The following is a 144,179-nucleotide window of genomic DNA, read 5'->3' on the forward strand; positions in this document are numbered from 1 at the left end:
ACAAAGGGTAGGAATAAATGGTCAGTTTTCAGAATGGAGAGAGGTAAATAATGGTGTCCCCCAAGGGTCTGTACTGGGTCCAGTCCTATTCAACATATTCATAAATGATCTGGAAAAAGGGGTAAACAGTGAGGTGGCAAAATTTTCAGATGATACAAAACTACTCAAGATAGTTAAGTCCCAGGCAGACTGTGAAGAGCTACAAAAGGATCTCTCAAAACTAGGTGACTGGGCAACAAAATGGCAGATGAAATTAAAATTGATAAATGCAAAGTAATGCACATTGGAAAACATAATCCCAACTATACATATAAAATAATGGGGTCTAAATTAGGTCAAGAAAGAGATCTTGGAGTCATTGTGGATAGTTCTCTGAAAACATCCACTCAATGTGCAGCAGCTGTCAAAAAAGAGAACAGAATGTTGGGAATCATTAGGAAAGGGATCGATAATAAGACAGAAAATATCATATTGCTTTTATATAAATCCCTGGTACACCCACATCTTGAATACTACATGCTGATCTGGTTGCCCCCATCTGAAAAAAGATATATTGGAATTTGAAAAGGTTCAGAAAATGGCAACAAAAATGATTAGGGGTCTGGAATAGCTGCCATATGAGGAGAGATTAATAAGACTGGAACTTTTCAGCCCGGCAAAGAGACGACTAAGGGGGGGATATGATAGAGGTCTATAAAATCGTGACTAATGTAGAGAAAGTGAATAAGGAAGTGTTATTTACCCATTCACACAACATATGAACCAAGGGTCACACACTGAAATTAATAGGTAGCATGTTTAAAAAAAACAAAAGGAAGTATTTTTTCACAAAACGCACAGTCAACCTGTGAAACTCCTTGCCAGAGGATGTTGTGAAGGCCAAGACTATAACAGGGTTCAAAAAAGAACTAGATAAATTCTCGAAGGTGGGGTCCATCAATGGCTATTAGCCAGGGTGGGCTGCAATGATGTCCCTAGCCTGTTTGCCAGAAGCTTGGAATGGGTGACAGGGGATGAATCATTTAATGATAACCTGTTCTGTTCATTCCCTCTGGGGCACCTGGCATCGGCCACTGTCAGAAGACAGGATACTGGGCTAGATGGACCTTTGATCTGACTCAGTTCTTATGTTCTTATGGCTTGAGGTTTATGCTGGGACTCAAGCGAGAGACAGGTGCCCAGGCGCCAGCCTGAGCGAGCAGTACTCATGCGCAGAGGCAGACACATAGGCTCTGTGGCCTAGGGAACTTGTACAGTGAAAATGTAGGTGCTGAAGGATTTTAGGTGCCTGCAGAGTTGGGCAGCAGGAGGGCAAGGGTTCTGAGGATCACAGTGCTGCCTAAATATTGGACTTAGGTGCCTAACATGGGCAATCCTTTTGTGGATCTGGGCCTTGAGGACCATTGCCAGCTGCTGTAAGTTGGTGCTTGCCAAGTTAGGCTGCTTAAACTTGTTCCAGGTCAGAAAATCAGGGGGTCATTACTGTGTTAGTTCTCAGCTTTCTTCTCTTTTCCCCACTCTTCTGGGCTGCACTTGGGGAGCTGCCTAGGGCAAGGCAGCCATCACTTGCTAGGCACTTCCCTCAACTCAGGCAGAACCATTTGAGCTCCCACACTGCTATCCCTCATCCAACAGGAACAGAATTGCTCTCTTTTTCCTCCCCGGAGGTGCAGCAGGAATCAGTAGGGAAACTGCTGAGCAGCTGTAGCAGGGAAAGGTCAGCAGCTGTAGCAGGGAAAGGTCAGCAGCTGTTCAGAATGCTCTTGGATCACATCAGAGCTGCTCCTGGAGTTGCCTGCAAAGCAGTACAAGGCAGATGGTGAGGTCAGACCCCCATCCACCATCTCAAGGTGATAAGGCTAATTCAGACATTTCCATTTAAAAATCAGTGTGTCACTCAGCGAACACATTTTCAGTCAATAGTCCTACACTAATTATCTTGACAGTCACTTTCAAGTGCCTAAAGACTGGACACCTGTAATATAAGGAAACTCACACATAACTGGAAAGTTGTACCTTTGTTTCATTCGCCACCCTATACACCAAAAGCTGGGAAAGATGTTATGCATTGTTCATTTTGAACAGAAGGCATGGACTTGCCTAACATCAGCAAATTAGTTTCATTGACAAATTTATTTTTTGCAAAAACTAACTCTATTTTGTGAAAATTAGCAGATCTGCCTATAATTCCATTTAAGTACTTCAGAAGAAACCCACCTACAGGAATATGCGAACTATTGTTGTGTTTCATATAATAGTATAGTGGTAGCTCACTATTGATGAGCCAAGTGAAAACTTGAGTATCTTCTGGCCAAGCAGAGCTAGATTTACTTTTATATCTGACTTCTCATGTCACCCCGTTATATACATAATCTCTTCCATATTTCTGACTGCTCTCCTATGCATCACTGCAATTATTTATCTCTGTAACTGTATGACTTACCTCTGTAGCCTGTAGGTACAGTAATCAAATTGGCACTGAAATTTTGCCTTTCCATTTTATTTTTATATGGGGCAAAGGAATCAAATTCAGTAGATAGTTTGAAGAAAAGTTTTGGGTGCTCATGACCTGCATTTGCTATTTGGAAAAAAATGTTGCCCAATCATTTGTGACTATTTTAGGTGATGTACTATTGAATCTGAACTCCTCATTCCCTAGTTCATTCTTGAATGCTTCCAATTTGGCTGCTACACCTTTATTTTCCCTGAGGATATTTTACAGCTGTAGATAGCAGTGTCCTTGGTTTCTTTCTACCTCTGTCAGTTATTTCTATCTGTAAACAGAGTGAAAAAATGGGTGGGGGGGGGGGAACCCTTCTGTAAATCAGTGTTTTTAGGGATATCTAGGGCAGCATTCTGATCTCATTTCACCAATGTAAATTCTTACTGTGCCATGAATAGTAGCACTGAAAAGTGAAACTGACTCTGTGAAAAGTGCACAAGACTTATTCCTACCAGTTATGTTTTGATATCCCAGTTGGGGAAAACCCAGTTGGAGAAGCGTTATTTACCCCTCAAAAAAAGAATCAGATACATTCATGGATGATAGGCTATTAGCCAAGATGATCAGAGATGTAACCCCATGTTCTTGGTGTCCCGGAACTGCTGACTGCCAGAAGCTGGGACTGGACAATAGTGGATGGATCACTTGATAAATGCCCTGTCCATTCTCTCTGAAGCATCTGGCAACGGTCACTGTTGGACGACAAGATACTGGGCCAGGCGGACCATTGATCTGACCTAGTATGGCGGTTCTTATGTTCTTAAAACCAAGTGAAAATCTCAAAGCTGCAAATAAAAAAAATACACAATGTGACAAGGAGCACACAAATACAGTCCCAGGAGAATGGAAGGTCCTGCAGATTGACATATAGAAATAGAGAGTTTGGGGACATTAATTTGGCTCCCTGTCCTACTAAAAATTCACTGGTCTCTTTTAGAAGTCAAAGGAACCACTTAGAAACAGGGACATGAGTCCTGGGAGTAGAAAGTATAATCTTGTTAGGAAATCAGGGCAACCTCAGAAAAGATAAAATAAGATATTGTTCCAAAAGCCAAAGATAGAAGCAGCTTTTAATAATGTAATTTACAGGACACACATAACTGTGGGATTGCAAAAGAATATTAAGTGCTGCTTTCTTAAACCTCAGAATAAGGGGCAGAAGGGCATTCACAAATCACCAATCTAGGGGGTAAAAATGGGAGGCTCGCTCCAACTGACAAAATTAAACTCTAGTTTCTCCCCAGTTTTTTGAGGAGCTCAGATTTTGGCTCAGCCCACTAGGTATAGGGATACTGTCCCATTGGATCCGTTTTGAGTTTGAACTCTTCACAGCCAAGAGGTGTCTTTTGGACCCTGGTGGTTGGTTTGCCGCACCACTGTAGAAATAAAGGGCGATCTGTGAAGACGATCTGGATCCGGAACCCCTGGCTGCTGGAGACGCTCAGGCCCCTGCAGGAACCACCTGCACAACTTGGAGCCAGCTCTGAAGTTTCAGGAGGCCTAAAGTTCGGAGCCTGCAGCTCTGGGCTGAGTCTCTTTGCCCCCCCCTCCCTTACTCGGCTTGCACAGAAAGCAACAGGTGGTCGAGCGCTGCAGGCTGCTGGGGAACCCAGCGCGCGGCCCCTCGCCCGACTTCAGCCTCCCGCGCTGGTCCCGCAGCCCCGCGCTGAATCAGTCATGAGCTGGGTGTGGGGTCGCGGGGAGCTGCTGATTGGTGCGTGCGGCAGAGGGCGGCGCCTGTCTGGGGGGCCTGGTGGGGAGGCGGCCGGGCGGGGAGACTCAGCGCGTTGAGCCGGGAGCCGCTGGAGCAGCCGGAGCCTGCTGGAGCGGGCTGTCCGCGGGGTGAGTGCTCGGCTGGCGCTCCCGGCGCGCGCCGGCCACTTGCAGCCCGCCGCGGCGCCGGGCAGGGTGCACGGATCCTGCCCTGCGAGTTGCTGCTCTTGCCCGGGTGGCGGGTGGCGGGGGTCGGGGTCTCGGAAAGCCTGGCCGTGGCTTAGAAACCATCGGTGTGTGCGGGAGAGACGTAACCGCTGGAGAGAGTGGAGCGGTACCTCCATAGAAAGCTTTGTGGCAGAGGCAGACCTAGCCCATGGGGGGGGGCCCGAAGCAGGGTTATTTGGGGTGGGGCCTGATCCGTCACCCACCGCTAAAATACTGATTGAGTTATTTGTACAAACCAAAAAAAAAAAAAAAAAAAAAAAGGCAAACTTAATGCATATTAATCGTTAAAAAGCCCACGTTCAATAACTTGAACAGTATTTTGGGGGTAACACTAAATCAGGACCCCTTTGAGCTTCTTGGGCCGCTAATCCATTGCTCAGTCTGCTTGTGCCTACACTGCTTGTGTAGTCTGGGGGTGTGAGGGAGAGGGATCCAGGGCCGCCGGGGGGGGGGGGGGGCAAGAGGGACAATTTGCCCTGGGCCCCACAGGGGCCCCCACGAGAGTTTTCAGGCGGCGGGTCCTTCAGTGCTGCCGAACACACCCGGAGTGAAGGCCCTGGAGGGATCCCCTGTAATAGCCGTGGGAGAAAGGAGGGAGACCCTGCTGTAGAAAAAGTGGATGTGGGGTGAGGGCAAGCAGAAGGAACCCCCATAGGAAGCATTGAGGGAAGAGAGGGGTCCCTCTATAGAAAACACTATGAAGGGGGGAGGCGTGTGTGACGGAAGGGTGGGACATCCTTCGCGTTATCGAAAGCGTTGTGGTGGGACTGTATGTTCTCTGCTGTGAATGAAGATGATTCCTTGACCCCCTAATGCTGTGTTTGTATGAATTTTGCTGAGAAGGGTGTGTAGTTTATGTTGGGGTCATTGACTTTTCCAAAGGAAGTGGACTCGAGACCTAATCTGCATGTGAAGGTTTGGATGTGAGACAAGCACAAGGCAGTACTGTGGGAGAAAAATGAGGACCTCCGGAGAGATTAACTAGTATACCACACTAACCAGTAGACCAAATATGTGTATGGGGCGGTGTCAAAGTCTCTGCTGAGAGTACCCCGGTATTGTGTGACTAACCACACTATGGAGATGAGTAGGGTGCTGTTTTAGAAACCACTTTATCTACCAGGTTCAAAAGGTACTGTTGTAATAAGCAATACTATGCTGTCGTATCTGCAGTCCAATCTTGTGTCCAGACTTGCAGCAGAGACCCAGCCATGCTCATCTCATGGCTTGGTATATGTTATAACATTTTATTGTGCTCACACGTGAGTGTGAAGAGTTGAGTTAGCTTATGAGATACTGACCATTAGTCAGTGTAGTTCAGGACAAATCATATTGAAAGGTCATGAATGATTACATTCTGGTCCCAGCAGGGTGAACTCAATCATGAAGTGTGTTTGTTTTGTGGGGTGGGGAAGGGAAGGTGGAGGGAGAGAGAGAGGAGTTGACTCTGTCTCCTTCCATGCATCATACCGGGGAAGAAATTAAGAAAGAAGTTGTAAAATCAGTTCTGTAACTCCAACCAGGGCAGAGTTTAAGCACAAATCATACTATGTAATTTTTAGAATTAAACTGGTGGAGGGGGGAAGAAAATCCCAACTATTTAAATATAATTCGGAAGAAGGGGGGAGGGTCTTGTCCCATTTATGAGATATTATGTACGCAATTATCTGCTGTAATCCATTTTCCTCTGCATTAGAACCTTTCCAGCACACCCCACCAGTTCTGAACTGTCAGCACGACAGATTTCCTTTTTATGGAATGGCTTCATAATGTTTGTTGTTTTTATAATATTTTATTATTGCTCTACAGTGCCCTCATAGAGCATGCTTTATAAATATTATCAGAGCAAACAAACTGATTTTTTTTTTCTGTTCCACTTAATGAATCTATAATCTAAACATCTGGTCAACTGGCTAAAATTAGACCACCTGCCAAGTCTTTCTTTCTTGGGGATGGAGACTGCCTCCCCGGAATTAATTTTAAGGCAATTGTTAAAATTATCACCTTCTTACGAGGGATTTTGCTGTGTTTCAATGAAACACAATGAATTTTTAAATTTTCCTTTTTAAATCTTTGATTTTTTGAGACACATCCAGAAAATACATTCCTGTGTTCTGCATATCTGGCTGCTGTGACTCAAGCCCTTCTCCGGTTTTATCCCACTTGGAACTCACAATATGCATGTTAGATACAAGTTGAGACTATCCAGTATTAGTTTTGTTTATTGTTTTGCTACTGTGTTCTGCAGTCCCTGATGTTTAGAAGGTTCACTTACTCCCTACTCCTCCTATGGCAACAAGTTGCAGTCATTAAATCACAGGCCTAGAAGAGGTTTTGTAACCGAACACCACACCTTTTGTGACTTGCCAGTGGCTAGTGTGGCTTATCATTTTATGTATTCTGAATGTGAAGATTTATATTTTTTTTGTGTGTGGAATCAAAAGTTATAATATAGTACAAGTAACTGTCAGTCATGTGTCTGTGACCTCATAATTTGCATTGCTCTTGTGGTGGTTGGTGTCAATGGAATCTTGAGATGGAATTATAGACCAACTTTTCAAATGGTTAATTTAAAAAAACATGTTGATCTGTCCTTGATCTGTGCCCAGCATGGGCAAATGCCCCTTCTTCTGCCCTCCATTCTTTGTTCATTGCCAGAGGGCTCCCACATCCTGCTCTAACAGTCTGGCTCCTGGTTGGTTGAATCTCAGTTCAGAGTGAATTGCAGTCACATCACTGGATTGCAATATTATGTTTGCATAGATTGCAGCGTTAAAGGGAAGAAATACAGTGTAGTTGTTAAAATAGAAAATGAGAAGTTGGAGAACCTGTGTGCTGTTTCTAGCTCTGCAGCTGAGATTCGGTCTGATCTTAGAACAGTTCCTTAACCACTCTGTGTCTCAATCTCTCCATTTGTAACAAGGGGATACCTACCTACCTATCTATCTCTGTGTCAGGCATGTCTAAGCTTAACTAATGTAGTAAGGTGACTTGAGAATCTTGGATGAAATGTGCTATTTGTATGGAGTTAGTATTATAGCATACTTTATATAAAGTTTGTGGCATGCTCTACAGAGTGATAGACCGCAGATGCCCTAGAGTTGGGTGTAGTGCAGGGGTGGGCAAACTTTTTGGCCCGAGGGCCACATCTGGGTATGGAAATTCTATGGCGGGCCGTGAATGCTCACAAAGTCAGTGGTTGGGGTGCGGGAGGGGGTGAGGGCTCTGGCTGGTGGAGTGGATTCTGGGGTGGAGCCAGAAATGAGGAGTTCAGGTTGTGGGAGGGGGCTCTAAGCTGGGGTAGGGGGTTGAGGTGCGGGGGGGGCGGGAGAGGGCTCTCGTTGGAGGTGCAGGCTCTGGGATGGCGATGGGGGTGCAGGAGGGTGCTCCGGGCTGGGACCGAGGGGTTCGGAGGGCGGGAGGGGATCAGAGCTGGGGCAGGGGGCTGGGACATGGGAGTGGATTGGGGTACAAGCTCTGGGCAGCGCTTACGTCGAGCAGCTCCCGGAAGCAGTGGCATGTCCCGCTTCCGGCTCCTACGCGAGGCGTAGCCAGGAGGCTCTGTGCGCTGCTTTGTCCACAGGTGCCGCCCTACAGCTCTTATTGGCCATGGTTCCTAGCCAATGGGAGCTGCGGGGGCAGCACTTGGGGCACGCGCAGAGCGAGGCAAGCCCCCAACCCCACTCCCTGGCTGGAGTGCCAGAGTGGGACAAGCCCCAGACCCTGCTTCCCAGTGGAAGCTCGAGGGCCGGATTAAAATGTCTGAAGGCCCGGATGTGACCCGCCGGCTGTAGTTTGCCCATCTCTGGTGTAGTGACTTCTGTACATAGAAAAGTATGAGGAGGGGTTTTGTGGGGGGAGGCCAAAAACTTGTATTTTTAAAGATGAAAGCTAATACCCTTTCCAATTACAACGAGAAATAAACTAAATTATTCCATTCAGTTATATTCCTTTTTATGTAGCTGAACTTATGGTTTTCATGAAAAACAAGGACATTAAAATAAATGTCCTGTAGCTTGTGAATTAATTAATAAAAATCTTTTAAAATATTATACTGCTCTGTTTCCTCCCCTCCCCCCATACTGTATATGAAAAATCTGTGTATGGCCATGAATGTAGCTCACAAGGTGCAAGAGTATAGAGTAATGTGCATTTTGTTTCTACAAAGGGCTCGTGCTATGGTGAAGAGTGTCCTAGAAACAAACTCTCATATATGTTTGTAGCATTTTTTGTTGCTCTTGCAGCTTTGCCTTGGGGATTGGTAGTCTTTTTACTGATTACATATTCTGTGGATAGGTTTCTTTTTCCAACGCTGTCAATCTACTGTAGCATCATTAGCGAGCAACAAACTTCCAAAAAGTTTTCTTTTGCATAGCAAGGTAAGGAAAACAGAAGGATCTCATTCATAGCCCAGATCCCTTGTGATTTGAGTAGGGGAGCTGTCATTCAGTGAGTGGAATTCCTATTCAGATGCACATTGGCTTTTTGAGCCATAGGATTGGTAACATTTCTGCAAGCTCCTGATTGCTATTATTGATACAGCACCCAAAATGTGCTGTTACTTTATAGAGCACTGGTCTTGAGGAGAATTTACATTCTGTTTTTTGAAATAGCATGGCAAGAAATACCACCTGTCAGAGGTAGGATAGAGACCCCAGTAAGGATTCTAGAGGCATTCCTTTTTGATTCCCAAGAGGCCAGGGGAACGAAAGCTATTTTATTTCTAATGTGTGTTTGTAAATTTTATTTATATTTATAATGATAGCATCTGCGGATTTCATTGGCCTCTGTAGAATTGAAGAACATATATGTTCATGTCCTCATAGCAGGGTGCCCGTTAGTGTCCTGAAATATGGGATTGGACTCATTGGACCTTGCATTCTCAACAGAATTCTTCTGTTAAGCCTACAAATCTTTTAACGTTGTTAATGTATGACTTAATATTTTCAACAGAGTCACACTAGTAATAGTTCTTTTTCTCCATCAAGGAGGCACCTTTATAGTGCTTTACTCCTGTTTGCATAATTCTGGGAAACTAAACCTATTCAGGTTTGGCAATTAAGGGCTCAATTTATCACCTGTTGAAGTCAATTGGAACCTTTCCACTGACTTCATTAACCATTGAATCAGACCCTAATTGATTAGAACTCAAAGCTAAATAATAGATTTACTTGAAAATTATCAGAAAATTCAAATTTCTCTCAGAAGATGTGTTCAAAATTTGGGGCAGAAATACTATTTTTTTCATACAAAACAAAGAGGCTGAACTCCTGTTAACTTTAAATGTGAAATAGAACCCAACTTTAACTATGATGTTCCTACCATTCCATAATTAGAGGCATTCTAAGCAATTTACAATGTATGTTGCTTGTTACATTTAATCATAGCACAATATATAAAGGGATAAGATAGCAATCCATGATGAAGAAAATCTTGAAGACTAAAGAATGAAGTAAACAAATTGGGGGGGAGGGGGATATAAGATATCCTTTGGGCTTATATATCTGTTTGGTTCATAGCATAGATGCTTTGCAACAATCTGTTATTGCTTTGAAAACATTCAAATATTTGAATTTTTATGTGTGGCTTTTAGACTACTGCATTGAGCATCATGCTTCAGGGTAGTTGAAAAGACCACCTTTTTTGAATAAGGCATAGGTGATTCAGATATTTAGATTATTATTAGAGTTGCTCTTTCCTGGCTTTCTCTAGCAAAGATAGGACAGTTACTGAGAGGATACAGAAGCTGAACGTCATGAAGGAGAGGAATAATCTTTGTTCCTGGCTCTGATTTTGAATTCTTCTGTCTGAGAGCTCCTCTAGCTGTTGACTGATATTTTGAACAAAGCATGTTTATCGCTCTTTGCAGCAATAAGTAATGGATCTGTGGTGTAGCTTGGTGTAGTCCAGTTGATAAACTGGATTTCTCCTCAGAACACTTGCTGTGTGTAATTCAGCAGGGGCTATGAAAGATGGGAAAAGGTTCTCAGATTTCCCCATAGCTGTGGCGTACTCCTGCATCACCACCAACATTGTTGTTTTCTGCCTTCATGTTTTTCATGTTTCATCAAACTTTGGTGCACCATGGAGATCTCGGGGACAGGGGTTGTTTGATAGTAAAGCATGTGTATTGTTTGTGTTATTTCACTGTTGGTCCTATAGGTGGATGGCTCTTTTCTTCCAGGGCATTCTAGAAGCTCACCAGATTCATGACCTTTCAAGGATAAGCCAGTCTGAGTGGTTCACCTCTTGCTTGGGAAATAGGGTGACCAGGCAGCAATTGTGAAAAATCGCGATGGGGATGGGGGGGTTGTAGGCACCTATATTAAACAAAGCCCCAAATATTGGGACTGTTCCATAAAATCGGGACCTCTGGTCACGCTATTGGGAAAGTCATGAACTCTGCTGGGAGAAAGTACAGTTGGACCAGGAAAACAGTAAGATGATTATATTTCTCATTTCCACTCATAGGCCAAAGCTCAGTCCAGCATATGGGTCCAGACACAATTCAGAAGAAATTAGTGGTTGCCATACATGACAATAGATCACTAAGGTGTTACAGGTGTTCTTTATATGTGTACTGATGTCTTGAAGGGCAAGGAATCTAGGAGGCTCCAGTAGAGTGCTAGACGGTAGCTTGGTTGGCCTCTCTAAGGGGTTTGCAGTCAGTTGAGGCCTGTATGCCAGCAGGAGTCCTGGATCTGTCCTGTGGTTGGATTTGCATAACAGATGGATGCTCTTGAAGGATTTAGCCTTTAAGAAAGAGCATTTTTGGCATCTGAAGTCGGAGGAGAACAGAAATGCCACTCCTCATCTTTTTTGTTCTTGTTTTTCTGCTTATGTTGCACTAAATAGGCAGTACAGCCAACTGGCCCGGGACTGAGTTGGCGGAGTTGTCTAACTAGGCCTCAGTGACACATAGGCAAATTCATATGTTTCATTTGAAATGAACAGTATTGGCTTTTTACTTACAGACTTCCTCAGCAGTGAAACTGACATGACTCTTGTATTTTCACTACTGCTCTCAGGTTTCTTAATAAAAGATAGAAAAGTGACCAGAGTCTTGTTAATTTCACTCTGTTTTGGGAAGCTACAAGGGGCAGCAGAATCATTAGAGTTGAGTTCACTTACTCAAAAAGACCGTACTTCATTGGTTCATGTTATATTATTTGTATTATCATAGTGCATCGGAGCCCCAGTCCTAGACCAGAGCTCCTTTGTGTTAGGCGCTGTACAAACACAAAACAAAAAAAACTGTTCCTACCCCAAAAAGTTTACATGTAGGTATAAGACAAGAGACAATAGGTGAAGCAGCCAGACTGGGATTAAAAGGAAACTGAGACTGTATTGGCCAGCAAGATAGGCAGTGGTCTCAGCAACCTAACTATCCTCCTGTTTTTTGTAGGCCTCACAGCAAAGGAGAGTTCTGAAGGAGGATATTGAGTTATTTTTGTAAATGTTGATGGAGAGTTACTCTCAAGCATGAGGGGCAACGTGGAAGAAAGCACAAAGGTGCTTGTTTGAAAATTTTAACAAGTGGATGATGGAGGCTGACAAGGCCTGAATGGATGTGGGAGTCGACTCTTCAATGCTGAATGAGAGATGATAGGTAGGGTGGCCATAGGTTACAATAATAAGACAACTGATGTTTGAAATGATAGAGGGAGCCAGTGCTGGAATGCAAAAAGAGAGGTGACGTGAGCAAAGCAATGGGCTAGGAAAACGAGCTTTGGAGCAGCACTTTGAATGGATGTCAACGAGTGATGGTTCCATTTGTCAAGGTCAGAAAGAAGGAGGTTGGATTAATTGTGATGTGAAATGATGAAAACGCAGAGAGAGGTCCGAGTTGAAGATGACACCCAGCTTACAGGCCTGAGTGACAGGTAGGATTGGTAGTGTTTTCCACAGTGATTTGAGAAAGGGGGCAGCAGGGAGGATTGGTGGGGTGGGGGATTAAGAGCTTTGTTTTAGCCATGTTGAGCTCGATCCGACAGATAGACATCCATGAAGAGCAATCAGAGACAGGCTAAGTTTTTGTTTGGACAGAAGACAGGTAGATTTGTGAGTGTCAGCATACAGATGTTAAGTATCAGAGGGGTAGCCGTGTTAGTCTGGATCTGTAAAAGCAGCAAAGAGTCCTGTGGCATCTTATAGACTAACAGACTAACCCTAAGCATACAGATAGTAGTTGAATTTGTGTTTGTGGTTGAGATTACTTTTTGAGGGAGAAGAGAAGGAGGCCAAGGACAGAGCCCTGTGGAAAGCCTTAAAGTTAACAGGAATTTGTGGATGAGACCCATTCGTGCCTTACAGGAAAAGCTTCCTATCTATCTGTGGCAAGCAGATTTTTCTGTAATTGACAGAGAAGGTGTTTCTTGAATCTAGCTTCATTTTAGTTACAAATTGAAAGTGAAGAATAACTTACATTACATTATTTTCTATGTTGAAAGGGAAATATGTAATACTAAATACGTGTGGGGGGGGTTTGGGGGGTATTTCATGTTTGAGGGAATGAAGTATATTTTACTATTAGAAAATGCCCGAGGTTGATGTTTTAATCCATATTTTATATTTAAAGTCCACATACCCTGTCTGATGTTCCTACAATGTTGTGTGCCAGAAAAAAATTGTTTTCCCATGACCATATGTTACTGACACTATAAAATGAATTGAAAGTTTAAATCCTTCTTTGATAGGTGGTAATCTATGGCTCCTCTGTTAATAAAATAATGCCACAAGAGTAAAGATAAATTTGCCGCTGCTAACCTATGTGGGGGAAAAAAAGTTTTGCAACATTGGGAAGTTATGAATTCTCAGGGCAGAGAAGTTATGTCCTTTTGTATTAATCATCTGCTTATGTATATCAGTCCTTGTGTGGCTGTCTACATGCATTTAGAGTTGCATGTTAAAACATTCATAAAATGCACTGTGATTATTTTGTGATTAAATACAATAAATCTGACTTTATTACAATTATAAGTAAAGTAAAAATTTGTTCCTTTAATTTCATTTGCTCTTTATGCTGCAGTCCTAATACTGTGATTTTCTTTAAATTTGTTTTGTTTTAAAGGCTCAGTCAAAACTGTGAATAATCAGTGGTTTCCTCAAGTACTGTGTGTATAATGGATCCGTTTTTTCACACATGGGAATAAATTGTTCTATTCTGCCCTATTTAGCTTGCCAGTATAATCATTTTTGTGTTATATTTCCACATGAGATTGGAGGCATCTCACATTTTCATACCCTCGTGCAGTGAGGGCGCTCATTTAAACAGTTGTTTTCTGTCTTTGCCAGAGATGGTGCACTGCCTCAGTTCTGTGAAGAGCTTCCACACCATTCCGAAGTCAGTGTACATTATCCAAGACTAAGCAAAGGACTACAGACATCAGCTTTTTCCTGCTGACACATCTCACTCCCAGTGAATAAATTTCTAATGTGCTGAAGATTTCTAGACTTTGGGAGAGCAAAATCTCTACCTCCTATTTTATGAATACTTTTAGCCATGGCTGTGGAACTTCTGCTGCTGTTGTTGCTTTGTGGAAGTACTGTTTCAGAGGTGCAGCCTTTACACAAACCACCTCCTGGAACTTTGGATTTTGGATTTGTGCCTGTGAAGACATATGATACAAATACATATCATGAACCTGGACCAATAGGAATTTTGTTTAGACTAGTCCATGCTTTCCTTTATTTAGTGCAACCAAATTCTTTTCCACAAGGTAAGTGTGTAAAATTATAGCTTATTTTAATGATCTACTTTTAAGACATTCATTTTCATAGTAAACAGTGATACCACCACTTAAAAATAGATGATATGTATGGGTTCATTACCAGAAAGCAGTGGGGTTTTGACTCTGTAAAAATCACTGGTGTTTGTCAGTGATTGAAATCTGCCAATGAATTTTTTTTTGTATCTTATAAATCTATTCTTTAGGTATTTGAGTTTATTTTATTAGATTTTTTTTTTTTTTTTTTTTTTTTTTTTTACTGAAATTTGTTCCCAGCTCCACTCTTTCGGAAGCAGTGGATTCAGAGTAAAGTATAAAATGCCTTGCCTCAGGTTTTAATCTGGGATAAAAGTTTATTCTCCTTTGCAGTGTTTATTGTCAGACTGTGACTTTTTACTATGTAATTACAAGGTTTATTCTAGAGATTATTCTGCAAAAGGAATGTCAGTAGCAAAGTAAATTTCATGCATTTCTGTATCTGTACTGAAGTCATAAAGACAATTACTTTGTATAGCTACATCTAACTTGTGTCTTATTTGTTTAGCTTTGTAATCTTAAAAATTTAAGGTTTTACTCTTCTATTGGACTATTTCTCTGTCCCTTCTTCCCCTTCCCCACCCCCACCCCACCACTCTGTTTCCCAAAGCTGGAAAAGAAATCTTAAAAGAGAAGTATACATGTTCAAGATTTCTAGATTGTCCATGAAAGGCTCTTTAGTAAGCTCCTGGAGCTGTGGATCTGGTTTTATTACTGGTTTGTTTTTTTCACCACATTTACACTGTCTAATTCAGGTGTGAAAACAGAATGTCAATACTGTTTGTATAAATTTGGCATTAAAATTCACAGCAGGTTGAAATTTTAGTATATGAAATGTGAGCAATATTTTTATTTTGTTTGCTTACAGATTTTCACCAAATTGCTTTGTCTGTTTTTAGCTATAGGTATGCACAAAAAATATTGACTAGTTTTAAATACTACCTCCATTATATCTTAGAAACCTTTTCAGGTGAAATAATTGAGATTTAGAAAGACAGTAGTTTGTACATCAGTCCAACTGCTACACTTCTCAGTATAATTACAAGGAGATATAACTTTCATAATTGGTTACTACTGTGTATAGTGTCTTCCATCATTTCTGTTTTTTTCAGTATAAAAATATAAAGTCCACAACCATGTCAATGCCTATGGAAGAAAGAGGTCAAAACAAACTTGCATGGGTCTCTAATGTAATATTCAAACCAAAACTTAAAGAACAGGCTAATTCTTCACTCTGACTACCCCTCTGAGTTATTACAAGTTCACATAAATACTGTACTGGATCCTGTAAGCCTTATAAGTATCCATTTATTATATTAATTATCCAATTGGTTTTAGTGAAATTACTCTGTGAATAAGGGCTCCAGGAATGGGTCCTATAAAAAGAGATGCAAATTTTAATTGTATGGGGACTAAACCTGTAAATACTAGCAGACACAGGGTTTATTTCAATTTTTATAAGTAGTCCCATAGGATTACAGTAGTAAATTCTATACCCAGTGGTAGGTGTTTACAAAGTTAGGCCCATGGAGAGCAAATAAATGCCTAAACATAAGTTCTTTGTTCTTATTTAACATGTGCTTTTCTTCCTCTCCCCCACCCCCAGATATTTTTTTTTAAAACATAGTTTCTAATGTTTGTATTATGTGAAGTCTTTTTTGTTCTCCCCCACACACCCCATCCCAAAATTTAGATCTGAAGGATGATGTGGATTTCTGCGTTATCGTGTAATTAGTTTAATCCCATAATCTGTTTTACCATATGCTGTTCTATTTCATATCTAATGTATTAATTATGAAGGTTACTTTTTAACTGTTCATAAAAAAAAAAAAAGACACTAGAATAGAGCTTACTCCAATCAAGAGTTGAAACACACAGATAATTTTTAGGTGCACATATACCTTGACTCAACCTCTTTCAGAGTGTTTAACTGTAAACTTTGTTGCTATTAATTAGGCAGAGGCTTCAGAAGAGTTTAAATCTTTAATGTAAGCTGTGGGTATTAGCCTAGTTTTCCCCTAAACCTTTATGTAATCATTGTGGTGTTGCTTTATAGTCATGAATCAGAGGAGAAATGTAATTAATAAATGGTCCTGATCATTGAGAGGTCCGAAAAACATGGCCATTCAAATAGCAGTTGAGAAATGCGGAGATTGCTAAGAGTCCCACTTCCACCTTTTTTGACCTTTCTCTTTGTTCACCTGTAGTACATGGCCTGCTAATTTTCCTTGTTAGTACTAGAGGGGGATTTCTTTAAAGGTACTGTATTAAGTCGTAGTGACTCTTACTATTTAAATTGCGTATATGTATTCTTACTGTGCTTAAACCATTTATCTGCTTGTAGTAATGTTCAAGGACAGTTGAATGTTTCAAGGCCAGCCAATGCAGATGTGACATGCTTTCAAGCAACAGTAAGCAATTAATAAGGAAGTTACTGCGAACTTTTTGCCTCAGGGCAAATGGCAGTGGCACAATATTCAGTGGTGTAGCTGTGTTAATCCCAGGTTTTTAGAATGACAAGGTAGTGAGGTAATAATCTTTTATTGGACCAACATCTGTTGGTGAGAGAGACAAGCTTTTGAGTTTACACGTAGCTCTTCTTCCAGTCTATGAAATAAATTGGCTTCCTATGGATGCTATGTTGGAGAAAGCGTCTTTTAAAAGAAACACTCTAAGTCTTAGAAGTTACAGATCTTTCATTCCAGATAATAGCAAGTTAGATGTAGGAAGGAAAGGTGGATAACTGTCATTGGTTTGCAGAAAAAAATCAAGTATACATCTTTTAAAAAAATAAAATAAAAATCCTGACATGTTTAATGAATGTTATGGTGATTAGGATCAGAATAAAAATAGGAAATAGATAATTCATAGCTGGGCTATTTTGAGAAAGATAATTGAAATCACAAAATGGGTTACTGTAAAAACATGGATAATATTTATGTGGCAAAGTGCTGTTGCACTAGATTGCCTTGTGTGGGTGCATAATAATACTCCAATAATTTTAGGTATTTTTAAGAAGTTCTGTGTAATTATGATCTGCATTGTAAGTGAAGAAAACAGGAGAAAGTTGTTTGTGTCTGAGTAAAGATAACATAGAATGCTGTGTGTATAAGTAATAAAAATAATGGTCCAAATGGTAGCCTAAAAATGTGGATGCAATCATATTTCAGTTGCAGTTGCTAGTTCTAAATGTTTTACTTAGCTTCTATTGAAAATGTAAATGTTACCTTGGTTTCTTTGAAATTAATGCATAATTGAAAATAAATGGTCATTAGGAGAGTTTCATGGCCTTAAATCTAACTTTTAAAAATTGTAAGTTTATGTAATACGAAAATTAGTTATGTGATCAAATGCATGTCTTAAGTCTTATATACACTAATAGAATTAGGACGGGGAATTGCCGCATCTCTTCAGTACACTAATTGTTTAAATTGCTGAGTTAAAAGGGCAATAAGTTCCCACTGTGAGGAAAGAAATTAGTCCTCTAGTTTTTTAAAAATTGTGCATTTTGGGGTTTGATTGGAAGGACTGTAGTGAGTATAAGTATTGAGAGCTAAAGTCTGTTTTCAGTTCCACTCACTAAATCCTGTTGACTTCACTGGAAATTGCACAAATTTAAATGAGAGCAGAATTTGTCCTTAAGCATATGATACATACATATTCTGTGGGGAGATGTTGTGGCCTAATGGATAGAGCACGGGACTGGGACTTAGGAGACCTAGGTTCCATTCCTGACTGGCCTACTGGGTTACTTTGGTCAAGTCCCTTCAACTCCTTGAGTCTCAGTTCCCATGTAAAATTGGGATAATGATGCTACCCTCCTTTGTAAAGTGCTGAAAATCTCTATCTAAATGGTGGTTGTTATCTCATCTTTTTTTAGTTATATTACTAACATTATAATAAATAGAAAAGGAGTACTTGTGGCACCTTAGAGACTAACAAATTTATGTGAGCATAAGCTTTCGTAGCTGTAGCTCATGAAAGCTTATGCTCAAATAAATTTGTTAGTCTCTCAGGTGCCACAAGTACTCCTTTTCTTTTTGCGAATACAGACTAACACGGCTGCTACTCTGAAACTTGTCATTATAATAAATGTTGGCAGTTCCAGGAGAATTACAATTTGTTGTCACTCAACTAAGACAAGATATAAGAAAACAGCCTTTGGGTTTTTTCTTCTCACCAGAGGATGTTGTGAAGACCAAGATAATAACAGGGTTCAAAAAAGAACTAAAGTTCATGGAGAATAGGTCCATCAATGGCTATTAGCCAGGATGACCAGGGATGATGTCCCTAGCCTCCATTTGCCAGAAACTGGAAGTGGATGACAGGGGATAGATCACTTGATGATTACATGTTCTTTTCATTCCTTTTGAAGCACCTGGCATTGGCCACTGTTGGAAGACAGAATACTGGCTAAATGGACCTTTGGTCTGACCCAATATAGCCATTCTTATGTTCTAACTTGTGAAAGGTGAAACAATCGTTTATTAGTGAAACTAAATTAATCTATGATGGTAGCATGGTACTAGTGAAACAGCTTGTTTATACCACTTAGTGTGCTATGAGCCTTCAGGTGTGAATTTGTTGTATACAGGGCATGGTCAATATCAGGCCTCTCAAACTCCGTTTACCTTAGGGCCAGTGCCAGTCCTCAAATCCTCCCAGCGGGCCAATAATGCCACTGAAGATGGTGTTCAGAAATTAAAACATGTATATTTTTTATTTCAAATTTCTTAGAAGTAATAAAACTGTCATACAACTTTATACAATTCTTCGCCTCCCAGAGAGTTTTTAGTGTTGGCCAGCCACCTGGCAACACTTCAGTTCTGTCAGTTTGTTGATGTTTGGCCTCAGTGACTGACCAGTTGAAACCTTCAGGATTGCAGCAAGGTGTGCATCAGATAGTTATTTGGTATTTTGACGGAGAGACTGCCGAGACTCATCAAGCCCTCGTATCGCTACCCCTTCCTGCTTCTCCACGTGGGCACCAATGATACTGCCAAGAATGATCTTGAGCGGATCACTGCAGACTAGGTGGCTCTGGGAAGAAGGATAAAGGAGTTTGAGGCACAAGTGGTCTTCTCGTCCATCCTCCCCGTGGAAGGAAAAGGCCTGGGTAGAGACCGTTGAATCATGGAAGTCAACGAATGGCTACGCAGGTGGTGTCGGAGAGAAGGCTTTGGCCTTCTTCTTTGACCATGGGATGGTGTTCCAAGAAGGAGGCGTGCTAGGCAGAGATGGGCTCCACCTAACGAAGAGAGGGAAGAGTATCTTCGCAAGCAGGCTGGCTAACCTAATGAGGAGGGCTTTAAACTAGGTTCACCGGGGGAAGGAGACCAAAGCCCTCAGGTAAGTGGGGAAGTGGGATACCGGGAGGAAGCAGGAGCACGCGAGAGGGCAGGGCTCCTGCCTCATACTGAGAAAGCGGGACGATCAGCGAGTTATCTCAAGTGCCTATACACAAATGCAAGAAGCCTGGGAAACAAGCAGGGAGAACTGGAAGTCCTGGCACAGTCAAGGAATTATGATGTGTTTGGAATAACAGAGACTTAGTGGGATAACTCACATGACTGGAGTACTGTCATGGATGGATATAAGCTGTTCAGGAAGGACAGGCAGGGCAGAAAAGATGGGGGAGTTGCACTGTATGTAAGGGAGCAGCATGACTGCTCAGAGCTCAAGTATGAAACTGCAGAAAAACCTGAGTGTCTCTGGATTAAGTTTAGAAGTGTGAGCAACAAGGGTGATGTCGTGGTGGGAGTCTGCTATAGACCACCAGACCAGGGGGATGAAGTGGACGAGGCTTTCTTATGGCAACTCACAGAATTTACTAGATCGCAGGCCCTGGTTCTCATGGGAGACTTCAATCACCCTGATATCTGCTGAGACAGCAATACAGCGGTGCACAGACAATCCAGGAAGTTTTTGGAAAGGGTAGGGGACAATTTCCTGGTGCAGGTGCTGGAGGAACCAGCTAGGGGCAGAGCTCTTCTTGACCTGCTGCTTACAAACCAGGAAGAATTAGTAGGGGAAGCTAAAGTGGATGGGAACCTGGGAGGCAGTGACCATGAGATGCTTGAGTTTAGGATCCTGACACAGGGGAGAAAGGAGAGCAGCAGAATACGGACCCTGGACTTCAGAAAAGCAGACTTTGACTCCCTCAGGGAGCTGATGGGCATGATCCCCTGGGAGAATAACATGAGGGGGAAAGGAGTCCAGGAGAGCTGGCTGCATTTTAAAGAATCTTTATTGAGGTTACAGGGACAAACCATCCCGATGTGTAGAAAGAATAGTAAATATGGCAGGCAACCAGCTTGGCTTAACAGTGAAATCCTTGCTGATCTTGAACACAAAAAAAAATGGACAAATGACCAGGGAAGAGTATAAAAATATTGCTTGGGGATGCAGGAGTGAAATCAGGAAGGCCAAATCACACCTGGAGTTGCAGCTAGCAAGAGATGTTAAGAGTAACAAGAAGGGTTTCTTCAGGTATGTTAGCAAGAAGAAGAAAGTCAAGGAAAGTGTGGGCCCCTTACTGAATGAGGGAGGCAACCTAGTGACAGAGGATGTGGAAAAAGCTAATGTACTCAATGCTTTTTTTGCCTCTGTCTTCACGAACAAGATCAGCTCCCAGACTGCTGCACTGGGCAGCACAGCATGGGGAGGAGGTGACCAGCCCTCTGTGGAGAGAGAGAGAGAAGTGGTTTGGGACTATTTAGAAAAGCTGGACGAGCACAAGTCCATGGGGCCGGATGCGCTGCATCCGAGAGTGCTAAAGGAGTTGGCGGATGTGATTGCAGAGCCATTGGCCATTATCTTTGAAAACTCATGGTGATCCGGGGAAGTCCTGGATGACTGGAAAAAGGCTAATGTAGTTCCCATCTTTTAAAAAGGGAAGGAGGAGGATCCAGGGAACTACAGGCCAGTCAGCCTCACCTCAGACCCTGGAAAAATCATGGAGCAGGTCCTCAAGGAATCAATTGTGAAGCACTTAGGGGAGAGGAAAGTGATCGGGAACAATCAGCATGGATTCACCAAGGGCAAGTCATGCCTGACTAATCTAATTGCCTTCTATGAGGAGATAACTGGCTCTGTGGATGAGGGGAAAGCGGTGGACGTGTTGTTCCTTGACTTTAGCAAAGCTTTTGACATGGTCTCCCACAGTATTCTTGCCAGCAAGTTAAAGAAGTATGGGCTGGATGAATGGACTATAAGGTGGATAGAAAGTTGGCTAGATTGTTGGGCTCAACGGGTAGTGATCAATGGCTCCCTGTCTAGTTGGCAGCCAGTATCAAGTGGAGTGCCCCAAGGATCGGTCCTGGGGCCGGTTTTGTTCAATATCTTCATAAATGATCTGGAGGATGGTGTGGATTGCACCCTCAGCAAGTTTTCAGATGACACTAAACTGGGAGGAGAGGTAGATACGCTGGAGGGTAGGGATACAGAGGGCCCTAGACAAATTAGAGGATTGGGCCAAAAGAAATCTGATGAGGTTCCACAAGGACAAGTGCAGAGTCCTGCACTTAGGACGGAAGAACCCCATGCACCGCTACAGACTAGGGACCGAATGGCTAGGCAGCAGTTCTGCAGAAAAGGACCTAAGGGTTAGAGTGGACGAGAAGCTGGATATGAGTCAACAGTGTGCCCTTGTTGCCAAGACGACCAATGGCATTTTGGGATGTATATGTAGGGGCATTGCCAGCAGATTGAGGGACGTGATCGTTCCCCTCTATTCTACATTGGTGAGGCCTCATCTGGAGTACTGTGTCGAGTTTTGGGCCCCACACTACAAGAAGGATGTGGAAAAATTGGAAAACGTCCAGCGGAGGGCAACAAAAATGATTAGGGGACTGGAACACATGACTTATGAGGAGAGGCTGAGGGAACTGGGATTGTTTAGTCTGCGGAAGAGAAGAATGAGGGGGGATTTGATAGCTGCTTTCAACTACCTGAAAGGGGGTTCCAAAGAGGATGGATCTAGACTGTTCTCAGTGGTAGCTGATGACAGAACAAGGAGTAATGGTCTCAAGTTGCAGTCGGGGAAGTTTAGGTTGGATATTAGGAAAAACTTTTTCACTAGGAGGGTGGTGAAACATTGGAATGCGTTACCTAGGGAGGTGGTGGAATCTCCTTCCTAAGAAGTTTTTAAGGTCAGGCTTGACAAAGCCCTGGCTGGGATGATTTAGTTGGGGATTGGTCCTGCTTTGAGCAGGGGTTTGGACTAGATGATCTTCTGAGGTCCCTTCCAACCCTGATATTCTATGATTCTATGACTTGTGGGGAAAAAGTGATGCTGCCTCTATGGCTGACTCTGCCCGTCAACTAGTGATGATATCTCTGTCCCTCTCCCACAGCCAATGGGAGCTGTGGGGGGCAACGCCTGTAGCTAAGATTGCCGGCATTGTGTTTGCCTGCGTCTGTCCTCCGCAGGCCGCAGTGAGGATGTTCTTGAGCCGCAGATGTCCCGCAGGCCGGGACTTTGAGACCCCGGGTCAATATGATCCTTTGGTTGGTATGAATATATTAAAGTGGCTTCCATCTTTGTTCCTATGGAAACCAGTTGTTCCAATAAAATAGTCTGGGATTCATTTGACGACAGGGTGTGCACAGCAAATATTCATTTTAGAAGTTTTCCTCTTCTAGCTAAAGAGTGAGAAGTCATTAAGAGAAGCAGGCTAAAGAGAAACACCCATTTGTTTTCCAGTAAAATAAGACAAAATTATAGGCATGGCCCACTGTATTTAATCAGTGTGGTACAGGCAGTGTATTATGGGGTGACTGCACCATCCTGAGGTAAACGGAGTTTGAGAGGCCTGATAGTGACCATGCCCTGTATACAACAAATTCACATCTGAAGGCTCATAGCACACTAAGTGGTATAAACAAGCTTTCACTAGTACCATGATACTATCATAGATTAATTTAGTTTCACTAATAAATAATTGTTTCATCTTTCACAAGTTAGAACATAAGAATGGGGAGGGAGGATAAAATGTTGTGTTTCCCAAGTACAGTATTGACTGAATCTCAGAACTCAAGAGTACAATCGGTCTGAGAGCTGTTGTCTAGTAGTTTGAGCACAAGACTGGGGTTTAGGAACTTGAGTGCCAATGCTAGCTCTGTCATTCAGTCCCCATGTGATGTTGGGCAAGACAGTTATGCCCCAATTTTCAAGTCATTGGGAGTTGCAAGTGGCAGTGCTCAGCATTGTAACCTCTCTGCTTCATTTTCCCGATCTATAAAACTTCCATATCTCTCACAAATGTTACAATGATTAGATAATATTTGTAAAAAAATTTTCAGGAAAGGAACTACATTAGTAGAATTTACTATTACTGCATAGCACTTACACTGTCAACTGTAAGTAAACTAACAAAGCACAGGTAAAACCTACTCAGATGATGAGTGAAAAGGGAAAGATGTTATGAATCGTTTGATTCTGAAAACTGCAGTTGATGTGTTGTGTAAGGCATTGAAGCAGAATCTCTTTGCAAGTCTTAACACAAAACTATTGTAACTCTATAATAGATTAAAATTGTGACTTTTGTAGAGTTAATTTCTTTGCTTCCCTTGTTAACTTAACCAGTTGCTAACAAGGAGCAAAATTAAGTTAACGAGAAATGGACAACCAGATCTAATCAGTAGCAGAAGGTAATTTTGTGTAATAACATAAGAATGGACTTACTGAGTCATCCCAATGGTTCATCTAACCCAGTATCCTGTCTTTCGATAGTGGCCAATGCCAGTTGCTTCAGAGGGAATTGAACAGGACAATTGTTGAGAGATCCATCCCCTGTTGTCCAGTCCTACCATCTGGCAGTCAGAGGCTTAGGAACACCCAGAGCATGAGGTTGCATCCCTAGCCATCTTGGCTAATAGCCATTGATGGACCTATCTTCATGAAATTATCTAATTCTTTTCTTTGTTGGGGCAACAAAATGGCAGATGAAATTCAGTGTTGATAAGTGCAAAGTAATGCACATTGGAAAAACCAAATTGCCTGGTACTGAAGTTAGGCTTACTGGCCTGTAATTGCCAGGATCACCTCTGGAGCCTTTTTAAAAATTGACGTTACATTAGCTATCCTCCAGTCATCTGGCACAGAGGCTGATCTAAGCGATAGGTTACAAGGTGTGGGAAAGTAGTAGGCATCCTTATCATGTATAGTAATTGATTAGTTTGTGCATACCCAATAAATATTTCTTCTAAGTAGTTTCAGCCAAAGAGTAGGCAAAAATTTGGATCTTTACTTTAAGCTGTCCTTATTTGTGCAGACATTCCAGTGATATCCAAGGAGATGTGTGCATGTCGGGACAGTATAATATTGAAGTTGAAACCAGCTGTATAGATCTGAAAGCTAAGTTTTGCTCTTAGACTTTAAATGTCTTTGGATCCTTTGCACAGAAAACTTAGTTCCCCTGAGTATTGTTATAGAATAACCAATTGTTATAGAATTGGTGAGATGACTGTTCCATTTATATAGTCTCAGTCCAAAGTGTCACAAAAGTGTGCATACACTCCACAGTCCCGGTAAGTGTGCCATATGATCCCGTGCCTTCATTCTCTCCTCCAGTGCGGTGGTTGGAATTATGATGTAACTTTAAAAAGGAGTAGTAAAGTCCTGCTACTAGCTAATCACTACAAAACATGTATAGCTGGGCAGTTTATACAACTGTGTGTATACAATTATACCCAATTTAAGTCTCCATATCCTGTTCTAATTGTAAATAACATTGAATGTTGTTGGCATAGGACAAACAATAGAGAGAGATGTATGAAATGTCCAAAAGGTTATAGGTTCAGGTATTCCATTTTCTTTACGTAAGAGTAAGTCATTTTTGATGTTTCCCAAAGTGGCATCTGGGACTTTTTCTGTCTGCTAACAATCCTAAAGTATGCGTCTAGCAGGCATTCTCTTATCCTGTTAGCCCAGTCATGTGCTCTGGAAGTGTAAGCATCCTGCATGTAAGTCTCTGGATCAATTTCAGTAGTGATGCAAGTTACACCTCACAGGCTGTGGTAGTGTAACTTGGTCAGGACACAGATCTATCTGGTAAAGTACTGTAATGTGCACCAATTTTGTATTCAGTGGATATCTCAGATAAAAATAACTTGCATGTCAAGGGCTGGCAATGATGTGGTAACTCCCTAGATCCTGAGAGCACCATCCTTCACCCCCTAAACTCTGAGATTCTCAAACTAGGTGATCCTCCATTTGTCTTGCCTGCAAGAGCTGATCCAATTGGTTTCGTCAGGACATACCTAACCTGCACAAAAGACAGCTGGAGGTTGTAGATTGTGAAGTTTCTTTGTTTTGTTTTTTTATCATTTTTGGGGGGTGGGCAGGGATGCACAGAGCCTTTTTCTGTGACGAGGAAGGGCTCTGGTAGTGGGGAGGCAGCAGGAGTAAAAATAGCAGTGTAGATGTGGCAGGGATGGCTTCAGTGTGTAGAACGCTGCATAAGGTGTATACCCTGCAGGTTCAGCATGTAGGGCACTCTCCTCTAATCGCCTAAGTGATGCCTCACCATCTACACAGCTATTTATACCCATGCTAGCTGAGCATCCCTAACCTGCATGCAGTGATATATTGTGCCATTCTACCAACAGCCTGGTATCTGCATGGAGTATACATTCAGTATGTAAGTTGACTTGTGCTTCTGTCTCAGACAATGTTGTTTGTTCTGAATCTGTGATAGCTTTTGTATCCCTTTGTGAACTTATTTTGTTAAAATACTGATTTTTGTTCCCCAAAATATAGAGCTCTTCAGAGGATATTTAGGTTTTTAGCAAGAAATATATATGTTGGTAACTGAAATATCTATGAGGTATAACTTTATAAGATGAACCTTGCCAGGATAATGGCAGGTAGTGATTGATCGATCGGGGATCGATTTATTGTGTCTCATCTAGATGCAATAAATTGATCCTCGAATCAACACCTGTACTCCACCTCGGCAGGCAGAGTAAGTGGAGTCGATGGGGGAGCCACCACGGTCGACTCGCCGCCGTGGGGACGGCTAGGTAAGTTGAACTAAGATGCTTTGACTTCAGCTACGCGAATAGCGTAGCTGAAGTTGTGTATCTTAGTTTGAAACCCCCCACCCCCCCCAGGTGTAGCCAAGGCCCAAGTTATTGATCCATGAGAGGACCTTCCCTCTTCTCCCATGACTGCTTATTTTGCTTACTAGCCTTTGGTGTGGGACCTCATTCAAAGAGTTTCTGGAAATCCAAGTACACTGTATCCACTGAATCACCCTGGTTAATGTTTGTTGACCTTTTAAAGAATTCTAGTAGATTGGTAAGGCATGATTTCCCTTTACAAAAGCCACCTTGACTCTTTAGTCCTACAAATCATGTTTATATGTCTGATTCTGTTCTTTACTATTGTTTCAACCAGTTGGCTTCGTACTGGAGTTAGGCTTACCAGGGTCACCTCTGGAGCCTTAAACAAAGAAATAATAAAATTTTGTGTATTAGCTATCCTCCAGTCATTTGGGACAGAAGCTGATTTTAAGCAACTGGTTACATACCACAGTGAGTAGTTCTGCAATTTCATATTTGGGTTCCTTCAGAACTCTTAGGCACCATCTGGTCCTGGTGATTTATTACTGTTAAATGTATCAGTTTGTTCCAAAACTTCCTCTATTGATGTCTCAATCTGGGATAGTTCCTCAGCTTTGTCAGCTAAAAATAATGGCTCCAGTGTGGGAATCTCCCTCACAACCTCTGCAGTGAAGACCAATGCAAGAAATTAATGGGTGGGTGAGATTCTGTGGCCTGCTTTGTGCAGGAGGTCGGACTAGATGATCATAATGGTCCCTTCTGACCTTAATATCTACGAATCTATGAATTTAGCTTCTCCAGAATGACCTTTTCTTCCTCGAGTGCTCTTTTAGCACCTCGATCATCCAAGGGGCCTTCATACACCCACCTCCTGATTGTTTAGCTGGCTTTCTGCTTCTAATGTACTTAAACAAAATTTTGCTCTTTGTTTTTGTGTCTTTTGTTAGAGTTGCTCTTCAGAATCTTTTTTGGCCTGCCTAATTTTACTTGACTTGTCAGTTTATGCTCCTTTCTATTTTCCTTAGTAGAATTTGCTTTCCAATTTTTAAAGACTGTCATGTATGTCATAGTCCTTTTAGCTATTCAGATCCAAGTCAGAAAATGTTGCAATATTCATAACACATTTAATGAAATAAGGATTTTGATAAGTGTGGAAATAACTTTCTAAAATTTGTGCTCTCTCTTTGATAGGCAAGAATAATCACTATGCTCGTCTCTGCCTTTTAGCTAAAACTATAGATTTGGAAAGTAACAGTTAACTATTCTTAATAGAGGAAATATAGCAGAAATAGTCTGCACTTCATCTGCTCTTGAGAACTCAAATATTTAAAAGGTCCCAGATTTTGAAAGAATATAAGTGCCAAAAATTATTTTCAAGTATATTTTTAAGATGTAGCCTTTTGTAAATTGCTTCTAGTTCTTATTGGCTAAAATACATTGTTGTTGTTTTTGTGTGTTTGGAATAGACACTAGTCAGATTACTATGTATTAGCATTGATTTCACCATTCAAGAAGTCTGTTGAATAGAAGTAGGCAGTCATGTTTTTTCAACAACAAAGACAGGTTGGCAAAAATCAACTCTTCAGGTAAATAGAGTTTTGGATTCCACAGCGTCTTTCTCCATTTTAGAATGAGCGTGGTGGCAGGCTTTAAAGGGGTAAAACCCAGAGGGTCAAAAATTACTATTAGCTTTCCTTTACAGAACAAACGACTTAAAGGAGCAATGTGTGACGTGGCCTCATCAAAGCTGGTGGGCTAGCAAGAAAGCCAACATTCTCCAACATAGAACTCCAGGAGACTTAATCGAACTCTGATTAATTGGATTCTACATGTATTAATCTTTCCTTGCCAATCCCATAACAGAAATCCTGGAAACTTTCTTTATACTGGAGTTAGGTTTTTTTTTCTGTCAAAAGTATCTGCTGAGCCTCTTGTAAACCACCTGATTTTGAGAGTTTGCCGCAGTGATATCTGCTGCAGACTGTATGTTATGTACCTGGTTAAACAACTTGTACTAAAACAACTTCTGACTTTTCAATTGAACCATGTACAGTACTCTGTTTTCATAAGGAAAAGGAAACAAGGAAACTTTGCCCCTATTGTTGTGTTTTGAGCAGGATGGAGGTGAGGGGGAAGAAGGCACAGCATAATTCAGATTTTATTTGACTGAGCTCAAATGTTTATCATTTTTAATCTGTCACCTATGGTACTTCTGCATCCATCACATATTTAGTGGCTCAGGTGCATATGGAGTATAGTGTCCCTTGCAGAGAAATGGCAAATACAGAGGAGGAATTCTGAGACCATAATGTGGTTGCCAAAAAGCCAGTTGTTGAAGTAATTAAAAACCAGTACTAGTAGGGCTCTCCTGTGTCACTTCCAATTGTGTGCATTCATGTTGCCATAGGCACACGTTAGAGTATGAAAGCAGAATTCTCTCCTATTCTCAGTTTACTTACAATATACTGGAACATTTTTTGAGAGGAGAGGGAGGGAGCTGGAAATCTGACACTCAAGGTAAAACCACCTTTGTTATACATGTGTGTTAAAATAATCTCTTTAAATGTTTTAAAGTGTCACTCCAGTACACCTTGGACATGCGAACCACAAAGTACCAGCAAGTTGTTCAGCGTCTGCAGGGGGTTAAAACAGGCAATCCTGTACAGCACCCTGAGCTGAACCCTTGCCCCTAATCTGTTGTAAATCTTTACCAGATGGTGGCCTAGAAGAGGCCATATATAGCCACTACAGACAAAAAATATATGGTGATTGGATAATTATAGTGCTGTAAACAATATGGTTTAGTTTAAGTTTAAAAATATTTTACTAAAAATGATTGAATGTAATTTCTGTATAGAATACTCTTTCAAGTGCATCCCTCTTGACATTGTTTGTATTATGTATGCAGATTTTTGAGCAAAGATTTTTCTGACGGCAATTTTTTTGGTTTTTGTTGCAAATTTGCAACACGTAAGGATTTTCTGGGTAGTGAAGAACAATCACCACGTCCCTGAAAAGGTTCTTTTCAAAGGAAAAACTTTTATTCTGTGTGTCCCATTTTCTTGACAATCAACATAATGGCTTTTGTTTTTTTGAATGATTTGCTTTCTGACTATGCTTTTTAAAAATTTTTGTCTGTGTGGATTACTGTGTAGATAGATAATGTGAGTGTGCCCAGTGCTTGGCAGCTGTAAAGACTGAGGAACTTTTGTGGGAGAATGGAGGTTTAAATTGCTTAGTTCCGCTTCCTGGTTAATAATAAGACTTTGAGGCCATTCTGTTTATAAAATTACCATGCTTCCATCTATGTTTTTGGAAAATAAGGAGCTCTTGTGCATGTACAAGTTAAATGTTCCTTGAACAGGAGTGTGTCTGTCTGTTGGCTAACAAATTATATTTTCTCTCTTCAGGAGTTCAATGGGATTTGCTAGTGAGAAGAGGGATTTATTAAATTTCTGTCTCCCTATTACTGCTTCCCATTCACCCAGCTACTCTTGTTGCATCACACCTCAACATTTCTATGAAATACTTTGCATTTTGTAACCAGAAGCCTATCTCTAAGGTGCCACAAGTACTCCTTTTCTTTTTACGAATACAGACTAACACGGCTGCTACTCTGAAACCTCTCTCTGATAAAGTTCTCCCTCCTAATAGCAGTCACACAGTTCCCTGTCACAATCACGCTTGCTGTTCTCCCTATCTCCTATTCCACACTGCATCTCAACCCCATTTTCCCACCATCCCAGCTGGTGCTCCTGATATTCTTATACAACTCTTTTAAAATTCGACAGATAATTCAGTGCCTTAACTGTTCAGCTACAAAGATAGCAATATACACTCTGAAAGCTTGCTATTTTTTGTAAGCACTTACCTGACACTTACACTGTGGTTCATTTTCCGTGTTGCATCTACTGTAAAAGACAGATCAGCATTTTGGGATTTGGGGAGATCTCTGATGTAGTAGTAGCAAGAGTAGGGCGTGAGACTGAACGCTGGATGTGGTGAGGAGGGGCAGAAGCAGATTGAGAGTCCGGAAATAGCTGTTCAGTTGAGTGAGTAGAGGGGGAGAAATGCTTGAACTTTTATCTGCTTCATTCTGTGGTGAGCTAATGATGTTTGAGTGGGTTTAAAATCTGGCAATGTGAGTTCCCATCCTTAATACAAATATTAAGTCCACTGAGCATTGAATCGGTTTGGTGATGTTTGTGAGGGTTTCCAGGATCCCCTAGGGCAGCACAACGTTGTTTTCGTGGGGTTTCTATGAAACATACTAATGTGGCATAAGAAGCATGTTTTCCTACAACTTGCATGAGTTTATTATTTAACAGCATTTAAAATATGTGAATATGGGAAGTTATTTACAATTATCTGAATTATTTTAATGACTATTATCAACTGGCTAACTGCTAATTTTTTTTTAATGCCCATTATAGCCACCCTTCCAGCAGTCCTGACTCATTTTGCTCCACTTAAAGCTTCCTTATGCTCAGTCTCTAATTCAAAACGGAGAACTCTGAAATACATTACTAGATAAACCAACTGTATACAAAGTACTCAAGTGGAACTTCCATGCTGGTGGGCTCCTCCAGAGAATGGCAGTTTACTAGGCAGGACGAATATCTTTGTTTCCTGCAAGAAGCCCAACAAATTAGACACAGCACAGGTTGTAGCAGACCCTCTGATAACCCTGGACATTCTTCCTGAGAGAGAACTAGGAGGTGTAGTCTTGGACTTCAGAGCATGCACCCAAAAGTTATGTCTGCAAACATCAGTTCTGTAATGTCCTATGACAGTGAGGAATGATTGCCAGATTTCTACCTTTTCTGTCCAAGATGTGGCCTGCTCACAAAGGGTGTGTGCTTTGAAATACAAGGCATGTATCTCTACTATTAAGTAATTCTTTCATGCAAGTCCTTTCCCTCTTTTTTTTTTTTTTTTTTTTTTTTTTTTTTGTACCTTTGAACAGTACCGATAGTAAGCCTGATTTGCAAAACTTCCAGGTTTTATGCAGGAAGAATGTAATGCGCGGATTACACTTAAGTAAGGAGTTTCTTTGACAGAGGGGGGGCAAAAAAATGGTAGCTGAATGACCTGATTGCTAAGGAAACTAGTTAACCTTGAAGATGATGCTAGCAACTGCATGGAGAGAGACCGTGCCAAAATATAAAGGGACAGGGTTACTATGAGGAAAGACCCCTAATTCCGTCATCCTTCAGGAAAATGGGTGTAAACTGCCTGAAGGAGACTGTGAGAAGAGGAGTAAGCTCTCTTACCTGCTCCGGAGTCCCTATCCACTAGAGCTTGGAGTGTGGGGAGGAATAGGCTTGGCCACTCACTCCCTACTGCAGTGTAGACACTTCATGCACAGGCCTGAAGGCTACAAGGAACATAAGCAGGGAGGAAAGAGGGAACACTTGGTCCCCATCTGGATCCCTGCCTTAGCTCAGGTGCTTTCCATATCAAGTGGACTGCCTGCCTGGTGTCTGCCTTGGGAGAGGGCTGAATCTTGTGGACTTTCTCCTTGCTTGAGGAGGGTAAAGATTCCTTGGCGTAAGCAGGGCAGAAATGACCTACACAGGGGGACCTGTCCCACTCTGCAACAGCCTGTGTGCGGGGTCCTTCTGCCATTGCCCCTGCCACTAGGGATTCTTGTCTGATTGAGGTAGTAGAAAACTAGAGCTGACTGGGGGGCTGCTGGAATAAGGAGCTATGCTGGGTGCTGAAAGCCAAGTAGTTGGCTAGGGAGCAAAGCTATCTGGCCGTGATGTGGCAACAAGGAGCAGTAGCCTAGATTCCAGACTGAGTGGACCTCTTCACTCAGGATCAGATCCAACTCCTATTGAAGTCAGCAGAAGGATTCCGACTGACTTCAGTTGGCTTTGGATCAGTCCCATGAAGTCAAAACAAAGACTTTAATTGATGACAAACTGAACTTCCATTTATCTTTTCTGTGAAATCACTAGCTATTTTTTTGATATCTCCAGTGATCAGCATGAAACTTGTGTGCATTAATTAATCTTGAAAGTTTGCATTAAAACCTGGGGCAGACCTTTACAAGTCATGTTTTAAAAGAAACAATGAGTTTGAAGTAGAAGTAATACATTCATTTCATGCTAATAGGTAAATTTTCTAAACATTGTGAAATTGCTTATTTTGACACTAGATGTACTCACATGGACACCAATCCAGAAAAGCACTTAAGCACATGCTTAACTTTAAGTATATGAGTAATCCTGTTGACTTGAGTTATGCTATGAAATACCATGCGTTAAGAGTGAGAGCATTTTAACGGTATTAAAGTGGTGAGCAACTTTATCATGATGTAGTTTTCCATCATTGTCTTAGAGTCCCAGAGTCAGCAAGGTACTTACGCATTGAAATAGCCCCATTGAAGTAATAGGTGCTACTCACTTAAAATTAGGCAAATGCTTAATTACTTTGCAGAATGAGGGACTAATATTCTGTATTAAGCATAATGGGGCAAATGTATTTCTGGTGTAACTTCTTTGACTTTACTGGAGTGACACTGGGACTGAATTTGGCCCAAAGTAATTAATTTTTTTTTAAATGCTCTTTTTGTAGGCGCTCAGAACAAGAATAATATCCCCAGTTGTTAGGGATCTACCAAATTTGCTGCTGTGAAAATTGCATCATGGATCGTGAAATATGGTCTCCCCCCCCCCCCCCCCCCGGTGAAATCTGGTCTCTGGCCGCCCAGCCCTTGAAGGCAGAGTGGAGAGTGGCAGCTGCTGGCCACACCCTTGCTTCTGTGCTGGTGGCAGCACTGCCTTTTGATCTGGGCGGCAGCCGCTGCTCTCCTGCCACCCAGGGTCAGGCAGGGCCACCAGCAGCAGCAGAGAAATAAGCATGGCAATATCATGACCCCCTAAGAGGCTTGCGACCCCCTTTTTGGGCCATGTGCCCCAAGTTTGAGAAACACTGTGGAGAAATCACACATTTTTCATGGGTTGATCACAGCCTAAATAGCAAATTTCATATCAATGAAATTATTTCTGCCTTGACCAAGCTGCAAAAAAAGTGATTTCTCTGCAATTTAAATAGACCCCCTACCAATTGTATTGTCCCAACTTTTGTTTGTTTGCTTGTTTTTTCTGTCACCTAGTCCTCTAAAACTTTCCTGGCAGTGGGAATTGTGTTCCAGTTTGTTGTGTTGGTTGTTAACATCCAGACGGCTTATTGTTAAGTCTCTATTCTCTTTTGCCATCCCTGTCCGTTGAATAGTGCCAAGAAACAACCTGGAAACATCTACACAACACTCACACCACATGGAAAGGAGTCTTTATATGAAGCTCTGCAAGAAGGTGCTAGTATCAGTAAGATGGTGGTGTAATAAGTCAATAGTTCAGTCTATTAGGGCAGATGGCATCTTGCTTGTGCGTGGAAAGCTGGAAAGAGACTGAGTAAAGTATTAACGTAATTAGTACTGTAAGTGAGCCTTATAAAGTAAAGCTCTTTAACCTCAGTGATAAAATGTGTTCTATGTTAAAGCCTTGGATTACTGGTCATATGAAACAATGCATACATCTGCTCAGTCATGGACTTAAAAATGAATCCATTTAATTTGTAAATAGAGGTCATCATGCTTTTTCACAATGCCTTCCTGTTAGTTTTATTTTGGAAATAAGAATTGGACTCGATAAATACGTTCAAGTTGCGGAATCCTTCCATTTTATAGACTTCTACAGAGTGGTGTAAAATGTAGAAAGATTTGTCACCTGGTAGGAATAAGACTTGTGTTGTCAAAAACTTACAACAGTGATGCTATTGCTCCTGAATGCACATTTAATATAATGTTTAATGACTTCCACATTTAATATCAAATGAGTTCATTATGACCGATGTTACTACAGTTGATAGCAAAGAACTTCTAAAATATTAAATCATAGAGAAGATAGCTGTTCGCATAAATGACTGACAGCTGGTCAGAGGGGATTAGTAGTCTGTGGCATATCTGGAAACCTTACCAAGAGTGAATGCAGAGGCGATGGGCTTTCTAAAAATAGAGAAAAGTAGTGTTGTTAGAGTAGTGTTCACGTTATTTGGTGAATAGCTCAACACATGGAGTGAAATCTGAACTTCATACAGTATTTAATGCACAGTTTGCCTAATTACTTGAAGGGACTAATTGCTAAACAATACATATTAATCTTGGTGATCATGAACTTAAAGATAGCTTGTTTCTGTTGGGCCTGCCTCGGAGTGTATGCAGTAATTCACACAGTTTGAAAAACTATTCTCTCCATCAATTTTTCATAGTATTTTCTAATTAGTTCCATCAGTCTTGAATGACAGCTCTAATAGTGAGGTAATCGTGTCTAGCTGAGTAAAACTTCTGTGATTCAGAACCACAATTCAGAGCCTTTTCAAATTCATTAAAATAAGAAATAAGTTAGTTGACTCTTCTCTGTTTTCTTATTTGTTTCTTTAAACATATGGCATTTGGCTTACTTCTGTTTAATTCTTTGTTCCAAAAGGCAAAGGTGCCTACAAAGTTACACTGGTTGTGAAACTTTATTTCCATTCCACAGGAAATTCCGGTGTTTTGAAATCTCCTATCATCCCCAATTGGAACAAAAATTTAAAATTTCCCACAGATCTAAAATTCTGAAACATTTTGTTTCAGAAATATCAAAATGACCTTATTAAAGTGCTTCTCTTTTGATTGTTTTCACTTTTATATTAGGTACTGTTGTGTAATATAAATATCAAAAAAGGACTTCAATTATTTTTTTTATCAAAATTTTTGGAGTTGATTCAGCATTTTTCAATGGAAGACTGTTCCACTAGTACATTTTTGACCAGCTCTACTATGAAATTCCCTTAAGTTAGGTCCACTAGTATTTTATTAGCTGCTGACGTAACAGCATTAGCCTTAAGGGGGGGAGGGTTTTTTTCACTGTTCAGTAGGATGCAATACCAGCAGCCTTCTAATTTCAACATTTTTTTTTTTTTTTTTTTTAATTTCTTATGTGCAGGTAGCATAGCCATGGCTTGCTTGAAACTTTTTTTGTTGCAAGTATGGGAAACCTGTTGTTTTGTGACTATTCTTGCAGAGTCCAATATCCTTTCTAGGCCCATACTTCCCCATGTTCAGAATATAAAAGCAGTTAGTCCTTGTGAAAAGCTGATTTCCCATTACTGGCCATTCTCAAGAAGCTTTTATATTGTATTCAGAGAGCTTTTCTAATCTTGCATGAGATCTTGATTGTACCTTGTATAAGTGGCTGGTGCAAGGCTGGGCTCTGTAAATAAATGACAAATAAAGGACCAGCTACTCAGTGTAAATCAGCACAGCTTCATTTAGTTCAGTAAAGCTATATCAATTTACACCAGCTGAGGATCTGGCCCATGTTTTTAATAAAACAATGGGGCATGTGCAAGTCTATGATTATAAATAAATCCACTCTTTCCTATAAAACTTTGGCTTAAAGTACCTCCTCCATTCCAGAAGTGTTACTGGCTCTCATTTATCTGTTATCAATTACTACATTAAAAGGATAAAGGAAAATTTTAAACCATTGTTGGTTGTTATAAAATACGTCTGTCAGAGAAATAAGGAATTTACATTACACTTCTGTGCACCAGGTGGGTCCCTAGTTTATTTTAGATATGGAAGTTTTTTTGATGAAATTCAGTGTTTCTGTTGATGTGGGAAAGGTGTGTAGTGTATTTGTAGAAAATCTGCAATGTGTTTGGCTAAGTCAGTTCATTGAATTTGTCTGGTGTGGAGTTGTTGCGTCAATGGGTTGGTTACATTCTGCTTTTGTGTTTCTGTTTTGCAGCTGAAAAATCGTGGGAAATATAAATTCTCTTCCCAGAGTCCTTGGCCTCCGTTACTGATTTTGATGCAGTAGGGACTCCTTGTTGATCGCAATATGTTTGTAATCTCACAACTGTAGCTTTTGGTGTGTTGCTTATCGCTCCTGCAATTCTGTGTGTCCTTTCCATCAGAGGTCTGCTAACATTTAAAGTGTTTTGTTAGCCATGTTTCAAAATATTTTCCTTGAATAGGATTCTCTGCCTTCCAGGCAGCTTTTATATGTACCTTTGTTCCTGAGGCATTCGGCTCCATTTTTCCAGCATTTTTCAGTCTTCCCCAAATGATGATGCTTTGCAGTACAAACTATTTCATCATCATCTATTTTTTGTTTTTGAAAACAACAATCCTCAGAACTCTTAATCCTCCTTGAGCTTCAGAATAGATGCAACACAGATAATAAAATGAAAGCTTTCTTTTATCTGTCTGCCAGTGATAGGCAGTGAAGGCCCTCAGATCTCCCTCCAGCAAGTTTGCAGGTACAGAGTAGCAGCCGTGTTAGTCTGTATTTGCAAAAAGAAAAGGAGTACTTGTGGCACCTTAGAAACTAACCAATTTATTTGAGCATAAGCTTCCGTGAGCTACAGCTCACTTCATCGGATGCATTCAGTGGAAAATGCAGTGGGGAGATTTATATACATAGAAAACATGAAACAATGGGTGTTACCATACACACTGTAACGAGAGCGATCAGGTAAGGTGAGCTATTACCAGCAGGAGAGCGGGGGGGGAACCTTTTGTAGTGATAATCAAGGTGGGCCATTTCACATTTGGGGACAATGTATACCTTCAAATCAGCGGCACTGCTATGGGTACCCACATGGCCCCACAGTATGCCAACATTTTTATGGCTGACTTAGAACAACGCTCCATCAGCTCTCGTCCCCTAATGCCCCTACTCTACTTGCGCTACATTGATGACATCTTCATCATCTGGACCCATGGAAAAGAAGCCCTTGAGGAATTCCACCATGATTTCAACAATTTCCATCCCACCATCAAACTCAGCCTGGACCAGTCCACACAAGAGATCCACTTCCTGGACACTATGGTGCTAATAAGCAATGGTCACATAACCACCACCCTATACCGGAAACCTACTGACCGCTATTCCTACCTACATGCCTCCAGCTTTCATCCAGACCACACCGCACGATCCATTGTCTACAGCCAAGCTCTATGATACAACCGCATTTGCTCCAACCCCTCAGACAGAGACAAACACCTACAAAATCTCTATCAAGCATTCTTACAACTACAATACCCACCTGCTGAAGTGAAGAAACAGATTGACACAACCAGAAGAGTACCCAGCAGTCACCTACTACAGGACAGACCCAACAAAGAAAATAACAGAACGCCACTAACCATCACCTTCAGCCCCCAACTAAACCTCTCCAGCGCATGATCAAGGATCTACAACCTATCCTGAAGGACGACCCATCACTTTCACAGATCTTGGGAGACAGGCCAGTCCTTGCTTACAGACAGCCCCCCAACCTGAAGCAAATACTCACCAGCAACCACCCACCACACAACAGAACCACTAACCCAGGAACCTATCTTTGCAACAAAGCCTGTTGCCAACTGTGTCCACATATCTATTCAGGGGAAACCATCATAGGGCCTAATCACATCAGCCACGCTATCAGAGGCTCGTTCACCTGCACATCTACCAATGTGATATATGCCATCATGCCAGCAATGCCCCTCTGCCATGTACATTGGTCAAACTGGACAGTCTCTACGTAAAAGAATAAATGGACACAAATAGATGTCAAGAATTATAACATTCAAAAACCAGTTGGAGAACACTTCAGTCTCTTTGGTCACTCGATTACAGACCTAAAAGTTGCAATTCTTCAACAAAAAACCTTCAAAAACAGACTTCAACGAGAGACTGCTGAATTGGAATTAATTTGAAAACTGGATACAATTAACTTAGGCTTAAATAGAGACTGGGAGTGGATGGGTCATTACACAAAGTAAAACTATTTCCCCTTGTTTATTTCCACCCGCCACCCCCACCCCCACCCCCACCTGTTCCTCAGACATTCTTGTCAACTGCTGGAAATGGCCCACCTTGATTATCACTACAAAAGACCCCTTCCCCCCCCCCCGCCCCCGCTCTCCTGCTGGTAATAGCTCACCTTATGTGATCACTCTTGTTACAGTAAAAAGAAAAGGAGTACTAGTGGCACCTTAGAGTAAAAAATTTATAGTCTCAAAGGTGCCACTTGTACTCCTTTTCTGAGACTATAAATTTGTTAGTCTCTACGGTGCCACAAGTACTCCTTTTCTTTTTGCGAATACAGACTAACACGGCTGCTACTCTGAAACCTCTCGTTACAGTGTGTATGGTAACACCCATTGTTTCATGTTTTCTATGTATATAAATCTCCCCACTGTATTTTCCACTGAATGCATCCAATGAAGTGAGCTGTAGCTCATGAAAGCTTATGCTCAGATAAATTTGTTAGTCTCTAAGGTGCCACAAGTACTCCTTTTTCTTTTTGCAGGTACAGTGATTCCCTGCCCAGGCCACACCCTTACCTCCACCCTCCAAAAAAGCTGCATTGAATATCCACACCGGAATATTTGAGCACCAGTTATACAGTTCCGTGAGGGGGGGTGGGGTGTGTGTGTGTGTGTGGGGGTGTGTGTGTGTGTATAATTTAATTTAGAAGATTGTTATGATAAAAAACTTAATTGCTTAGTAGGTGGCTTCCAATGAAGATATGGTTGACCTGGCACAAACAAGGTGCATTAAAATCGCCCAAATCAATATGCCTAGGTAGTAGGTAACCTAGTATCTGATTTATGATTTCACTGGTCTCTATGGCACATAAGATCACCTCAACAAAAATAACCTTACTGCTTCTCAGTATGACCTTCTTAGCCTCGTTATCTTTCAACATTCTCATAAAATTTACAGGTGTATTTAAAAATGTAGTATTCTACCGTAGTTATAGAAACTTGGGTATATTTGTCTGTCATCTTTGATTTCTGTTCTCAGTTTCATCCCAGCTAACCAGCAATATAATTTACTAATGTTTTCTAACTTACGTTATCTAAAACTCTGGAATGTTCTTGCTTATTTTCAGATCTCATCAAAAAGCTAGCACAGCAGACGTTTGGAAATGTGCAGGATGATTATCAAAAGGTAATTTGTCTACACATAGTAATGGAAGTGTGTGTATTCATAATTTAGTTGAAACATTGAGACTCTCTTCCTTAAATAGAGAAGAATAATTGAAACTAACAATTGGATATATGATTAATTGACATCTAACTGTTTTCATGGTTTCAAATAAAATACCATGTAAAATTCTTTTTTGAAAAATACTAAGAAAATTTTTGTAAGAAAGTGTTCATGAAATGTATGGAATCTTTTGTGCAAAACTAATATTTGAAGCCAAAATGTTTAGTAAAAATCTGCCCTTTTTTGTTTTCTAGTTATGAACCAGGAATTCCTGCTGGTCTTCAGATACCAGAATCATTTTAACCCTATAATAATGCTTATTTTTAGCATACACAATGATTGCATGTAAATATTTATTGTAAAATATATATTATTTGTCTTTTTTTCTATATATGTTGGTTTTTTGATGTCATGGGAGGTCCAAAAACTGACTGAAAATATACTTTAAAATAGAATTACTGAGGCAATCTTAGCAGCAGTTTTCACTAGTATTCCAGGTATAAAAATGTGATTGTATCTGTCACACAGAAACTAAGCTCTGGCTTTGTGTTAAGCAAAAGTATTTGCTTTTGTCCAAAAATGTTTAAACATAGAAAACCGTAATTGCTCGGTTCGTAGGCTGGTTCCAGTTACTACCTTCAGACAGCTGAATTTCCACTTTCCATTGATAAAATATTTTTTTTAGATTAAAGTGATTACAGCAACATGTTTTCCCTACCTTCTCCCTATGGCATGGTTACCCTAGAATAGTGTGCATTCTCAAGATATCCAGCAACAGCAGGGAATGCAACCCAATTTGGATGTGCTACTAATTCATTTCCTTGAGCCATACTCAAGCACAATGGGCCATGTCTCAAGCACTGTGGTGGGTTGAATTCCTGCAGTAAGGACCTTAACTGGGCCCAGATTGGTGACATGATACTTTGTACCATCTGCTAGGTTATAGGTTACTGGAACATGCTGTGAATGGTGTTGTGTGTGCTCAGGAAAACAAATCTGGTCCCTAGACTCATGCCCACTGACCTGAGGCCTTTCTGGGAAGCCTGGTCTTCTGCAGTTTCCACGATATGCTATGCATCCGATGAAGTGAGCTGTAGCTCACGAAAGCTCATGCTCAAATAAACTGGTTAGTCTCTAAGGTGCCACAAGTACTCCTTTTCTTTCTGATACTGAGCCTCTTACTCCAATAGCCTGATGTCCTTTGCCTAGTATCCAGATGTTTGGAACTTGTCCTAAGGCTATACCAAGTTCCTCACGATCTCACAAGTTCTTTTGGGGGGGTTGTTTGGTGATGATGCATTAGAGGCTGCAGGGCCACACAAAACACCTTGCATACATAGAAGTAAGCCTAGAGGTTGAATTTCATGGACTGACTGACCCTTTGAACAAGGCGTTTAGATCGTCAGTGACATCCGTCTGTCATTCCCTGCTACTTCATAGAATTCACAGGAAACTTGAAACCACTGTCAGTTGTTGTAATCCTGTGTAGTAAACCCTCCTAATAAACTCATTTTTAAACTAGACTATTGTCTTAGTAGTTGTCTTAGCACCCTCTGTGGCTATCTCAGGTATGTTAGAATATAAATAACCGCTGTTCCAGTCAATTTTTGGTTTATCCTGGCAGAAGGTGATGTCCCCACAGATGCCCAATTGATCATGCTGCCATGATTTTAGGGGTTGTGTTTTTTTTTTTTATGAGAAAGATTAACTTACTTTTTATTTTCTAAATCAAATTTTGGTACCCATTTACAATGAAGAATAAAATTTGTTTTTATGAAAAATATATCCAGTTCCATTACCACCTTAGATAAATTGTAGCTAAATGTGATGACATTTCCAATAAGAGTTGCATGGAGTTTCTGGAGGTACATATAATAAATATCCATATCTCATAGTTTGGGTAGATGGGCATCTTAATTGGAGCTGGAACAGAAACAGGTTTCCCATCCCACAAAACTTTTTCAGATTCTTGAAATTTTTCCTGTTCCACAGTGGGATGAAACGGAGACTGTTGCAGTTTTTTCATGAAAACCAGAGAGAGACCCTCCTCCGAATGGCCAATATATCTTGGTGTTCAGGGCATTTGGGGATGTGGGAGAATGACAGGGCAGGGACTAGGACTATCAAGCAATTAAAAATTAATCATGTGATTAATTGCTCTATTAAACAATAGTAGAATACCATTTAAATATTGATGTTTTCTACATTTTCAAATATATTGATTTCAATTACAACAAAAGTACAAAGTGTACAGTGCTCACTTATTTTTTTATTACAAATATTTTTACTGTAAAAAAACAAAAGAAATAGTATTTTTCAGTTCACCTAGTACAAGTACTGTAGTGCAATCTCTTTATGATGAAAGTTGAACTGAAAAATGTAGAATTGTGTACAAAAAATAACTGCACTCAAACAAAACAATGCAAAACTTTTTAGAACCTACGAGTCCACTCAGTTCTACTTCGTGTTCAGCCAATCACTAAGGCAAATAAGTTTGTTTACATTTGCAGGAGATAGTGCTGCCGGCTTCTTGTTTACAATGTCACCTGAAAGTGAGAACAAGCATTTGCATGGTACTGTTGTAGCCGGCTTCGCAAGATATTTACGTGCCAGATATGCTAAAGATTCATGTGTCCCTTCATGCTTCAACCACCATTCCAGAGGACATGAGTCCATGCTGACAGGTTCTGCTTGATAACAGTCGAAAGCAGTACAGACCGCATGTTCATTTTCATCATCTGAATCAGATGCCACCAGCAGAAGGTTGATTTTCTTTTTTGGTGCTTTGGCTTCTGTCGTTTCTGCATCAGAGTGTTGCTCTTTAAGACTTCTGAAAGCATGCTCCACACCTCATCCCTCTCAGATTTTGGAAGGCACTTTAGATTCTTTAACCTTGGATCGAGTGCTGTAACTACCTTTAGAAATCTCTCATTGGTATCTTCTTTGCGTTTTGTCAAATCTGCAATGAAAGTGTTCTTAAAACGGACATGTGCTGGGTAAATTCTTCCCCCAGGAGTTCAGTCGCAAATTTAATTAATGTATTTTTTTTTTTTTAACAAGCATCATCAGCATGGAATCATGTTCTCTGGAATGGTGGCCGAAGCATGAAGGGGCATATGAATGTTTAGCATATCTGGCAGGTATACCTTGCAATGCCAGCTACAAAAGTGCTTGTCTTAATGATTGGCTGAACAAGAAATAGGACTGAGTGGACTTGTAGGCTCTAAAGTTTTGCAATTTATTTTTGAGTGTAGTTACGTAACAAAAAAAATCTACATTTGTAAGCTGCACTTTTGTGAGAGATTGCACAGCAGTACTTGTATGAGGTGAATTGAAATATACTATTTCTTATCACTTTTACAGTGCAAATATTGTAATCAAAATAATATAAAGTGAGCACTGTACACTTTGTATTCTGCATTGTAATTGAAATATATTTGAAAATGCAGAAAAACATCCAAAAATATTTAATAAATTTCAGTTGGTATTCTATTGTTTAACAGTGCGATTAAAATGGCTATTACAATTAATCGACAGCCCTAGCAGGGACTTGAACTTGGGTCTCCCACATCGCCGGTGTGCGTCCTAAACACTCATCTGTTGCTTATTCTGGGGTAGATGTCTGTCTCAACCTGAGAAGCCTCCCATCAAATCTGGACAGCTCTATAAAGTTTCTGTTTTGATGAATTGGCATTTTTGATGCAAAAACGTTTAAGTATAGTGTCAGGAATTTTTCAAGTCTTTGGGTGGTTTGGAAATGTTTTCTTTTCAGTGAGTTCTGCCCTTTCAGTATAGCAACACACAACTGCTGGGTTGCTCTTATTTTCTAACTTACCAGGAAAAGAGGAAACCCCTATTGGGTATGAATTGCCACATGAAGATGCAGAAAAACAACTAACTTTAAGAAATTCTTTGTTTTAATCTGTGCATAAGTTCTGAGAACAAGAGGGAAGAAAGTAGCTTCTTAAACTCCAGTGACTGAATTCCCCCCCCCTGTTTTCTCAAAAGGCAAATGGGGTAGCAGAAACGCTTATGACCCTGTTGAATTAGATTTCTCCCTTCTGTCCCATCCCCCCTTGTAGGTTTTAAGTTTCCGACAGACTTTTAAAGTGCAGATGAACTTCCTGTATAATGTGCCAAGGCACGAAAACTGCTATTGGAATTGCTTCTCCTAATGCCAAAACAATTTGTAACTTCAAAAAGCAAAAGTATAGTGGAACAGCTCTGACAGCTGGAATTCTTTGGGAAACCGCGCACTAATACAATATCTGACCCTCCTCTTCTCTGAAATGTCTTGGGGAAATATAACTGATGGTCCATACAAAAATAACTGGTCTGTTTTCATTTTAAGGTTGAGTGCTATTTATGGTGGATAAAGAAATCCTGAATCCTTTTAACTTACCAAGGCAATCAGAAATCCTCTACTACATAATATATTTGGCTTAATTATTTACTGCTTCTCTGCAATTTTTTTAGTTCAATGGCTTTTATTTTTTTATTTTGGGTATTTTTAATTGTTTCAGTTATGGTTAATTATTAATTACTCACATGATTTGGTTTTGTGCATGCTGCCTGTGCATTATACACATTCTCCATCTGCTTTGACTTCCACAGCCAGAAAATGTTGTCCTGACTCTTCAGGTAATAATGCTTTCCATTGTATCTGGTAGATGTGCTCTGTGTCTTGCGCTTTTTTTTTTTTTTTCTTTTCTCAAAACTCGCAGGGACTATATTCGCTACTCCTGTCAAAACATGCATTACTATTTTTGATGTCATTCTAAATGGAGATGTTTTTTCATTTAAGCCACTTTTGATTTGGTTACGTTCCAAATTGTTCAGGTAACTTACTAAAACATATTTCTATTCATTTTTAGTTACTTTGTAATCTTTTCTGATTTTCTTTTTAATAAACTTTGGCTAAGTATTTGACTTGTAAAATCCAACCAAAAGTATCTTGTTCTTATTCACAGAGCAGTTCTAAACCATCACTAGTCTCCTAGGGTTTATTCTAGGATTGGCAATAAGGTCAGCGATTACAACCGTGTTAATGATGGTGGATTACTATTGACACTGCATGTGAAGCAATTTTTATTCCCCAAGGACTGGTGGGATTGGAAGCAGATTTAGTATGATTAGAAGTGAAGTATGATGATTGATGGGTAGTGAGAAATTATGACTTGTAACTTGCGTTCAGTGACAATACAACATCTATTCCATCTTGTTCCTGCCAAGATACTACTGTTTTACAGACTATATACAAGAGATACAGGATGAGTCAAAGTAGTAAGTGTAATAATTGTAGTACCCTTAAAGTTAACACAGACTTTTCCAAGTGACTTTAATAGCCTTTGAGGACAGAGCTTCTCAGCCCATGGGTCAGGACCCAATTTTGGGTTGCCAGAATGTTTCAAAGGTCGTGTGGCAGTTCCTGTGGCTCCTGTCTCACAGGTCTGGCGGGGCTCGCCTCCCTGCTCCAGGCACTGCAAACTCTGGGGTCCCAGCACCACTCAAGTTTGGCCCAGCCGTCATGATAACGGCAGTCCGGGTAGCCCAAATCTGAGTGAGTGGCACTACAACTCCATGAGCCATGTCACAACTCCACTCTCACAAATTTGGTTCCGTCAGGGGGGCGGGGCCAAACCTGAGTGGAGCTGCAACCCTGGAGGTTGCAATGCCCAAAATGGAGAGCCAAGCCCAGCTAGCCCCACAGCACAGGAGCTGCTACTGTGAGGTGAGTGCTAGGCGGGACCCAAGACCCCAGGAGGCAGCACCCAACCAAACCACCCCAGGGCCTTCACCCACAAACTATTTACTGGGTTGTCACAGGCCATAAACATTTACAACTGGATCCTGAGCCCAGAAAGGTTGAGAACCACTGTTTAGAGTATGTCTACACAGCATAGAAAACCCTGTGGCTAGCCTCCCTGGGAGGATCCCAGACCTGGGCTCCAGCCTGAGTCTGGTAGTCTCCACAACAATGGAACAGCCCCACAGCCCAAGTTGGCTGGCATGGGCCAGTTGCAGATTTTTCTTTGCTTTGTAGACATACCCTTATCAGGAGGTTTGCAAAGGCACCAAGGACAGTTAAGCGTCCACCTCACTGATTAAAAGGGAGTTGGGTTCCCAGCTGCCTTTTGTGCCTTTGAAAAATCTTTCCTTTAGTTGCTGTTAGTTTGTTTGTTGCCAGCTGAGCATAGCAATGTAGATGATCAAGAGTCTCTGCCCTACAGAGCTTAAAATCCATCCCTTGATGTTTTTTTTTTCTTTCAGCTATTTTTACATTTTGTTTTGAAGAGGTTACAGTCCTTCATTTAATATTTCTCTTCAGTTTTCATAATCAGGCCTTCTATTCATAACCGAAATCTGTTTTTTTAAGAACAAAAACAAACCATTTCCCACCATAGTACAGTATGTTGGTATATTTAGGGTTGCTGGTAGTCTCAAATAGTTTTTTGGAACAGCTATGAGAGACGGATGAAATTGTGGGCCTGCTAATCAAATGTGCCCATTTTTAATCCATTAAAATGCAAGTTGCATCAATATCACGAGCTTGTTTACTTGTTAAATATGCTGCTTAAACCGCTTCTTGATAGGTTAGTTGTCAACATTTACAATGTTTTTATCTGTTTGGGATAGAAATGTTGTTAGATCTGTATTGATGACTTAGAAAACATTGAGTCCAATGACTACAGTAACTAGTAAAAAGAAAAGGAGTACTTGTGGCACCTTAGAGACTAACCAATTTATTGGAGCACAAGCTTTCGTGAGCCACAGCTCACTTCATCGGATGCTGTAGCTCACGAAAGCTTATGCTCCAATAAATTGGTTAGTCTCTAAGGTGCCACAAGTACTACTTTTCTTTTTGCAAATGCAGACTAACACGGCTGCTACTCTGAAACCTACAGTAACTAGTGGATCTTGTAGCTTTAATTTCATTTTTAAGCAGGGGCTGTATCTGAATTTCAACAACTATATAAGATCTGCTGTTACAGTTATTTTTGTCTGAATTGCAGGCAATCTACTATGAAATCGGCTTTATAGTGTCTGCTGCTTTGGGATTGCTATTTGTTCTGTTGCTGCCTCTTGTGGGACTGTGCTTCTGTATGTGTCGTTGCTGTGACAACTGTGGTGGGGAAATGCACCAAAGACACAAGAAAAATGCTGACTGTCGGAGAGGCTGCTTTGCAACGTTTCTTTTTGTTGCTTCTTTAATTATCAGGCAAGTATAATAAAGAGCACAATACTCATTTTGCACAGTACTGATCATGCATTACTGTACAACAAGGAATATTTAGTCTAGTTTATCATCTGTAGAAGCTGAAATGATTTTTATTAGGCTGAAAATAATATGTTCACTTTTGCTCAGAAAAGATATTTTACAACGGCATTACAGTAGCTCTAATATGGTTAATGTCATGTTAATGAGTGAACCTACCTTTTGAGGGGTTTAAGGTGTGAAACATCATTATGTTGAATTTGGCATGTGAGACTTTTTCCAGGGAGATGACTCTTTGTTTTTGTTTTTCAATCAAATTATCCAAATGGCCACTTAAAGTTGGTGATTCATGAACAAAAGATTACCTGTCTTGTGCTCAGAGGCCATCCCATTGAGAAGAGTTGTTAGGATGCAACACATTTTAACACATTTTGATAATAGTCCAGTGGTGGTCAGAAGTGATTGTGTGTGTTGTCCCTCAAATTTTCTTAAGTCAAAACCAGAATTTTCTCTACGTCAGCATGCTGGCATATGACTATTCCAGATTCATTCATACATCACTGCTGATAACGATTCTAAAATCAGAAATTGACTGGCAGTGTTCCCCATGAGTGAAAATATCTCTGCCCTTCCACTGATACGCAACAATGGTGAGAGTATTAAAACCTTGTTTTAGTAAACTAATCAGAGTTGAGTGGAAAGATTCATGGAAAGTAAAAAAGTGCAAAGTTAAACAAAAAAATAAGTTCTACAGATCATTTTTCTGACAGTATACCACACTTTACTCAATGAGATGCAAGTGGTCTGGAGTCTTTTTATGTCCATAAATATGCCTTTATTCAGCTTAATAAGTTTCAGAGTAGTCTCTTCTTGTAGACCTGTATTTTCTCAAACAAATGAAATATTTTGTATTTGATTGAAAATAGGGGAGAAAATGTTCTAAAGCCAGGAGTATGTCTGGCTACATTTCTGTTGGAGTGGGGTGTTCACACAAAAGACCTTTCAAAATCCATGGATCCTATACATGCCAATCACAACATGTAGTATATTTCATCCAGTGCACTAAGTGCCCCACTAACAACTATGTGGGTGAACCCAGACCATCGGTATGGTCTCGAATGAACTGTCACAGGAAAATGATGAGACAGAAACACCCTGTCACCTTTGGGTGACCACTTTTCACAAAGCAATAACTCTGTCTGACCTATTAGTTCTCATTCTCAAAGGAAACATGCACAACACTTTCAAAAGACGAGCCTGGGAGGTTAAATTCATTACTCTGCAAGAAACTAAAACTCGTGGACTGAACAGAGATACTGTATGGGATGGGATTTTATGGCTTATTACAACAATCTGTAACCCAGTAACCTCCTCTCTTTGTCCTATGACTGCAGAGGTGTAAACAGGCCACTCTATCATGAATGGTCCCTTGCAGTTTATGCTAACTAATTTATGCTAAGCAATCTGCCACCTTGGATTTTGTTGTCATGCTGGAAGTACCTTTTCCAGACCTGAAGAAGAGCTCTGTGTGGCTCTAAAGCTTCTCTCCCCAACAGAAGTTGGTCCAATAAAATATTTTACTTCACCCTCCTTGTGTGTCTGGCTCCATTTCTGGCAGCTGGGAGTTTGGATACATGAATATTGTGGTTATAGAGCAGGAGCTATTGTTAATGAGCACAGATATACCATTTGAATTTGAGCATATTTTATATTGGTTGAACTGAGATGTATACAACTTATGTATCACTCCAAAAGGGGTGTGCTCCTACTCAAATGTTTACTGTTCTCTTTGGGACAAAGATTTTATATTTTATTTATCCCAAAGTCATCAGCAAGCTGGGACATTCGCTCACATGCGTGCACTGCAGAATAAATGTCACTTCCTTAATCGCTTTGCAATGTATCAGAAAGGTTAGCTGGGTGCGTGTGTGTGGGTTTTTTGTTTTTTTGTTTTTTAAATGCTTATTATAATAAAATTAATTCTGTTTACAGAAAATGTCTTTCGTTTTTTGGTGGGAAAACCACATGATGAGTTTTTGATCCTTCCATGTTGCGAGTCCTGTAATAAATTTTGGATATTCAGAAATGTAGATCCTAAAGTATGTAGGTTATATCTGTTATGTGGACAAGTGCCTTATTCAAGTATCAAGGAAGGACTTCTGCCTTCATGTAATTGGTAATGCAGATAGTTCAGCACCTGGGAGTCCACATGAATCCGAAGAATTGACAAATGGGTTCAAAAAGAAAACTCTGACCCAACATTTTATTTCTGTATGAATGGGGAGAACTTTTCCCTTAGTACTTTTCCTTTAAATCTATTTAATATTAATTTTCTGTGACTTGAACCTTTTGCAAGTAAAATGCTAGGGAAAGTTTTTTGCTTTTTTCACCAACTGGATTGATGGTGTTTACATCCATTTATGAAATCTCACAAACTGAAATATCTGACTTTCAGGGAGACTAGTTAAACAGATATACACCACTGCCGTCTGTTATGGGAAAGGCAAGTCTTGTGTCATCTCTTTTCCTTTTCTCTCTTCTTTTATTTGGTGATTTTTCAAGGCTCATTAGGTAATAAGTAGAGTTTTTCCCTTTTGTGTTGTGTATCTGTTCAGAACAGGTGAATGTTTGAGTGCACAGTTTGTTTAAAGATTCGCGTCTCTCCCGCACCCTCCTCTCGGAAAGCTAAAGAGTAAAAGATCACATTCAAATTTACAGAGTACCTTTTTTTGTTGGGTTGCAATTGCTGACCTCTTTGCTTTGTAAAAAGAATACTCTAAGGATATAAAAACAATCCCTTCCAAAGAACAAAGATGTCATTGTAAACTCAGTTATGTGAGTTACACACTAATATTGTACTTTACATTTGAATGTCAGTTATGAGACATTTTTCTTTTTCAGTTGGTCAAAAGAAAGCAGCTAATCAGTTTTCTTTCACTGGGAAAATAATATTCAGCATCATTGTTTCTTTCACATCTACAAGGAGAACAATGTATACGTTTGCCAGAAATGCAGCTGGCCTATTTTGAATGGTCACCTTTTAAAGATGCTTAATATATATATATCAGATCAGTTTGTTTTGTCTTTTAAATTGTTTGGTGGAGACGCACGTCTCTGCTTGAGTGGTGATTGATGTGACTAGCAAGGATTTTCAGGGAGTGGTGGGCTACAAATGGCATTGACCATGACCTTTAAGTTAGTAAAGACAAGCGAGGTAATGCTGGTGCCACTGTGGCTAACCCATGCTGCCATATCTTCATTACTATTGTCGCCAGCGTTAGCTAGGTCAAAGCTAGTATGGTTATGCCTACTCACGCTACAATTACACCTTCATTTTCAATGTAAACAGCCCTCAGTTACCATCAACGGCTCTCTTTGAGAAGGCTGGACACTAGCATCTTTTACAGTAATAAACAACATCTCCAAAATGACCTCTTCTCTCTGCCCATGCGGCTAAGATTCTTGTCCATTACTACTTTTTTTTTACTTTCAAAGCCCTTCCCACTATATCCCTGCTCTGTTACCTTTATTGCGAGGTTCGCTCCTCTCTTCACTCTGCCAACAACGCCTACCTTGATTATCTGATTCTTCATGTCTCTGACAAGCAACTTTCATACTTTGTCCCTTGCCACCCCTTATATATGGGAAAAACCTCTTAGTTAAAATATAAAAAACTGCTGTCCAATACTGTGTCTCCTCAAAACTGAACTCAAATGTAACAAATACAGAAAATTGGAACATGATAATGGCTAATTGGGTGGCAAGTTGTGCTCCTGATTTGCTAAGAATTGTGCATGTCTTATTGTTTGTTACCCTTCCACCCCACCAGATATGCTGGTCTCCTCTACCAGTTAAATCATGTCTTCCCTAGATTGTGAATTCTGGAGTCAGAACAGTTATTTACCATGCAGCTAACACAATAGGGCGCTCAACATGGCTGGCTTGTAGGCACTACGGTAAAATAAACCATTAATAGTATGAAGTGCTCAGGTCTCTTTGACCCCAGTTGTAGATTTTGATGTAATACAGAGCCATTTGTGTTAGTGATCTCCTAGCATGATGATCCCATTAGATGGTGCTCTTTGCATCTGTCAGCTCCCTTTGATATTGCTAGCCTCAAACTGGTTTACTACAATGCAAACTGCATGAAGTTACACCTTAACACCATCCAGAAATTGCAGGTAGTGAAGGCAACTACCTGCCTTCTTAAGCAACATTCCCAAAAGAGGGGCATGTTACACCCATGGTCTGATCTGCCACCAGGTGATGTCCGTCTGAAATTTAAGGTTTTAATTTTTAACCTGCAAAGTGGATTTCTTCTCTGCCTACCATAGAGACCGTCTCTCTTGACTCCACTGTTGCATTCCCACCTGAGCTTCAGAGTGCGGCTCTTAGCCTACGAGAGCAGAGATCTGTATGTAAAAGGAGCGGAACAGGGTTTCAGTAACTACAGGGATTTTTTAAGAAGTGTCTCACTTTGGCAACTGATAAACATAGTTCCATGTGGAAAGAAAGTGAACAAAGAATGAAATATTTTATAGTCTAAGATAACTCTCTCAAGCTTGTCATGGGCTTTTAGTTACCATATTTTGCTGTATATACAGATCTATTCTGTTGAAGATAGAATTGTGTAATGATAATGGCCAAACTGGGAAAATAATCACCAAATGCACTGATTGAAACTCCCATCTGCCTACCATCGTTCATGTTGTTAATTTGTTTTATATATTTCTCCCTATGGCCTGAGTCATGCGAACTCTGTGGGCATCCTTTTAATTTTAAGCATATGAGTAACTCCATTGAAGTTAAACAAACTATGTGCTTTTAAATACATGTAAATTGTTTGGAAGATGGGGACCATAGTGAAAAAATTAGCAGTGGAAGTAATTCTAATTTAAAACGTAAAAAGAAAAGGAGGACTTGTGGCACCTTAGAGACTAACCAATTTATTTGAGCATGAGCTTTCGTGAGCTACAGCTCACTTCATTGGATGCATACTGTGGAAATCGCAGAAGACATTATATACACAGACACCATGAAACAATACCTCCTCCCACCCCACTCTCCTGCTGGTAATAGCTTATCTAAAGTGATCAAGTTGGGCCATTTCCAGCACAAATCCAGGTTTTCTCACCCTCCGCCCTCTCACAAACAAACTCACTCTTGCTGGTAATAGCCCATCCAAAGTGACCACTGTCTTCACAATGCGTATGATAATCAAGGTGGGCCATTTCCTGCAGAAATCCAGGTTCTCTCACCCCCTCACCCCCCTCCAAAAACCACAAACTCACTCTCCTGCTGGTAATAGCCTATCCAAAGTGACCACTCTCCTTACAACCTGCATGAAAATCAAAGTGGGCCATTTCCAGCACAAATCCAGGTTTTCTCACTCCCCCACCCCCATACTCACACAAACTCACTCTCCTGCTGTTTCATGGTGTCTGTGTATATAATGTCTTCTGCGATTTCCACAGTATGCATCCGATGAAGTGAGCTGTAGCTCACGAAAGCTCATGCTCAAATAAATTGGTTAGTCTCTAAGGTGCCACAAGTTCTCCTTTTCTTTTTGCGAATACAGACTAACACGGCTGTTACTCTGAAACCTGTCAATTTAAAACGTGTTTCATGTATGATTCCTTTTAATAATAAGTTATTTTACCAACTGTTTTCTTCTAGATGTGTCAAACTAATGATTACTAGTGAAAAGGAATGTTAGCCTTCATAAATCATAGTTTTTAAAAAATAACCAAGTATGCATAGTATTCGTATCTTGTATAAATTTTGTAAATTTTTGACAACTGCAGTGCTGCAAATATGTCTTGCTATTGTGTGTTCCTTTTGAAGGCTTTTGAGTTAACGTGATTTCTTTATTAAACATGTAGAAAATTAGTGATGTGATATGTCAAATCTTATAGCTAATTCCCTAGTGCCACCTAGTGGTTCAAATAAAATTTATATTAAAAGGAGATACTAATTTGTCTGCAGGGACTCTGTTATCCAGATAAATGTTGATTGCTTTGCTATGTTTTTTGTTCTTAATTGGCAGAATGGGTATTTGTAGAAGTAAAGTAATAGCTCTTATCTTTCTATTTATAGTATCGGTGTCCTTTGTGCTTATGCTGCCAACCAACACTTAACAAGTCAAGTCCGGGGAGCAAAGAACCTGGTGCACAGTAATTTTAAAGACCTGAGAATTTTCCTCAATGACACTCCAGGGGTAAAGAGATGTTTTCTTTATATATGTGATTGTATATGTAAGATAAGTATTCTAGAAAATAGTGTTTCTTTCTATTTGGTATTAGTGATGCATGCAACAAACTGTATTTCCTTTATGGGTGCCCATCCATTGCTCTGGTTGCCAATCATATAATATATAATGCACAATACAATAAAAGATAAAGGACTTCTCATATGTTAATAAATATCCACCAGTTATTCTTGTGGACCAGCATTCTTTGAACAAATAAGAGGCTCTGCAGTAATGTGATATTCCTTTGCCTTTTTTCTGTTGCTGCACTGTGCGTTGCCAAAGAGGTAATTTTTTAAGGGAAATTACCTCCTGTTTTTGGCAATTCTTATAAAAGTATGCATGGGCAACAGTGCCTTACATTCCTTTTCTTTATGCCAATATCCTCTGGAGTGAATGGTAGCCTTTTCTGTTTTTTTGTTGAACACCTTTTATGCTTTCTTTAAATGCATATATTGAGGCATCCCAAATATGAAGTACAGTGTCCTTAAGACTTCACTCTTCCTCTTACATTGCAAAGAGTCCTCCAAATACCTCTCTATATGACTTTCTCCAATGAAAGATGAATTCCTATTAGAGAACTTTATATGATAGCTTTTCCCTTCTGTGTTAGATGTTTATTTTGTTAAAAATTGAAAAAACATACTGTTTAAAAATCATGTGGAAAGCAAACAAATATCCCACTTCTTATTGGTAGGTAAAGTTTTGACAGAGCCAGTTCAGACAATACTGTCTCACCTGTGGGCACAGTGACCACCCTCCGCATTGGTCATAATAATCCCACTCTCTCATAGAGTATGAACTGCTTTTCTTTTGACTGAGAGCTTTGCAGTGATAACGTGAGAGTCTGGGAATTCAAGATGTCTCCTCCAACATTGCAGCCTGGGCTGGAGTACACTGTTGTTTGAAGGGAAATCTCTATCCACCACTTCCTTAATTCTCTCCACATCAGGGCATATTATTCTCTTTTGCCTCCAGCACATATGTATGTAAATGCAATGTCGTGGCAGAGCCCTTTGGGGTAGATGTGGGGAAAGAAAGATGAGGTCACATAGTAAACCTTTGGTTTGCAGTATGGAGTGCTTTTCATAAGTCTACAATCATTTTTGACATTGGTGGTTGTGACCCAGTTATACCAAGAATTCTTCCAACCCCCTCATTCCTTTGCATCAGCCACAGTTGAGTGCTTACAGTAGAAAATGTCAGAATATAAAATCTATTGTGTTTCCTTCAGCTATCGTGATGTATATATGAAATATCTAAAAAGCTAATGACTCCTAAAAGTCTGTTGCACTAAGTTAAAATAAGTATTAGAGACAGAATGCTCATGGAAACTGCAGAAACTTATCAAAGCCTCAGTTTTATGTATTGTTTTCCAGTTTTTACCTAGAATTATTAGTTCTTTCTCTGTAGAATTAACTCTAGTGACTATAGATAACATTTATTCTATTATATGTGACTTCTTAATATGTTGCTTCGTTGTGCAAGGCATCTTTACATCATGTGCTCATGTGCCTCTAATTAAATCCCAGAAATTCTTGAGACTAATGGGAAGGCTCTTTAGTTTTGTTGACAGTGGTATAGAATCCATTTGATTGTAAACTGCGGACAGTACTTCAGAAGTCTAACTTAACACAGCCAATCAGCATTAAGTGCATAATGTATAGAGGATTTGATAAAGATGCCAGGTGCTCAGAACTGTTGTCATAGAAGATTTGCAGACTATATAAATTTTGCACTGTCAACACCACACTTCAGTGCAGTTGACAGTCTGTCTATTAAGGACATCAACTTATATCCCCTTCCCCTAGGGTATCTATACTTGTTTTCCTAGTCATTCTAAATCCCACTTTGTTTTGTGACGTTGTTTGGGAATTCATAGCAGTTCTGCTAAGAACTGGTTAATTTAGTTTCTTCTACAGACTCTAGAGCCTAGAAAACTATGGTATATTGATAAGAGAGGCAAAAACATAATCTCAGGCAGGCACAAAATGTTTCATATGCTGCATTTGTTGATTTTGGACATTTAATCACTGCTGCTTTTGTGACATATGGGATTTACTACACTGAATACTTGAAGATGCAAGCCACATAGAAATACAAACCAAACAAAAACTGATTAACAAAAGACCTCATCGTCATAATAATGCTGCTGTCTGGGACAGTGCAGAGCCCAAACTGTCACTGGACAGAACCATGGTATTGGTAAAGGGCAGTCTGCAATTGGAAAAGGACAGCCACCTCCCTTCCCACGGCCAGCAATGGAAGCGCCTGCAAGCTGCTTAGCATGTTAAGGGCAAAGGAATAAAAAATGGTGAAGCAGTTCAGACACTTTCTGTATATATCTCAGTGAAGGAGGGACTAAACATTGTTAGATGACCAGAGGGATAGAACTAGCATGAAACAGAGAGACACAAGACCCTAGTCATACTAAATCACTTGAAGGAATCCTCATGAAGCAGCAATTGCTGCTATTAATTATCACTGGGGTTTAAATCTGCTCCCTAGGAGACTTCTCAATTAAGCATCTCACGATTAAAGAGAATTGTATTGTACTTTGTTGAAAGTATTAATGATAGAGTTCAAGAGTTTTGGGGGTTTGCAGCTAAATATGCATGTGTGGGGTGGTTACTGTTTCTATACTAAAAATATTTTTTTAAAACTTTTAGCAAATTGACTACTTGGTGAGCCAATACAACACTACCAAGAACAAAGCACTCTCTGACCTTAATAGTAAGCAATAAAACTTTTTTTTTATTAGCTATGTCTGTGTTATGTTATATGTGTATTCACGGTAAGTTCACTGAAGCGCTTGTGAATGACTTATAACGCAATATGAAAGTCCAGTTGTTATAATCAGAATCCCAAGCAGATCAATAAAACAAAAATATAATTCTTCATGAAAACTGTCACATGGCACGATATAAATTTTTCTAAAAAATAAATTCCATTCTTCTTTAAATGACTTTCACTTTAAGTCAGACTAATAATTTTTGCCTTTTTGAGTCCAGTAATCACTAGTACTTAGTGGTTTGAGGAAGCATTTCTTAATTTTTAAAGCACAGGACTGGGTGACAAGTGACATGGCTCCTGGCTGCAATTCAGGTTGTGTTTGAGCTTAGTCGAATCAGGTACTGTGTTTCAGTGTTCTTGGCATTCTAATAATACCCACCACATAGACATGTTGAGATGTACATTTATTGATGATGGTAAAACTCTTTCAGATATTTGGCTGGAGCAAGAGAGAATTATTGAGAGCAATTATTTTATAACTAGCACTTGAAAAGCACAGATCATGAAACTTAAAGCAGTTGCTGCGTTTTCCTCTGCAGCACAGTTATAGCACTTGGTGACATTTCTGAAGCTTTTAATGAATGAATAAATAAATACATTTTAAGAAAAAGCCATAATATGGAATTTTTTTCCCCCAAGGCTTTTACTTCAGTGTCTAAAGTTAAAAGGAGCCCAGCTACATATGGATCTTCTCTAGACTAGACTAAAAGGTGTGGTGTTAGCACCCTTTAGCGAGCAAGTTTTAAAAATCTGTTTAGATAAGACAGTATATACTTTACTTTAACATGCTATAGCACATGTTAAAGACAGCATGTCTTGTCTATGCTAGGCTTTTAAAACATGTTATCACGTTATTTAACATCACACCTTTAAAATCCTAGTTTAGACAGAGCCACAGAATGCACAACTGGTCTCAGAGAAAGGGTGGCCATGCACAAGGCGAGTGGGCGTAATTTAAAATAGTCATCTGCATGTTCAGCATTCATTTATGGCTTTCCATGCTCTTGAAGTTACAGAGACTAAACTGAGTATTTATCTACCTCCATAGAATCATAGAATATCAGGGTTGGAAGGGACCTCAGGAGGTCATCTAGTTCAACCCCCTGCTCATAGCAGGACCAGGACCAGGACCAGTCCCCAACTAAATCATCCCAACCAGGGCTTTGTCAAGCCTGACCTTAAAAACTTCTTAGGAAGGAGATTCCACGACCTCCCTAGGTAACACATTCCAGTGTTTCACCACCCTCCTAGTGAAAAAGTTTTTCCTAATATCCAACCTAAACCTCCCCCACTGCAACTTGAGACCATTACTCCTTGTTCTGCATCTGCTACCACTGAGAACAGTCTAGATCCATCCTCTTTGGAACCCCCTTTCAGGTAGTTGAAAGCAGCTATCAAATCCCCCCTCATTCTTCTCTTCCGCAGACTAAACAATCCCAGTTCCCTCAGCCTCTCCTCATAAGTCATGTGTTCCAGTCCCCTAATCATTTTTGTTGCCCTCCGCTGGACTCTTTCCAGTTTTTCCACATCCTTCTTGTAGTGTGGGGCCCAAAACTCGACACAGTACTCCAGATGAGGCCTCACCAATGTAGAATAGAGGGGAACGATCACGTCCCTCGATCTGCTGGCAATGCCCCTACTTATACATCCCAAAAGGCCATTGGCCTTCTTGACAACAAGGGCACACTGTTGACTCATATCCAGCTTCTCGTCCACTCTAACCCCTACGTCCTTTTCTGCAGAACTGCTGCCTAGCCATTTTGTCCCTAGTCTGTAGCGGTGCATTGGATTCTTCCATCCTAAGTGCAGGACTCTGCACTTGTCCTTGTGGAACCTCATCAGATTTCTTTTGGCCCAATCCTCTAATTTGTCTAGGGCCCTCTGTATCCTATCCCTACCCTCCAGCGTATCTACCTCTCCTCCCAGTTTACTGTCATCTGCAAACTTTCTGAGGGTGCAATCTACACCATCCTCCAGATCATTTATGAAGATATTGAACAAAACCGGCCCGAGAACCGACCTTGGGGCACTCCACTTGATATTGGCTGCCAACTAGACATGGAGCCATTGATCACTACCCGTTGAGCCCAACAATCTAGCCAGCTTTCTATCCACCGTATCGTCCATTCATCCAGCCCATACTTCTTTAACTTACTGGCAAGAATACTGTGGGAGACCATGTCAAAAGCTTTACTAAAGTCAAGGAACAACATGTCCACTGCTTTCCCCTCATCCACAGAGCCAGTTATCTCGTCATAGAAGGCAATTAGATTAGTCAGGCATGACTTGCCATTGGTGAATCCATGCTGACTGTTCCTGATCACTTTCCTCTCCTCTAAGTGCTTCAGAATTGATTCCTTGAGGACCTGCTCCATGATTTTTCCAGGGACTGAGGTGAGGCTGACTGGCCTGTAGTTCCCAAGATCCTCCTTCTTCCCTTTTTTAAAGATGGGCACTACATTAGCCTTTTTCCAGTCGTCTGGGACCTCCCCCAATCGCTGTGAGTTTTCAAAGATAATAGCCAATGGCTCTGCAATCACATCTGCCAACTCCTTTAGCACTCTCAGATGCAGTGCATCCGGCCCCATGGACTTGTGCTCATCCAGCTTTTCTAAATAGTACCGAACCACTTCTTTCTCCACAGAGGGCTGGTCACCTCCTCCCCATGCTGTGCTGCCCAGTGCAGCAGCCTGGGAGCTGACCTTGTTTGTGAAGACAGAGGCAAAAAAAGCATTGACTACATTAGCTTTTTCCACATCTTCTGTCACTAAGTTGCCTCCCTCATTCAGTAAGGGGCCCACACTTTCCTTGACTTTCTTCTTCTTGCTAACATACCTGAAGAAACCCTTCTTGTTACTCTTAACATCTCTTGCTAGCTGCAACTCCAGGTGTGATTTGGCCTTCCTGACTTCACTCCTGCATGCCCGAGCAATATTTTTACCCTCTTCCCTGGTCATTTGTCCAATCTTCCACTTCTTGTAAGCTTCTGCCAGTTTAAGGCCTGAGTCTTTATTTTCAAAGCAGTCTGTGGGACAGGTTCCAGCTCATAAGAGGCCACATCTCCATCTACAAGCCACCAAGAGAGTTGTATTCCTCTAGGGCAGGGGTTGGCAACCTATGGCACGCGTGCTGATTTTTAATGGCACGCTGCTGCCTGCCGGGACCCCATTAAAAATCTTGCCCGCCCCGGCCTGCTCTTCTCCGCCCCCCTGCCATGGGGGCAGGGTGAAGAAGCTTGGTCCTGCTGGCTGCTGCTGCAGGGCAGGCGAGCTCCTCTCCCCCGCTTCTTCCCCCAGCATGCTGGTTTCCTGCCCCATCTCCTCTCCCTCTCTGCCACTGATCAGCTTATGGCCCTTGCGAGGGAGGGGGAGAAGTGGAGCCACAGCGCGCTTGCTGCTCCAGGGAGGAGGTGGAAGAGAGGTGGGGACGGGGCCTTGGGCAAGGGGGTGGAAACAGGGCATATCCCCTCCAGCCTCCTGCCTTGAGCCGCTCTGGGCAGGGGGCTGGGAGCACCCCTACACACCCCCATACGCGCGCCCCTTGCCCTGACTCCAGCACCCCCACACATGCCCGCAGCCCCCCACCCTGATTCTTGCACCCCCCATATTCCCACCCCAACCTTCAGCACCAAACAGGAGCTCCTGCACCCCCTCCCCCACATTCCCACCTGCACCCGTCGCACCAAATGGGAGCTGCCCAGGTAAGCACTCCACACCCAAAGCTCCTGCCCCAACCCTAAGCCCCCTCCCTCATTCTAGCTCCTGGCCAGACCCTGCACCCTAACCCCCAACCTGTTCCTTCACCCCCAGCCCTGTGCTCAGTGCACTCCCACCCTTAGCTCAGTGCAGAGAGAGAGGAAGAGAATGGGCTAGAACCACGGGGAAGGTAGGTTCCCCCTCTACGTGGGCAGGACCGGGATCCCAGACCAGCAGCGTGCTGAGAGGAGCCGGCAGCCGGGACCCTGGCTGGCAGGAGCCAGCGGATAGAACCCCAGACCGGCAGCGGGCTGAGTGGCAGCGGGCCGAGCCACTCAGCCCACTGCCAGTCTGGGGTCCCGGCCGCAGGCCCCGCTCAGCCTGCTGCCGGCCTAGGTGAATGGAACTCCAGGCTGGCAGCAGGCCGAGCAGGCCGGCAGCGTAAAATCAGCATTTTAATTTAATTTTAAATGAAGCTTCTTAAACATTTTGAAAACCTTGTTTACTTTACATACAACAATAGTTCAGTTATATAATATATAGACTTAAAGAGAGAAACCTTCTAAAAAACATTAAAATGTATTACTGGCACGCGAAACCTTAAATTAAAGTGAATAAGTGAAGACTCAGCACACCACTTCTGAAAGGTTGTCGACCCCTGCTCTAGGGCAATAGTGAAAAGCCAGAACAAAGTGTATGGAAGCTGCTGACAAAGCATTTTAAATTAAGTTAAGCTGTGGAATGAAGTTATGGAGGAATTTAGACAAATCCAGAGTTTGACTGCTTTTAGGAAACACTGAAAAACCTTCCTGTTTAATAAAGCCTTTCCGCCATAACCAGAATTAACAATGTTGACCACCTTGGATGCTCCCATGCCATAGCCCCCTGACACCGCCTCCCAAACCTGCCCCCAAAAACCTACCCTAAGAGCTTTCTGTGACTTGAAAATGGAGAGAAGCTAGAGGCTCCATGAAGTTCACTAGGGACTTCACTGTTGCCAAGTATTCTATGTGGAAGATAGTCAGATACTACAGTGATGGGCAGAAGTCCAAAAATCTAAGATTGATGGAAAATTTAAAGAATCTTTGGGACTGTTTTTTAAGAACACAGCTGGGGCTTTTGGGGAAAAGGAGGGAGAAAGGGATCCAAAGAATCAATTTCCCTATTTCTTGTGCACTATGAAAAATAATTCATAGTAAAGGATTGTTGCCCAAAATTCACTGCAAAATGATGGACTTTTTAAAAGTGTGTTCTGAAAAATAAAAAACTAAAGCTAAGGAGCAGTGCTTTGATAACAAAAAGCAATACTGGAGTACGCATTTCTGGTTTCTTGTTGCATTGCTGTTGTCTTCACTTTCCCAAGTCAGGCACGAATAAATAGACCTCACTCCCTTTTGATTTATTGTTTAATCCCATAAGTCTTAGAGGTAAGTGCTGCCAAAGAAGGTGTGAGCAGTGAAGTCGTCGTCTTACACTGAACTTTGATTTAGTCCTGAGTGCAACTTTTTTAGAAGTTAATAAAAATTGGTGCAAGATACTTGTTCTGATAGGTAGTGATACAGGATTGCACTGAACTGGCTTGCAGTGTGTTTTTATTTTCTCTTTCTACAGATGTTGGGCCATTGCTTGGCAGCAGAGTTCAAGAGCGGTTCGCGAAAGAAGTGCGCCCTGCACTCGATGCAGCTCTAATGATGGCAGGAGGTAAATGCACATCTCTGCTTTTATTTATTAACGTTCCATTGCCTTGTTAAGAGAGACACCCTCTCCCTATTCCACAAGTTTATGTAATTTTGTAATCAGTCTATAGGTGGAGTATTTTTCTGGGCAGTGACACTTATCAGATGAATTGAGAGTTTTGTGCATGCCTTGGGACAAGAGGGAAAAGCATAGTTCCATTACAGAGGAAAGAGCATTATTCCAGTAGCAGGAGCTTATTTTTCTTTTCCTCAGAATATGCATCCTTGTATCTTTCTGCTTAAAAAGGTATTTGACCTCTGTGAACTTTCAGACGGACGGATACTGGACCTTCTGGGTATTAATAAGCGTCTTTGAATGCTAGGTTTTGGCTAGGTAAACGTCCCATCTTTACCTCTTCCAGTAGTCCCAATGGTTTATGGAAGTTGCAGTGGTAGAAAGTTTACACAGCAGAGTTAGCCAGTGGATTGATTGCATTGTACGAAAGGTTTTGAGCTTATTCGGCTGGGTCTTTGTAGTGAATTTCCCATAATTTGAAATTGTATATCTATTGCCAGACTTTTTCTTCTTATATGAAAAGGCTGATTAGGAAACATTCAAACTTTTTGTGAACTGTAATTTGTAGTAGTTTGTCTGCTTCTCAGGCAGGTCATACTGTTTTATACCTTCAGTCCTCATAGGTGTGTTGTTGCTTTTTATGCCTGGGCTAGCACCATCAAGTTAAAATATTTATCTAGTTTATTGTGAAGATACCAGCAACTAAAATTTCTTGACCATACATGCTTTGGGGCTTAGTAACACTTGATTCTGTGATTTCTCCATTATAAAGATGATTTCAACAGTTCTTGTTTTATACAAGATCGCTAATTCAGGAATTTGTAAGTGGTGCAGTTGTACATACAAAAGTGCAAATTATCACTGAAGTTAGTCACTGTTTTTTTTTTATTTTTCTCTACCCATGCACATGAAACTGTTTGCACACATCACCAGACCCCTTTCTCATCACCCATTATCATTCTCGTTTCTTTGCTTTATTTTTCTATTTGGCTTGAAGTCAAAGTGGAAAGGGCTATCAAAGGTAAAAGACTTGACAAAATCTTGTGTGTTGTGTGAAGTGTGGTTCATTTTTTGTGCACTTTCTTGTGCATTTTTAGCTGTATCTGTCTGTCTATTACTCTTCTGTTCAGCACTTCATTGTTTTTGTATGACTGGGCTGAGATCTAAAGGCAGAAAATGTTGAACCAGCATTAGCGTTGGCTGGTGCAACATGTTCTGTTTCACTGGAAACTCACAGTTCAGTGATGTGCCCCAAGTGTATGGTAGTGATAGAAATACAGAAAATATCGTATTGAGCTTGCAAAACAAGGCCCTGGATTTGTTGCTAATGACTTGACACACTTGCGCTGGTATATGATAATGAAACAGTGGTCTCATTGTATTTGTGTTGCAATCCACCAAAACTAGTGAACCGAACAAAAAGTAAAAAGGGGTACATTTTGGGGGTGGGTGGAATCCTGGTAAAAATAGATTGACTGACTATGTTTGGCCTGTGCTAGCAAAATATGCCATGCTTCTATTTGCAGTATATTTTCTGCCGCAATAGTTGTTTTTCGTCATTAAATGTATGCATCTTGCTGAGTAACTGGACTGACTTCTAAATGAAACTTGTTTTAAAATCTTTGTATCATCATAGCAATCAGAGAAACAAAGGAGGCACTGGAAAATGTGAGCGTCTCTGTGGAGGTTTTGCAGGAAGGTACTGAAAGGCTGCATGCTAACCTGACCAATGTTAAAATACACCTGAGCAATACACTCAGTGACTCTGCGTGCTCTGCTGCTCAAGCTGCTTCAACTTGCAACGTTATCAGAAATTCATTAGATCAACTGAATATCAATGCTAACTTCAGTGGGGTAAGAAAATATTTTTTCAACATTTCACAGTGTAGTTTCATTGTATTACCTCAGTAATATTCCTCTGATTTAGGCTCAATTTGTGTAGTAAAATGATCTGTTCTGTATCTCTTCATCTGTGCAATTTCAATCACTGCTTTCATCTTGAGTGCACTAGAAAGTAAGATAGAGAGATATATGTGTCAAACAGCTATGTTAAAGTGCTGTTCTGGCCAACACTATGATCTGCTAACTATAATTGAGTAGAAATTTTGCTTTCATCCAATGAAGGCTTAAGGAGAGCACTAGCAATATTGTGCTGTACACATTCTTCCAATTTGTTTTTACATCTCCTTTGAAATATATGGTCAAGTAGTGTATATGGTATTTTGGTTTAACTCAAGAATGCTTTTTTCCATCCTAGTTGCCAGGTGTGAGCACACAGCTTGCCAAAGTCAATGATGTCCTTAAAATAGACCTTTCCAGTTTGGTTCAAAAGGTATGTTTCTTTACATTAAATAATAGGATGGGATGATTACATATGACATTTGTTCTTGGCTTTCCCAAGTAGAAGTCTTTCTTCCCCTTTCTGCTTCTTAGTGGGTTTCTCTCCTAACTGTCCCAGCATTGGTTCACATCTTAAGATTTAATATGTAATAATACTTATTTAAGGCTTTACATCTTCAGAGCAGTGTGCATCCATAATTAACATTAATTGTCTACTACAGGATATTCTTCAAAAGCAAAAAGACAGAATCTGGATCTATTGCAGTTGTGGGCAACCTGCGTCCCGTCAGGGTAATCCGCTGGCGGGCCACAAGACAGTTTGTTTACATTGACCGTCCGCAGGCATGGCTGCCTACAGCTCCCAGTGGCTGCGGTTCGCCATTGCCAGCCAACGGGAGCTACGGGAAGCAGCGCAGGCTGCAGGGACGTGCTGGCCACTGCTTCCTTTGGCTGCCATTGGCCAGGAATGGCGAACCATGGCCACTGGGAGCTGCAGGTGGCCATGCCTGCAGACGGTCAATGTAAACAAACTGTCTCATGGCCTGCCAGCGGATTACCCTGACGGACGCAGGTTGCCCACCACTGGTCTACTACCTTTTCTTACTTTAAAACTGAGGTACTTTTAGTAGAAGCCCTGTTACAAGATAGAAAAGCAGTCCACAAGCCGCAGGGCATGAGGGGTTCATCCAGACCCCGCCTGTCACATGGGTGATAAGAGTGAGGGGGAGATACAAAGGTAGTGAGTGATGGCAAGGTAGAGTGAAGTGTGCCCTTTCCTTTCCCATCTGGTTAAGATGCTGGAAAGTTCTCTGGCAATTGGCACCCACTGTTTTGAGCATCTTGGGTTTTTTTTTGTTCATAATCCTTTGTCTCCATAAAACAAAGGCCTGAGGAAAAGGATTGAAATTCTGGTCCTGGTGACCGTGTTGGTCATCTTTCCTGACTGGTGTTTCTGCTCACCACTCTGTGTGACTTTCTTGTTTTGGGATGGGCTGTGAGCACTCTGAGAGGAGTAGACTGTGCAGGTGTTCAGCATTTCAGCATTGTTTACAGAGAATACATGCCTGTGTCCTTAGCTCTGTAAGCTTTAGGTCTGCGTTGGACAAAAAGGACCTTTGGGTCATAATCATGAGAATGTGACTGATGTATGTTTAAAAAGTGTGTGTGTGTGTGTGTTTGTTTGCTTCTTCAGGGACTAATTGGGAGAGTAAACTACCTGGATTAGACTCTCTCATTAAGCTTTCTGTAGTATTTTTGTACTTCTAAGGGGTGACATAAAATTTGTTTGACATACCAGATAAGATGTGATGTGTATAATGTTAGCCCTTTTATAATAGAAAAACAGATGTGAGCAATTCGGCATTGAGATGTTCTTTTAACTCTCACCATTTATTTTAGGGCTATGCAGCCTTTAATGATACTCCAGATTTAGTGCTGAACCAAACCAGGAACATCTTATCAGGTGAAACTGATGATAGAATTTGCTTTTTATTTTGATTGATAAATTGTTTTCTAGAGCATAACATTAAAGTTTAGTATCACTCCTTTACCATGGTTATATTTTTGTATCCTCCTTATTGGTGATGTCTCAGAAAATGCTATCAAAGATGAAATATAAAACTTGTTCACATTTTTGTAGACTGAGAAGACCACCTTTGGCAGTATTATTGTCTCATAATTAAATCTAAGAAGACAACATAGGGTGTTTGTGTGCATTGTTTCTTAGACTACTGCTGCCTTGCAAGTATCAGAGGCGTAGCTCTAATAGAATCATAGAATATCAGGGTTGGAAGGGACCTCAGGAGGTCATCTAGTCCAACCCCCTGCGCAAAGCAGGACCAATCCCCAATTTTTGCCCCAAATGGCCCCCTCAAGGATTGAACTCGCAACCCTGGGTTTAGCAGGCCAATGCTCAAACCACTTTACCCACGAAAGCTTATGCCCAAATAAATCTGTTAGTCTTTCAGCTGCCACCGGACTTCTCGTTGTTTTTGCCTTGCAAGTGAAATCTTGATGTCTAAATGGCATTTGGGTTACTATATCTTTATTGTGCTATAATGTTGACCGTGCTTTGGTTGGAAAAAGCACGCATACAATATTTATTATTTATTTAAGCTAAGCTCCTAATAAAAAAAGAAACTGATCTACGTTGTGGTATAAAATCTAGTGGGTAAAACGCATGCCTTACATAATATTTTAACTTGTTCTTTATCTAACCTTTTAAGTACCCAAAAATCAAACTGTTAAAATCGTTAAATTGGCTAATAGTTTAGTTATCATTAAAGGGTAGCATGTAGTACATTTAATATATGAATGTGTGTATACTAATGTGTTTTAATTTTTGTTCTTGCATTGTGGACCTGTTCTGCCAATATAAACAGCTGTTCCTTGTAAGTTTGGCAAAATAATACACAGTATGTATGTAAACATAGCATACTGTGTGACCTTGTCTAAAATGAGTCAAAGTTTTCTAAGATGATGATGATACATTTTCTTTATTAAGGAGATCTGAATGCAAAAATACTCCTTTCAAGTAGCTGGCAATTTGCATAAAAAAAGGCAGGCTTTCATTATTTGAGCAGCTTGATGTTTCTTACTAATAACTGAGTGCAGGGTAGACGTCAAGTTAAAAAGAGAGGGGAAAAAATTGTAATAGAGTAATTTCATGAACAGAGAGGAGGAGGGTTTGGGTCTAGGAAACCTGGTACCTGAATCTATTTGTTTCGAAGCATAAAAAAGGCCTGATTCTCCTGGAGGGAGGGGACAGTGCTGAGCATTACCAAATTCATATGACAAGTTGACATCTACAGAATGTATCCTGATGGAATAGGGTGCATCAGAATTTTGAAGGAATAAAAGAATGAAGAAAAATGCATTTCTTTATATATTTATAGTACAATAGGAGTATGAAATATTTTAGGATCTCTGTGCAGCTAAATGTAATTGTTAAATTATGCCAACAGATTGGCATGTTCCCTCATAAATTGAGGTGACCAAAATATTACTTCATTAGCACAGCTTTTTGAAGAATGCTGCTAACTAATTGGAAAGGCTTTTTATTTAAAGTATGCATTTTGTAAAGACCGAGATTATAACTTCTAACTCTTCCTGTGTTAAGAAGTTAATATAGGATCTTCAGTTCTTTAACAGGGTGTGTTGTATACTGTAGGAATAGTGTTTAAACTAGGGCTGTCAAGGGATTTTAAAAAATTAATCGCAGTTTTAATCGCATTGGTAAACAATAGAATACAAATTGAAATTTATTAAATATTTTTGGATGTTTTTCTGCATTTTCAAATATATTGATTTCAATGACAACACAGAATACAAAGTGTACACTGCTCACTTTATATTTTTATTACAAATATTTGCATGGTAAAAAACAAAAGAAATAGTATTTTTCAATTCACTTAATACAAATATTGTAGTGCAATCTCTATATCAGAAAAGTTGAACTTACAAATGTAGAATTATATATTTAAAAAAAACTGCTTTCAAAAATAAAACAATGTAAAATTTTAGAGCCTGCAAGTCCACTCAGTCCTGTTTCTTGTTCAGCCAATTGCTCAGACAAACAAGTTCGTTTACATTTGCAGGAGATAATGCTGCCCGCTTCTTGTTCACAATGTCCTGAAATTGAGAACAGGCTTTCGCATGGCACTGTTGTAGCTAGTGTCGCAAGGTATTTACATGCCAGATGCACTAGAGTGTCATATGTCCCTTCATGCTTCAACCACCATTCCAGAGGACATGCGTCCACGGGATGGATCACTTGATAACTACCTGTTCTGTTCATTCCCTCTGGGGCACCTGGCATTGGCCAGTGTCAGAAGACAGGATACTGGGATACATGGACCATTGATCTGACCCAGTATGGCCATTCTTATGTTATGTTCATGCTGATGACGGGTTCTGATCGATAACAGTCCAAAGCAATGCGGACCGACACATGTTAATTTTCATCATCTGAGTCAGATGCCACCAGCAGGAGGTTGATTTTATTTTTTGGTGGTTCGGGTTCTGTAGTTTCCGCATCAGAGTGTTGCACTTTTAAGACTTTTTTGAAAGCGTGCTCCCTACCTCGTCCCTCTCAGATTTTGGAAGGCACTTCAGATTCTTAAACCTTGGGTCGAGTACTGTAGCTATCTTCAGAAATTTCACATTGGTACCTTCTTTGCGTTTTGTCAAATCTGCAACGAAAGTGTTCTTAAAATGAACATGTGCTGGGTCATCATCCAAGACTACCATAACATGAAATATGGCAGAATGCAGGTAAAATAGAGCCGGAGACCTACAGTTCTCCCTGAAGGAGTTCAGTCGCAAACTTAATTAACGCTTTCTTTTTTTAATGTGTCATCAGCATGGAAGCATGTCCCCTGGAATGGTGGCCGAAGCATGAAGGGGCATACAAATGTTTAGCATATCTGGCATGTAAATACCTTGCAATGCCGGCTACAGAAGTCCCACACAAACGCTTGTTCTCACTTTCTGGTGACATTGTAAATAAGAAGTGGGCAGCATTATCTCCCATAACTGTAAACAAACTTGTTTGTCATAGTGATTGGCTGGATGAGAAGTAGGACTGAGTGGACTTGTAGGCTCTAAAGTTTTGCATTGTTTTGTTTTGTTTTTTTGAATGGTGTTTTGTAACAAAAAAATCTACATTTGTAAGTTGCACTTTTGTGATAGAGATTGCACAACAGTACTTGTATGAGGTGAATTGAAAAATACTGTTTTATCACTTTTACAGTTCAAATATTTGTAATAATAATATAAAGTGAGTGTACACTTTGTATTCTGTGTCATTGAGATCAATATATTTGAAAATGCAGAAAAATCCAAAGATATTTAATAAATTTAAATTGGTATTTATTGTTTAACAATGCAATTAGAACTGCAATTGATCGATTAATTTTTTTAATCCCGATTAATTTTTTGAGTTAATCATGTGAGTTAACTGCAATTAATCAACAGCCCTAGTTTAAACAATCTTAAAACTTCTCCTAATAATCATTCATAAATGTAGTACCTAATTGCCTGGCTCAGTATTGTTATTTCATATATTACCAAAAAAAAATGGAAGATTTAAGCTAACTGGATTTAAAAAACACATTATTTTTAAAATGAATCAACAGAAAACTCTGACATGACGTCAACATCTTTCATTGTTAAATTGAATGTTAAAACTACAGTATGTGTGTCTTAAAATGCCATTATCTTATGTTGAAAGCTAATATTCCTTGTGGCTTGCCTGTCCTGTTTCATGCTTGTTTTCATGGCTTGCCTTTCTCCATATACAATATGGCTGAAATGAATGAGCATTTTAACTTGGTGTATATACAATATAATTTGTCTTTTATGGACTTGTAATGATGTACTCCCACAATGCTTGGTTTTTCAGATATCAAAAATTTGTTGGACTTGATTGGTTCAAATATCACTAGCTTCACTAAAATGCTTCCTGTTCAGAAGGTTCTAGCTGATTTAACAATATATCTTACTCAGAGTGAGGCATATGTTCAAGATTATTTCCCAGTAGTGGAACAGTATGATTTCTACAGGTAGGTACACATTACTTAAGCAATAAGGTAGGAGGGGAACGCTGTCTAGGAATATTTTGACTTAATTATTTGTTTTTCTCAGGACAATAAAAGTGTGATCACTGAGCGACAGTGCAGCCTCGATGCTATTGTGAAGTTGTTGTAATTTATTGTTTGTCTGGTGGTAGAGGCCTTGTCAGGATTTTGCTGGGCACTCTACAAGCATAAAGTTGGCCTTGGTCTACACTACGGGCTTAGGTCAAATTTAGCCTCGTTAGGTCGATTTTAAAATGAATGCGTCTACACAACCAACCCCGTTCCATTGACCTAAAGGTCTCTTAAAATTGACTTCTGTTCTCCTCCCCGGCGAGGGGAGTAGCGGTAAAATTGACCTTGCTGGGTTGAATTTGCGGTAGAGCAGATGCAATTCGACGGTATTGGCCTCCGGGAGCTATCCCAGAGTGCTTCAATGTGACCGTTCTGGACAGCACTTTGAACTCCGATGCACTAGCCAGGTACACAGTAAAAGCCCTGGGAAATTTTGAATTTAATTTCTTGTTTGGTCAGCGTGACGAGCTCAGCAGCACAGGTGACCATGCAGTCCCCCCAGAATCGCAAACGAGTTCTAGGGTCTCCCTTTCGGTCCATGCTGGATCTGATGCTGTATGGGGAGAAGAATCTGTGCAGGCCGAACTCCGATCAAAAAGAAGAAATGCTAATATATATGCCAAAATCGCAAAGGGCATGGTGGAGAGAGGCTACTACAGGGACATGCAGCAGTGCCGAGTGAAAGTTAAGGAGCTCAAGCAAGCCTACCAAAAGACTAAGGAGGCAAACGGTCGCGCCGGGTCAGAGCCCCATATATGCCGCTTCCATGATCAGCTGCATGGCATCCTACGGGGGGACTCTGCCGTTACCCCACCACTGTCCGTGGACACCTGCAAGGGGGGAGTCTCACGCAACAAGGAGGAGGATTTTGTGGATGAGGAAGAGGAGGAGAATGTGCAACAGGCAAGCGGTGAATCCTTTCTCCCCGGCAGCCAGGACCTTTTCATCACCCTGGAGCCAATACCCTCCCAAGGCGGGATCCCCAACCCTGAAGCTGGAGAAGGCAGCTCTGGTGAGTGCACATTTGTAACTACAGTACAGGGTTTAAAAGCAACAGTGTTTAATGTTTGATTTGCCCTGAAGAATTGGGATGCATTCGCAGCCGGTACAGGTACTGGAAAAGTCTGTTAATGTGTCTGGGGATGGAGCGGGAATCCTCCAGGGACATCTCCATGAAGCTCTCCTGGCGGTACTCTGAAAGCCTTTTCAGAAGGTTTCTGGGGAGGACTGCCTTATTTCGTCCTTCACGGTAGGACACTTTACCATGCCTAGCAAGTAGTCTGGAATCATTGCAGCACAAAGCATGGCAGCGAATGGTCCTGGGTTTTAGTTGCATTCAAGCAACATTTGGTCTTTATCTTTCTGTGTTAGCCTCAGGAGAGTGATATCATTCATAGTCACCTGGTTGAAATAGTGGAATTTTTGTAAGGGAACAGTGAAAGGATCCCGTTCAAGCTGGGTTGTTTGCACATGGCTAAAAGGGATCATCCTGGAGAATAGCCACGCGGTGGTGGGAGGGGTGAAGGGATCATCCCAGAGAATAGCCCTGCGGTGAGGTGGGGGGAGGTGTGTGCTGCACATCCACCCGAAAACCGCAGCCCCTCCTTTTAAATGTGAAACCCAACTGGCATTGCTTGCTATGGGAAAGGATGGCACTGCAGTTTGAAACCATTCCCACATGTTACGAAGGCGGAAGAAGCCAAACCTGCATACCAAAAGGCTTACCATGGCTGCCTGGAAACTGAATTCTGCTGCCCCAGCCGTGTGTGATGTGTCACCGTACCGGCAGGCGCTCAATATAAAAGGCAAAATGCGACCTTGTACCTAAAACACACGTGCTGTCTGCTGTGAATTGCTTGATTCACTGTGAAAGAGTCTCCCTTTTGTTCTCAGAAATGTATCGTCTTAAATTTTACTCTCCCTTTTTTTCTCCCCCCAGGTTCAAGTGTTTCTGTGCTCCCCCTATCACCTCTGTTCCTGATGTTATTGCAGATTAGAAGGCGAAAAAAAAGCACTTGTGATGACATGTTTTCTGAGCTCATGCAGTCCTCCTGCACTGAAAGGACACAGCTTAATGCATGGAGGCATTCAGTGGCAGAGGCCAGGAAAGCATTAAGTGAGCGTGAAGAGCAGAGGCAGGAGGCGATGCTGAGGCTAATGGGGGAGCAAACGGACATGATGAAGCATCTGTTGGAGCTATAGGAAAGCCAACAAGAGCACAGACCCCGCTGCATCCACTGTATAACCGCCTGCCCTCCTCCCCAGGTTCCATATCCTCCTCTCCCAGACATCCAAGAATGCGAGGTGGGAGGCTCCGGGCACCCAGCCACTCCACTCCAGAGGATGGCCCAAGCAACAGAAGGCTGTCATTCAAACAGTTTTGATTTGTAGTGTGGCTACAATAAGCAGTGTAGCTTTGTCCTTCCCTCCTCCCGCACCCCACCCCACCCCACCCGGGCTACCTTGTCAGTTATCTCACTTTTTTTTATTAATAAAGAAAGAGTGCATGGTTTCAAAACAATAGTTACTTTATTTCCTTTGCCAGCTGTGGTTGAAGGGGGGAGGGTGGCTGGCTTACACGGAATTAAAATCAACAAAGGGTGCGGGTTTGCAGCAAGCAGAAACACACACACAGCTGTCACACCGTAGCCTGGCCAGTCATGAAACTGGTTTTCAAAGCCTCTCTGATGCGCAGCACACCTAGCTGTGCTCTTCCAATCGCCCTGGTGTCTGGCTGCTCAAAATCGGCCGCCAGGCGATTTGCCTCAACCTCCCACCCCGCCATAAACGTCTCCCCCTTACTCTCACAGATATTATGGAGCAAGCAGCAATAACAATGGGAATGTTGGTTGCGCTGAGATCTAACCTAGTCAGCAAACAGCACCAGCGCGCTTTTAAACATCCAAAGGCACATTCTACCACCTTTCTGCACTTGCTCAGCCTATAGTTGAACTGCTCCTTACTACTGTCCAGGCTGCCTGTGTATGGTTTCATGAGCCATGGGAGTAAGGGGTGGGCTGGGTCCCCAAGGATAACTATTGGCATTTCAACATCCCCAACGGTAATTTTCTGGTCTGGGAAGTAAGTCCCTTCTTGCAACTGCTTGAACAGCCCTGAGTTCCTAAAGATGCGAGTGTCATGCACCTTCCCCTGCCATCCCACGTTGATGTCGGTGAAACGTCCCTTGTGATCTACAGTGCTTGCATCACCATTGAGAAGTACCCCTTGCGGTTTATATACTGATTGGCAAGGTGGTCTGGTGCCAAGATAGGGGTATGTGTTCCGTCTATCGCCCCACCATAGTTAGGGAACCCCATTGCAGCAAAGCCATCCAGTATGACCTGCACATTTCCCAGAGTCACTACCCTTGATAGCAGAACGTCAGTGATTGCATTGGCTACTTGGATCACGGCAGTCCCCACAGTAGACTTGCCCACTCCAAACTGATTCCTGACTGACCAGTAGCAGTCAGGCATTGCAAGCTTCCACAGGGCTATCGCCACTCGCTTTTCGACTGTCAGGGAAGCTCTCATCTTGGTATTCCTGCATTTCAGGGTGGGGGAAAGCAACTCACAAAGTTCAAGGAAAGTGGCCTTATGCATGTGAAAGTTTGGCAGCCACTGTGAATCATCCCATACCCGCAACACTATGCGGTCCCACCAGTCAGTGCTTGTTTGCCGGGCCCAGAATCTGTGTACCACCTTATCAACCAGCCCCACTGCTGCAATGATGTCCCAATTGCCACAGCCCCACTGCCCCCATGATGTCCCAATTGCCACAGTGCTTTCAGGAACATCTGTGACCATGTCCTCATCACAGTTGTCCTCGTGCTGGCATCTCTTAGCCCAGTTCTGCGCGTACTCCAGGATAATGTGTGAGGTGTTTACAATGCTCACAACGGCAGCGGTGAGCTGAGCAGGCTCCATGGTTGCCGTGGTGTGGCGTCTGCATGGGTAACCCAGGAAAAAAGGGGCGAAATGATTGTCTGCCGTTGCTTTCATGGAGAGAGGGAGAGAGGGAGGGGCAACTGACGACATGTACCCAAAACCACCCTCGACACTGTTTTTGCCCATCAGGCATTGGGAGCTTAACCCAGAATTCAAATGGGCAGCGGAGACTACAGGAACTGTGGGAAGCTACCCACAGTGCACCGATCTGTAAGTCGATACTAGCCACAGTATTGAGGACACATTTTGCCGACTTAATGCACTTAGTGGGGACATACACAATCGACTGTATAAAATTGATTTCTAAAAATCGACTTCTATAAAATTTACCTAATTTCGTAGTGTAGACATACCCTAAGACAGTTTCTGCTCTGAAGAACTTAGGCTGTTAAGACAATCAAAGGGTGGGGATAAGGGGTGTAACATACAAGCAGCATGATGGTTTGCAAATACCACGTTAGTTCCACAGTTTTCTTTTTGGTTAGCTGTGAAATTTTTTTTGTATTTATTTTGGGGTGGCATATTTTGTTTTGTGCATCAAATGTCTTGTAGGGCAAGAGTGAGAAAGAAGGGGAGACGGGAGGGAGAGAAATCAGAATAAATGAAGGGAAGGATGGAGAGAGGCATGGAAGGTGTTGGAGTTGAGTGGTGTTGGATAAATTCTACATATGTAGGTAGATTGAGCAGAGTTACTTTGTTGTCATGAGTAAGAAGGAAAGAATACTTTGGTAGGAATTAAGGTTAATCTTGCATTTCCCTGATTATATACCATTTAACTGTGTGCTTCTGTAATTGCAGCAATACATTGCAAAGTGCCAAATTGTGCACCTTTACCATAGGTTTTAACCCCAACAATCTAAAAACAGAATTGTTCTGCAACATTCAGATATGAAGTAATATTTGTGTATTTTCAGACAAGTAAACTTTACAAGAGCAATTGGAAATTCTATAACACATCCACACTCACAGATTTTTATTTGATTTTTGCACTGCTCCGTTTATAACCCATTTGAGATGGGTCTCTTCTGAATTATTAGTCACCCTGCATAATATTTTTACCCTATAATCTCTTTGATATTTCTTCTTTAATATGCATGATTGATTTTTTGGTCTCTGGTGTGCCATACATATTAATCCTGTAACTGTCTATATTGATTCATTAGATGGTTGGGTTGTCTAATTCTCTGCTGCATGGTGATTCTGATCCTGGTCTTTTACTGTCTTGGACTATTATGTGGAACTTGCGGTTATGATAAACATGCTTCTCCAACAACCAGAGGCTGTATCTCAAACACTGGTGGCAATTTCCTTATGGCGTGAGTTTATATTTTTAAAAATATAAGTTAAATATTACACACACATCTCTTGCAGTTATGTACTGTATTGTGGAAAGTATATTTTGAAGTGCAGTGGCTTTATTACCTGGGTAAATATATATGCTGGCCAACTGAGCGCGGGGCTGATAGATTTTTAAGAGGAAAATACAGATTAAATGTTTGGAAACTAAGTGCCTCAGTGGAAGCAAGTTCTAGCCTTGGGATGCTTCAAAAGATGTTAGGCTGGCATTGATATACAGTAATTTCTTTACTAGAGGATCATGTGAGAAGATAAACCATGTGAATCTATTATAGTGAGAGCATTTTGGCTAACAAACATCCATTTAAACCAACTTGGGAATTGCAAAATTGGGACATATGTCTAATTATTTAGACTATAAAGGGAATCTGTAGTTTTCCCTCTAAAAATAATGTGTATGGAACATATTTTTAAACATGGTTTGGGCTTCAAAAGAAAGAGATTCGATCTGCTGCATCAGAAGAATAGGGGAATATGGCCTATTTCTGTCTGATTGCTGAGGGCTTTTTTCTGTGGGCGATAATGATCCTTAGGGATCCTAGCATTGGGTTTAATCCATCCTTCTTGCTGAGGAGGGCTGGAACTTGCACAACCACTTTTGAAGACTAAAGGCTTCATTTAAAAAAAAAAAATTAAAAAAGGCAATGCTCTCACTCTTGACAGAGGCAATATGCTCCACTTCCAACCTAAGAAAGGAGCGAGCCTGCTTGTGTCTCAGACTCTGATCCCTAGTGTGCTTTATTCTACTCCCATTTCAAAGTGAGGTAAATTAAGTCCACTCTGCACGCAGCAGAGTCCACGCAGCCATGTAGTGCATGGCAGGCTAGTGTGATGTAGATTTATACCCCAGCTTGCCACAAACTAAATGTCCATATTAAACAATTCAGTGGTCCCCAAACTTTTGAGGGTTGCACACTCCTCCCCCCGCCCCTCCGGGCCTCCTGGGTGGGGGACGTGGACAGCGGTAACGGGGGTGGGGGTGGGTCTGGGAGCGGAGTCGGGGGGGGGGGGGGCAGAGCAGTGGTGGGGGTGGAGACTTTCCCACCCCCCGGGAGGGCTAGCCCAAGCTGCTGCACTGCACAGCCCCCCCCCAACCGAACATTCCTCCACATGTGTCGCATAATTCAGGGACCTCTGCCTTAGTTTGATGCAGGGCTACTGGGAACAGTCTTTGCCTCTTCTTGGTAATTGCTACAGTTACTGAATTTTGGCTTAGCTACTGCATGCACTTCAATGTTCTTAAATTCTCACTAGATTTTTTTTTTTTTTTCCTTTTTTCAGTGGAGTAGGATTCAGTTTCCTTTTCTCCTGGGTGCTGATGATCATAGTGGTCATCACCTTTGTTACAGGTGGAAATGTAGAAAAGCTGGTCTGTGAACCCTATGAAGACAGGACTTTGTTCAAGGTGAAGTTGTTCATATTCAAAATATTAAACAAAACAACCAAACAAACAAAAAAACATTCCAAACCGACAAGTCTTTAAGATGTTTGTAAATTTTTGTGCCGATTTGGCATTTTCGATGACACACATCAGTCATGATAATATGGGACTATTAGTGTCCTCTCTGGTGGAGAGGCTCATCTTCTTGGTTGAATCTGCAACTGAGAATGGCAATGCAAATACTGTCTGCCTACCCCTGGAGGTAAATCTCCCTGAAGCTCAGCAGCCCATGATAACATGTGGAGCTACAATTTGCACTTTCTGCTCCTGACAGATCATTGGGTCTGGTGTGTCTGCTTCTTTTTCCATCAGCAGATGATAATCTCTGAGGGTGAGACACACGTGTGTGTTGAAGGCTCTCATAAACAAATGCAGGCAGGAATTTAGAATGTAGAATTATGATAAATAATTTCAGTGCACTTTGTTCTAGGTTTTGGATACTCCCTACTTACTGAATCAGCATTGGCGAAGCTACCTTTCTGCCATCGTGCTTAAAAATCCAGATATTAATTTGACCTTTGAAAAAGTTTACAGGTACAAAAAAAATAAAATCTTGGCCAGGATTTACTGCTGTTACCATGCATTGCTTTTTGTGATTCCTGGTGTCTTCATTGCCAGCAATTTCCATATTCTTGATTTCCAGCACCAAAAATTGCCTATCAACTGTATGAGGTGACCCCCTAATTTCCTAGTGAATCACTAGCAAAAATGAGTGACCCACATATAAACCAGTTATTATAGGTAGTCTTAGTGTAATACAATTGAACAAAAGCAGCTGTCCTTGTGAAAAGCTGTTTTGTGTATTTTACAGCATCATAGAATCTTTAAGCAAATTGTTAAATACTGTCCTTCCCATAGCCTGACATCCAAAAGATATGGCTAGAACTCTATAAAAATTGATTAACCTAAAATGTGCTGGCATTGTTAATCATTTAAAAAAAATAGCACCAAGGTTCGTTTTCAAATTGATATATACATCATTTATTTTCATAGTGACTGCAAAGAAAACAAAGGAATTTATACTACACTTCACCTAGAAAATCTCTTCAATATCAATGAGTTTCTAAACATTAGCATGGTAAGTAAAGGAAGTTTGTGATTGTGGTCCTAATGTTGGAGTGTGTGGAGGGAGATTGCAGTTGTCAGTTAACCATTTCAGGTGTTCTTGAACACAGTAAAAACAGGTGGTTTTGGGGGGGAGGAGGAGGGGTTGTCCATTCCTATATTCTCTAACAGTCAAACCTGGTTAAGCTGGGAGAAAGTGTCTTATTTTTAGTAAATAACTTTGTAGAATTCTTCCATTCAGGGCCTTCATGGGCATGGAGAGCTCTATGCATGGGATTACTTACTTACAAGTAAGGCTAAGACTTTTGTCACAGATATTTATAGTAAAAGTCATGGACCGGTCACAGGCAATAAAGAAAAATTCACAGAAGCCAGTGACTGGTCCCTGACTTTGACTAAAACTATCCATGATAAAATGGGAAGTGGCTGGACAGATGCTGGTTGGCTGCGAGTTCCATGGGCCCCGCCCCCTCCACCCACAGCGGTGGGGAGCTGCTGGGGTCCCCATGCCAGCCATAGCACGGGGAGCCACGGAAATCCCCTTGCGACCAGTGGTGGTGGCCGCAGGGAGCTGCAGGGGGTCCCCCCTGCCACTGGCAGCCGCAGGAAGCTTACAGCCAGGGCTGAAGTCACAGAGGTCTTTGGAAGTCACGGATTCCGTGAACTCAGCGACTAAATCGTAGCCTTATTTATAAGTAATAACGTTGATGGAGGTGCAATATAGCACGGGAGGTGTTCATGGCTTGTAATATACCAGAGGTCAGATTAGATAGATCTGGTAATCCCTTCTGTTCTTAAGCTCTGACACTATTTTTTATTTTACATACATGAAGACCTCAAAGTCTAGCATTCTCCAGGAGATGCTGAGACTTCTTATTAGTTGCAGACAACATACAGTCTCACTCTTCATATTTCAAGCCCCTATACTGACATGTTCAGTTTGGCAGGAACCAGAATTAAAGTTGGTCAAAGAAATGAATTGCTGTCCTATATGCTCCCCACAACCCATGTCAAAACTTGTATTATTTGAGAGAGGAAAAAATTATTTCTCCCAGCTTGGTTTCTAGAATTGGCCAAGGTTAATTGGATATAATAATCAGCTGTACTAATTTGTATTGCAGTAGCTTCTAGAGGCCTCAACTAAGATTAGTGCCCCATTATAATAGGCATTGAGCCTACGCATAGCAAGAGACTGTCCCTGCCCCAAAGAGTATACAAACAATAGACAAGACAGAGGATGGAGGAGAAATGAAGGCACAAAGACATGAAATGACTTGCCCAACGTCTCTCAGGAATCCAGTGGCAAACTTGGAATAGATCTCTGATCTCCTGCATCCCAGTCCAACGCCCTGTCTGCTGGACGGCACAAATCAGTGCAATACTTGTCTTCCATTACATAATAGGCTGGGGTCTTTCTGTTATCTTGATAAATTGTTAGAGGATCTTTTCTGATCAATTGGTGACCACTTTACCCAATTATGGTGTAGAATTTCTGTCAGGGCTGATGATAAAATGCTAGAGCCCTATGTTCTCTAGATCTACCATACAGCCTGTGGCATAGCCTGGCCATGTTAAGACTGCTTTATCTGAAGAAACACATTTCCTGCATTTTATCCCAATATCTGTTCTGCATGGAAATTGGACCCTCCTGAAGGAAGCATTGAAATAGGTCATGGAAATAGCGTAATCTGTAAAGGAGCTGAAAAGATGCAGAGACGGGTTAGGATATTGCAAGGTGAGAGTATGGGGATGTTGCAGGGAAAGGAAGAATCAGACCTACTATATGTCCATATTAATTGGACTTCCACTGGTATAATTGGGAGCAGAATTTGATCACTGAATTTCTATGTGCTTTAAGTGACATCAGTGATAAGTCAACAGGAGCAAATGATTTCAAGTGGGGAGTGCCTTATCACAGGAAGAATATGGACTCAGTGAGAACTGCTTCTTGTCTTTTTTTCCCCGCCCATCCCAGTATACAGAAGATGTATCACTGAAAATTGAACATATTAATGTAAATCTTAGCAATATAGTTTTGCTGGATGAAATCGGAAAGCGGAACCTTTTGGATTTCAGTTCTTCAGGAATAGACGGAATAAACTTTGCAGCATATTTGACAGAGGTAAGATAATGGTAACCTCAAATCTGGGAGGTCATATACTGCTATATTTTCTTCCAGATGTACATGTTTGTCTTGACAAGCAAAACAGGTTAAAGGCTGGTTCCATATGTGTGTGTGTTGTCTTTTAAGGACACAATAAGTTGGACAAAAACACTTGAACAAGAATGCTTTTTAGGATTAGGTCCATAAATACTTAACATTTAGGGAAAGGGCTACGTTTATGTATTAGCAGTGCCATAATTTTAAAGTAAATGTAAATGCAGTAGTAATGAGAATTAAAATGTTGCTTGTATCTTGTTTAGATCAATAAAAGTGTTACCAAAGTGGATCTTTTATCATTTGCTAATGACTTGGAAGCAAGAGCGGACCAGTTGGTGAGTTTTATTTGAACAGTGCAAAGAATATAGACCTGATGGCTGTTCACTGCTAAACGTTGTTCTGTTTTCTGGCATTCTAGGGCATGTTGCAGTAATTTCCATACACTTTGTAGTTTGTAGTTTACTCAGCATTTTGTCACAGTAAATATCCACCAGTCTGGATTTCGTATGTGAACAAAGTCATTGCTTCTCTCACACACACATGCACTCACCCTGCAATGTGGTATGTGGAGGTATATATGTAATTCTCATGTAATATGTTTCATGTTACCCCTTTTCTGTATACCCCACACATATAACTTCTGCATCTGTTGTCTTGGTTTTCATTTATTTAGTATTTATTGCTGCTTTTTTAAAAGAAATTGGCAAGTCCTGCAAACTCCATTACGGTATTTCAGATAAGCACTGCTTATATTTTACGATCACAACTTAACGAGAAAACTGACCCAAATCATGGTGGGGAAAGGTCATTTGAATACATTGTCCAGTTATTATGCAGTGGATGTTGGTTTTTAGTAAATATTTATATAAATGTTAGCTCCTAAAGGCCCTAGCTGAGACTGAGGCTTCATTGTGCTAGGCACTGTACAAACACACAAAAGAGATGGTACCTGCCCTGAAGAGCATACAGTTGAAAGTTACAAACAGAAAAAGGGTAGGAGGTGTGGATACAGCATACAAGCAAATTAATCTGGGGAAGAACTGGCACAGCTTTGTAGGCTAATATTGCACATTTGGTTTTATATTTCCATACATAGATTCTTTTTTTAAAAAATATGAAAATATAGTAGCCAGCAAGCATAACAGTGAGGGCAAAGCAAGGCAATCAGGTGTCCTACGGACCATGGCCCTACCATATGTATGCCCCTGTACAGTGACAGGGGGTTCTCCTCCTTGCAAAGAGGCAGTGGCATGGGACCCCCCTCCGCATCCCGGGGTGGTAACAGGAGCTCCTTCTTCCCTGAGAGAGACAGGAGTAGCAACACAGCGCCCCAAATACTTACTCCAGCTTGTTGGTTACATGGGCCAGGCCTGCTGCCCTCTTCTCTTCTTACTACACGTTATCTGTTTAGATGGTGTTGATTGAGGGGGACGGGAACCCTCAGCGCTGGGGTTTTGGAGTTAACACCCCATTAAGATGCATAATGCAGGTCAAATCTTTTGTAGCTGTTGATTCAGGCTGTTTGCACACTCTGGCAGATATCAGTGGTTTGGTTACACTGTTTGTTTTCAGCTTTTCTTTGTAATCATGAGACCAAGAGGCCTTTGTAATGAAAGCAGAGATCTTCTGTCATCGCGTGACTTTAGATGCCTTAAAGATAGGTCTATACTGCCTTCATCCAGTCCTGGTAACTGTTAGGATTTGTTCTGTATTTTGGTGATGGCAAGATCAAGTTAGAACAAGAAAGTGGACAGAGTTCAAGGGTTCATGGAAATGGCTTCACAGTAGGTTTAATTTACAACTCTGATTACATGACAGTAATGTGATTCTTCATTGTGCTCTGAGATTTCCATTGACTTTTCAGTGACTCTAGCTCTCATTGTTCCTTTATTCGCTTCCTCTTTAAAATGATGTTGCCTTAACTGAACCCTTTTTATGCAAAATTTAGGAGATGAATGGCTGCCCCCAGAGGATGTCGCATAGAAGCAACTAAAATACATATTATCTCTTCTGTTTGTAGTGTCCATAAGCACAAGGCTACTGTATTTATCTTCATGAAGGCTATGACAATGCATTCATTATCCATTTAACAACTAAAGAATTGCATTTGAACAGAATGACTAAAGAGGGAATTTTCTGTGAGCTAAAGTGGGACACCTCTAACACACTCCCAAGTCCCTAAGTCAGAGCCTTCAAACACACACTTTTCCCTGGAATTGCTCATGATAGGGGTTCTTTAATGGTAGATTCTACATCCATCCATATAAGATGTTCTCTGACACTATCTTTATTTTTTTAGTGGATGGTTTTAAAAAAAAAAAAGCAGAGAAAAGATCAAAGAATGTAATGTAAAGTATACGGTCGTTAAATGCATTACTTGTCATTGTGAAAGTTTTTCCTCTGTGTGTATTTTAAATTCCCTGGCGATGCTGATTAGTGTAATGGATGAGATCATTGATGGGACAGCATAACATGTTAGAATCTATGCAGGGAAGCTAGATTGCTTTGAAATTGACACTAGCGTCTAAGGATGTAATGTTTATGATCCTGCGCTATTTTGGGCAACTCTGGATGTTTGGGGGAAGGGTGAAGTTTGGAGGACGGCAACATAGTTTTGTTTGTGGGAGTTTTTATAAATGGGGACTTAACTTATCTGCGCAACTATAGTTCAGGAGCTCAGCTAAACTACATTTGCTAAACTCTTGTGCCAACAGCAGGTCTGCACATTAATCTGCCACGCTTGAGGATGCAGAATGTTTTCTGACTGCTTATTGGCCCTTAGTGCCACGTGAGGCCAAACATTTCATGGTCAACAGGAACGGTGAGGATGTGGTGTATGTGGCAGGTCCTAACTCCCACTCCTTCACCATCTGCTCTGGCAGCACGGCTATTTGGCATCTGCACAGTCTTCTGTTTTTGCCTCCCTATATCACTTCCCCCTGAATGGTTGGGTTGTTGTTTTTTTTTTTTAACAGGCCTGTGGATTCACTCTCATAGAATCATAGAATATCAGGGTCGGAAGGGCCCTCAGGAGATCATCTGCTCAAAGCAGGAGCAATCCCCAATTTTTGACCCAGATCCCTAAATGGCCGCCTCAAGGATTGAACTCTCAACCCTGGGTTTAGCAGGCCAATGCTCAAACCACTGAGCTATCCCTGCCCCATAGTGTGGCCACAGTTAGCTGTCCCACCTAGGATCCTGGAGTGTCTCCCCCAGGACAGTTGAGCTCTAGGGCTGTTGATGGCTCTGGCTTCTGTTGTTCCTGCTGTCTGAGTACCTGGAGTTCTCCAGCCCCTTCAGGAATTGATTGACTGTTGCTTTTCCTTCCTGAGTCCCTAGGTAGCACAGATTCTGGGGCCATGTCTATATTCTAAAAAAGATCTGCTGCCAATAGGTCTCAGCAATGGATGCGGCTGAACTGGTGCGCAATATAGGTTTCTTATCTATGCTTACTCATTGCTCATGTTTGGCACTGGTTCTGCTGCACATATTGCTGACACCCATTTTCAGCCATGGTTCTTGGTGGTGTGGACAAAGCTTTAGATGAATGTGAATCATCTCCTTGTACAAGAAGTGGCTGCTGCTCATTGCCAGGGACTCCAGTTCTACCAGCCTGCCTGGAAAGATCAAGCCCCTGTCTCTTGTCCCACTTGTCCCGCTGAGAAACTTTTTTTTTTTTAAACACCACTTGTTCTGCTCTCTGCAGTGAGAAAGGCGAAAAACAGGCTAAGGTTAAAAAAATATTCTCAGACCTATTCATCCAGCATGAGAGAGGAAAGTGAGATCTTGTTGTCGTGTCCTCATTTTTGTCAAAGGATTGAGATTTGGGTGGAACAGAAAGGGTGACTTACTGGATGAACTAGTTGATGTAGTATTCATAGGTTTACTTTGTGATTAAAAAAACCCCTAGCACCAAATCTCCACCGGGCTCAGGCTGTGGGGCTATCAAATTGCAATGGAGATGTTCTGGCCTGGGCTGGATCCTGGGTTCTGAGACCCATGTGATACCACGAGTGGCCAATATTCTGCTTTAGTTCCAAGAAAAGCTATCTGAATAGGGGCAAGGTAACTTTTCCAGTTCCCCAGAATGAGATCCACCGTGTATCAGCTAATGCCCCTCTAATTCGTGCTGCCCTAGACTCTGTGATACAGTTAAGCTGAGTCATACCACATTTAAATGTGCAGACCTTAAACATCCAGAACATTTGTTGACCCTAAGATAGGAGAGTGTAAATATTCAAAGTGACGTAGATGCACTTGGAAATGCCCCATGGTGGGAGTTAGTGTACGCTACTGGGGAACATCTGTGGGTGTGCATGATATCAATGGGCTTTGTAAGTGTGCAGGCCATACTAGTAGTTGTGCTAATTGCATTGATTTGGAAGGTTAATGATCTTGGTCAGGCAGTTGGGAATGAGAAGAGATGTATATTAAATATAGGCTTCAGTTAAGCCTTAGAAAGGATTCTACAGCTTCACAGTGGGGAACTTTGGGAGCAAAGGGGCATGTTTAGGCCTGACAGAAGCCTGCTGTGGATTTTAAGAGTCTGTTCTGATAACATTTGACAGCATAAGTGTAAGAACTGTGTATGTGTAAGAAATTGCAGAGTAATCATGTTTTTGAGAACAAGAAAAGATAAAGTAACTAAAAAGCTAGAAAAGACTGGTTTGAACTAAAACTAAACCTGTACTGACAGGGTAGGAGAGTTCTCATGAAAATGAGAAGCTAATACTTGATGTATAAGGAAAGATAACAAGAAGTTTGTGTCACAAAAGGCAGGTGAAGTAAGTAATTGATCGCTACTTGCTGAGTGTTTTGCCTTAATAGTTGTTACACCCATGTGTTAAGTGAACCGCAATCCTACGCCATCTCTCTCAGATCATCTCAGAGTCTGCGTTCCAGCCTGAGCCCAAATGTCTACACTGCAATTTTATAGCACTGCAGCCCCAGCAAGCTGACCTGAGCCAGCTGTAACTGTGTTGCAGGTCTTTCATCGCAGTGTAGACATACCTTTTTTTTTTTTTTTTTCCCCAGTGTCTAGAAATTGACTGCAAAGCCTCTAATTTTCATGACTTTTTAGCTGAGAGAGAACCACTAAACAGGAAAAAGCATAGGCGCAAATGTTCCTTCCCCAAGTCAGAATCACTCAAAGATTATAATATTTCTGAATGGAAATACCTCAGATCAATTGGCTATATTCAAAATTGTAAATAGTTCAAAAGACTAGTTGTCCCTAAATCTGTACCAATCCTACATGTAGATGTTTTAGTTTAATCTATAAAGGAAAATTATAATCCCAGTGGAGGGCGCCATTGCACTTTGAGAGACCTAATAACTGGAAATAACTGGAGCATTCCCTTAATAAGATGACAGGTTTCAGAGTAGCAGCCGTGTTAGTCTGTATCCGCAAAAAGAACAGGAGTTCTTGTGGCACCTTAGAGACTAACACATTTAGTAGAGCATAAGCTTTCGTGGGCTATCGCCCACTTCATCGGATGCATAGAATGGAACATATAATAAGAAAAAATATATGTACATACAGATAAGTTGGAAGTTGCCACACAAACTGTGTGAGAGGCTAATTAGTTAAGATGAGCTATTATCAGCAGGAGGAAAAAAAACTTTTGTAGTGATGATCAAGATGGCCCTTTTACACAGTTGACAAGAAGGTGTGAGGATACTTAACTTTAGGGAAATAGATTCAATATGCGTAATGACCCAGCCACTCCCAGTCTCTATTCAAATCCAAGTTAACGGTATCTAGTTTGCGTATTAATTCAAGCTCAGCAGTTTCTCACTGGAGTCTGTTTTTGAAGCTTTTCTGTTGCAAAATTGCCACCCTTAAATATTTTACTGAGTGGCCAGAAAGGTTGAAGTGTTCTCCTACCGGTTTTTGAATGTTATGATTCCTGATGTCAGATTTGTGTCCATTTATTCTTTTGCTTAGAGACTGTCCGGTTTGGCCAATGTACATGGCAGAGGGGCATTGCTGGCACATGATGGCATATATCACATTGGTAGATGTGCAGGTGTCTACAGCCAAGCTCTAAGGTACAACCGCATTTGCTCCAACCCCTCAGACAGACACAAACACTTACAAGATCTCTATCAAGCATTCTTAAAACTACCATACCCACCTGCTGAAGTGAAAAAACAGATTGACAGAGCCAGAAGAGTACCCAGCAGTCACCTACTACAGGACAGGCCCAACAAAGATAATAACAGAATGGCACTAGCTGTCACCTTCAGCCCCCAGCTAAAACCTCTCCACCGCATCATCAAAGATTTACAACCTATCCTGAAAAATGATCCCTCACTCTCAAAGATCTTGGGAGACAGACCAGTCATCACTTACAGACAGCCCCCGAACCTGAAACAAATACTCTCCAGCAACCACACACCACACAACAAAAACACTAACCCAGGAACCTATCCTTCCAACAAAGCCCGATGCCATCTCTGTCCACGTATTTATTCAAGTGACCCCATCATAGGACCTAATCACATTAGCCATGCCATCAGGGGCTCGTTCACCTGCACATCTACCAATGTGATATATGCCATCATGTGCCAGCAATGCCCCTCTGGCACATGATGGCATATCTTAACTAATAGCTCATCTTAACTAATTAGCCTCTCTCAGTTTGTATGGCAACTTCCAACTTATCTGTATGTATATATATTTCTTCTTACTATATTTTCCATTCTATGCATCCGATGAAGTGAGCTGTAGCCCACGAAAGCTCATGCTCTAATAAATTTGTTAGTCTCTAAGGTGCCACAAGTACTCCTGTTCGTTTTTTTGTTTCTTTTGTTTTTTAATAAGATGAGTCATTCTTAATGAGCCTCTCAGACATTAGAGCAAAAAAGAGTGAGGTTATCCTGTGGTTTATATTGAGAAGAAAATGGTTAACTCGGTGCACCATGTGAAAATTCATTCTATTGAATTTGTACAGGTATTTTAACATTTCTCTGACTATATTAGAATTGCATATTTTGTTTCAAATACTGAGATTTTTACTATTTTGATGATGTTGTAGCATATCTACTGCCATATCCTATTGCTTATTTCAGTTTGCTTTGCAAAATATGACCAGAATGTATATGTTATTGATTCAAGCAAAACAAGGAAATGTGTCGCAAAGATTCTTGATGCTTTTGAAAAATACCAGTTTTTAAAAAAAAACAAAAACAAAAAGCTACAGATCAGCAAACTGGATTATTATGTTTATATTTGCAGCCCAAAGGAGCACTGGAAAACGCGTTAAAAGGACATGCAAACAGTATTCGAATGATTCATAACCAGCAAGTTGTTCCACTGGAGCAAGCGATGGTAAAATATTTAAAAGTGTCGTACTATGAACATATAGTTACATTAAAAATACAGATATATATTTCAAAACTACCAATTAGAAAATCTGCAAATTACAGTGCAGCTAAGGACTTTTTTCTTTTGTGCAAATTCCATATTAGGTTTAGTTTTATGAGGTGCATGTTTCCAAAATGTGCACATCTGCATATAAATATCTAAATACAGGTTTTATATACATTTTATGTAACTAAAAGGGTAGTCAGATACATTTTTAACAAACCAATTTCATTATCTTTGTTAGTATTGTATAATATTGTGAAAACCAAATTTTTCTTTGCCCCTTTGTTTTCCACTTCTACATGTACAATTTTATAGAAATACAGTAGGAGAGGGAGAAAAAAAACTTCCACAAGTTCTAACTTTGCATAATTTATTTTCCATTTTTGCACTGCATTCATGTTGGGCAAAGAAAACAGTTATAATTTTCACATTTGTTTAATGGTTTTGTTTTACTTTCTGGGTTTGGTAATGTTGGAAATCCTACAGGGTAATGTTTACAGCCAAAGAAAAATCTTCTTCCTTGATCTCTCAAAGGATATGGAAATGTTTCTTCTAACAGGTTTTGCCAGGCACTTTTTTTTTTTTTTTTTTTTAAAAGAAGAGCAAGCTGAAATCACAACTCCGCCAGATGTCAGTTTTTCTCTGTATATTCTGCTTAAATTTTTCAGCTTATACTGCTTTAGTGTCTGAGGACCCAGTTCTGTTAGGTGATGAACATCTCCTGGAAAGTGTGAGGAACTGTCTGAAATCACTGGGAATTGGGGAGCTCATCATCTTCCAAGGGGCTTTCAGTACCTCACAGGATTGGGCCTTAATTTAGCAGTTCATACTTATAGTTCTGTACAGAAATGTATTTGTCCTTATGTTCCTCTTATAGAGAAGTATTAGGTCCTCTGTTTCATTCTGCTGATCTTTCACCGTTTCTCTTCTAATTAACTCTTAATTATTCTCATCTTTTTTCTTTTTCCAAAACTGACTGTCAAGAAATATGTAAAAGCTAGGGTAAGTGATTTTCCTTTCCAAAACTGCAAAATAATATACTGTGCCCAATGAGCTTTAATTTTAACTAATTCTCCTTCACTTCCCAAATAAATGATATCCAGCCTTTATTGCTGTGAACTTCAGTTATATTTGAAGTCTTCTAGCACGCAAAGTATACCTGCTCTGTGCTTTAAAAAAAATTGTTTCCTTTCGAGAGTCTCTGTTACACACACCGGCTGCTAGTTCCATTAGTAGGCAATCAGTTCTTAGCTAATGCAACTAGTTTGCATTCATTAATATTAATGTGTTTTGAAATATATTATTGGTTCTGATTATCTAGGTGATTTGTTCTTATAGACATACATTGTATTAAAGCAAGAGGATTATTACTTGTATAAAATCTTTTTTTTTTTTTTTAACCAGAGCACTTTAAATCAGAGCATTAGATTACTGCAGAGGACATCATCTGAATTTATGGTAGGTCAGTCTTTCTGGCAAAAAGAACATGTGTTTATTTTTTTACTTTAAATGTACCCTACCACAAGCATACAGGACATAACATTTGCAATATTTTAATTTTGCTAACTTTTCGGGGGCAGGAAGAGAGTGTCATACTTAGAGCTAGGGACCAGGGATGGAATCCACAAAGGTATTTAAGCAGCTAAGTCCCATTTTTAGGCACCACTATGACCCATAAAACTCCTGCTTGGCTGACACCCAATCCTGTAGGTACCTAAACTCACATGGCTCCCAAATTTTTACCTCTGGGCATGTGCAGTGCAGTGCAGCCTCACTGTCAATGTCCGGACACCTGTCTCCCACTTAAGTCTCAGCGCAGTTCACAAGCCCAGAAAAACAGGCATTACGCTGCCTATGTCATGTGTGAGGCGCAGTCTGGTAGGTGACCTCTGATACCCTTCTGGTGAGTTCACACAAAACAGTGCGGGGGAAGGGAAAGGAGGAGGACCTCCCTCAGAACATTTAACCCAGTAGTTAAGGAACTCACCTGGGATATGGGAGACACCCCCACAGTTCAAGTTTCCCCTCCTTCCTGAAGGGGAGAAGGGATTTGAACTGGGATCTGCCACTTCTCAGGTGAGTGCCCTAGCCACTAGGCTATTGTGATGGTGGCGCTTCCTCAGTCTCTCATTAAACAACTGAATAATTAAATATTAATTGGAGCAGTAAAGGAGGAGTTTTGTTTTGGGCTCCACATGCAACTTAGGCAGACAAAACACCTATCTTCTCCCCGGTTCCTGGATTGCCAGCAGAGATAGGCACTGGGCATAACACTCACCCGTCTGGCGGGCACCTCCCCTAGGCTAGCTTCGGTAATACCTGCCTAGTGCACTGGTTTGTGGATCACAGTCTAATGCGCCTGTGGCTCCCCATGCATTTTGTAGGAAGCCAAGGGGTCTAACTCAGGCTTTGTGTATCACAGTGTTGTTCCTGTGAATTCTGTTTTTTCTAGGCACCTAAACAGTTAGGCATTGTGACGCTCAGTGTTGCAATGTCCAAGTCCTTTTGCAGGTCTGAGCCAAGGAGTCTCAAGCTCTGGGCTCTATTCTACAGAGCTCTAGGTGCCATGGTTTCCCCATCTGTCACATTTCCCCTTGAAAGCACTTGATGTGCAAAGTTTCATTGATTTTTATTGCTAATCTAGGTAGTTACAGTGCCCAGGAAGCAGCCACAAATCAAGACACTTTACAGGCCATTGGAAAGTTTTAATTCTGACTTAGTAAAATAATTTCAGTACAATTTTACATGCTGTGGTTTTCATGTTACTCAGCAGCTTGCTTTTACTCTTAGTCATTGATGTAGGATTGCTTTACCTGTCCGTATGTGTTTAAAAAAAAAAAAAAAAAATGTAGCCCACTCGTGCTTAATGAAATGAGATCCACTGTCTTGTTAACGTTGGATGTCTCTTCCTCTGGCACACTGCGTCCACCTTGTCCCCTTACTCATTCTTGCAATCTCAGCCAAACTGCAGGAAGCTTGAGCTTGACAGAGCTTCCTTACGACAGCCCACCTGCTTTCCTTCTCCATAGCAGCTAGTGCTTGCACAGCCAAGAGAGCAGCTGCCTTTATGCTCTGCTAGTCTCATGAGAATCAGCAACAGGGTGGAGAGTCCTTCTGGCAGCAGCTTTCCCTGTTACCACCAGCCTGTTTTAGCTCCTGTAGCAACAGTCCAGCCTCAGTAGTGCTAGTGCAGTTATGTCACTGTGATTGCTCCTTATCTGCTTCAGTTCTTCTTGCCACTTTTACACCCATGCATGGCAGCAAACCAGCTGCAGGAAATCCATTCAGAACTTGTATGTCCTGGACCTAGATTGGCAGATAAGAGGGGTTGGTGAGAATGTGAGGTTGTTGTAGGGAAGGAACAGAAGCTTTTCTTAAATTCACATACAGAGTAAGGCTCTGAGTACATCATCCTTTGTGTGTATTGGGGAGCTATCGGGATTTTTTTATAATGAAAAGCTGTCTGGTTTAAAAAAAAAAGGGAGGGGGGACCAAAATGTTTCAAGGACATTTACAGTCTACATTATAGTCCAGAGCTGAGATACAGTTTGGCCCTGTGCTTGCCTTCCACATGTGTACTTCTGCCATGATAGAGAATGTGAAATTATTTTCTGAGGCAAGACTTTGCTTATCTTTGCCTATATAATGTGGGGCTGCTATTGTGGGGATCCAGATGGTGATGGAAATGGCCTAGGAGATGAGAGAATCCCTATTCATAAGGGAAGAAAAGAAAAGAAGGGTAACCTGTTCTAGAAGTATGAAAGAGTGTAGGAAGGGCTGCTGCCTGACTACAGAGGTGCCAGCCTCTGACAGTTGTGAGGGGGGTCCATGTTGGTATAGAATGAATCCTTATGCCTTAGGGGTGCCGGGACATTGTGGATCCACTGTTGCACTCACCATATTGCACTCACTCACATATTGCATTGTGGACCCACTGTTGCACTCACCATTTGTCTCAGATTTTACTGTTATCAGGACAATGATATTTGTTTGCCTATAGAAAGGGCTAAAAATACAATACCAGCAGTGTCGTCGTAGCAACTTTGGAAAGGTCTTAGCTATCTTTTACGTACATTCTTTTTTCAGATAAAAGTAAAAAATGTGATTAGTGCTGTTGATGCTGCTCAGCTTCTCATAAGCAACGATGCGTCACTGGTTATCATCCAGGTAAACTTCCTTATGTGTAAATTAGTTTAATGAATTTATGGTGCAGTAGAGGTTTTAGGTGAGGGATTGATTTGTTTGTTTATTTTTATTTTTTAGGAAACCAAAAAGTACATGGATATGATAATAGGCTACTTCGAGCAATATGTTGAGTGGGTCAAGGAGTCGGTAAGGTGCATTCTACATTGAGGGAACTACTGTAAAATACGACAAAAGTGTGTAAAGAATCTAAAGATGAAAGACTTATTCTATTTAAAGTGTGTTTTACCATTTGTGTTCAGAACAGGGGGACAAGTATAAACTGTTATAGTGTGTTTACTATAAATGGAGTTTCATTATATTTAAAGTAGAATGGAAGGAATAAGTTGTTTCAGTGCATACCAGGGGACTAAATGCAGTTCTAATTAGTGTTGTTTCTCTAGAGTGCAAGTGGCCGAGATACCATTTGTACTTCCCACACACTGAGCCTGACTTTTTGTGTTTTTGCTCACCCTCTTCTTAAAAATAGGAAAAATAAATGCATAATTCTACTGAGCAAAGCAAGTTAATTCTTCAAGGTGTGATTTGTGCTCTGGGGATAAAATATACTGCAGGAAATTGCTTAGGAGGGCGGGAACACGCCTTTGGTAAATGGCACATAAAGCTTGTGCCAGGTATTGCAGGGTTTTTTAATGAATGATTTGAATAGTATTTTTAATCTGTTGTAGATTACCATGGAGGTAGCAGCATGCAAGCCTATTGCCAACGTGATAGACACTGCAGTAGATATATTTTTATGCAGCTATGTAATTGATTCTGTGGTAAGAAATATTTCCCATTTTTCTAAACTAGGGCCTTAAATGGGGAATTCTTGCTTGTACTTCCACCAAACTGTGAACATAACTCTCTGTATTTCATCCTTTGGCTAAGATGTTCTGATGAGGGAGCTTGTCTAAGTCTGAGGTTGGCAAAGGAGAAAGTGTTCTGATCTGGATTAGATTTACTTTAACATATGGAGCTCAGGTCTGAAACCACTCCAAGGCTGGAGTTTCAATACATTCCCATGAGATTTTTGTCCCATCGTAGCAGAAATCCATTGTTCTTGTGAGATTTTGCCATCTTGAATATGAAAAGAGACCGATTCTCATTCGGGATCTGAATTTGAATCTGAAGAGTTTTGGAGGAGGTTCTTTTTTGGAGAGTTGAATCTGAACTCCCTTGAAATTCAAAGCGGAGGGGATCTGATCAGTTTTGACCCATCTCTGCTCTTAGAATATAAGAACAATGAAAGTACTGAGGAAAAAATTTCCACAAACATCTTAGCTGGAATCTAGAAAATGTGAATGAGGAAAAGGAACTTTTTTCAGGTGGCGTGCAGAAAACAAATCTTGATTCATTCATGTACAGAGGAGAGCTTCATTATGGCTGGTAGTACTTTGAGGTGCTGCTATTTGGCATTTTCTCATCTCAGAGGATAAAAAGTTGGCTGTGTGTATTAAAAGAAACCACACATCTGTAAACCACCTAAAACCTCTCCCACCAATTCTTTCTTTTCCTCAATCAGTCTGAACCAAGCAATAATCAGAACTTGTATACAAGAACCACCTCCAATTTTCTGAAATAGAGTCTCAAGTGCTAACACTAAATCCTGAAACCTGCTGTCCTGCCAGAGCCAAGTCATAATCATCTAGCACCACAAAGGAACTGCAGAACCTCTCCTCCTTCCATCCTGCAGAAACTGAGTAGGAAAAATACTACTCACTAAATCAGTTAACTGTGGATGGGTCAAAATCTTACATGATGAAAGATCCCAGCTGGGCCCACATACAAGTCAAAACTGCCTCCAGCCCATAGGAATCAGGTTTAAAATACCATTTTAACAGCTGGAGCCTGCTAATCTGTGCACTAATGAAATTACTCTCACAGTTGTGAACTGCAGCTGCCAAGTCAGAAACTACCTCTAAGGTGATAAAAATTCAGCTTGCCACAGGGAACATGAATTAGGCCACTACTGTTAAATATCAAGGCAGGGAAAAAACATGGCTAGTGGGTTCATCTCTAGGGACACAGTATCTTCCAACTTGGAGTTGGTTGGTTGAGTAGTAATGTTCTGCTGCTGGCCCAACAACTGATAATTCATGGCTGCCTCTCATTACAGGGTCTGCAGTGCCATGGGCCATGTCAGTGACTTCAGCTGTATGCTTTCAGAAACAACATAATTGACAATCTAGTAGTAATAAGGGCAGCAACTTCAGCTACTAAATAAAAGCCAATTTACAACTCAAAACTCTTAAGGGGGTCAGTTCTAAGAAATAACGTGGGAAGAAACTAGCAGTGGTTTAAAACACTAATACAGTATTTTATTGAATGTCATTTTCTTGATTTTTGTCTTCTAGAATACCTTCTGGTTTGGTTTAGGAGGCTGTTCAATATTTTTAATTCCTGCCGTAATTTGTGCTGTAAAACTATCCAAATACTATCGTAGAATGGATACAGAGGATGTGTATGATGAGTAAGTGTATAATCTTAAATAGGATAAAAAGAAAGTGGACATGAATACTTTCCTGCATAACACATTATTTTACATGAAATATATGGTGCATTGTTTAAACCTTCACTATTGGCAAAATGAGCACCACAGTTTCTTCTGAAAGAGTACACATATGGGCCCTGATCCTTCAATATGCTCCATACAGGTGGACTTCCATATCGTACATTGATTCAGTGGGGCTCTGTATAGGTGTAACAGGGTCTGCCTGTGAGAAGCTCTTTGCAGGTTCAGGGCTTTAGAATTTCTTACACCTTTATTTTAAAATATTCCCAATTTCAGATAGATCATCTTTTGCTCAATTATAACGTTAAGATAACTTGTACCTGCTTTGTAGTTTCCTTGTGTTAATTCTTTCCTTTTTTGCTCAATATCCTGATTATCCCTAACCAGTCTTTCCTTTTCACTTGCAGTTCCTCTGTCTCAGGGACTTGGCATTTTACTTTATGATAACTGTTTTTACTTATTTTCATTTTTACTATTTTTTCCTGTTCTTTATTTTAGCTGTTCAGTAAATCTGTGCACTTTGTTTTTTCAGATAATTTTATTTCACGTTGGTCAATTTGTATTGTACATTCACAAATGAATAGAGCAGTAGCAAGGCATGTGCTGCTAAGACAAATGTTCACTTACTAGTATATTTAAGTTGATTGCTTCTCCTTTTTTATATTTTTTAGTGTTGAAACTATACCCATGAAAAAGTAAGACACTTTTACTGGTATTTGTTAGTTCTTTTACTAAAGAGTGAGGGTTTATATTTAGAATGTAATTTTTACAGTAAAGAATTAACATCTTTTGGTTTAATTATATTTTGTAATGGTAGGGTACAACTGAACATAAATATCTCCATTAAATTGAAATTGGAGCATGCTAAAATAAGATTTTATAGAATTATTTGATATTCTACAGTATCAGTAAGGTTGAAAATTAAAGAATATTGTCTACTGAACAGAAACAACTTATTTTTACAAACAATACCATCAGCCATTTACATGTCTTTGTAGCCATTTTGTACATATTGCATCTTATAGTTAACATAGTCTTTTTTGGTGTATTTATTTTGTTACAGTATGGAAAATGGTAATAATGGTTATCATAAAGAGCATTTATATGGTATACACAATCCTGTTATGACAAGGTAAACCAAGTCTGAAACTGCATGCCTTCACATTTCCTTGCTTAGCGTACTGTGCTAATCAGCTATCCAATTTTCTGCACGTTTTAAAGTGAATAGTTTAATTTTCTATTTGCCTTTTGCATGGTTGCTCACTATAACAAGTGCTGTGTGTTTAACTTTTTTAAATAAGCCTATATAGCCATAGATATTGTAATAGTATCCGGTCATTTAACTATGGAATTTTATAAGCTTAAAAGCCATATAATTCCATATTACTTCTATAACATGGTGGCCCTAAAATGGTAAAGTTATTAAAGTACTCTGTATAGCAATTAAAAGGCTGTGGGGGGTGCATGTTCACTTTTTCCTGTTGTTTTTTTTTTCCATGTTTATATAAAGGTCTGTAGGACCAATTATAAATTGATACTTAATGAATACCCCTTTGACTGTAACCTGGGACATTAATAGATGGTTCACTTTTAAATTCTAGTTTGTTTTTTTTAGAATTTTTTTCATGAGAATGCATAGAAGTAGGCTACATAGAACAAGCAGGACTAGAGATTTGAAAGATAAAGAAGAAACATTAAAAAAAATCTTCTATTTTATAAAAGCAATGAGTAGCTACAGTAACCTCCCAAATTAACGTAATGTTTAATGGCTGAGTAGTCCCTCCAACCTGTGCCTTTGGTGCAGCTTTTTAAACGGCTGAGGAAAGGCAAAGTTTGCTATGTGCAGGTTGCAAATGAGCCAGGGGGGTATGGAAGGGTTAGAGGAGAAGATGGATGTTACTGCACCTATGAAATTAGTCCAGTCCTGTGTGGCCAAATAGTTAAGTTACAAGTCTGGGAGACGAGAGTTGTGGGTTCTTCTCCTGAGTCTGCAGCTCGCTTGCTCTGAGACACTGGCAAGTCACTTAACCTCAGTGCCTTGGATTCCCATTCCATAAAACTGGGATGGTGCTATCCACCTCACAGGGCTGTAGTGAGACTTCAGTAGGCTTTAGAGGAACTCAGAAGTATGTTACAATGAGAAGCTATATAAATAATTGGCAAGTATAAGGACTAGTGAGCCCCATAACTTTTTATATAGAACACATTTAGATTGAATGTTTGGTAGAGAATTAATTTTTATTGCTCTCTGGATCATGAATGGGGTGTTTTATGTTTATGGGGCTTGAGGTTGAAATTTTTGACAGCCCTCAGGGCCGTATCAGTTGAGTAAAAGTCTATTTTGTATTGATTATTTTATTGACTAAGTCTCTTCCCTATGCATCCTTTAGGAGGAAGTATTTCAGAATAGTAGTATTCGTGGTGTTATAATGTTCATTATTTTGGCATAGCCTATATCACACTGTGGGCTTTTGGAACTCCTCAAATTAATCTACAAGGTATTTGACTCCAAAGTTAACTCCACTGGCACATCAGAGAACTTCCACATTAAAGACTTTTGATATTTTCCATAAGAGGGAACCAATAATCATCCAGACTTTAGAAGTCACTTTCTGATCTTTGGATTTTTTTTAATATTGATTTTCAACATTCTTGCGCTGTATGGCACATTATTTATGTGGTATTTCAAAAAAAAAATTTAAAAGGAAATCCTTGTTCAATGACCGAATAATACAACAAGTTATTTGGAAATAAGCCAAAAATCATTAACATAAAAAATAGACTCTGTTAAATTTAAAGCATACTAGCTTTCCACATGGACACAAACACGTTAAGGACTATATTCTGATTTCAGTTGTCCTACGGTCAGTGAACTTTCTCTGGATTGACCCCACCATAGCTATCATTAGAATTTACTCTAAACTGCCGTTTCCTTTTGATGATTTCATACCTGAGACAGAGTTTGGAAAAACTGCATCAGGGCTACGACAATCCGGGGATACCACTCTAGTAGATTCTTGTTTTCTGTTCTTAACTGCACAAACCATTTTCATGTTTTCTGCTATACTGCTTTTTCTCAGTTCCTACAGATCTTTTTAGTTGTCTGTAAGTATTTGTAGCATCTTTTGAGTGAGATTGTTAGCAATGAAACCATATCCTCTTAAAGTGATAGGAATAGGAAGCCTCCCCCTTTGCACCTGCAGTGTTATGGATGCATGTAATTGCAGGTTGCAGTTGCATTTAGAAATCTACCTGATTATTTTATTTTTCCCCGATCGGGTAGGTAGAGCTCTAAATAAAAATCAAATGCAGGTACAATTATTTGTGTGAGCAAAATGGGAGGTTGGGTTAAGACCTTTTTTCTAACTCAGGTCTATGGTGTTTGATTATCTGAGTATTTCCTTCCACCTCAAAACAAGACTTTAAAAAAAAAAAAAAAAAAAAAAAAAAAAAAAGACTGCTATATAATGAAACTAAACCCATTTTCTCTAATTAAAAACTTCAATAACTGACAAGAAGACTCAGGACTTATTTATATAGCACTTATACATTTCAGACCCAGGCATGATTGGTGGTCACACTATTGACATCTGACAGTACCACGTGCTGTAGTTATGAAGGCAGTATATTCAGTCCTTTTGTTAGCAACAGAAAAATATATTTTTGTGTTCTCTTTAGCTCTGTGGAACAGTGGTAGCCAATACTGAAAACATCAGGGGTAAGTAATGAGCTTTTAAAATGTATTTCAAAACCTACCTAGCACATCCTCCCATTTTGAAATCTGCTTCTTAAAATGTAAAAAACACATGCTTGTACACACATGATTGTAGGTAGGGTAAAGTTTATCTCTTGACACACCCATGACTTTCACATGAAGACCATGAATGTATAGTGTTCTATCTGAATTTTATTGCTACCTTAATCAATTTTTTATTGATTTTTTTTTTTCTTGTGATCTATTTTCAGCCTATAGAAATGAGGCTCAAGATTCTTCTACAGGAAAACATGAAATTCTTCCAACCACACTGGGATCTGACTTCACCATCCAAATCCCATGCCACTTGTTCTATGTGGCTTGTACAGTAAATCAGTCTTGAATCAAGAAAACAGTGTTTAATGTTATGCCATTAACTATTGTACAAAATACCAGAGCCCTTCCTCTTGTTCACTGCTGTTTAAGACTTGAACTAAAGTGGTTTTTGTTTTTTACTTTTTTTACACTGAGGTTTCTATTTCACACCACAATAGGTATATTAATGTGGCTTCCACAGATTTTGCTTAAAGTTGACTACCCTGCCGTGATTACTCAAGTTCTTACCTTACCGTTTTGTTGGGAATGTGTTAAATATAGTATATACACATTTGCATAAAGAATACATTTTGTATACAGAGTCCTTTGTATATACATTTTCTTAAAGCTTAAAAGTGTTTTAGCAAAATTTTTGATATTGTATAATGTACTTCACAGATGAATTTATCAGCATGTTCAGTGTTGACTTTTGGTGCTCTTGGACGACCACTTTGGACTGAACTTTAAATGTACGGGATATGCATTATCTCCCGTCTCTGAAAAATTAATTCAGTTGAAGATTTTTCTCCCTCTCTTTGAGTTATTTAATACTTGATGATTTTTAAGTATTAGACCTGAAAGGGTATTTGCAGAGAGACTCATTTAAAATTACAACTTTTGTGTATGTGGCAGAGTATGGAGCTCCCTGGAGTTTGAGTAATACTCTAATTAGACTGAGAGATGTCAAAAAATTGGTAATTTTTAGAATACTTCATCTCCAGACCAAGTTCCTAATAAATGTCAGTGGTTCTTTAAATAGGCAGTGATTATATTTTTGCTAACTAATTTTTAAATTAAACTTTCTACATAGGAATTTGAACACTTTTAGAAGGTTGTTTTACATCACTGTAGTTTAGGGTATTGCCTTGAATTTAGACATGTCAGTTGTGTTGCTGGATTATATGACATCATAAATCCACTTAATGGGCTGTAAAGGTCTACACTACAAAAATAAAGCACAGGGGGTAGGAAAGATGGAAGAATTGGGTATCTTGAACTGAAGAGAAAACTGATTATATACCAGTATTAACTATGTTTTCAGAAAGGTTAATTTGGCTTAAAATAAGGGTAGTTCCAAAAACCTTTGAAAACATAAAACAAAACTGAACAGCAATACCAGTTTTATCTGGAATAACCTAAGTTTTTTCACTCTTTGGTCAGAAATGGAAATATTTCTATGTGACAATATGTAGCGCGCGCGTGTGTGTGTGGTTGTATATATGTTCAGAATTGTAGAATTTAAAGAGTTTATTTTTCATTTGAGAAAATTTTCCCAGTCCATTTAAATAAACAAAAACTTGGTTAAGTAATCTGTATTTGATTCATAAATAACTATTTTATTTCATTTTAAGTGTATTTGAGAGGTGTAGGAGGCACACTGGGTTAAGATGTGGGCTGAGATCACATTGGGAAATGGATTTTGTCCTCCTTACAAAAACTGATGTACTGTTGGACTTCATTGACAAGATTGGCTCCAAGCAAGATGAGAAACCCAGAAATAGAATGAGAGGGATTAGATTACCTTGATAAACCTGTGTGGGGAAGCTCATAAACCCCCAGGCCACACTGGGAATGTCTACACAGCAAAGAAAAACCCATTGCTGGCCCATGCCCGCTGACTTGGGCTGCAGGGCTGTTTCATTATTGTGTAAACTTCTGGGCTCAGGGATCCTGTGAGGTGCGAGGGTCCCAAAACTCGCCCTCCAGCCTGAGTCGACACAGCAGTGAAGCAGCCCAAGTCAACTGGCATGGGCCAGCCATGGGTTTTCTTTGCTCTTTAGACATACCCAGTGTGTCCTAAACTCTTTCCTTAGTTAAGGAATGTGCTGTTGATTTGCCACAGAATTCCATGTTTCCAGTATTGGCACAATAAAATATAAAAGCGACATGCTTGCCAGTGCACATCCACAAAAAACATAAGGGTACCACAAATCCATTTTTATTAATTGAATAATTTTAATCTTCTGGACAAAACCTCATAGGTTTGATTTGGCTGACCTTCTTCTGATTACTTCCATGTGGTCATACAATATCTGGCATAAAGACAGCTATAAAATAGCTGGAGAGTGGAAAATATCTGTTAAAATCAAAGGTGACGTGTGCATTTTGGGTAGGAATGTGCTTTTCAGTTATACAACTATCGTGCTCTATTTAGCTGCAAGATGTGTCTTGTTACCTTCTTGGGAGTTCACAGGTTATTTGACATTCCCCTGAGCTATAAATTATGGGGATATGCTTACACTAGGGTGGTTTATTTAAAAAAAAAAAAAAAAAAAATTACAAGCCACCTCGAGAGAGAGACTTCTTTGTGCACGAAACCTTTAAATTGTGAGCAGACAGTTGCTTGTTTCTTTTGCTTTTTTGGACTGAGTTGCTTCAGGATCTTATTCTGTGTTTCACCATGAAGACTGTCATCCTTCTTCTAATGATGTTCTGTTGCATGGGAGGGTTGGGACAGAAACAGACACAAAAGAAAAGGAGCAATGGTGAAGAAATCCATTTTCAGACTAAAGTCAAAGATGCTTGCACAATGAACATGAGTGGTAATGGGGAAATGAAACTCAGAATTGAATGCAAAAACCAAGGCAAGTCTTACTGGTGTGAATATACTGGCAAACCATCAATTTGTCGTCCTTTCAATAACAACCCAAAGGTTTATTGGAACCAGATTGCCCTTGAACTTAGAAAACTCCCAAACGCTTGCCAGTCCACCCTAGTGCTGAAGCCCAACATGTGCCAAAAGGCTCCCACAGATGCTCACATGAAGCAAGTAGCTTCCAGCATGAAGCCAAACCAGAATCCTAGCCAGCAAGCAGATACAGCCAATCAGGGGAAATCAATCCAGAAACCCTCAGCTTCTTTAAAGCAAGTTAAAGAAACCCAGGCAGGGAAAGGCTCTGCCAAAAAAGCAGGGAGACCTAAACCATCTACACAACCTCTTGTAAAACCAACACAGCATGGACAAGGGTCTGAAAATGATACTGAAGTAATGAAGTTGGCACGAGAGCATTGCTGGGAATCACTGCACGCTTTCTGTTCCTACATCATCAGCATCTTTAAAGGTTAAGAATTGCTTCAGGTAAAGCTCCCTCTTCAATAATATACAGCCATAACAGAATCTCTTCACATTGTTTTTTTAAATTAAGCTTAGGGCTCTTTAAAGAATGTAGATAGGGATTGTATACTGTGTAATGAATTCAGAAACTATCAGATAGGAAGAATTTGTTCACCTTGAAGATTTAAACTTGTTGACGGTTAAGTGACCTAGTGCCTAATCCTATGAGATGTTGAACAGTATAATCTCCCATTTGTAATCAGTAGGAGTCAGGGGACCCTAGTACCCCTCAAGATTGGGTCTTTAGTAAGAATTAAAATGGGGTGCCTGCTATCTCAGTTAATAATAAATAGTACTATTTTCAGAATTACTTTCCAGTACACTTCTGTATGTGATACGATTCTTAACCCAGCAGCTCATCAATTCCACTTGTATAAACTGGATTTATTTTTCGCCCCAAATGCATGCTGCTTTGGTTTAAACTAATGAGATGGCATAATTTTTTTAATGTATTGCATTCATCTAAAAGCACAATTTAGAAAGACATGCAGATTCTGAGAACACTAGGGTTGTTAAGCAATACTACGCACTAATATTTAATTAACTTTTAAACTATTTTATGGAGTTTAGAAAAGTTACTTAATTTACATACATAAACCAAAACAGATAATTATTTGAATATTTCTTGTGGAAATGAGAGGCGATCACATGCTAAATCTTTGCTGCTATAGTTTGGGCATAAAAACAAAGCCTTCACAGAAGTAATCGGAGTTGTTCCCACTTACATTTTACCTCTGAGACTAACAAAAGCTGGCTACAAAACCTGACAAACTTTCCACAGGAATGGAAATGTGTACAGCGTGAGCCAGAAAGTAAGTTAGTTTTAGGCGTGCTTAGACTGCAGAAGATTCCAAGTGTGCTTAATAAGGTAAATTGCTAAATGACTAATTTTTATTTTCTTTTTTATTTTGCAGAGCAAATTTCTTACAGCTGAAGAGAGTTCCCTACTGGAGTTTAATATCCTTTTTTAGACTAAAGTTTTAGTTTCAAAATGGGACCATAGCTATAAATCTTGTAATTACTTTTTTCCTTTGCACTTCTAAAATTAAACCATTTTAACAAGTTTTCAAGACAGTCACCAAAGATGCATGAAATTGGACTGATTGTACTGAAATTATTAAGATAAACTCTCCTATATAAATTCTTTGATTCTTCTAAATATAGTTATAATATATAGGAACATGACTGCATTTAATCTGAGATGTCAGGTTAACTTTTTTAAAAGGCTGTACTTTGCTACATTTTACTATTTGTGCAACTTTATTTTAATGAGCATTTATAGAGAGATGAAAGTTGTAAATAATGCTCCAGTTTATGCAACCAATAAAAGAATGGTTTTTGAAACTATCCTTTTGTGTTTTGCTGCAATCTTAAATATAAGGACCTGTGTGTCCAAACAGTGATTTACATAATGCCAGTGCCAGTGTCTGAGGGACTGGGGTAGCATATCAGGGGAGGAGGAAACCACAGATCTCAGAATGAAGTGGCAAGTGCTTGTCCATGCTGTGATACTGAGAAACTTCAGTTGCAAAAACTGAATGGAAAAATTACAGTATAAATATACAGTCCAAACTAGAGTATAAAACAGAGGCAGCCCACAGAATGATGCTTTTTTTTAAATTCATCGCTATTACGAACATGTAATGAATAATCTTCACTTGTTCTTGACTCCAAATGCTGGTACTTGCAGGAAGGATTTGGAAAGGGAGAATAGAATATTCAGCTTCTTGCAAACTTACAGATCTGTGCACTTGCAAAATTACACATTACTTCCACACAAACATCAATGTCAAAAACCCAGCCAAATGCTGAAAGGATTAACTTGTCTTCGTTTTAGGCTATTAGAGTTTACAAAACATTACTATTATTAGTCCATATTATTAATACAAAACATTATTATTATTACAAAACATTATTATTGAAATAGTTGTAACAAGTACCCCACTTTGCCCTAAGACACGTAACTGGAAAAACTGATAAGGTTTGTTTCATACCCTGATTCTGCAAATATTTAGCGTCTTGTGCAACTTTACTCACAGATGTGTCTTATACTGAAATGCTAACTAGGAGAGAGTTTTGGAGAAAGAAAAACAAGTGTAAAAATTAAGAGAGAATCTTTAATAGTACAGGATTAGTACAGTAGCAAGTACACAGAAGGGAGGGAAACATTTGCCAAATAGCTTAATGTAAATGCATGTGCCAGGTCTAAATGCTGATAAAACAGGTGCTCAAGGAAGCTTAAATTTGATCTCTGTTTTAAAGTTAACATTGTAACTATCACCAGTAATTTCAGTTATCTATCCTAGCTTTCTGCTTCCTGTGGGGGGAATCCTGATAGGTACCTCCAAACATGGGGAGAGGTGAATGCAGTTTTATATCCAATTCTCAAACTGTTCTATCATGCCTATTACTCTGGTCTTTGGGCACCATACAAAGCAATCTTTTAGGGGAATAGACTTATAAATATGTAAGTAAATTCTGGTAAGAAACAAAACATGATCTTTTAGAGAGAATCAGGTTCCAGTGTGTTTATCATACTGTAAAACTTTTCTTGGAGACTGCACATGGCTGCTCATACTTGAGAACAATATTTACTTCCTAGAATAGCTTCCATTTCTTCTCAAGTCATATTTAGACATAGCAGAACTATTCCAGGAATATGTTTGAATTTTCCAACAAGCAAGGTGTTTGACATGAGTTATTCTGTATGTGAAAATATGCAAATGTGGAGGTACAGGGTGGGTGGAAGGCTTGAGAAATGAGGCCCAGGAAAAGGAGCAGAAGAACTTGAGTGAATTGAAAGTTGTCAATTTTAAATAGCGGGACATCAGGGAACAGTTACTCTGAAAGGAATGGCAGTCTGGGAATGCCAACACTTTCCACAAGTGGTCTGTAAAAATGTGTATGAGTGTGTGTGTGTGTGTGTGTATATATGTATGTATGTGTGTGTGTGTATATATATATATATATATATTATAGCTTTGCAACTTGAATTCTGCCTCCCCTCACCTCCCCCCAACTCCCAAGTTCCTGCTACCTGCAAAGTAAACGTTAGTGTGTTTTCTTTAGCAAGGCAGGCATCCTTCCCTTTGAACAGCACAAAACTTTACTTTAGCTTGCAGACTTAATGGCTATAGGCACATTCTCCAGAAGCTTTCTTCCTGCATAAATATGACACTGACCAACTGCAGAGCTGAACTGTTAGTGTGCAGGGCAGTGAAAATGGATGGCTGTACAGGTCATAAGAGCATTGGCCACTACTCTGGGAGGGTCAGCTGAGCAAGCACATCCTGAGAGGAGCTTAGATGCCATCATGATGCCAGTGTGTGAGTTGAGGGAAAGAGGAACAGGAAGTTGTCATCCCAGTAAGAAACTGCAAGTGGAAATCAGAGAGGACTCCGTATAGTCTGCCTTTCAGATCCCAGCCAGCCAAAACTTCACTGAATGTTAGAGGACTCCAAATAAAAATTGAGCTTTCAAATCAATTAAAACTAAAGGCTAGAAATGAAAGAGGACTGCACACTCTTGTTGGAATTATCATTATTTTTCACACAGTATCGAACCTCTGGCTTCCTAAAACTTCACAGTTATTCCTATGGTGGACATGATGGCCACTTGAAGCTTCAAAGAAGCTGTGGAATAGAGTTCTGGTCCAGCTGCTACCACCTGAGCTACAGGAGAATCCACATTAGCTGCTCTCTAATAGAATTTTTGTTGTTTGTATGAGCTTTCTCAACTTCATACAGCTATGTAAAAGCACCAACTTCTAACAATAAATGAAACAAATTAAGATGATAGGACCCATCTACTAAAAATTGTCCTGTGGCACAACAGCTCCATCCCTTTGTCTCCACCCTCAACAACTCCACACAGAAGAAGTCTAAGTAAAAACAGATGAGTGGAGAGTGCCTTGTAGGGTCAACAAACCTAGCTTCTGTTGAAGTAGGAGGGAAAGTGCGCTTGGCAGCCAGGAGCCCTTCACAGAGACAACCCTGCTGCTAGCATGCTCCCAGTTAAGCAGGGGGGTCTGTTCAATTTGAGTACCTCTGTTGATGGCAGCTGCCATGGTATCATGCTCAGAGGGCATGATCCAAAGCCCATGGAAGTTCCAAGTAATTTCAATGACTTTTGGATCTGATCTCGAGAGTGTGGGGGTGTCCTGCAAGGAGCTAGGAGCCCAAACTATATAGAGCTTTATAGGTCAAAGCAAACTGCATCTAGAAATCAATATGCAGCCAGTGAAGCTTGTAAGTGTATTGTGCTCATTGTGTGGAAACACTGCTTAATAAGCAGTCTTCCAAATTCCACACTGCCTTCAGTTTCCAGTTGATCTGAAGATATAGCCACATATAGGTCACAATGCAGTTGTCTAGCTTTGAAGTGAAGGTGGCATGTAGAGCTCTAGCAAGGTGTGCCATAGCAAGAAGAGGATGCAACTTGTTCTTGCCAAATGCAAATGAATAAGTACTTTTGGGAATTGTAGCTACCCTCTTATCCAGAAGGAGCTGCGGGTAGATGACTCTCAGGCTACGAACCTTGTAATGGGGGACAGATGAAATTTTCTTTTGGGTGGGGGCTGTTTTCTTTCTTGTCCTCTCTCTGTAAGCAGTATCTCCACCACTTCTGGGTGGAGTCTTAACCAGCTAGTCGTCTTCATTCTACATTCCAATCTCCGTGAGAACATTCCATTACACTGAGAGGTTAGGAAGAGAGCTGGGTGTCATTAACTCACCAAAGAAACCATAATGCTATTAAGCCTTCTCTCCCCCTGTATACATTGAACAGGAGGGAGGACAATACAGTCCCCTACCACATGATCTGTGTGCTGTAAAACAGTATCGGACCTATGACACACATTTGAACACCTTATTCTGAAAAACAGAGAGCATTTTGGTACCATACCAGAGGGTAGGCACCTTCAATCAGTTAGATTACATTAGGCAATGGTATGTGTACACAGTAGTCAGGTAATTATTACAATCTTGCTTTCGAACATTATAAAATTGGCTGTTAATTGGTCATGTTCCATTCTCCTCTAATAGCATTATAATTGTATCAATTAAATTTCCATTTAATTGCTTGTGTTTAAAACGGCAAATGCACAGTTATGAAACTATTTTGGTATAAAAGTGCCATTCATTCATGAAAGGAGCATTTCAAAACCATTTGCTAGAAGTTCAGTGCAGTTTGCAAGCACTCTGTGAATGAATGAATCCTCCTTTGTTTGTTTTAGGTTAATCTGTTGGTCCCCACACAAGACAGGGAAATCTACACAAGTGGAGATTCAGTCTCTTTATTTTCTTGGCAGGCAACTGAAGGTAGTGCTGGGAACCAGGAAGACCTGAGTTCCAGACATAGCTTTCCCAGGGACTCAGAGTTGTCAGGCAAGCCATGTGACCTTTGTGTGTCTCCTTATCTGTAAAATGAGGTTGGTAACAGTCTTACATGGGTGAGTGCCATGAAGACTTGCAGTGTTTTGAAAAGGTAAAGTACTCAATAAATGCCAACTATTTTAAAAAAGCCCAACAAAATATCCAGAAAGGATACGTGTATTACACACGTAATTGAGAATGAAGCGGAGAAAATATGAGAGAGTTTAAAGATTCCACTTATTAAATATTGAATTCCTCTGTCAGTCTGTGTGTATTCACAAAGAACTGTTGTTGGATCAGCTGTTTTATCCTGAATAGAGTATGGGAAAGATTTTCCTCAATTTCACTTCTCTGTGGTTCCATACTGGGTGGTTCTATGGACTCATTCATGCGATCTTGGGTGTTAATATCTGTTTTAAAAAGTCTCCTAATTTTGAATGCCTCCAATTTTGGTGCCTAATTTGACACAACCAGAGCCTGATTTTAGGAGGCACTGAGCATCTACACATCCTAGTGAAGTCAGCAAGGCTTTCAGGTGCTGAGCACCAGTGGAAGTAAGGTCTTGGCTATCTTAAATTGGGCATTCAAAAACTGAGGCAATCCATACTCTCAAACTAGGCTCTGCCAGTGCTTAGGTCCCTCAGACTAAAATGCAGCCCAAGTGTATAGATAACATGTTATTGCTTCAAGCTGCTCTTCTATTAAGCAGCCATTAAATTAGCTTGCCTATGCAATAGTGCACTCTGGTGATTTTTGAGAGAAATATTTAATTTTGTTCTTCTTAGTCACAGCCATTTTCTGCTGATTAGGTTTTGTATGTCTAATTTTTCAACTGATGTTATCGTTTCCAGTAAGGTATTTTTCCATCCACAAAACATATCCTGAAACTAAGTGTGAGAAAGGGGGGGTTGGGGAAAATGTTCCTTTCGGTCTCCAGTTGCGGCTGCTTTCTGTTTTCTTTCCCACTGGTCTAGTCTGCGCTACACCGGCTGTGTCAATACAGCTATTCTAGTATAGCTCCCAAGTATAGATTCAGTGTTTATGCTGACATGAGTTTTTCTGCCAGTATAGTAACACTGTGTCCCTGAACAATATTAGCCATGCTAACAGAAGCACTCTTCTGTCAGCAGAGCTGCATCTGCATTGGAGGTATTGCTGGCATAGCTATGTTGGCTAACAAATGTGGGGTTTTTTCACACCCCTGATGAACATAGCTATGAACAAAACTTTATAGTGTAGCCGTGCCTCTGTCATGCAGTTGCTTTTCCCCGCTTTTCCATGTTTCTTTGGGTTAAATAGGATATATCCTGTGAAACTTTTTAGCCACATCTCTCGTTATCTACTCCCCCCAACCCCCAATATATAGCAAACATGCCCCATCCGTTCTTTTTCAGACATCACAAATACATTTTCAAAGTGGCACTTACGTGTTGTGTGCTGAATTACAAACTGTACTAGGAACAAAGCACAGCGGAGACAATAGGTATCATCAAAAAGGTCCATTGTCATCTAGTGGACAAGAATTTGCTGTGCCGAGAATCTATTCTCAAACTTTTCACGGCTTGCACATACAAAGTTTATTGGGTAAGTGTTAGGCAAGAGGCCAATTATGGATTTTTCAGAACAGTTACCCTACTGTATGTATAAGGCAGCTAGGAAATGGGACTGATGCTTGAATTATGAAGCCCAGAGCCTTTTGGTGAAATATGTTTTAAAACAGTTTGTCTAACAAACTACTTGCAGTATGTAGTCAAGCTGTAATAGGTTTCCAATTCCTTTAGACCTACAAAGATTATAGTCAAGAAAGAGAACAAAGAAGCCTTTTTAGGACTGGCTACCTCACAAACTAAGCTAGTCCGTTATGATTTGGAGGGCTGCATGTCAACTTGTGACTGCTGCTGCAAGTAAAAATTAACATGTAAATTATGAGATTTTCCCCTATTCTTCTTGTACTATGCATGTAATAATGTTGGGTCCTCTCCATGCTTCTGGTGGCATATGGGTTTCTGATAAGATTAAAGAAGAGATCCCTCTTCCCCTTTGAGATAACTTTCCACCTATGAGTCAAGAGACACCAGGAAGGCCAGAGTCTTCCTGTGATGGAAAAGGTTTAACAATATCCAGGCGCTGATCGCCACGGTTTCATCCATCCATTTTACCCACCACAAATGAGTCTCCCAGTTTTATGCATAGAAGAGTGTTCCATGGACAAAACAGCATGTGCAGTGCATTAGGGATTGCTCTTATGAGCCTGGAACCATTTCTAATATGAGATACAAAGCCCAGTGAAGATATCCTTTGGAGTGACACCGTCTCTCATTGGGTGGAAATGGAAAGCCCATATCTAATAATAGAATCCTCTCTTCACAGTCCAGATCCCAAATTCCTGCCCATTGATGAGAAGCTCATTTGATATACCACAGTACACAGGGAATGAGGTCAAAGTTAACGAGGATGCAAAACACGCATTTCCTGTAGAGAGGATTGGTCATGCTAAGACTTCCAGGCTCACGTATGGAAGAAGCACATTTTGATACAACACAAAAATGTGAATTACCTCCAGAGGCACAGAAAGCTGATGTGTAAATGCTGAAGTGATATAGATCTTTTGTTGGTCAGAATATCACTCAGTCTCCCCAGGGCAACCCACATAAAAGCAACACGGAGCACACAGCAGACTGACAGACCGCGCTGGGTGTCTCTGAAGCAGGAAGTTTCCAGCTGGTAGTCAGTGAGCTGGACTACTCCCAAGCAGATCTATTCACAGCCACTAAACATGTGAAAACACAACTTCTTAAGTACCCGGGAAGCAGACCAGAGATCACTGGGAATGGATGTTCTGGCTCACAGATGGCCAAATCAACCTCTCCAAACTTTCCTTCCTCTTCTGTTACTATGAAGAGTGATTCAGAAGATCAAAAAGGAGGAAAACACAGTCATTCTTGACACCCTAAAAGGACTAAGATGGCTGTGGTTGTCAGACCTGGCAGAGCTACCACAGCGTCCTCCGATTCATCTTCTCAGCTGCCAGAATCTGCTTCAGCATCCTCCTAGATGCCCTCCTAGCCTCTTGTGGGCCTATAAGTATCTACATGGGGACCAAACATTTAATAATAGGCTCTTGAATCTCGCAGAGAAGCATATAATGTGATCCAATGGCTGGAAGCTATAGCTAGATAAATTCAGGTTGGAAATAAGGCATACATTTTTGACAGTGACGGTAATTAGCCATTAGAACAATTTACTAAGGGTCATGGATTCTCCATCACTGATGATTTTAAAATCAAGATTGGATGTTTTTCTAAAAGATCTGCTCTGGAAATTATTTTGGGGAAGTTCTAAGGCCTGTGTTGTACAGGAGGTCTGACTAGGTCACAATGGTCCCTTCTGACCTTGAATCTATGAAATATGTTTGTCTGGAGTTGCTTATGCTGCTGTTATCACCATCGCATAAGAAGCTGCTGACAAATGGCTGCCACCCAGTCACCGCATTCTCTGGCAGCCTCCTGAGCAGAAGGGTCAACAGCTACTACAAAATAAATCTGCAAAGCTGTCACCTGGGCATCCTAAACACCTTTTATAAAGCACTTTCGGCTGCACCTCCAATCCTCAGTGCAGCAGCATCCTTTGGCAGGAAGTTGTTCTGTGCAAAAGTCCATAATAGATTAACAGCGCCGATTTTAGGGAATGGAGAACATTTTTTTTTTTTTTTTGTCCTATTGCTCTCCCTCTCTGCTAGTTTTTCCTTACTGCTCAACAAATTGCAAATGTTTCCAGTTTGGGAAGAGGTCAAGATCTAGAATGGAAAATTTATTTCCTGATAATTTCTTTTTGGGATTGACCTCTACACTTCCCTCCCCCCCCCCCCCCACCCGCCACAATACATTCTTCAAGTATATCTGACTGCCTTTTCTGAGGTGTGTATATAGTTAAATACATCTGACTTATGCATTACTGTTATAACTTTATGTTTAAACTTCTAATAAGAATTCACTGTCTCTATGCAGCTTTGGAGGAACACATCTATCTTGAGGGCAGAAAGGGGTGGTCCAGCACAGAAACCCATGGGCAAGATTGCACTACCTCCAGTATTTTCAGGAAGAGTGGCACACTCTAAATATTTCAGGTAGGGGAAGAGGTTGGCCCCACTAAGGAAATCAGGTAACTGATTTTGTATTTGTTCATCCTTTGTTGTTTATTTTAGTATAATGCAAAAGTTATTCAGAGAGAAAGTACATAGTTGCTGTCTATATCTGAAGAAACACAATTTAATATTATTTTGCTTTGTGAAAGTAGCTTTGTTGTGAGCACATTACTTTTAGTTGTAGTTCCAAAAGAGGGTAAGAGAATAATTTTAATAGGACAAACCTCAATGATAGTAGTATTTCTCAGTTGTAGAAATTGCCTTTAATAATAATACCTTATACTCCTATAGTATTTGCATATTTCAAAGGATTTTATAAACAGTAATTAATTTTGCTTTTTAATACCCCTATGAGATAGGTGAATATTATCCACATTGTAAAGATTAGGAATCAAGGTATAAAGAAATTTAAGAGCCACATTTTTAAATGGACCTCAACTAGGCTTTTATTTAAGTACATGAAATATTTGCATGAACATTTTGGACCACTGTCATCTGAAAGATTCTCTCACTAATACACACTGGTGACAGAACTTGCATATGCAAACAAATCTGGACAAACATAATTCACTCAAGCAGAACCCATCACCTCTATGTGCAGATGGTTGTGCTGGAAAAAATGCATGAGCATCTGTTTGCAGGCTCTCCAATGGAGACCATGTTTTGAAACATGGCTCTAAGTGACAACCAAAACCACATGGGGATGTAGCCCTGGCCCTGTTAAAATCCATGGGATTTTTACCAATGACTTCTGTGGTACTAGGATTTTACCCATGGTCTCTCTGGCAGAGCTAGGAATAGGATCTGATATGGAGACCAGTATTAGACCTATGTGAAGGGCAGATTATCTCACATCTGCATACTGTGGGGTTCTTGCATCTTCTTCTGAGCCATCTGGTACTGGCTACCATCAGGGACAGGATAGTAAATGGTATGGGGAAGAAATAAGAACATAAGAATGGCCATACTGGGTCAGACCAAAGGTCCATCCAGACCAGTATCCTGTCTACCAACAGTGGCCAATGCCAGGTGCCCCAGAGGGAGTGAACCTAACAGGTAATGATCAAGTGATCTCTCTCCTGTCATCCATCTCCACCCTCTGACAAACAGAGGCTAGGGACACCACTCCTTACCCATCTGGCTAATTGCCATTAATGGACTTTAATCTCCATGAATTTACCCAGTTCTCTTTTAAACCCTGTTAAAAGAGGTCCTGGCCTTCACAACCTCCTCGGGCAAGGAGTTCCACAGGTTGACTGTGCTCTGTGTGAAGAAGAACTTCTTTTATTTGTTTTAAACCTGCTGCCCATTAATTTCATTTGGTGGCCCCTCGTTCTTATATTATTGGAACAAGTAAATAACTTTTCCTTATTCACTTTCTCTACACCACTCATGATTTTATAGACCTCTATCATATCCCCCATTAGTCTCCTCTTTTCCAAGCTGAAAAGTCCTAGCCTTTTTAATCTCTCCTCATATGGGACCCGTTCCAAACCCCTAATCATTTTAGTTGCCCTTCTCTGGACCTTTTCTAATGCCAGTATATCTTTTTTGAGATGAGACCACATCTGTATGCTGTATTCAAGATGTGGGCGTACCATGGATTTATATAAGGGCAATAAAATATTCTCCATTTTATTCTCTATCCCTTTTTTAATGATTCCTAACATCCTGTTTGCTTTTTTGACTGCTGCTGCACACTGCGTGGATGTCTTCAGAGAACTCTCCACGATGACTCCAAGATCTCTTTCCTGATTAGTCATAGGTAAATTAGCCCCCATCATATTGTATCTATAGTTGGGATTATTTTTTCCAATGTGCATTACTTTACATTTATCCACATTAAATTTCATTTGCCATTTTGTTGCCCAATCACTTAGTTTTGTGAGATCTTTTTGAAGTTCTTCACAGTCTGCTTTGGTCTTAACTATCTTAAGCAGTTTAGTATCATCTGCAAACTTTGCCATCTCACTGTTTACCCCTTTCTCCAGATCATTTATGAATAAGTTGAATAGGATTGGTCCTAGGACTGACGCTTGGGGAACACCACTATTTACCCCTCTCCATTCTGAAAATTTACCATTTATTCCTACCCTTTGTTCCCTGTGTTTTAACCAGTTCTCAATCCATGAAAGGATTTTCCATCTTATCCCATGACAACTTAATTTACGTAAGAGCCTTTGGTGACGGACCTTGTCAAAGGCTTTCTGGAAATCTAAGTACACTATGTCCACTGGATCCCCCTTGTCCTGGACTACGTGGAACTTAGTCTGATCCAGTCTGACAATTCCTGTCTCCTCACTCTTAGTCCTTAGCCACAAAACCTCCTTCCATTTCTGTTTTAGGATGAACAGATGAAGGGCTACAGTACTTAACTTCTGATTGTGCCTGTGCTGTTCTTCCATAGTGGGGAAATCTTAAAAAATAAAATGAATTCAGAACCGTGCCAATAGTATAATCAACGGATTGTGCACATTAGAAATGAGAGAGGAATTCTGCACCGCAAGCACTGCTTTTTTCCCCAGGTCCTGCTGCCTATAATTTTATTTTTTTAAGTATAAGGCTGTGTTCATCTGTGTGCGGTTCTCCTCTCTCTCTCTCTCCATCTCATTAATGCTTTCTTCCTACAGTAAATCTGTCATGGTGCAAAGCAGAGCTGGATATATACAGTATGCCCAATGAATACAAACTCTTCTGTGTGCTAGAATATAGATTACTGTAATTCATGTATCTGAATGTAACAGTGTTTTCTCGGGTTAGTGGTGTTTATATTTAATTAAACCGTTTACCCTTTGATCCTTTTCCTGTAGTCTCCTTCATTACTTTAGATATGTTGAAGTATCAAAACTAGCTGATAAGGACTGGATATAAGTAATAATAAAACTTAAGACCTACTTTGTGTTTTACATTTTCAAACCGTTGTAGAAACATTGAGGAGTTAGTATTTCTGGGATGGTTAGAGAAACAGAGTAAGTACTGATGGGCTGACAGAAGAGTTATAGGGAAAGCCAAGAAACAATACTGTCTGTGACTGTACAGTATGCACCTATATCTAAAATGTACATGTGAAGCCAGGAGCAGGGATCAAAGGGTTAAATCGCTCTTGCCTTTCACAGTAATTCTTGTCTGTATCTAGCAAGTTTATAATAAATGAGTGTTTAAAAAATATTTTGAGAGGCCACTGAGTAATTTTGCTCATCTTTAGAACCCTTTTTACTACTCCAATCCTGGGACTGTCTGGGCATTAGTCTGGTCCCTGGAGTAAATTAGAGCAATCATCAAGGTATTGCTGGACTGCAAGATGTTCTGGCCACAGCAGCAGGGGAGGTGTAGAGCCAGTAAGCGCTGCACTCTTCCAATTGGGAGTCCTCCAGAGGCCAGCTCCTCCAACTCTAGGCTCTTAGCAAAATGAAAAAGCACCAGAACAGCCAAGAATTGGGATCTGCCAAGAATTGGGAACTCATCTCTCCTTGATGTTGCAAAATACTATCTTTAGAAAAACCATACTTGGATAAATATGTCTGAAAAACTTAAGGACAAATGGAAGTAGGATCAGAGCAGGAAGAGTTAATTCCATCACTGTCCCTGGCTGTGCTGAGGTCTAGCACACAGGTAGACACTGTGGAAGTGATAGGGAAAAGTCATTTCCACTGCATATGAAATGCATTCTTGCCCTACTGGTTGGTCAAAAACCAGTGAGGAGTGCCTGGGACAATTGCATCTGAAGATCATTAATGCCTTGCTAAGGGAGGACAAGTTTACCATTTGAACATGGGCTGGCCCAGCCCAGGCTCAAGAAACCATAACTTCTTCCACAGTCTTGCGTATCCGTAATATAATATTTGGAAATTTCTTGAGGCGTTATTGGCAGGCCAACAACCCCAGCAGCACTGATCTTCATCTGTATCCTTTCCTATCTAGCTTCAGACCAATGACTTGGAATTGGTTGTGCTCATGGCTATAGAGAGAGGTCAGATATTCATGCTAATATCATTAGATATTTGGGCAACTATTTAGAATGCTGACCATGGAGTATTTCTAACTCACCTGCAGGAATTGGTCGGGGCTGGACTGTGTCTCTTTAAACCAATTCTCTTCCTTTTGGAGGGATCCCAGAGGCTTGTGATTGGTAGTTGCTAGTCTCCAGAAATCTCCACCTGGGGAGTCAGAGAGGGTTCAGTTTAGTTGTCTCTCATAGTTCCTCTCATATGCGCTGCATGCCCATTAGCCACCATCAACATGCAGATCAAATTCAACGTATTTGTAGCCCTAATGTTCTAGCACTCAGTTATCCCAGACATCAACTCTCTCTCCACTCCCATCTTGACAGCTAAGGCACTAGGGACGGTTTGGCTCTTGGTTCGCAGGATGGTATGTGAGGGGACTAGGCTAAGGGTTTCTCTGAGGATGGCCTGTGGCTGGAAGTCGCTCCCCCCAGACACCCAGCTGAGCTGGAGGCCTACCACATTCAGGACACCTTTGATGACTCAGGTTCCCCTAATGGAGTTGTTGAATCATTTGAGCAATGTAAATCCAGAACATGGATCTATTCTCTCTTAAAGGGGATCGTGCCTTTAGGCTTACCCCTGACGAGGGGATGGTGTGTAGTCCTGCTGCCTCAGGAAGAGCACTGGGAAGGAATTGCCTCTGAGGCACAGTTCCTCTGGAGCTCTCTTTTCTCTGGGGTGGGGTGGGGTGGGGGGGCAGTGTGTAGAGGGGATATGCTGAGTCATCCCTTTACCAGACGAAGCATACAATCCCCCTCATACTCTCTGCACAACTATGTAGGAGAAGGGTTCCAACTAGCCCTCTTCCACCTCCCACCCCATGATCTCTTGTTTGTTGTGGAAGATACTGGGCATGCAACCCCTGCTCTCCCCACCCCACACCCAGGTCTAGGATCCTATGGAGCCATGCAGATACTTTCTGCATGGAGGTGGGAGCCTTGTACCCTCTTCCTAAATGGCTGTTTCTGTTATGTATGTTTCTGAATGAGGGAGGGAAGGAAAATATCATTCATTCCCTTTATAGGAACTCCTTGGATCACTAGCTCATGTATTGCACACCCGGATACTGCAGTGATGGACAGCTTGGGCAAATTTCTTCACTAGAAGCGGTTTTGTTTAGTAAATGTATTAACAAACAGCAAAAGTGAGTGAGCAGTGAGATGGCAAAGTTTTCAGATGACACAAAATTATTTAGATAATTCAAGACAGGAGAAGCCTGGGAGGACCTAACCCATCTAGGCAGTGGGGCAGCGTGAAGAACATGAACATTCAATGTTGACAAATGCAGAGTAGTGCATGTTGGAAAAGGGCTTGCAAATTAAAAATATTACACCTGTAGCAAAATGAAACACTCCCACTGACCTCACATCAATGTCACAGTTCTCAAACAAGATATATTGGAATTGGAAAAGGTACAGAAAAGGGAAACAAAAATGATCAGGGGTATGGAACAGCTTCCATATGAGGAGAGATTAATAAGACTTGGACTTTTCGGCTTGGAAAAGAGAAGACTAAGGGGGGATATGATAGAGCTCTATAAAATCATGACTGGTGTGGAGAAAGTAAAGAAGGAAGTGTTATTTATTCCTCATAATTTCATTTGGTGACTCCTAGTTCTTGTGTTAATAGGCAACAGGTTTAAAACAAATAAAAGGAAGTATTTCTTCGCACATCACACAGTCAACCTATGAAACTCTTTGCCAGAGGATTTTGTGATGGCTAAGACTATAACAGGGTTCAAAAAAGAGCTAGATACGTTCATGGAGGATAGGTCCATCAATGGCTATTAGACAGGATGGGCAGAAGCTGGGAATGGGCGACAGGGAATGGATCACTTGATGATTACGTGTTCTGTTCATTCCCTCTGAAGCACCTGGCATTGGCCACTGTCAGAAGACAGGATACCAAGCTAGATGGACCATTGGTCTGACCCAGTATGGCTGTTCTTATATTCTTAAATAATAATAATAGGGAAAGTTAACATTTAGGACTATGTGAGTGACTGTTCATTTCTTGACTGTTAATGGTCTCCACATGAAGGAGCTGTAGAGTTAAAAATGATTCTAGAAAAAAAATGTTAATCAATTTGAGAGAAACATTATAACAAAATAGCAGCTTTGACTTCCATAACTCTAGTCAGCTGAAACTGAAAACCCAAAGCATCTCTGTTATAAACTCTAGAAGGGGAGAGTTTTTTAAGTTTTATTAATGGGTCAGAACACGTTGCTTTAAAACAAGGAAAAGATGAACTTTACTGAGCAATATTTTTTGTAATTTTTCTTTTTTCTTTATTTTATTCTGGGATATCTCACTATGGACATTTTTGAAAAGTTAAAAGAAAAATGTTCTAATTTCCCTTTCATTTATTCACTGCAGGTCTTTCAAAAACCTATTTTTCATAATTTAAAATAGTGCAAGCCATCGGCCCATAATATACCTAAAAACTTTGATATTTATAATACTTTGGACTTATAGTGCTTTCAACAGAGCATCCCAAATTACTTTCTAAACATCAGCTTGAGCCTCACAATGCAAAGGTGAGGAAATGTTATCTGTGCTAATTATGGAGGGGAACCTGAGGTACAAGGAGGGTGAGCTGCCGTAGGTTCCAATCTTGCAAACACTTACATGTGTGCTTAACTTTCCTCACGGGATGGTTCCAATGAAATCAATGTTTAAATTAAGTATTTGCACAAGTTTTTGCAGGATTGGGGTCTTAGGTAGCAACACAGCCCATGGGCTCCCATTCCCCTGCTCTAATTATAAAAAAGCACATAGTTAAAATTAATGCTGTTTCCACAGTAAGTTCTATGAAGTTACTACTGCACTTGGGACCTGGCCTTGAGAGGTACTAGGGATCCACAACTCGTTGATATCAATGGGCCAGATTCTATTGGAAATAAGACACGTTATGTCCTTTAATTAGAGCCCTGCGCAGATACAAAAATGTGAATCTGCATCCAATCCACATCCGCCAGAATCAACCCGCGATCCGACCCATGATCCGCTCGCCATCTTTTATGTGTGTCCGCACCCGCATCAGCAAGCCATGTCACAAGGGGGAGAGGGAGATGAGCGAGCAAGAGGGCAGGGTCTTGAAGGGAAGAGGTGGCGTGGGGATGGGATCTCAAGGGAAAGGGGCTTGATGGGGTCTGGAAAGACAGAGTGGCGGATAGCATGCTGCTCCCAGGGGCTCGTGAGCGACGGCACACAGCAGCAGCAGTGCATGTTGCATCACAGCTGGGCAGAAGGGTGGGGCACCAGGGCCCCACCCACTCCAATCCCCGTGTCTGGGGGAGGGCCCTTTGCCCAGGAGTCAGGAGACTGGGAGTGCAACCAGTGCTGCAGGTCTGGGCCATGGTGGGGATGCTGGCGCTGCCCGAGGGGCCCGAGCTGCTGGACAGGAAGCAGCGCAGTGAGCAGGTTCTGGACAGCCCTGACTCCAGCCTGCCACCCAGCCCCAGCCACTGGCTGCTGGCCACCAGCCCCAAGTGCACTGCGCCCCCGGACTGCCCAAGCCAGATGCCATGGGCCAGGCACTGCCAGTGAGTAGAGCTCTGCATGGTTGTATCCACATCCAATCCACTATCCACAAAAATGATCCGTGGACATCACTGTTCATAGAATCATAGAATATCAGGGTTGGAAGGGACCTCAGGAGGTCATCTAGTCCAACCCCCTGCTCAAAGCAGGACCAATCCCCAACTAAATTATCCCAGCCAGGGCTTTGGCAAGCCTGACCTTAAAAACGTCAAAGGAAGGAGATTCCACCACCTCCCTAGGTAGCACATTCCAGTGTTTCACCACCCTCCTAGTGAAAAAGTTTTTCCTAATATCCAACCTATACCTCCCACTGCAACTTGAGACCATTACTCCTCGTTCTGTCATCTGCTACCACTGAGAACAGTCTATATCCATCCTCTTTGGAACCCCCTTTCAGGTAGTTGAAAGCAGCTATCAAATCCCCCCTCATTCTTCTCTTCTGCAGACTAAACAATCCCAGTTTCTTCAGCCTCTCCTCATAAGTCATGTGTTCCAGACCCCTAATCATTTTTGTTGCCCTCCGCTGGACTCTTTCCAATTTTTCCACATCCTTCTTGTAGTGTGGGGCCCAAAACTAGACACAGTACTCCAGATGAGGCCTCACCAATGTTGAATAGAGGGGAACAATCACATCCCTTGATCTGCTGGCAATGCCCCTACTTATACATCCCAAAAGGCCATTGGCCTTCTTGGCAACAACGGCACACTGTTGACTCATATCCAGCTTCTCGTCCACTATAACCTCTAGGTCCTTTTCTGCAGAACTGCTGCCTAGCCATTCAGTCCCTATTCTGTAGCGGTGCATGGGATTCTTCCATCTTAAGTGCAGGACTCTGCACTTGTCCTTGTTGAACCTCATCAGATTTCTTTTGGCCCAATCCTCTAATTTGTCTAGGTCCCTCTGTATCCTATCCCTACCCTCCAGCGTATCTACCTCTCCTCCTAGTTTAGTGTCATCTGAAAACTTGCTGAGGGTGCAATCCACACCATCCTCCAGATCATTAATGAAGATATTGAACAAAACCAGCCCGAGGACCAACCCTTGGGGCACTCCACTTGATACCAGCTGCCAACTAGACATGGAGCCATTGATCAGTACCCGTTGAGCCTGACAATCTAGCCAGCTTTCTATCCACCTTATAGTCCATTCATCCAGCCCATACTTCTTTAACTTGCTGACAAGAATACTGTGGGAGACAGTGTCAAAAGCTTTGCTAAGGAACAACACGTCCACTGCTTTCCCCTCATCCACAGAGCCAGTTATCTCGTCACAGAAGGCAATTAGATTAGTCAGGCATGACTTGCCCTTGGTGAATCCATGCTGACTGTTCCTGATCACTTTCCTCTCCTCTAAGTGCTTCACAATTGATTCCTTGAGGACCTGCTGCATGATTTTTCCAGGGACTGAGGTGAGGCTGACTGGCCTGTAGTTCCCAGGATCATCCTCCTTCCCTTTTCTAAAGATGGGCACTACATTAGCCTTTTTCCAGTCATCCGGGACCTCTTCCGATCACCACGAGTTTTCAAAGATAATGGCCAATGGCTCTGCAATCACATCCGCCAACTCCTTTAGCACTCTCGGATGCAGCGCATCTGGCCCCATGGACTTGTGCTCGTCCAGCTTTTCTAAATAGTCCCGAACCACTTCTTTCTCCACAGAGGGCTGGTCACCTCCTCCCCATGCTGTGCTGCCCAGTGCAGCAGTCTGGGAGCTGACCTTGTTCGTGAAGACAGAGGCAAAAAAAGCATTGAGTACATTAGCTTTTTCCACATCCTCTGTCACTAGGTTGCCTCCCTCATTCAGTAAGGGGCCCACACTTTCCTTGACTTTCTTCTTCTTGCTAACATACCTGAAGAAACCCTTCTTGTTACTCTTAACATCTCGTGCTAGCTGCAACTCCAGGTGTGATTTGGCCTTCCTGATTTCACTCCTGCATCCCCAAGCAATATTTTTATCCTCTTCCCTGGTCATTTGTCCAATCTTCCACTTCTTGTAAGCTTCTTTTTCGTGTTTAAGATCAGCAAAGATTTCACTGTTAAGCCAAGCTGGTTGCCTGCCATATTTACTATTCTTTCTACAGATCGGGATGGTTTGTTCCTGTAACCTCAATAAGGATTCTTTAAAATACAGCCAGCTCTCCTGGACTCCTTTCCCCCTCATGTTATTCTCCCAGGGGATCCTGTCCATCAGTTCCCTCTAAGCTGTGCGCGTGCGCACAGGTCCTAAACCCTGCGCACTCGGCGAAACACCGCGCGCACAAAAAATGAAATACTACATCGGAGCCAGGCCGAAATATCATTTACGGGCGACTTTTGACATTGTTCGCCCACCATCTATTAACACAGACAGATTCTACTAGCTGGCCAGGGGGGAAAGGGAAAAGAGGGCAATGAATTGTACCCCTCCCCGCCAGCATTTCGAACATGGAATGTTGATCACGTCAGGACGGTCGGGACCCACACATCTCCATTTTCCCACGTTTTTTTGCCGCAGATGCATGGACGTGATCGGAGCTATACGCAAACCTCTGCTATCCTGATCTGAATGATCTCCCCTTTGCCCTTTTGTCGAGCCACGCTGTTAAGTGCATTGAAACAGTAGCCATATAATAAAAGTATTAATTTTAAATAAACCAATCTGGTAAAAAAATCAATCCCAAAATGTCACTGTCTAGAGGTCTAAAGCGTAAAAGAACAGCGACTTCATTTAAATCTGGATGGCTGGATGAGACTATAGAGACAGTTACACCAAAGTCACATAGTGTAATGCTTGTTAAACTTCGTGAAAAATTCACATATGATGAGGACAACGGAGTGGTTTGTGTATATTGTCGAGATGCCAGAGCTTCGGGAGAATTTTCAACAGGAAGAATGTGGAATGATATATGGAAGTTGGATTTCTTAAAGTGTCATCTATCAAATCTCTATGTTCAAAATACAAAGACTTTCTTGCTGAAGAGATTGTCATAGTCAGTCAGTACAATGACTTCACGTTTGCAGTAGCTGAAAGAATCAAAAGCCAATTAGTTTTAAGTTTCCCGGATATGGTGACATTTGCTCATCAGAATGAACAGTTTCAGGATCTTGCAAAGTTGATGGATATTGGAGGAACATTCCTAGCATCAAGTGTAGACTGTGAGCGTGGCTTTAGCTTAATGAACACTCTAAAAAACAAACTACGGAATCGTTTACAAGTAGATCATTTGAACATGCTGACGTGTATTAAGAGATACCAGCTGGATGGAGGACTGATAGATCTGGACAGAGTTTGTATTGAATGGGCAAATGAAAAAGATCGCAGGGAAAAACAGTAAGGTTAGTTCAGCAGTCTTTGACATTTCGACAAATAAGGAAATTAAAATGCATTTGTAATTATATATCTTATTCTTGGCTGATAATCATTATTGATATTTTTTAGGAAAATTTTAAATTTAAAACAAACTCTTGTTTGTTTTTACTTATGATGTCTCTATCTGAAAACCCATATAAATTGACATAATGGCTTACTTATTAAATTGTCTTTATTATACGTTTATCAAAATCTTTTTGGATATGTGTATAGAATGAAAGCTGAAAGTGGACACCAACGGGCAGAAGCTTACGGGCTGATAATGATCATGATTAATATGTGCTTGATATATGCTCATGATTGTCTATACAAAAGATCATAAAGCGTAATGCTTAAAACTAACTTCTGCTTCATGAAGAATTGTTAAATTTCCTTTTTCTAAGTATTTAAAAATGACATTTATAAAATAACATGGTGTAAAACTATTATTATCACAAACTGCAAATTAAAACTTTTTAAATGTATAAGCATTTTACTCGCTTGGGCGCATTTGCCTCATGGTGCACAAATTTGAACTCTGCTTCAAAAATTTGCCCAGAAGAAATTTTTTGCGCACACGGCCTGTCAAAAATTAGAGGGAACATTGGTGGACACTCGCATCAGCATCCACGGATATGAAGTGGATATCCGCGGATTTGCAGGGCTCTACGTTCACTCCCACATAGGCTGGCTCTGCAGCAGTCTAGAAGCCTTAGGATGGTCAAGCTGGCATGAAAGGGGATGTGGAAGGGTTTTTCATGGAGAGTTGCTCTGGGTGGTGGTGGGGAATGTTGGAAATGAGCCCCCCCCAAACCTCCTCAATAATATTTTTTGAATGCTGGCCCCCTCTCATGGTTGCAGCCTGAGAGTGAAATAACTCAACAGGAACTATTGTGTGAGGAGAGAAGAGGACCAGGGCAAGTGCCTCAGTTATTAAAAATTAATATCAACCAAAACTTCTTCCCTTTGTGAGCTGGAGGACTAGCACGAGGGCGACAATAGCCAATTGCCTCCTCCCTAACCTACTTCTTAACCTTTGCCTTCCCTCAGTAACCCCACCAGAGTTGCAGATTCATTAAAAAACTAATTAAATAATAAAACCTCACTGGACTGGGCAGCAGAGATCTTCTTACATTCACTCTGATACATTTGTGGGGTGTTCCTACCACCACGATAGGCTCAATTTGAGAAACTAGCAGACATATTAGATTGCTCTGGAGAGGGACATGTGTTTGTCTGTTCAGACAGATGACCCATCTTCAGAAGCAGGATAATCAGCCCAACTCTCCATGGAGTTTGGTGGAAGAATTTTAAGCAGGGCTGCTACAAACTTCCTGGTGTCCCCTCTACCATATTTCTGAGCCAAATGATTCATAGATAAAATCAGTTTAGGTAGTTTTGGTGTACATGCTTGTTTCTCTTAGATTGTGCGCTCTTCAGGGGAAGGGTCATATTTTTTTATCTGTTTGTGCAGCATCTAGCACAATTGGGCCCTGTTCCATGACTAGAGCTTCTAGGCACTACAGTAATAGAAATAAAAATAATCTGGATAAACATAGAGAGCGTTCTTGACTGCTGCTCTTTAAATGGAAAGCACACATTTATGAAAGTTTAAGGAGTTACTTAGGTGTTGAACCTGTTTTTTTCCTTCAATCTCAAATAGAGTTGCATACAAGACAGAATTAGGCTCTTCTGTTAACTCACCAGTGATAGGTGTAATGTGTTCATGTGTCAAATTCAGCCTTCTCACACATATGCACAACTGTTCTTGCAGTCAATAGTGGTTGCACATACCAATCTGAGGACAGAATTCAGCACAAGTCCTTTATTATAATAATAAATAATAATGCCTGTCACTCATATTCGAGGAAAACCACAACTGGAAATCAGTTTCCACATGTAACATTGCTGTGACAGGGCAAGTTGGTGCCTACATTCCCTACTGTCTCCCCTCTTCCATGCAAAGTTTCAAAACATCAACATGTCAGTTCAGTTTTCAGACAGTTTTCAATCTAGAACTGTGAATCCTGATATTCCGTTTAGTATGAATAAGCTGGTGATCTGTAAAGCATTCTGCACCTTGCATAGTCTAGAGAATACTTAGTCCTGCCATGAGTGCAGGGTACTGGACTAGATGATCTCTCAAGGTCCCTCCAGTCCTATGATTCTATGATAGCTCTGGTAATGTAAACATCCCTCATGTTTTTACAATGAGTGATGACATAGTGTAGAAGGTGCCATCATTTTGACTGAGGTCTGTAACACCAAGAGCAAACTCTGTGCAGAGTGTTAAGAGTAGTTCTCAATTTGTATTTAAAGACCCATGTCCGAATTTCCCCATGACTCTGTTCCACGTGGTATAATCATCTCCAGTGCGAGCATTGAAGTCACGCGGTAATAAGATTGTGTCATTGCTGGGTATGTTTCTTTGGGAGCAAGTTGCCTTGGGGCATAGGCACTTATTATGGTCAGTTGTTGTGGGACAGTAGTATCTGCAATGTCATTAGGTGCTAAGATATTAACACAGGTTGCTGAGGAATTTTATTAGTGATAGAGTTCGCTATTACGAGACCTATCCCGTGTAGGCTGGTTTTTTGATCTGCCTTATAACCTGACCAGTAGAAAGTGTATTCTTTTTCTGTAGTGTGCCACCATCATGTAGCCTAGTCTTGGATAAGGGAGCAATATCTATTTGATACCTCTGTAGCTCTTTCGTTACTAATGCAGTTCTGCGGGCTTGATTTTTCTTTGAGTCGACTGGTGCTGCTGTAAGCTCTCTAGAGTAGACATAGCCTAAGTCTTTGTTTTATTTTCTGCTTTTTATTTCCTCTCCAGTTGTATGACATTTTGCTGGAATATATGAGGCGGTTGGTTAGTTTATGGTCATTTAGTGAATGGTGTGGACGTGACTAGAGAGAAATTAAGGGGAACTGGTGGCTCAGGGAATTGGCAATGGGATATAGAGTCTTCTGTTACCAATATGAATCCAGTCCCAGGTCAAAAGTGACTGCAAATGATTGCTATCTGAAGATTTTTCTGTGGTCTCCCTGTGAAATGTATCCTTGATCTAAGAGCAGTTACTAATGGACACTTGTCTTGTACAAAGTCGGCACCACAGTTGACTCCTGCATTAGCAGCTTCAGCAGATAGGACAGTCAGCAGAATCAGCCGTGGAGTCTGAACGAGCTTGGAGGTGTTCCTTAGCAACATGGAAATGTAGAGAAGGTTGTGCTGCTGCTGCCTCCATGTGTAACCGGGTGGTCTGCCCCTTTAAGGGTCTGGGGCCAACCAAGCTTGTTCGATTCAGATCCGGATGTGAGGGGGATCCCTATAAAGTCAACTTCTGCGAGAGCTGCAAAAGGGAGATGGGTTCCTGTAGTAGGCCCTGAAGCAGGGAGATTGAAGGAAAGGGTATGTCCTTTCAGCACTGGGAAACTCCTCAGGGACCTGTAGCTCACGGTGCTCAAGGAACTGCTTTGATTTGGTGTTTTGTCTAAGTGTTATGTTTAAAGAATAAAACTGGGCCCTGAGGAAAGGGCCTGAAAGAGACCTGGACTCAGGGGGAGAGGCTAGCAGCCTTACTATGTTCTTATGCCAGCTAAGAGGGTTTCAGTCTTTAGGGTTGTCAAGCCAGCGTCTGTCACAGTTACTAAATTCTTTGAAGTAATAAAAAGAAAAAAAGAGTTCTTTGTTTTAAACTTGTTTACCGAGCAGGGTGGCAGATATGCCAGACATCCATACAGTTCCATAATAGAAAGGATATTGCTCTTGGATTTAAACATACCAACGGCATTAGTAAAGTATGAACATCCTTAGTCTTTCTGTAAATGTCTTCAGCAGATAGGTGTGGAGTATTGCACCCTTCTTGACTGAGTAATTACATGCCTTTAACTACTAGTACATGAACAGATTAGCCTGTTTTAATTGTGACATTAATAGTGCCTCCCCATATTATAACAATGCCCGTATTCTAAGGACAGTTTTCGGTGTGCCTCAAATATAAATTAGATCTATTTACTTTGGAAAAAATCTTGACATTAACATTAGACGGCTGCTTAATGTCATTCCTTCAGGCAGTCCAATAAATTTTAAAGGCACACTTGGATGCATTGTACAGTTCTGAATGTCATTCCTTCGTCTGGTCACTCAACAAATTTTAAAAACAGACTAGGATTTATTGTATACTTTAAAGTGATGTGTAGGAGATACTTGTATATGTGCATTTCTGTTCTCTTTTAACAAGATTTGGGTGCATAACTCCTGCACATTTCTGTAAAATATATTGCCCCAGGTGCCCATGCCTTCAAGTAAACCTAATGCAAACTGTTAAACTAAAAGGAAAGCTTTGTGGTAGAGAGACTATTCCTGAAGCTGCCCCTTGGGCCCTGTTAGAGTAAAAGCTTCCAAAAACATCCTTGGAACAGATACCTTATGTGGTAACTAACTCTCACACAGACCATATTGTGCCACCGTTAGAGCCGCTCAAACGCTGCAAAACAGTATTCGCAGACATTCATTTAAATTCCAAATGGCTGTTCACTTCACTCACATTTGTGTCCCTTTTGAATTTGCTATTTGTGAATATTTGCATGAATGGCAGGGAGGGCAGGTTCAACATAAATGACTGGAAAATAGCTGCTCTTCATATAAATATTAATATTGGTATGTGGTTAAGAAATTCATGCATTCTCAAACAAAAACATCCATTATTCACTATTTGCTATTCCTTATTTTCTATTCTCCTTTTTAAAAACTTATCCACTTGTGAGCAGGAACAATGGCATGTCAGGTAGGTGACACCACAAGTAATCAAGAAATAGTCAAAGTCTATAGTTTACTGACAACCCTAGGTTGCAATTAACAACCTGTTCAAATAATAATGAATACTTTAGTAAAAACAAGTATATTTGAAGATAGTATGTGAGCAATGAAAAGGACTAGATAATCATCTACATTATCATAGTTCATCATAGATCAGTAAAATCCGAAATTAAAAATTCTCTCTCGGCATGTAATTATTCATAAATAAAAACAGAAAATTACCCACTAAATTATTTCAGTTCTAATGACAGTGAAAACATTTCTTTGGCTGTCACAAGTTTCAGTCAAAAAAGGAAATAGGAAGACTGCTTGGGACTAGATTATCAAACCACGATCAGCATGGAAATTTAGCCATGAGTTTTTACTTTAATATAATCCTGCCATAATGAAAACTAGAGCAATACAGCTGACTGACTGATCAGATGCTCAGGCTAGTCCCAGCGAAAGGGGAGTTACAGTACACAACAAGAACAGGCTCTGTGCTCTAGGATAAAAAACAAATAATAAAGAACAGGCTCTATTCATCTTAAACAAAAACACAATTTGGGCCAAAATATTATGAGGATAATGAAACCAGAGACCTGAGGACAATCCAAGGACTCAACCCCAGATTGCCAAAGGTATCTAGGCACCTAAAAATGCCAATAGTTACCTAGTGGAGTTGTCAAAAGCACCGAAGCAGGTCAGGCACCTAACTCCCACTGACTTCAAGCAGATCCCACTCGGCACCTATCTGTATCTATACCTTTGAAAATCTAGCCCTGAGTAACTAACTAGGGTAATTGGCTGTGCCTTGACTATCTCCAGATGGTGATGCTGCGGCAATGAATCCCTTCATCTCGTAAAGCCTGATCTACCCCAGATTTTGTACGGTATAACTATTTTGGGTAGGGTATGGAAATACAGAAAGGGGAATAAGCTATACTAGTCTAAGCACCTTTATACTGTGCCCACTAATGAGGTGGTACAGGTATAACTTTACCAGTATAGTTAAAGCAGTACAAATTTTGTGTGTAGACAAGTGGTAAAGTGCAGAGTGCTCTGCATTTTCAGCCTAATGACTGAAGTAGTCCTTACATGGTTGCACCCTGCCATGGCCACAACAGACGAACAAGGGTAAAGGGAGGAGCCACTAGGGTAATAACTTTTGTTGGATGGAAATAATGGAAAATCACATGAAAAATAAGGGACAATGCTTTATTTTATGGGACATTTCAGGGAAACACCATTTCCCTTAGCATATCATGCATTTTTCTCTCAAGTGTACATTTCTGCTGCCCTCAAGTATACAATGCAATTATCATCAGCTTCAATTTAATGTTTACAGTGGTACGTTTCAGTACATTTTAAATAAGGAATGGGTGGTCAACCTTGCTCCGGTGCCGACCCACTCGCCACTGCTCTGGTAGCACTGTGGCTGACAACTGCTCCAACCCTGTGGAAGAAGTCATGGAGGTCCTGGAAAGTCACAGAATCCGTGACCTCCACGACAGATTATTAATAGCCACTGATGGACCAATTGTCCATGAACTTATCTAATTCTTTTTTGAACCCTGCTATAGTTTTGGCCTTCACAACACCCCCTGGCAACAAGTTACACGGGTTGACTGTGTGTTATGTGAGGAAGTACTTCCTTTTGTTTGTTTTAAACCTGCTACCTATTAATTTCATTGGGTGACACCTGGTACTCATTATGTGAAGAAAAAACAACACTTCCTTATTCACTTTCTCCACACCATTCATGATTTTATAGATCTCTATCATATTGCCCCTTAGTCGTCTCTTTTCCAGGATGACAAGTACCAATCCTTTTCATCTCTCCTCATATGGAAGCTGTTCCGTACCCCTAATCATTTTTGTTGACCTTATCTGTACCTTTTCCAATTCCAATATATCTTTTTTGAGATGGGGCAACCAGAAGTATGCACAGCATTCATGGTGTGGGCGTACCATGTATTTATATAGTGGCATTATGATATTTTCTGCCTTATTATATATCCCTTTCCTGATAGTTAACGTTCTGTTGGCTTTTTTGACTTCTGCTGCACACTGAGCAGATGTTCTCAGAGAACTATCCACAATGACGCCAATATCTCTTTCTTGAATGGTAACATTCACTTTATATCCCGTCATTTTGTATGTATAGCTGGAATTGTGTGTTTTCCAATGTGCATTGCTTTGCATTTATCAGCATTGAATTTCATCTGCCATTTTGTTCCCAGTCTCCCAGTTTTGAGAGGTCCTTTTGTAGCTCTTAGCAGTCTGCTTTGGACTTAACTATCTTGAGTAATTTAGTATAATCTGCAAATTTTGCCACCTCACTGTTTACCTCTTTTTTCAGATCCTTTATGAATATGTTCAACAGTACTGGTTCCAGTACAGACCCATTGGGGACACCACTATTTACCTCTCTCCATGCTGAAAACTGACCATTTATTGCTAGACTTAGTTTTCTATCTTTTAACCATTGACTGATCCATGACAGGACTTTCCCTCTTATCCTATGACAGTGACAGCTTAATTTGCTTAAAAGCTTTTGGTGAGGGTCCTTGTCAAAGGCTTTCTGAAAATCTAAGTACCCTGTATCCACTGGATCCCCCTTGTACAGATGCTTGTTGACCCCCTCAAAAAATTTTAATAGATTGATGGGGCATGCTGTCTCTTTACAAAAGCCATGATGACTCTTCCCCAACAAACCATGTATCTGATCATTCTGTTCTTTACTATAGTTTTAACCAATTGGCCTGGTATTGAAGTTAGGCTTACTGGCCTGTAATTGCCAGGATCGCCTCTGGAGCCTTTTTTAAAAAAATTGGTGTCATATTAGCTATCCTCCAGTCATCTGGTATGGAAGTGATAGGTTACAATAAGTAGTTCTGCAATTATGTATGTGAGTTCCTTCAGAACTGTGCCTGGGGACTAACTGATGTTTAATTTCTCAATTTGTTTCAAGACCACTTCTACTGACACCTCAGTCTGGAACTTTTCCTCAGATTTGTCACCTAAAAAGAATGGTTTTGCTGTCAGAATCTCCCTCACATCCTCTGTAGTGAAGACCGATGCCAAGAATTCATTTATCTTCTCCTCAATGGCCTTATCTTCCTTGAGTGCTCCCTTAGCACCTTGATCATCCAGTGGTGCCACTGGTGCATTGGCAGGCTTCCTGCTTCTGATCTACTTAAAAAAAATTGCTGTTAGTTTTTGAGTCTTTGGCTAGTTGCTCTTCAAATTCTTTTTTGACCTAATTACACTTTACACTTGACTTGCCAGAGTTTATGCGCCTTTCTATTTTCCTCAGTAGGATTTAACTTTCACTTTTTAAAGGATGCCTTTTGCCTCTAACCACTTCTTTTACTTTGTTGTTTAGCTGTGGTGGCACATTTTTGGTCCTCTTACTATGTTTTTTTAAATTGGGATATATATTTAATTTGAGCCTGTATTGTGGTGTTTTTAAAAAGTTTCCATGCAGCTAGCAGGCATTTCACTTTTGTGGCTGTACCTTTTAATTTCTGGTTAACTAACTTCCTCATTGTTGTGTAGTTCCGCTTCTGAAGTTAAATGCTACTGTAGTGGGCTCCTTTGGTGTTCCCCCTCCCCAATGCACAGCAATATTAAATTTAATTATGTCATGGCTACTTTTACCTTTTGGTATATTCACCTTTTGGACTAGATCCTGTGCTTCTTGCCTCTCCTCTTTTGGGTTCCAGGAAGCAGTAATTTACCTGGAGCAGAAGCACCAGCTTAGTAGTCACCAGGTAGAGTCAAGAATTAGAAACAAGTGGGAGAACCCACAAATGGCACAGTGTGTAGCAGGAACAGGGCTTGCCTGAGCATTTCTGAGGAAACCTCTGAGACCATTTTGAATAAATGGACTCCTGCCCACTGTGACCACACCCCTCTATATACCAGTGCAGATTGAGGATCTCAAAGAGGGTTCGTGAGTTGATTCTTTAGGGTTCACTTAAGCAATAGTTATTATTGTTACTTATATTACAGTTGTGTCCAGGGGCCTCACTCAGGATCAGGGAGCTGTTGTGGTCGGCTCTGTGTCCACACATAAGAAGATGGTACAATCCCTGCTCCAAGAAGCTCCTAACTTTAATGACTTTCCTGCTGCAGACCAGCTACTTGTGCTCTGGTCCATGCACAGTGGCCAATGATTTTGCAAGGGAAAACTGTCAAAATCAGCAAACGGTTTGGGGGCTTTGTGTACAATGTGTTGAATTTTAGCATTTAAATATCTCTTTACAAACAGCCACTAACTAATCATCACAGCACCTCTGTGAGGTAAGTGGTGTTATCTTCATTTTATGGATGAAGGAAGTATGGCAGAGGGGTTAAGTTACTTGATGAAGGCCACCGAGGAAATTAGTGTCAGAGCCAGGATTAGAATGCAGAATAGCCTTGTTCTTAGTCCTGTGCTTAGTCCACTAGACTAGACCATGATGATACGTGTATATCATTGAATTAAGGGTAGGTGTGGAAGTGGCCATGGCGGTTACAGGCCCCAAAGGTCAACTCTAGCAATGGACTTTGTGTAAGGACTATGGAGAATGACTGATTTTACAGGTGCCAGGTCTGCCATGTTTTTATGTAGTTCCAGTATATAACTTATTTTAGTGAGAACTAGGTCAAGTGAGATTCCTAAATCAAGCCTTTTCCTTGCTTCTAATCTGTCATTTCCTATGTTTTTCTGATTCCTAGCCTGTGTCACTTTCGCAATCTAAACTGGTTCTGTGGTCACTGCACTGCCTAACTTCACCTCATTTCATCTGCTCTTGGTGGGAATTCAGCATTAACCACAAACCTTTCTGATTACTTCATTTTCAGTTAAGTGATGTGGTTAGCTTCCCAATTGCTTCATCAAACTCAGAGGTGCACTTTGCAGCTCTGAAGGCTGAATGGAGCCAGAAGGATGTACCAAAGGTAACTGAACATCAGTGGGTGTATTGGCAGGCAGTTGCGGGCTAACAGCTGGGATGCTGTAACATGTCCCCTCCCTCAGTTTCTTTTTGATGTGCTGCAAAAAATTAAGCAAATTGAAATCCCATGTATCTCCCTTTTCTGTATCTCTGCCGTGGCTTCCTTGCTTTTTCACACAAAGTTCAAACGTCTCCTTATCTTCAAACCAGTTCAGACACTGGCCCCACCTATATCTCGATCTTTATCTCCTCGTGTTCTCCCATTCCATCTGCACCTGAAGCTGAGGAGGGAAAGCAGAAGACATGCCTCCTGTCTCTTACACCAATTCCCAGTTCATCCCTTCATCCATGCTACTTTTTACTCTTGTAAATACCTGCCTATTACTATATGTCAAATGCCCTTCTTCTGCCCATTCAAAAAAAGCTTCCATGAAGCATTCCAGCTATAGTGACCACTATCCACTTTGTCTGTTCTTTATTATACAGTTGATGGAGTCCCATTCATAGCTCTGAATTTATTTGCTCTTGTGCATTTGTCAAATGCTCACAACTTTATTTTCATATTCTTTTGCAAATTAATATAAATTAGAGATGTGGCCCATACTGACACTCCATAACCAAACTACCCAAGGTTTAGGGGAAAGTTTAGATTTGGACTTTGTGACTCCTTGCTGTCTCTCTAATGGGCTGATCCAAATTCCCAGATTCATATTCCCTTGAATTTTAGGGCAGCTTGGATCTGGTTCTGAACTTAATGGCCAGATATAAAGGATAATATCTACCTATTACATTGAAACATTTTATTTTATTAAATGTATATTTTAAACCTTTGGTTGATAGATTATAAAAGCTACTACAAACAGTGTAGCAAACTGCCCATGATGGGTTTGATCCTATAAGGTGCTGAGCACTCAACTCCCATTGAACTCAGTGAGAGTGAAGGGTGCTCAGCCCCTTGCAAGATCCAGTCCTTAGTGGATAGGGAAAGCTTATTTAAGAACCATGACTTAACAAAACTCTTGTTACCATATGAGAAAAGGGAAGGACTTGGCTGATGTAACATCTAATTTACTCAGCCACACCTCTGTCACCCCACTGTAGCTGATTTCGTTTTTACTGCTATAAGCAATCACTGGAATCTTTTCAAGAAGGTGTGTCAAGAGTAAATGAATAAGTCACTGAAGCATTCAATTATGTTGTAATAACCTTGTTGGAGGGATGAAGGAGTGTCTCTGGCTTTATAAATAGCACAATGCTTTACAACTAAGCATGAAACTTTTGAAAGATCCAGTATTTCACCTGAATTGCAATTGCGTAAATCCAAGCACTGTGCAAGGTATGTGTTCTACTTATCTTACATTTTCAGTGTTAAATTTGCAGTAGAATATTAATGTCACATAATTTATAGACAAGGTTTTGGGGGTTTAATCATTTGATTTGCCTGTTAATAAGTATTAGAGCTATAAATAATGTGCAATGTTTGCTATGGAGATCTAGCTATCATAGGTTTTCATACAGTGCCAATCACTAGTAGCGAAGCATGGGACAAGGAGAAGAAGAGATGTACAAAAGTGGTCTCTTCTCTCATATTCTGGGGTCTTCACATTCAGATGTGTAAATCTGCAGGATTAAATTTAAATATTTACAGATAAGTAAATGCTGAAATACCTTCCTTGATGGAATGCCCTCCCAAGAATACCTAGCTTGCTCACATGGAAACTTAGCTATTGGACGGGGGGTCTGGTGCAAGTATATGAACTGTGCATCCAGGAATCGCATCCATTGAAGACCAGATTATAAATTACCTACACGTACTGTAAATTCCATCATATCATTAGGTCCTGACCCTGCAAGCTGCTTAATATAGCTGGACCTCATTGAAATGAATGGGACCCTGTGCAGATGCCAGGATCCAGCTATACAAAGCAGCTTGCAGGATGCGGACTTTAATTTTAAAATTTGTGTTTGGCCCCCCTTGAATTTGCTGGGCATCTACATAATAAAATTGAAGTTATGCATAATAAATTAATTTATATTTTCTAGATTTGGGTAGTTTTAGATTGACTCAATATATTGCAAACATCTTCAAAGGTGAAACGAGATCTATTTCTTATTCCACAGTAAAGATCCAATGATTCAAGGTACAGCTGCTATCTAGTAACCCAATCCTGCCACCCTGACTCATGTGACTTGCCCTTACTCTAGTAGTCGCATTAAAGTAAATAGGACTATTCCTTTGAGTAAGAGTTGCAGGATCAGACTCTAATTTCCCAAGAAAGAGTTTAAGGCTATTTATGTGCAGCCCGTTAGGAAAAAATTAAGTAAACGGTGTGAATGGGTACATCCCATACATAGCTTTATTTCTCAAATACAATATGAAATAACTTTGAGATTATTTCCATACAATTTTGTAGATTTTACTAGTAATGTGTCATTTTAATACCATTGTCAGTGAGCAATATACTGTCATTCCTAAAAACTTTAAAAATGCAGCAACTGGATGAACTCCAACATTGTATGTGGATTTTTTTATTAATTGTTATTTTCAAAACAGGTTACAAGAAAAGCTGAGATCATGAAAATCAGAAATTTTGCACTTCTTTGTGTGTTGATTCTGGTCTCTCTGACACTAGTAGTTGATGGTGAAACACAGAAGGAAAGAAGAAAAGAAAGACAAAATGGTGGAAAAGGTAGAAAAAAACAAACTGGAACTAATCAAGAGAATGAGAAGAGACAGAAATCCAAAGGAGGTAAATCTTCATTTAAAGGCAAGTTTACAACCAAAGATAATTCGGCATGCACCTGGGCAGTGACTGAAGTAGACACTGTTACCCTAAAAGTAGAATGCAAGAAAGGTGAAAGCAGCTTCCAGTGTGATTTTTCAGGAAGTCCTTCCACCTGTCCTCAATTTGCAGCAAACCAAAAACAATATTGGAAACAAATCTCCCGATCCCTAAAGAAACAGAAGAATATCTGTCAAGACCCAAAAGGTATCCTAAAATCTAAAGTATGTAAGAAGGGGCCACAAAGTGCCCATCTCACTTTGACCAGCTCAAGCCTGATAACGCTACAAAACTCCATAAAAGACAAGACTGCTCACCATAGAAAAGAGATCACACAAACTTCAGCACCTGCCATTGCACCTGAAAATCAGCCAGAGAAAAGTTCCAGTGACTGCGTTGAAGATATAGATTATATTGATCAGCAAAAGGTGGCTGAAGAATACTGTTCAGAAACATGGAGATCTTGGTGCAACTTCTTTATCACAATGATACAGGATAAAAAATGCCGATAAGATAATAGAATTCTAGAGTATTGGTAAAATTCTTAGTTACTGAAAGTTTGGTCCTATCTATTTCTTGCATACCTTTCTAGATTTGCTTCTGATTTTATATAGTGTATATACGAGCAAAAGAGAACAACTCTGCAATTTCTGACTTGTATTTCATGCAATGCTCTGTACTTGGTGTAGCTGAAGATGTTGTAGACCTTTTTTGTATATAGATTGCTATGCAAATGTTACCAATGGACGTTACAAACTCTGTAAAGATGTATATAAAGCAAAGTCTTCTCATTTTTCTCTTTGAGCTGTGTTAGCCAAAGTGATGATTTCAGTGCTATGCACTTTTTCATAGTGTACAGTACTTTTGACTTCAAAATTGCTGAGGATAATAAACTTCAAAATACACTAAAAATGATTGTTTTTTGTATTGTTTTTCTGTGTATGTTAAAACAGATTTCTCTTGCAGTTTAGATATTTGTGGAGGACATATAATTCACTGAGGTGCCTAGATAGCAGTTTTAATAATAATACTTTTGCAGCTTTGCAAAATTGTACTTCTGCTCACAGTGAGAGTAAGTTTTTTTGTTTGTTTGTTTGTTTTAATGGGTAAGTTATTGTTTGTTCATTATCCCTCAAAGTAAAGGGCAACAAGATTTTGTGTTTGGGCTGATACATTTTCAGAACAATTGTGCAAAGCTTTGCATTGTACTTTCATCCAAGAATCATAGAGATAGAGCAAAAGTAAATATTATATGCATTTTTGATGGGTAAACTGAAGCACAGAGATTAAGTGACTTGTCCAAGCTCACGCAGTAAGTTAATTGTGGAGCAAAAAATAGACCCCAGGAGTTGACTCCCAGTCTCTGTCTCTAAGAACTAGACCACTTGTACAGCACATTGATTATACCTTCTGTCCAAACTTTAATGAAGATTAAATGCCTCACTTATAACTATTATATTTTGACAAAAATCTAAATTAAGTGCATTAAAAATTGCTTAACTCCATCTTCAGCTGGATCTTACAGATTTTATCTGTACTTTGTGACAATGTAGTGAAATTGTGAGAGAATAGAACTTTTAGAAATTAATGTTAAATCATGACAAGTGATTATTGGTAACCGTTGAAAAATAAATTGGAAGCAATTCAATGCATAAATCACACATTTCCTGTGGGTTTGGGGTGGGAAGAACGGTCTTGTGGCTGATTGCAGCTCTGCAATATGGGTATATTTGGAGAGAGGTAAACATTTTAACAAGCAAAGTTGCCCTGAGCATTTTTTGGTGGGTTGCAAACCATTTATTTCTGCCTTTCTCCAAAACATAACCAGTTCCCCTCCATAATGATCACAATCACTTAACTGATCCTCCCCAAAAATCTTTAGGTCAGCCCTGGGGAAAGCATTATTTAACTACCACGGTATTAAATCCATCATACACCCACATCTTGAATACTGAATGCAGATGTGGTCGACCAATCTCAAAAAAGATATATTGGAAAAGGTTCAGAAAAGGGCAACAAAATGATTAGGGGCAGGGAATGGCTGCCATATAAGGAGAGATTAATAAGACTGGGACTTTTCAGCTTGGAAAAAAGACGTTTAAGGGGGGATATGATAGAGGTCTATAAAATCATGACTGGTGGGGAGAAAAGTAAATAAGGAAGTGTTATTTACTCCTCATAACAGAAGAACGAGGGGTCACCAAATTAAATTAGTAGGCAGCAGGTTTAAAACAAACAAAAGGAAGTATTTTTTCACACAACACACAGTCAACCTGTGGAACTCCTTGCCAGAGGATGTTGTGAAGGCCAATACTATAACAGGGTTCAAAAAAGAACTAGATAAATTCATGGAGGATAGGTCCATCAATGGCTATTAGCCAGGATGGGCTGGGATGGTGTCTCTAGTCTCTGTTTGCCAGAAGCTGGGAATGGGTGACAAGGAATGGATCACTTCATGATTACTGTTCATTCCCACTGGGGCACCTGGCATTGGCCACGGTCGGAAGACAGGATACTGGATTAATCATAGAATCATAGAATATCAGGGTTGGAAGGGACCTCAGGAGGTCATCTAGTCCAACCCCCTGCTCAAAGCAGGACCAATCCCCAACTAAATCATCCCAGCCAGGGCTTTGGCAAGCCTGACCTTAAAAATATCTAAGGAAGGAGATTCCACCACCTCCCTAGGTAGCACATTCCAGTGTTTCACCACCCTCCTAGTGAAAAAGTTTTTCCTAATATCCAACCTAAACCTCCCCCACTGCAACTTGAGACCATTACTCCTTGTTCTGTCATCAGCTACCACTGAGAACAGTCTAGATCCATCCTCTTTGGAACCCCCTTTCAGGTAGTTGAAAGCAGCTATCAAATCCCCCCTCATTCTTCTCTTCCGCAGACTAAACAATCCCAGTTCCCTCAACCTCTCCTCATAAGTCATGTGTTCCAGTCCCGTAATCATTTTTGTTGCCCTCCGCTGGACGTTTTCCAATTTTTCCACATCCTTCTTGTAGTGTGGGGCCCAAAACTCGACACAGTACTCCAGATGAGGCCTCACCAATGTTGAATAGAGGGGAATGATCACGTCCCTCGATCTGCTGGCAATGCCCCTACATATACATCTCAAAATGCCATTGGCCTTCTTGGCAACAAGGGCACACTGTTGACTCATATCCACTGTAACACTTAGGTCCTTTTCTGCAGAACTGCTGCCTAGCCATTCTGTCCCTAGTCTGTAGCGGTGCATGGGGTTCTTCCATCCTAAGTGCAGGACTCTGCACTTGTCCTTGTTGAACCTCATCAGATTTCTTTTGGCCCAATCCTCTAATTTGTCTAGGGCCCTCTGTATCCTATCTCTACCTTCCAGCATATCTACCTCTCCTCCCAGTTTAGTGCCATCTGCAAACTTGCTGAGGGTGCAATCCACACCATCCTCCAGATCATTTATGAAGATATTGAACAAAACCGGCCCCAGGACCGACCCTTGGGGCACTCCACTTGATACCGGCTGCCAACTAGACATGGAGCCATTGATCACTACCCGTTGAGCCCGACAATCTAGCCAACTTTCTATCCACCTTATCGTCCATTCATCCAGCCCATACTTCTTTAACTTGCTGGCAAGAATGCTGTGGGAGACCGTGTCAAAAGCTTTGCTAAAGTCAAGGAACAACACGTCCACCGCTTTCCTCTCAGCCCGTTATCTCGTCATAGAAGGCAATTAGATTAGTCAGGCATGACTTGCCCTTGGCGAATGATTAGACCCAGTATGGCCATACTTATGTACTCCCCTGGGGTGGGTGGGGATCTTAATATTCCCCCATTCTGTTTCTGCAACAATAGAGCCCAATTGAATGTACCTTTCAGTCTCAGCAATCAATTAATATCAGTTTCCATTTACATTGAAAAAGACTACATATGTACTGGAATAAAAAACAACACAGTCTTTCATACAAATATCCTCAGTAAGAAGACATTGGTCCTATAGGCTGAATTGTTTCTGAGCGGGATGTTTCCAAAAGTTTGCTCTTCAAAGTCAACCACACTGGTTGAGACTTGAATCCACCATATCATGCGGGGTTGAGTTGCTTTTGGCAGAGCAGAACAGAAAAGGAATTTGCTTCAGTAGTCACAGGTTTTTGTTGGCTTTACTCTGAAAGCTCACACGCGTACATGGTTTTGTACCTGATTATATTTTATGCCACTTCTTATATCGCTACAGGCAAACAAATCTTTTATATAACAGATTGGCAAAGGCATGATGCTGCTGATGTGGTAGCACGTGCACACATACATGCTTTCTTACTACTATTTTACTTAATGGACGCAATTTTATTTACAAAGTCCATCTGACAAGAGAAGGCTTAACCATGGGTATATTACATTTGCATTTGACCCTAATGCCCACTGCAAAGGATCACGATAGAGGAATTGCTGCCAATTGCTGAGGAGGCTGGGGAGACAGTACTTCAGGCTCTTTAGAAAGGGGTGAAAAACTAATAATCAGTTACCAATTATCCCAATTTTATGTGTAGGGATCTAAGGTACATGATGTACCCTCACTCCTGGATTTGAATTCTAGCTGCTAACCATCTTTTTTTTTTTTTTTTTTTTTGGACAAAGACTGCCTGATATTAGGAGAATGTTTTGACAAGAAACAAAATCAGAAGCGAAGAAAGCATTAGCAGCAGCCTTTGGCTCAGGCAATCATATACTGAAGCAAGCTTGTATGAGTAACTATACAGTAGACTCAAGGTGGGTGAGAGAATATCTTGTATTAGACTAAATTCTGTTACTGGGAGAGATGAGCTGTCAAGCTCACCCAGAGCTCTTCTTCAGGTCTGGGAAATGCTGTACAATAAAAAGATGTACCAGATGTAGCCGGCAACCTTTATGATAGTTTCAAATCATGCCAAGTCATAAATGAACATTTTGAGCTATGGGCAGGGCCGTCTCTAAAGGTTCCACTCTTCCAGGCATGCTGGTAAACATCCATCCTTAACTAGCTACAGTTACACAACCATTCATTGATTGTTTTGTTACCTTAAGCCTATTCTGTCTCTGCCTATCTGTGCACAGTATTGCTCCTTTAATGGCTGCTTGCCAAGTGAATATTGGACTAAGCCAGAGTGGCACAGCCCAGTGCATGCTCTAGCCTGAGACCCCTCCATGTAGCTAATCTTGGAAGGATTCCATTTTTATCAGTAAACGTCGATTTCACTGTGTACACAGGCACAAGGATGAAAACACATTCCATTGATACTAATCAAAATTTACAGATCAACAAAGTAAGAAAAATACTGCTTGAAAACTAATTAGAATTTGATTTAAGGTCATATACTTTGTATATTTTAGCATGTGATATTGACAATTTGGGTTTTAACAGTTTATAAAGCTTTTTTTTTTTTTTTTTAATCTCAATGTCTACTGTCAGTAAATAATTGTCTGACACGCCACCCATAATTTGGCACTCTAAGATAAACGAGATGAGGTGTGCCCTAAAAAGTTTACCATGTAAAGGGAGAGGTTAATCCCACTGAGTTCCATGTGGCTATTTGCATGAGTAATGATTTGCAGGATTAGGTTCTTAGTCCTCATTTACTTTCAGGCAGTTATTAAGGGCCCACTTCTGCAACTCATACTGAGAAGTATTTACTTACATAACTAAATGCAATGGGCCCACTTACATAGGTATTAGCCCAGGATTTATTGACCCACCAAGCTGTGCATATGTCTACAGTGACTATCTGCACAATGCTTTTGCTCCCTCTATCCATTTTTTCCCTACTGTTAGATAATCTCTCTTCACTGACTTGTTGCATCGTTGAGTTAGTAAGTATTAATACGGTTCTTCTGTCCGTAACTGAGCACCTCAGAAAGCACTTATGGATTTTGTCCTCACAACACCCCTGTGAAGAAGAGAAGTATTACCCTCATTTACAATGGGGAAATGAGACACAGGATAGATTAAATGGCTTGGCCAAGGTCACACAGGAAGTCTGTGGCTGAACTAGGAATTAAACACAGGTCTCTTGAGTCCCAGATCAAGAGCTGGGTAATATTAGGTTATTAACTCTTTGGGGCAGGGATTATTGTAAAAACAAGAATATACTGATTAGCAATATCTCTTTAAGAACTGTGGTTTCCTTTTCAATGAAACATAGTTTACTGCGTTTTTATTTATTTATCTCATGATTTATAACTTGCATCTCTTGCTGAGAAAGAGGTGTAGAGTTGGCAGACTTGGAAAATTCATTCTAGTTTCAGAGGCAGTATAGGTTTCAGAGGGATTCCCTTAAAGTGGGGAATAATCCCAGCACTGGTAGCCTGCAACCTGTGAACATCAATGAACTTCTTGACTATATCCATTGTGTATTAGATGAAAAAATAAACAAACACCCAGAACCAAGAGCCCTCAAAGCTTTATAGTGAAATATAAAATGGAATCAGTGCTGCATCCTATCCAATAGTGTTACATTGTTTAAAATAATTTCCAATCATCTTGACACATACCAAGTTATCCTTATTTTAAGCGAAATTTTGGGACTGATTTTCAAAAACAGCCTCCAACTGTATGAAAAAACTTTCTGCACAATTTTCCACCTGCAATTAATTTTGTGGGCTCAGACGCTAGCTCATATACATCTGTCAGTGCACCCTGTACACCGGGCATGGGCTGCCTCAGTGTTGTTATTGGTGCCTGCATTTACTGTGGTGCAGCATGGGAGGCCCAAGCTAAGGCTCGTTGCAATGTCAGGCCCTTTTAGCCTTAGTTCCTTTCTAGTTTACTTGTTTCAATGTGTTTTTTCACTCACTTTCACTACCGGACACATTTTCTTTAATAAATTTCCATTCCTTTCATGCCCAGCTTTACTCATTCCTCTATTTGGCAGCAGTACCGGTTACACATCTAATCTCACGACATGTTGCTTAATGGCCCTCAAGAAAATAGAATGTGAGTGACTCACCCTTCCTGCTTCCAACACAACCCAACCTTCCCTTTTCCCTGAGGGAGCCAACGAGTACATACCACCTGATATCACCTCACCTGTACCCGGCCAATCAGTGCAGAGGATCAATCTTCAGGCACTACACATTTTACACCACTGCTCTCAGTCCATGTGGACATGACTGAGCTCAGATAACGAACTCTCCTCCCTTTTCCGCCTCTACCTTCTGCTGCTGATGCCCTAGGCAGAGCAGCTTCTTACTTGTTAGTGGTTGCTGCACCTCTCCTGTTCTTGGCACACTTTCCAATCCGTTTCCATACACTGTTTTGTTTGTTTCCTCCAGGCTATCTCCAAGGGTGGCGTTAATTTGGTTAGCAAAAGAGGCTTAGTTCAAACCCTACGTGAAAAAAATCCTACTTAAAAAGGAGAGGAAATGTCACAAGCTTCAGCTCACAGATTCTCCTTGCAATCATAGCATCAGGGTGGTGCAGTCAGTTTTATTCCCCCTGTGGAGCATAGGTGGGCCTTTGTCCTTCACCTCCATGAATGGACCAGGGAATCCTATTGATCACAAGACCATGGCAGGGAGCCAGGGGGTCTGTGCGGAAGTCTAGTGTGTCTGCATGGCTCCCCTATGCTATGTCAGCACAGATTCCTTAGGAGCCAGGGGACACCTCAATCCCATCTGCTACCCTAAAGCCCCTGAGGGGAAAGTAGAATAAGAGAATTCTGAGGTCAGTGCTACGTATGCTGACAAATCCTTATGGGTTTGAATGGGCATGGTGCTGCAGAATGGCCAAGGCCCCCAGCTTGTTCCCTCCAATGCCATGACTCTGCAGACTAGAGACTTCTGTATTAAGAAGCAACAGGAGGCCATAGCACAAAGCTCCCTTCCACTCAGCCCCATCCCAGCTCTGTCCTGGTTAGAAAGCCACTACAGGTGGAAAAGGGCAGGAGAATTGGGGCTCAATTTATTTAATTAACAAGGCTGCATTTGTCACTGGTTTCTTTGGAAGGCTGCTCCTGTCCCAGGTGAGGGATTTATTAGGCTCCTTTAGCTAATGGCACAGTTTTCTCTGGCTTCCTTCCAAGCTTACTTACTTATTGCCATTGAAACAGCTAGTTCTCAAGATAAAGCAGTGATAAGGAGGTGGGGAAGAAATGGGGTAGCTTACATGCGAAGACAGTCCATAGAATTGTTGCCACGTGGCTGGTTTTTAACTGGGTCAGACTTTGATCATATCTATCACTGTGCAGTCATGATACATTTAATTAATCTGAAGTTTCCAGTCCACCATGGAAATCACAAACTGAGTTACAGGTAGTAGACACCTCAAAAAGACTACGTGAAAGGCTGAAACATGTTCAAAACTGTTTATTTGTACCACAGCTCTGTGATGTGTTCACATGTGTCAGGCTGGAAAAGGGTTGCACCAGTAAGCCAGAATGGTTTAAACTAGATATTAAATGAAAACCCAGAAATTCTTTCTGTCAAATAGTATCTTTTAAAGGTGACATATTCTGTATTTCTATGATATTCAAACAGAGTGAGGGTAATAGGATATTATATATAAAAACTAAGATCAGGTAATAAGGTATTTGAGGTATGTGAAGGTAGAGGAGATGCTATAATTCTTTTTGCGGTGTGGTGCACTTTTAAATGTGAAGAGACTTTGTGCCTCTCTGCTGGGTTAGGTAAAACCATGAAGTGAATCAAGATGATGGTTTTTATAGGCTACTTTCTCTTCATGGGGTATTCTGGTGGTTTTGTTCTCTGTTGTTTTTTTCCCCGTGATCTGAAGTAAACCACCCCTGTGGAAAGTCACATTTTGGCTAAGAATCTGTGCTGTGCCTTCAGGAGGGGCAGCCTGGGGAGAGGAAAGGCAAAGGTGGCTTTAGGTCGCCCTTGTGCCTGTCCCATTCTGGGTTGCTATGGGGGTGCTGTGCCCCTGGCCAAGTCTAGGACTGCCTTTGGGCTATTCTGCAGGAGCTGAGAATACCCTCAGCTGTGGATGCTTTAGGAACTCCCCTCCTGCCCCTCGTCCTAAGGTTTGTGAGATGGTATCCTGTGCAGTGCCTGCATTGGGGGAGTTGTCTCCTGGTCAGCTAAGGGACTTTGTACAACTGCAGCAGTGTACAATGGCTGTAGTAGGAGGGAGAATCCCACTCTTTGTGTATGGAAAGCATAGCAGTGTTAACATGCTGTACTGTGCATTCCAGGAAAGCTTTGAATTCACAAACTTTGTATTTCTTAAACCCTGTGCAAATGACACAGAAGCAAGATGATAATGATGGTGCCAGTTTATGGACAGGGGAAGCAGGAGGTTGACATTAGGATGTTAGAGTTCCATCCGATATAAAATGGAGTCCCTCTCTTCTGAATTGATACTGAATTGAGCTTCTGATACAGAAACAATTCTCTAGCACAGTGTTAGAAGGTCACACTGCTACAGACGGAGTCTTTTAGATAATGACACATAAAAAGCAAAGTATTGATGGAACTGTGGTTATCAGAGACCTCATGTTGCTAGCTTTGTCAGAGTAAAGAAGTTACCCTATGATGTCCTGGCCAAAGTCCAACTGGGTAATTACATCCTGCTAACTAAATTTCCCTTAGAGTTTCAGTTGCATTCTTCACTGCCTGTACTATTTTGTAGTGATGTGCTCTAACAGCTGACGCTTTTAAGCCCAGATGAGGGCAATTTACCACAGCCCATAAACCTGAGGGAGGACCACCAATTTAGAAGGAATGAAAGAAGACAATAAAAGGAAGAAAGGTTTAAAAAGGAAGAAAAAAAACCCCAACCATGTGGTTAGAGGTCTTAATATTGTAAGCTAGAGTCACAATGTTGTCAACTTGCAATTTTCTCTCAAGTCTTGTCATCTTTGGTGTTTCTCTAAAAGGCCCAACTCCTGAAGTGCTGTGATTAGGGGAGAATTTACAAATTCAGTAAAATAAAGTAAGATTCTAGCTTTTATGATTAAACAGAAAAGCTGGAAAAGGTGACCAAATGCACCCTGTCGGCTCAAAAACCAGAAGGCAAATGAAAAGAAGTCCAAATCTATTCATTTTTTAAAATGGCATGATTTGTATGCCAATCTCATGATTTCTGAACATGTAGGATATGTCTACACTACAGTGGGAGGTCTGGTTGCAACACATATAAGCTGGCTGTTCTAAAATTACCAGGTGAGGGCCACCTTCATGCCAAATAGACAGGGCTTCGAGCCCAAATACGTCCCTGGCTCATGCCCCTCTCCACTCTCCAAAGTCCATGCCCTGGAGGCACTTTCAAGCTGGCAACTTGAGTATTCTGTCACCTCAGGCTTCTCCAGAAGAAGTGATTTCTTTCCAGTGAGGGCAGGAGAGGCACATCAAGAGGGCTTGTCTGACCATGGAATGTAACTATGGGGAAGAATCAACCTCCTCCGGCGCTAACAGACCGCACCGTGTTTTCAAGGTAATGACAGTTGTACAAATTAATGAACTGACATAACAAGCGTTAGTGGATTTGGGCTGTGATAAGGGAAGGCCTGTGAAAAGAGGATGGGAATGGTGGGGGGGCGCTTCTAAGGTGGAACAATGGCCTCAGTTCCTGGACAGTAGAGTGGAGGGGGTTCTCCTCAAATTGACACTTCCCCTTCAGCACCGAGTTCAGGTTGGCAGCCTGCAGTGGAGCAATGGCCTTCACACAGTTGCTGCTAGTACGGAATGGCCAAACTGTGGATCTTTTGTCATTAAAGTGCAGCTTGCAGAGCCCCCACTTCCACCCCCGTTCTCCACCTAACAGAATGGGTGAGGGGAGCTCAGGACCTCTGCCTTGCAGTGTGGTGGTGGGGTAGGAGCTTCTGCCCAGCAGGGAGCGGGGTCTCAGGGCTTCAGCCCCGCAGGGTGCACCTGTCAGGGATTGGGGCTTCAGCAGGAGAAGGGCCCCAGTCCTCGAACTTCTGAAGACTGTCATATGTGGTTCGAAGGGCCAGTAATTTTGGCCACCCTGTGCTAGTATATCACAATATCCTTCCTAATTTACATTCAGAAGCAGAGTTTGTTTGTATCAGGGTTCAAAAAGTTTGTTCCCATTAG

General features: G+C 40.8%; 3 protein-coding genes across 16 annotated transcripts; all 3 read left to right on the plus strand.

Moving 5' to 3' along the window:
* Positions 1-3,920: 3,920 nt before the first annotated feature.
* PROM1 (prominin 1) lies at positions 3,921-98,429 on the plus strand. 14 transcript variants are annotated; one of them, XM_043544616.1, is made up of 30 exons: positions 3,921-4,082; positions 13,739-14,163; positions 39,217-39,275; positions 43,929-43,955; positions 46,328-46,533; positions 52,627-52,747; positions 55,447-55,510; positions 60,877-60,966; positions 62,654-62,871; positions 63,275-63,349; positions 64,756-64,819; positions 65,739-65,747; positions 68,759-68,918; positions 74,116-74,268; positions 75,590-75,713; positions 76,180-76,283; positions 76,743-76,827; positions 78,790-78,936; positions 79,239-79,310; positions 86,216-86,308; positions 87,332-87,349; positions 87,752-87,805; positions 90,434-90,514; positions 90,611-90,679; positions 91,219-91,311; positions 92,887-93,002; positions 93,716-93,739; positions 94,108-94,176; positions 96,723-96,762; positions 97,011-98,429. In XM_043544616.1, exons 2-29 carry the CDS (start codon positions 13,947-13,949, stop codon positions 96,739-96,741), a joined length of 2,631 nt encoding a protein of 876 aa, XP_043400551.1. In that variant the 5' UTR covers positions 3,921-4,082; positions 13,739-13,946; the 3' UTR covers positions 96,742-96,762; positions 97,011-98,429. The 14 variants fall into 14 exon arrangements, 13 of the variants coding, with proteins under 13 accessions (XP_043400551.1, XP_043400563.1, XP_043400558.1 ...); XM_043544618.1 differs by lacking the exon at positions 3,921-4,082 and adding an exon at positions 4,271-4,345; XM_043544619.1 differs by lacking the exons at positions 3,921-4,082; positions 65,739-65,747 and adding an exon at positions 4,271-4,345.
* A 416-nt stretch (positions 98,430-98,845) lies between these two features.
* Positions 98,846-100,191, plus strand: FGFBP2 (fibroblast growth factor binding protein 2). The gene has a single exon (XM_007055384.3). The coding sequence runs from the start codon at positions 99,515-99,517 to the stop codon at positions 100,178-100,180; it is 666 nt and encodes a 221-aa protein (XP_007055446.1). The 5' UTR covers positions 98,846-99,514; the 3' UTR covers positions 100,181-100,191.
* Positions 100,192-131,525: 31,334 nt separating this feature from the next.
* Positions 131,526-134,060, plus strand: FGFBP1 (fibroblast growth factor binding protein 1). Its single transcript, XM_007055395.4, has 2 exons — positions 131,526-131,701; positions 132,920-134,060. Exon 2 carries the CDS (start codon positions 132,941-132,943, stop codon positions 133,658-133,660), a length of 720 nt encoding a protein of 239 aa, XP_007055457.2. The 5' UTR covers positions 131,526-131,701; positions 132,920-132,940; the 3' UTR covers positions 133,661-134,060.
* Positions 134,061-144,179: the final 10,119 nt, after the last annotated feature.

This window comes from Chelonia mydas, chromosome 4 (assembly GCF_015237465.2).
Source record: "Chelonia mydas isolate rCheMyd1 chromosome 4, rCheMyd1.pri.v2, whole genome shotgun sequence".
Lineage (NCBI taxonomy): Eukaryota > Metazoa > Chordata > Testudines > Cheloniidae > Chelonia > Chelonia mydas.

Excerpts from the sequence above, each read along its gene's own strand:
- FGFBP1 (XM_007055395.4), top strand. The coding sequence starts at position 132,941 with ATGAAAATCAGAAATTTTGCACTTCTTTGTGTGTTGATTCTGGTCTCT.
- PROM1 (XM_043544616.1), top strand. The coding sequence starts at position 13,947 with ATGGCTGTGGAACTTCTGCTGCTGTTGTTGCTTTGTGGAAGTACTGTT. Across the intron at positions 46,534-52,626 it reads GTTGCTTCTTTAATTATCAG|TATCGGTGTCCTTTGTGCTT; the intron begins GCAAGTATAATA and ends TTCTATTTATAG. Across the intron at positions 76,284-76,742 it reads ACCTTTGAAAAAGTTTACAG|TGACTGCAAAGAAAACAAAG; the intron begins GTACAAAAAAAA and ends TTATTTTCATAG.
- FGFBP2 (XM_007055384.3), top strand. The coding sequence starts at position 99,515 with ATGAAGACTGTCATCCTTCTTCTAATGATGTTCTGTTGCATGGGAGGG.